This window comes from Phoenix dactylifera, chromosome 10 (genome assembly GCF_051530095.1).
Source record: "Phoenix dactylifera cultivar Ajwa chromosome 10, Ajwa_hap1_PhDact_Kaust_v1.1, whole genome shotgun sequence".
Classification (NCBI taxonomy): domain Eukaryota; kingdom Viridiplantae; phylum Streptophyta; class Magnoliopsida; order Arecales; family Arecaceae; genus Phoenix; species Phoenix dactylifera.
The window spans coordinates 30,772,839-30,881,789 of NC_143199.1; the positions used below are offsets into that span (position 1 = coordinate 30,772,839).

The window sequence follows — 108,951 nt, forward strand, 5'->3', positions numbered from 1 at the left end:
GAATGTCAGTTTAACTATTTGAGTCGATTGAGCCACGCGTTCTTCTTAGAAAGCCCACCAATCTCCTCTTGCCATGTAGGACTGAAAGGAGCTGGTGAATTCAGTGCTCCTTGCATTGAATGATGGTCCCCATTTCATGCACTTATTTAATGAGTTCTTTCGTCCGTCAACTATTGATCACTACGGTTCAGTTTTCTATCAAACGTATCAACGTATACTGTCAGCTCGTAGAGCTCGAACTACTCTAATCCTTATCCACAGTCCGCCCATCAATTTACCTGACTACTTCACAAATAAGATGTCCGATGAAAAGAAATGGATCGACGTCGGCACGCAAGGGTAATAATCTTTATGTCACATCACACAATTCCCATCCGCGTCCCGTTTCCTTCCTTGTGACCCAACAGATGGAAGGGACAAACCAACGAAACATCTCCCACAGTTCCCATCCCATCTCACGATCACATCCCCCGTCCCTCTCCCGTTTCCAGAGCCACTATCCAGACTTTCCACTATTTATTTCACCACATACAATTAAAGCGAGGCAATAGTTACACAAGGCACACAATATCTAGGCTCTGATAAGGGTAGAAAAGGGCAGGCAGGCAGGCAGGCCTCAGCCTCTAGTATTTGACAGAAAAAATGCAGTGGGCAAGGATCCTCCCCTAAAATACTTTTAGAGATAGACAACCCCATACTCCATAGAGGAGTGAAGCGTATCAGGAAACAAGTAGATCAGTTCCAGCACTCAGGCGTCAAGGAATGGTCCCTCTTGGGATCCAGGCAGTAGTTGTAGATCATGTAATGCTTCTGGACCCAGCGCATGGCCATGGACTGCTGGGAGCTGAGCCCGACGCCGAATGGCGAGGAGCGCACTGGGCGGCAGCTGGGCGAGACGTAGGCCGAGCACCCATGGGCGACGAACCTCGTGAACCTCGCGACGAATGGCTGATAGCGGTAGTCGGCTTTGTATTTGCCGTCATCAGTTGCCCATGACGATGCGTCCCAGATGGAGCCATACAGCCACATCGCCCGGAGAGGAAATATGTGCGCACTCTTTCTCGGGTATCGGCGTATTGGTACATCGTCTACATAGAATCTGTCATGATCTAATATTAGTCTCAACCCTTCACTAATAATTTCTAAATTTTTTTTTTTGTACACTGTTAGCTTACATTAGTCTCGTGTGAGCACTGCTTAGTGAGTCAAGGGACAAAATACTCCATAGAGATGGAGGAATAGATACAAAGTGAGTCTAAAAAATTTGTTCAGCATGATCAGTAGCAAAAGAGGCGATTCAGTCAGCAGCTCTATTCTCCTTCCATAACACATTTCTATGTTCAAAAACCTTTTTTTTTTTTTTGTTGTTGTTGTTGTATGAGTTGAAGGTTGTTAGCAGGTTAAACATAACATATTCCCTTCCTTATTGTACGCATCTCCTTGCACGAACTATACCTTAACAAGGCTCGGTCCATTCAGTAAAACATCTAGGCCTTCTTTATTACCGATATCTATCCTGTGCACGGCCTTTGCACATCTTGCCAGTATTCATGAACACAGACAGAGTTGTTATGTTCCGCAGAAAGCATAAATTTATGTTCAACAGTGGCTTCGATCAAAACGTCCACTTCTTGGCCAATTACTGAATGCATTCGTTTTTCTCGATTTTGTTACATGTAATAATAAAAAGAGATATCAATTGGCCAACAAATGGAGTTTGGATCAAAGCTGCTGCTGAAGGTGAATCAATAAATCTAGTAACATTAAAAAAAACGTAAAATTAGTTCCAGTAAAAGCCATGCCAATGTTGTGCGGATGCGGTGGAATACATTCGATGGCTTCTCCTTGGATTGTTACGGCAATTAAGTTGGCTTCTTTGCTTCCCATATTATCAAGTTAGATCTAGCTATCCTTGCATCATTCTTAAGCCCAATAGTGAAGATGAACTCCAATAAATTGTGATGCTTACATGATCTCTCTAGGACTCCAGAGTATGGCATAGTTGTGAAATCCAGCGGTTGGGTCGAACCACAGATGAAACTTCATCTCCCTACCGATGATCCTTCCATCTCCGCTCCCTCTGATGTACACATTAGTCTGCAGGGTGTATGGCTCCCCTGGTGTCGTCCCTAGGAACTCGACATCGACCTCGTCATGGAACCCAGGGTGTGCTTCATTGTTCGAAAGCTAGAATACCACGGCACAACAAGAGAAGTGTTGAATTATAGCGACAATTGCATCGATGTCTATATTAATCACTAATCATAAAAAAAAAAAAAAAACTTTATAGATCTATGCTGAAACACAGAGATAGTCACACATGTAATGAGTTTAAGGTTCCTCACATAGAAGGCAGTGATGACTCCTGCAGTGTAGCCAGCCTGGAGCTTGATTGAAGCGCTAAAATATCCACTATGAAATGGGCGATTGGACTTGAATCCACTTCCTGATTTTAGTGAACATAAGAACTAAGATCATGAGAAATTAACAACAGATAGAGTGAAGTCCTAGAAATAGACTATGTGCTCAGGAAAAAAGGTTCGTAGAAATAGACCCGAGTTCCTATCAAGCCATATTGTCACTGAGGACTGGTCTCCGGAGACGTACTGATGCTCAGGACCCCAAAGGTTGTTAAACCCATGATAAAACCTCAGGGGGCTCAACCCGTGGCTTGGATGGTATCCAGGGGAGGGCTGAGCATTGCTCCAATGTAGCAAGAGGAGAAGAAGTGATGGGAGAAGGAGAGCCATAAAGAGTAGGAAATTGGGAAGGAAGAATGGCGAACGAGAGTGGCTCTGCCTGATGCTCCAATGAGGATAGAGTGTGGCTTTACAGAGAGCACAAATAGGAAGATTTCAGGGTCCTACCACCAGAAGACTGGTAAGAAGGGGAATGATGTGAGGCTATAGTTGGAGACAAAATATGAGGGACTGGGTAGAAATGAAGTAAAGGAGGCAATAAGATCCAAGTCTCCTAGAGGAAGAACTTGGAGAAGTTTGGTGAGCAATGTGGTAAAGAGCGAGGACTGGTGCTCCCAACTCCCCATCATCTCTAGTTTCAACCTATCTGGCCATTTATGATGCCCTGCGGCAAAAGGAAAGGGATGCCAGAGAGGAGGGCCATGGGTGGATGGGTGCTAATTGTGTGCGAGTACTCCACATTGGGTTGCCAGCTTGCGGTGAAGTCCTCCAAATTATATGGGACATTTCAGTCCAATCATTAGGGCTTGGCTTGCTGGCTTTTTTTTTCTTCTTTTTTAATTAAGGACGTATGATATAGTGTCGGTACGAATACATTAAAAAAAAAAAAGTCAAAAAATAACAAGTTTCAAAGCGCATCGGATAACCCCTCTTCTCCATCTAAAAAGTATCTCTAAAATAGTTGGCCACATAAGAGACTACCTAATTTACTATTAGGTTAGCTTCTCATACGCTTCCTCTTTGCACCATATTTATCTTGTGTGGGCCAGGATCTACGACGGTGAGTAGATCCGGGCATCAGTCCAATTTTAACTAGCCTTTGAGTTTTTTTGCCTCAAAAAACTAGCCTTGGCGAATGGCACCAAATTGGGCAGTGGTCCAATCTCAAGTCTCAATCGAGCTCCATGTCTCGTGCTTATTGTACTGCTGATTGTTTGTTGTCTCTACCATCTTAGATGGCTCGGAGGCATGCAGTGGGACACTATTAATTATTTCAAATAAGTTATAGGAGAATTACCTTTGTTAAAAACATTTGGTGAGAACCTACTAAGATTTAAATCAAGCAGTGTGGCTATTGGACTAATTGCTTAGTTTTCCATTAGTCAGTGTGATTAGACTTCAGTATTTGTGTCAATGCTTGATGCTTGCATAATATTCATGGATCGCTGAACCAGTGTCATGCTTGTAAGAATATGACAATGTGTTTTATGTTTGATACAACCACATTTCTTCCAATGAGGCATGCTATTTTTCTTATATGCGCTTTCCCATGTGTTTATATATGTGCATTTGTTTAGGTTACAACAGCAATAAAGGAAACAACCAATAGAGCACCCCTGCTAGGAGATGTGAGAGTACACATGCATGAATGAGAAGTTATTCATTGGACTAGGTCCACCAGGGGTGGATCGGTCTAACCACAAAGCGATGCGCATGTATATGGTTGAAAAAGAAATAGAAGGGGAAGGGAGCAATATAGGCATATCACTTTGTGGTTGGACTGGTACACTGCTGAGCTGGTGAACTTAGTCCAACTAATAATTTCATTGAATCGTTTAATCATATACAAGTAGCCAAATAAAGTTTTGGTCTCATTTTCACTATGTAGGACTTATGCTAAAACTATTTTGAGCCAACTTTCTATTGGCGTGGATGAACAAGAACCAAAGTTTATCGTCGTGGTATCGAGTCCGTATCGGTATCATCTTATTGTAATGTCAGTATGCGGTGTAGTATGGTAAGATTCAGTATACAGAATATTGGTACGGTTCGGTACCACATATCGGTACGATACAATATGTTTGATACGGTACGGTATCGATCGGTATGGTAAATCTTGGTGGTAATTTAAAACCGTAAGAGTTTTTTGCTAGGCAGCTCCATTGATGAGAAGTGGTGACAACTAATGTTGGACAGTGAATTTGCGTTCCTTATGCGCAAGGTCGTGTTGTTTTCATGGACTACTTGCTTGGAGTAACTTCGGGGTTTGTGTGGAGCTATGCATGCATACTTGGCCCGGACCCATGTCACATATGTGAATTAGGGACAAATTGTGGTCTCTTGGTTACATGGTTGAGGAATAACTAACATAAAGAGGAAACGAGGACGTTGTGCTTAGAGCCTAAAGCCATGGGGAAACACATCATGAAGTGCAAGATTTTCAAGGTAAAGTTAAAAGATTTTCCAGCAGAAAAGATTTGCAATTCCAAAATGCCTGATCCCATTTTGGTTCTTGGCTTCGCTACTACTTAGACCAGCTAAACCTAATAAGTTGAACAATTGTTATTAGCTATTATGTTTTGAAATTTACTCAAGTCGGACATAGTTTTATGTGATTCTCAAATATGAGTCCAATGCATGTTTGACCATTTGATCGTCTGATGTAATGTCAGCACAACATTGTTCTCTTGGATAGCACTGGATGTTCCGCAACTGCACAACTTATAAAGCTCTATCGAACAACGTGATGTATGTCGTAGGATGGTTCCAATATCTAACATGCATCTAATTTTTCAATCTATCATTCAAGGAACAGAAAGTTTGACTGTCCAAGAAGGAGGAGCTCAATTGGTCTTTTCTCCATGATTGGGTGGATCTTTCTCCCAATTGGTCTGCACAGGATGAAGGCGAATATAGCGCTTGGGAGAAGCACCAAAAATAGAAAACAACGTCTTTTACCTAATCATGTCAAGCTATATTTGCGCATATTTCAAGTGAACATCAAGTTTCCCATGATGAAGTGCATCTTTCTCCACAAATCTTCGTACATGGGATGTGGAATGGAGCCGTGGAAACAAGCATCAAATAGTGGGAAGCAGCATCGTTTATGAGGGAGCAACTAGGCAACGGTCCTGGTTGGTTCAAATGGCACGTTACCTGATCATGTCAGGGTACCATCACCCCAAGACAAGGATTTCCTGTGAGGACAGAGAAGAGAAGTTCTGAGTGGTCCTGTTTGGCTACCTGGGGCCAGCAATCCATGAGCCTAGAAAAGACCCCTCACACTAACGTCGAAGGTGTAGATTGGGCTCATTTAGTTCACGAAAATATTTTTTTTCTAAAAATATGATTCCTAAAAAGTAGATTTCTAGAAAAATAATACCTAAAAAAGTATTTTTGGTAGGTTTGACTGATCATGAAAAAATGACAGATTTACAGAGTACTTATGTTTGGTTGACCATCTACTTTTCTAAGAAAGTTATGTGTAATTCCTATTATACTCTTAATAAAAATTAGGTCTTTAATGTCTCTTTAATGCTGAAGGACCTTTTTGGAAAAAAATAAAAATAGAGTGATTCCTGGCTCATGGGAAAGTAATTTTTCTATGTTTCTCGTGGAAAAGATTTTCCCATGAAATGTGGGAATCATATTTCCATGGGAATACAACTTTTCCGTCTCTCTTCTTTAAAAACTCCAACCAAACAAGAGGCATCTCATTACTTTTCCGTTGACCACAGTTTCCCCCTTTCTTTTCCTGCGAACCAAACGAGCCCTTAGTGTTGACGGGCATCCTAAGTTTTTGGGGCAGTTCAGGTGAGGCTGGGGTTGCATCTTTGGCGCAAAAGCATGGTAGATTGTGTCTCTGTGTGTGTGTGTGTTTTTTTTCGCGATGTCGACCATTGTATTGCACCTCACATGGATCTCAAAGCATTTCATTTTTTTCATTAATCCATCTATACATATTTTGATGTGATCATTGTGTGATCCAACAGTAGATTTGCATAAAGAAAGATGAATATTTCTTTTGTGTGAAAGATACAATCTCTATCCTTGCAAAGGCAAAGGTGAATTGGGTCTCTATAAACCATTTCACAAATGAGTAGAAGTGGTAATGGATAGACGAGGTGAGGTTCAGATTAGATTGAGATACAAATATCTTAGAAAAATTATCAATGCAAACTCAACTTGCTAAGTAATTAGATCAAGAGTCAAAATTCGAATTAAACCATTGGAACAAACAAACTATACGACGCAACACTTAAGAAAGCTGATCAAGTTAGGTCAAATATGCAATGAGATGCTTACCTGATTTGACATGAATAAATGAATTGTAAGCAGGTGGACCTGACTTAGTCTAATTATTAAACAGTCCAAATACATCAAATGAGTCACCCCTAAGTTTAACCACAGTCCATTTAATGAATAGATTTTGTTGGATGAGTCTATTCATCGAAACCCCTTCATGTCAAATTCAAACTTACTCATCATGGTTCAAGTTTCTTGTCAAGTTGGCAAGTCGATCATGAATTGCCGCCTCTAGTCGTAATCTAACAAAATTGTTTTATTTATAAAAATATATTTTTTACTTAAACGTGCTAATAGAGAATGTGGATATGAATTTATTAGCCTATGGAGTTTTTCTCTCTTTTTTCGTAATAGGATGCCCACATTGATAGGCATATTTCGTTTTCAAATCATACTCTTGTCAAACATTTAACCCTACATCTTAAATGATTCGGATATGCATTACGCTCCAGTGACATGATGGATCATTGGTTTTGGAGCTATGACAAGATTATATTGGAAACTTACTGATATATTAGGTAGGACAAGTCGAATTATAATATGTAACACGGAAATTCTAGATTTGTAGGTTAATTAAGTTGTGTACAGGTAAAAGATCATTCATATTTGTTAAGCTGAAGGTTAAGCAATGTTAACTGGCTTGTAGCTTGGGTCAGGTGTATGGGCCATTGCCATACACCATTACAGTAAATCATTGTTCAATCTCAGTAAATATTTTACAATACCTCTACATGTCCAAATGATAAAAAAGCCCTCTTTATAACATTTTCTTATGATCAGGAGGGATCACCAGACCCACTGCTGATTATTCTGGCCATTTCGCATAGATTTGGATAGGATTCTAAGGCAAAATCTGCCTTATGATGCTCGATTATGAACCCAACTTTTGGAAGGCAAAGCTCTCGATGATTTAGCATCTCCTTTTACCATGTCAAATACCAAAGCAAAGCTCTCGATGATTTAGCATCTCCTTTTACCATGTCAAATACCAAAGCAAAGCTCTCGATGAGTACTAAGAAGATGCCTCTACCTTCAAAGGGTTTGGCTCACATAACAATTGAAGGTATACAATAATGTTTGAGCTTTGAAATGGATTGGTCAAAATAAAAAAAAAAAATTCAAAAAAAAATTTGTAGGGCATAACTTTAATCTAGAAAAAATTAGACAACGCCGTTGAAGACAAAATTGAGGTTGGAGCAAAAATCTTATTACAAGGAAATACTAGCTCTTTATGATTATTTTTTTTATTCATGACTATTTTGAGGAAGTCGTGACCTATTCTAGAAGAGAACTCTGACTTTAATTTTGTAAGGGCGGACCTAAACTAGATATTATAATCAAATTTATTTATTGAATTAGTGAAACAAAGGGGATTCATGACCCAACTTTCATTATTTTTTTGTTTTCTGTTATTAAATTCTAAGAAATTCGAGTCAACTAGGTTGAAAGAAACTTTTCTTCTCCAAATCGAATCGGCTTGGGTTGAAGCTGTGATATATGACAATTGGCCTACCATTTGAGTACTGATTCATTTATAGCAAATTTGCAAACCAACTACCAAAGTAGACTTGAACATGATGGATCCAATGCAATCATGAAGGAAGTTAAGGTCATAATGTGGGAATTCTTTATCATCTACCTGTACAAATGTTTTTTTTTTTCTGAGAACATGCATTTGTAGCGATGGTGATAGTCCTGGTTTAGACCTGTTTATCATCACTCGACCCAACTTGGACCTAACTTATGCAACCTAACCGATAAGATTCATGGCTTGGGTGCAGGCCATCCATCCCTGACCACCTAACGATTGGGCCTGTTTCAAGTAAAGATTCTTAACCTCTTAGATCACGAGGATATAGACACAAGCTATTCTTAATATATAATAAAATTTCAGAAAATAATATAAACTATTAGATATTAATTCAATTGTTCATAACCGAATAGAGATAGAGACACAGAAGGGTTAGAGTCTCCACAATCAAAAGCCCAAATCAATCCAAGAAATTGTAAAATGAAAACCCTAATTCATCTATCGGAAGTCCAAAGATGAATGGATTTAGACTATGTTAGAAAGTCTATTGGGTGTCTCTATGTAAGAGAGGTCCTCTTAAGGTCTAGATGATTCAATTGATAGTTTAATGGTGCTTGATCATTACATATCAAGGCAGTGGAAGGGTGAATAGGACAAGGATCCTTCATTTCTTAATATGATCCTTCTATTTTTTATACAGTTAAATCCAGAGCCCTATTAACTATCAGATTAATTTCACAGTTAAAAGAGATTCTCTCTTTTACAATACTCACCTCCAAGTATGGTACTAAAGAAGGTATGAACGGTTTTATTTCAAAACCATAGTTATTATTATAGTACCACTACCCCATATTACCATACTTACAACCACTCGAAAGAGGTTCTTTTGGACATATTTTATAGTCGCCCCTCCACCTTTACGCCATCTCTTTTCTCTCAATTTTGCTGGTTGTACTCATGCTGGAGGGTGATTAGGACAAGGATAGTTCATTTCTTAATATGGTCCTCGCTTATTTTTATACAGTTAAATCCAGAGCCCTATTAACTATCAGATTAATTCATAGTTAAAAGAGATTCTCGCTCTCACAATACTCACCTCCAAGCATGGTACTAAAGAAGGTATGAACCGTTTTATTTCAAAACCATAGTTATTATTACACTACCGCTACCCCGTATTATCGTACTTAAAACCACTCAGAAGAAATTCTTCGGACATATTTTATAGCTGCCCCTCCACTCTTACGCCATCTCCTTTCTCTCGACTCTGCTGGTTGTATTTATACTGAAATAATGTGAACAACCATTGTACCAAAAAAAAAAAAATCTAAAATTGATACCGCGGAAAATCCTCCACAACACTACAGTGTGCAATACAACTGGGAGTGCCGACAATAATAGTCAATCAATTGTACGAAACTTTTTCAAAAAAATAGCAAGAGCCGGTAAATAATTTTATTTTTAATTTTAATCATCATCATTATTACTAACAAAATAAATTAAAATATGAATACCACAAATATAAAGTACTTTATGGATACGTCTATGGTTCTTGGTTCAGATTTCATCTTTGCAGAAATGTTACAATCTTTTTGCCAATGAGACGTACTATAATTAACTTAAATTTTAATAAAATACATTTTAGATAATTAATTTTATATAATAAAGAGGATTAAAACATGCAAGCGCGAACAAATGTATGGTACTGGATAGCCTCAGCATGGCGGCCCAACGTTTGAATGAAGGATGATTTGATTGGCCAAAAGTGGATCGGCGCCTACTGTTTGAAGTTTGGGCCCCCAAAGACGAAGGTTCGGGTTGTATCTTTTGGGCGAATGAATGCTTGATGTTGTCTCGCGACGTTGGCCGTTAGGATCGCGCCCCGCAAATATCTCAAAGCATTCCGAAGGGCGATCCAATGGCGTAGCCGCGCGGAGGAAGGTGAATCCTTCTTTCCCACGAAAGATAAAATCAGATGAAAACTAAAAAAAACGAGAGAGAGAGAGAGAGAGAGAGAACAAATTGGCAAGATAATTGGTTTTTCCCAATATGAACTTCAATGGTTGTGTAGATACAGATGGAGTTCAAAAGATGCTGGTTTTATAGAGACATTGATTTTAGGCTCTATAATACTTTTATTTTTTAAGCTGAGCTAAGAGCTACTTGAAAAGAGATTACTCATGTACAAGTTATTTTGAGAGACCTGAAAAGAGATTTGATGATTTTTATTCAAAAAGAAAAGATTTGATGACTGTGATTAGATGGATTCAGAGCCACGTCTGGATAGCGATGAGCATCTGCTGTTATAGAATATTTTGAGGAATTGTGTTGCTTCTTAAGTTACCTATGTTTGTCAAAAGACGAATAATGCAGCTGATCGAGTGGTCTTATATGTTTTGCAGCATTTTGGCGGCTAGTTTTGTGACAGCTATGAGTTGGCTTCACTCTCTCTTCATTTTATTTTAATTTTTTATTTTTTTTTTGAACGCAGTCATACTAAACGGTACATTGTATCCGGCTGAAAAAAGAAAGAAAGAAAGAAAGAAAGAAAGAAAGAGAAAGAAAGAAGGCAATCCGCCGTCCTAATATAAAATCCATTTTATCCGGTCTCCGCCGCCTCCTCCGCACCTAAAATCGAACTCCCCCACAACCCACACCAAGAACACCGGCTCCCTCCCCCTACCCTACTCCGGTATCTCTCCACGAATCCTCCACCGAAGGTATGGAAACACCCTTCGTGCTTGCTTTTCTTGCAGGAATCTCTTGTTTCATTCTAACTCCCAAGTTTTCGATCTGGTGATAGCCTTCTCTGGGTTATCGATTCTGTTGGATGATGAATTTGGTTTGATTGATGTGCTTTTTGGCCTTTTTTCTTGATCATTTGATGCTTATTTATGGTTGCATTGGTAGATGTGATTCCTACAGTGAAATGAGTGCTCTTTTTTTCGATTTTGGATTCCGATCTGATTTAATTGAAGTAGTTCTTAGAGACATGATCATCTGGGTAAAATCCGTTTCGTTGTTCCCGAAACTGTCTGCACGACAATGCCAAGTGGTGGTAGAGTTTGAAAGCGAATAGGAAAAAAAAGGAGAAAGAAAAATCGGGAATTGGTTTTGTGTACGGGTTCCTCTAGCGGGGTTAAACTATGGTGTTCAAACTTTCACTTGTAGTGGTCCATGTAGTTAGATTAGGATCGATAATGGAGTTTGAGGTCAAGAATGTCAGGTTGTGATTATAAATGGAAGTATATATAAAAACAGAGCATGCTTTATGCAGTTTTCTGCATTTTTTGTTCCTGTTCCTTTCTTTTCTTTTTGTTTCTTTTCTTTTTTTCTGATGCATTAACTTGACTTGATAATCTTAAAAATGGTCAAAAAGCCTTTGTTTCCATGTGAAAGGAAACATAGCTTCTTCAAGTAAAGCAAGTTATTTCTAGAGTAACATTGGGCCACATCTTGCTATTGTTACGGCAATTGCAGGTAATTAGGTGAAAGGTAATTATACATTTAGCGTCTGTTTGGATGCTCGAACTCAATATTCAGGGATATATCATGCATCAGAGCAGAATTTAAAGTCAAGAATGAAGATGGAGAGAAGAGATGGGGGGGGGGGGGGGGGGGGGGGGGCATGGGGGGATCAAATTGAAGCATCCATGCCAATTTTGGGGAAAATTTGATTGATCTGAGAGGTGATTTATCTTAACCAACCCCCCCCCCCCCCCCCCCCCCCCCCCCAAAAAAAAAAAAAAGCCCAAAGGAAAGAAAAAAGAAAAATCAGAATTTGCAATTCAGAGGTTCCCTGATTGCTTAAACTTCCTCACTTTTTTTGCCTCTTTCTAAAAGGAACCTTCAGTGGCCCGGACAGCTAAGCTGTGAATAATTAGCCTGGGCATCCAAACAGCCCCTTACTAAATGGTCAAGTCATGCACAGTTTCAATTTTTATAAAAGACTAATATAGTACATATTACAACATTGCAACTATATTTTTTCATTTCATGCAATGATTTTCATTTAATAAATATAATTCCTGAAAGGTGATCTATGGTAGTTTCTGTGTTCTCGTTATAAAGGTACATAGATCTTGTTCCAACATGCAGTTGTTGTTGGGCTTAATGAGCTAAAGGATAATATATTATTGCCAGTTTAGAAAATGGATTTAGGATCAACTTTCATCGTAACAAATTATCACATAATGGTTACTTCTGTCATGCTGGAGAACATCCCATTCATTCTTACATTACTTGGAAGGAGGAATCATGTTGAATTTATTTAAAATGTCAAGTTGTAATTCAAGAAAGTCATGGATTGAGATATAAGTAACTCACTATGGATTGAGAAAGTACAGGCAGTTTCTTATGCTTTAAATGCACACTTAATCAAGTTGATACAATTTTCGTTTGGTAAAGTGTTGATACAGCTTTCTTGGGGGTAGTCTTGGAAAGCTTCCATACTAGAGGTAGTTGTAACCCAAGTACATGGCAGCAAGTCATATTGCTTTTGAAGAGCTAAAAGTTCCCACTCAGGCAATTTTGTTTTGCAAAAGGTGGATAAGATAGTACTCTTAAGGGGGGGTGTGGTTGGATGCCCAAATAACCTATGCTTTGGATAAGGTCCTTATCAGAATTTCATATGAGGAGATAGAAACCGTAGAGGAAGAATCATTGAGATTGAAAGCTCTCCTAAGCACACAATTCCTTCAAAAGATTGGGACTACTTATTCCATCTAAAAGGTGATCTACCATATCTGGCTCCTTCAGGAATTTTTAGATCCTAAGGTTTCTGTATTTTAAAAAAAAAAATTCTTTGTTCCCATCGCAAATATTTTTCTCCAACTATATAAAGAATATTCATTGAATAGCCTGTGTGAGCATCCAAACAGACCCTAAATGTTTTTGTTGTGAACTGTGGCAAGATGTAAGACATGTGAGCATAAAATGCCCAATGCAACTGAATACAACAATTGAAGGAACAATAATGACGGTGATAGCAGAAACTAATAAATAAAATTTCAATCTAGCAACTGCCAGGGAGCCTGTCTCTGGTTAACTCCATAATTCACCTTGATATGTAATGAAAGTATAGGCTATCCGACATAATATGATCCTTGATACATAAAGTACAAGGTAAACGCGCTGATGTGAATGTTAATCATAAAAATAAACTGCCTTCTGCTATCTATTTGGGGTTGGTTTTGTGTCTCGTACTTATGAAATAATTCTAATCCAAGTCTAAGACTTGCAAAGTGCAAAATGTCATGAAATCCACTACCCCCATTTAAGTTGATTTTGGCACTTCTGTTTGATCTTTTAATAGTTTTGGATATTTTAAATCAATGTTATCCCCCTCTTTAAGGAGTAATCTCTGGCTTATGCTGTATGTGGCCAAAGAGTTCAAATTGGCTCCTTTTTATGCTGTTATTAGTACTACCCTTAACCTTGTTATAAGCTACTAATTTTGATTTCTGTTCTTCTGAGTTTTATCAGGACTTAGCTTTGTGCATGCAGTGCTCTTATTATGCTCATGAGTTAGTTTTGCTGGGTGACATTCTTATATTTGTAAAGCTGGTTTATTGGCTATTTTGTAACCTTTTCATTTAAGCTTTTATGATTGCATACTACTTACAGATTGCATCTCTGTGGCATCCACCTTCTTTAATTTAGTTATCCTTTCTGATCCTTAATGGGTGTAAACATTTGCTTAAGAAGTTAAGAAACTATAAGAAGAGTTTGGGACTTTGATGCTGACATTGGTGAACAAGAAGATGACATTGGGACTTTGGTACTGATTCGAAGTGAGAAGCTCATTCCATGTACTGCTACTTGACCTGTTACGCAGGCTTACTGTGTGATGTTAGATGGATAGTCCACCGGGTTTATATGGGGTAGGTGCTTATTGTCACAAAGCTGCTTTCACACACACACCCTTTCTTCCTTTTTAAAGCAATTCTCTTGTGCTTATGCTTGTCTGTTTGTGCATGTCCTGTTGTTTCATAGATATTAAAATTGTAATGAGATTTTAGTGTATGTACTCATTCTACCAACCGCACCAGCTCAATTTTGTCAATCATTATACAGAACAGTTGTTGTTTGGGAGGTCTAGCCAAAAGCGAATCAACAGACAGAGCATTGAACGTCCATCAAGAGTGGAACTTAGGCTGCTCATCAATCTATAGAAAAAGGTTATGGTCATCAAGTCCAGACAAAATGGAAAATAATACCAGCAATTTTCACTCCCCTGAAGCGCATCTGTCTTCAAGTCCTGCTTCTGTAGGTGAAGAAAAGAGATTTTCAGAGGAAAATGGGAATAACTCTTCATTTATCAACCAAGGTCAGTTTTTATTGAAATGTGATATAGATTTTGAGCATGATACATTATAAATTATTGCATATAACTCTAATGCTTCACTACTTTGTGCTACACACCATATAATTTAAGTTCCAAGACATCCTAAAGGAATGCCCATTCATCTTGTTGGATCAGTCTATTGATTCATAATTTACTTTCTTTTAGCTTTTACATTATTTAGTTTAATCCTCAATTGATTTATAATTATAGTTTCAATTTAATCCTACACATGGTAGCCACCTCTTTAATGTTGCTTCTTACATAATCATATCCTTGGCTGTTCTTCTTTAGAGAATCTATATCAAGGCTTTATAAGGATGGAAATGAAGAGCCTGTAGTTGCTCAAAAGTTCTCTTGCTATGCACATCTTTCACCTTTATCCATGATAGATTGACTTGACCATGGTTTTGTAACACCCGTAAAATGAATTTAAAAAATAAACTCTGGCCGGTCCTCCAGGTTTGGATAAACCCACAAGGGTGAAAAGGGGAATGAAGACATATTTACATGTTTGAATTGATTGATTTAAACTGATTGTTAAAATCTAAGCAGGAAGCAGATTACCAAATTTTTCATTGCTTGTCTATAGATTATGAAGAATTAGCAAGACTTCAATTTCCTAAAATTTTCATTGGCAAGTCCATTAAAAATTTCTATAACTTATGTGAAATATAGAGTACACAAGAAATATTAAGAGGGAAAAAATTAATTTAAATCATGTAGCAATCATGAGTTTAGCGGACAGTCTTCTTCCTTGGGTCCTACATTGGTTTCAGTATGTTTACATTGGTAGAAAGTTTTAACTTTGTCGGCCATTTGCTATCCATTTCTATTTTATTCCTGTACTTTGGTTTAAAAGTACAAAATGCTTTTGTGACAAATGTTAAGGGAATTTGCTTATTTTGTTGTGTAGCTTCTATAGCCTGGAATGAGATGAGAAGGGAATGGGTTGGAGACCGGTCAAAACATTCCCATAGAAGATCAAGAGAACCTGTAATAAGGTAAGGTACCTTATTTGAATATCGGTTGCATTCATATTCTGTTCTTTCAGTAACTAGATTGGTACTTATGGCTTGCCTTGTAATTCAATTCCTTCGATTGAGCCAACAATATAAGCTTTTTTGCTTCTATTATTTTGTAATAATTAAAGCATTATTTATTTTTCTTCCCACCTGCTTCCTGTCGGTTGATAGAACTCCCCTACATGCCTTAATTTTATAACCTTCTTTGGTATGTTAGTATCTTCTTATGTTGTGTTAGCATCATCTGTTATTCTGTTGCTATTCTGCAAATATCTTGTAGGCCTACAGTCTTACTTCTGGCCAAAGTCACAGTATATCTGTTTATAAAATCTACATATATTTGTATTTATATGTGTATGTGTATTCTGAAAGGATAAAACTTAATATATATTATGTCATCTCTTATGGTGCATGGATCACATTAAAATTTATTACTGAACTTGTTTAATTTGTCTTAAGAGGCTGATGAAATGCTTTAAGGAAGTACATCGTTTCTTAAGCTCAATATAGTGCAAGGTCTCCCCATTTATTAATAATAATAATACAAAGTTGCCTTATTCCAAGGTTTAAGTTACATGCTTCTTTTTTCTCCATGCATCCTACTAAGAGCTGCATATGCTGTCAATTCCAGTGTGGAGCTAAGGATACTATGAATAATTTGCTGTTGGTTTCTAGTTGTTTCTTTTTTTTCTAGGAAGCACAGCACGTTTCATTTGTATTTGGGGTCAAAATGCATAATGCACTGGACTTTCAAGCATTCTTGCTGTTTAACTTGAAAGCATACAGGTTTGAAATATGTCCTAAAAAAGAGAGCTCTTTTTCATAAAAGTCACTAATTATTGATATAACTATTTGTATATAGCATTATCAATATTCAGAATATGATAGCGTATTTGAGATCATTCAACATAATAAAAAAGAATTACAAATTGTTAATGAATCCTTTCATCTTGGATGATATGAAAGTATGTTCGTTGATTTACTCCAAAGTAACATACTTTCATAAATTTATTAAGCGACTAAATTTCTTCACAAGAAATGATAAACCTTTTGATGAATCCTAACTTCTTTGCCATAGTGTTTGTTGTTGGCACTAAGAACTAAGCCCACAGGGTACCTCTTAACTTGGAAGGGTGGGTGAGAGCATTCTTGCTGGTGGTTCCCGCCGGTCAGTGCCAAGTGATGTTCTCTATCCAAGTGTTACTGCACTTACAAGGTTCCATTGTGTATTAAGTATTCTTGTCCATGCCAGACAGTAACGCAAATTATAAAATAGTAAATCCATGGCCTCATCAAAAATAAAATGGAAAATCATGGGGTTTCTGTGCAATATAAGATTACCAGAAAAACATGCAGCGAGTCCTCATTTTCCTATAAAAAATGATTTCTGTTCCTATTTTCTTATATTTCTATATAGGTGTTCAAAGATGTTGAATAGTTGGGAAAAAGCTTCTTGCTGGTTGTTATGGTCTCATACAATTCATGCATAAGTCATTGGCAGTGATCCTAAGAAAGATCTTATCTGTTACCATTTATTTAATTTCTTTGTTGGCTAATTCAGTGCGAACTTAAATTTCCCTTCTAGCTGGTGCACCACGTACGAGGACTTACTGTCAGTCGGTCAACCTTTTCCTCAGCCAATCCCATTATCTGTAAGTGATGGCACTTGTATTTTATATTTATGCAGCTTTTCCATTTTGAATTTGGAGGTGCTTTGGTGTTGGAAATGTATCCTTTTTTGACTGTATGCATGATAATTTATCACTTCGAGCAACTATGCAGGAAATGGTAGATTTTTTAGTGGATATCTGGTATGAAGAAGGGCTCTATGATTAGATGAGGAATCTCTACATGGCAGTGTGGTGATCGCTGTTGCTATTCTTTATAGGCCTATAATCACCAGCTTGCAGCTCTTTTAGCATCATGACAAGAATCTACTTTGTTTTTTAAAATGTCAAGAACAAAAACAATGTTCGATATTAGATTTCTCTCTGACAGTTAAAGAAAGGCATTATTAGATATACTCAATTACAATTGTGATGCAAGGACCTTGTTAAGTAAGGTAAAAGATTTCGCTTGGGAAAGTCTGGGAAGCTTGCTATATGAGTTTTAGAAGAAACCTATTATAGTATTGAAGATAAATCTCTTGAATGGAAGTAATATTTCAGAGGCCTAGAATTCCTGTCATTGCATGTGGGAAGCAAAATGTTACTCCTCCAAGGATGTGTCGAGCTAATTTTATGCGTCATCTGTTGATCATCCATCAGAACTTAGGATTGTTTTGCCCATAATTTCGATTTCTGAATACCAGCCCCGTTTGTGGAACAGTCCAGCAATGTTTCGCCAAAAAGAGGGGGATCAATGGCAGGTGGAATCTGTTGACAAAGACTATTTATTTTCTATCATGTGGTGATGAAGAAAAAGGATGCCGTTTGGATTGTTTTATTTGATCCTCCTAGTATACACTAGTAGTTAGTGGAAGTCTTTGAGTAATCATATAATCCTGTTTATGGTGTATGATTTAGTAGAGTTAAGGATTACTAGGTTGCAAAAGAACCAAGCTGTTTCAAAACAGCTCAGGGTAGTCTTTACTAATAGGCTATTGAGTTAGTCAAATGAAAGATTAAAGCATGATTCATAAATGATAGGCTTGTTCATAGACGAAGCTTAAAACATGATTTGTAAATAATGTTAGAACTATTACCTAGAAATTGCTATTTTGTTATTATAGAACTGGGTTATAAAAGAATAACCTACTAAAATAAATTTAGAAGATTGAAAAAATTTTGCCTAGATCGAAGCGTAATGCACACTGCTCTAAGAATGTGATTTGCCTCGTATATGCGGGTCTGCAGATATCTCATCTTCCAGGTGCAACAATCCAGCTCAGCCTGATCCTCCTCTAACAAGCATAATTGCTAGGAGACTTTATCCGATTGATTCTTTCAAATGCCTAGAAAAAAATAGAAGAATCAAAAAAAAAAGAAAAGAAGTATTTTCTGTCTCAATCACTCTTAGGAAGCAAAGGAAACAGAGAAAATAAAGTGGAGAGTGGATTGAGTAATTTAAGATGCTGGACGTAAAGCCTACCTATAAACTCTGTCAGATGACTAAGAAGACATGATGGTTTTCAAAGATACGTAATATTTCGTAAACATTGCATCTTATTGGAAACCAAAGTTTTCTTTCAAAGAGTCGCAATTCTTCTAAAAAAAATGTAGGGAAAAAAATTAAATCATTTAAACCAACTAAAATTTAGAAGATACGAAAAAATTTAAATCTTTTTAAAATTAAAATCTCAATAAATAAAACTAGGAATTAATATGCAGTAGGTTTGTTCAAGCATGTCCAATAAGTTAAAATGAGTTTTAATACCTTTCCATATGACAATTTCACAAGAATTGTGCATCCTAACTTGGCTAATATTCTGCCCCGGAAGTTGTGACGGAGACTAGGGTATTGTCAGTAGGAGCATGGTTTCAAAACACCGTCAACTGGTACTGTGAATGAGTCGGATTAACTCATGACCCAACTTGTTTAGGCATAGCCTGATCTAATTTTTCGGTTCCGTGACTGGGTTTAAAATATGATCCATATTTTGGGTCTAAAGAGAAGAGAGAGATCTACTGTTCAAAAGAAAAATCCCCGCTTCCAAAGGAAGATCCAACTATTTCTCGTACATTCCCCGTCTTCGATCATACACCCTTCTCGCCACCTCCTCTTCACCCATCTCTCTCTCTCTCTCTCTTTCCCTTCCTCTCTCAAACACACACGTAGAGATAAAGAGAAGAAAGAAAAAGAAGTTACTCCCAGAGCGCTGATAAGGCTCACAAAGATGGGGGAATTGACACCAGAGATGGAGAGGATGTTCAAGCGCTTTGACACCAACGGCGACGGGAAGATCTCATTGGCCGAGCTTGGGGAAGCCCTCCGCACCCTCGGCTCCACCTCCGCTGATGACGTCCATCGCATGATGGCGGAGATCGACGCCGATGGTGATGGCTACATCGACTTCAGCGAGTTCTCCGCCTTCTGCCGCGCCAACCCTGGCCTTATGAAGGACGTCGCTAAGGTGTTCTAGGCTCGTTCCATTCTTAATTTCTTCTCTCTTTCTTTTGTTTTTTCTTTCTTTCTTCTTCTTTTTTTTTTTTTCCTTTTGAGAGTTTTCTTATACCTTGTTTCCGTTGAGAAGTCTTTGTGGCCTTCCACGTTGCCATGCATATTTTATTGTGTAATGACGATTCATGGAGCTTATTAGCTTAATGTGCACCGTCATGAAAATTCGTGATAAAACATTCGAAAATGTGGTTTGCTTTACAGTATCTATCTCGACTAAGCGTGGATTTTGACTGATTTGAAATCGTTTCAACGGCAGAAAAGAGTAGGCTAGTTTAGAATTATAGGAAAAGGAGTAAAACCCTTCGTCCCCTCCCCACATAAGCAACAGATTTTATTTGATTTAATTCAATTGTTTTATTTTATTTTATTTTTGCTAAAAACGGTATTTTATATGGTTCTAACGTGAGTACATCCTGCCAAGTCAAATGAAAGTAAAAGATACAAACAAGGGGATATAACTGTTGTTGTCGTTCAGATGAACTTCTCGGAGTGCCAGGTTACAAATGAAGTGATTTGCCTCCCGAAACACATGTGCTGTCTGGAGGGAAGCAAACTCTCGGGCCAGTTTACGGGCTTGCGGATCAGTTGGTGGCCATCTTTATACCTATCCACTCTCTGAATCTAGTCAATCACCATAGAGAAATCTCCTTTGAAGCATACCTTATCGGTATCGAGTTCGTGCCTCGCATAAGAGATGTCTTTTCAGGCTGCCCGTAACTCCGCTCCAACAATAGTCAGACCTGGAGTGCGCCGACCTCCAGCTACAATCAGTCTGCCAAAACGGTCTTTAATTATAAAGCCCATACCTTCCAAAGCATCATCCACCGATATACCACCGTCAAACCAAGGGTGGGGGCCTACCATGCCCAATGTGATTTCGTCTCCGGAAGTTGTTCAAATCGTGCTTACCTATGACGCGTACTAGATCTAGGAATGGGCTGGATGATCAAGGAATCTGCGGTACATGTAATTATCCAGCACAAGATGCGACCGATCCCTCGGGAAGGATAAAAAAAGAAATGAGAGAAAGCTTAAAAATCTGTATTTTTGGAATAAATAAAAATATTAATGGCATCTGTTCGCGTGCACTACACCTGTCAAAATCCAGCGATCAATGTATAGAGGTCCAACGATCCAGTCCTCGGCCCAGCGTTTAAAAAGTCGCTGAGGTACGGGCCAAAAGGACGGGTGGGCTTCGGTCTATCATGATAGAAATGAGACAGAGCCATGGCGCTGGGCTTTGGGCCAGAGCTAGTGGATTTAAGTGGCCCAGTCCGAAACACGTTTAGTGGGCTGCAAGCCGATTCAAGGCCCAGCTGTTCCAGAGCGTAACAAGTAATTTGCTACAATGTTGTCACAGCATAGGAATTGTAGTCCTAATCAATATTCGTGATCGATAAATTAAAAGTAATTCTTTTGAGGAAACAAAGAAGATACTTCATCAGGATTCCACAGTCACATGTTTGCCGAAATAATAGTACTCGAAATAGAGTTGAATTTCTTTTAAAAAAATATTGCATTATGTGCTATTTAAATGGCCAAACAAGGAATTCAGATGATTAGTGGCAGATCTAAACTCATATATTATTTTTTTATTTTCCTTTTTTTAATGAAGAAAAGAATGTTCTTGTAAAATTCAAGTGGCTGTATGAGACCTATTGAAAATTGGTGGCATTGATGCACAGACATGGACTCATACACGGTGGTTTGTGACAATGAATGATAATGGTAATGAAGTGGAAAACACTTCCTCTTTTTCTTTTTTTTCTTTTTTTTTTCTTTTTTAATGAGGAGGGAGGCAAAGCTACCCGACCTTTATTAGAAAAATAGAGTTTACATAAAATATTTATAAAAAAATTTCAAGAAAGAAAAATATAAAGAAATAATAAAAAACTATTATAAAAGCTAGTGGTCTATAAGTAGACTTGTCAATAAGCTGAACAATCTTATAAGTAATTTGAAGGATTTCTGTGTCTTCAATGTGCAACTATATAAGCTCTGCATCCTGGTGTGAGTCAACCTTTTTCTAAAAAAAATAGATCAACATCTCTCAACGTGCGGCGCCAATGCTGCGAGGTTATTCCCAAGTTTGAGATGAGGGTCAAGTAGCTTCTCTAAACACAAATGCTTCTCGCTGAAGAAAGTTGATAAGATTTTCTACAATACACAATAGATAGAACTTGATTTCTTTAAGAAAATTTAAGCATTTCACTCCTTTCATATTTCCCAACAGACAGCAGCAATCAACTGGTGTGCAGCTTTTCTCATTAATTATTGGAAAACACTTCAAGATGCCCATTAAGTGTGGAAGAGAAGGCTTCTCAGGCTCACATATACTAGCTCGATGATTTGATATTGAATCACCTCGTGCATCATATCAATTTCTATGAGTTACACTAATTTTTTTACAAGATGTAGCCAGGAGAATTTCAACATCCCCTAGCAGCATTACTAAGTGCCTTTTTCAAACCAACGATCATGCTTCAACAAGATTAGAGATCCCAGCCAATGAGGAGCCATTGTTGAAGAGCAAGTCACCTAGTCCCAACGGACCAGCCCGGAATTGCACTATACAAATGTTTTAAGGAGATGGACCCACGGATAGCTTGCCGAATCCTCCGGCCAATGATGGTCTCAGCCAATTGGAGATGGAAAGCAAGCTCGGGTCCGTCATTTTGGGGACATCGGCGACTTTGGTGCTACCGAAAGCCGTGTCCCGGGCCAGGACAGCCTCCGACACCGGCAGAGATCAAAGCGGCTCGAAATCCATCGCACGTACATGTACGCTGTCCCTGTCCACGCCTCCACGCCGGACACCCATCACTGCTATTCCGGGTCCAACCAGGTGCTAAACGTGCGTGACATATTCTCTCGAATCCCGGATATCCAGAGTTTGCTCCCCGCAACGCTAAGGAATTGGTCCCCGGATGCCGAGTTAACTCGACCGGCTCCAAATTCTAAATTCCAAGTGTCGCCCGCCAAGGAGTCGATATCATGGGTCCCCAACAGCGACGAATGTTATCCTGGATAACGACAAAGGAGGAATGTGGATTCTGGCCTCGGGATCAGGGATGGATGATATCGCGGCATCTTTACTGCATCCGATCTGGGATATTCGGGTAATTCGTATCCTCTCCATGCCGACGGTGGAATGTGCTATCATGTCATCTGGGGGAGGTTTGCAGGGGATGGTTCGTCTTTGGCTTTCCCTCTCTCTTTCTTTCTTTCTTTCTTTTTCTTTTTTTTTTTTTTTTTGGAGGACCCAGGAGGGTGCCAAAGTCGCCGCACCAAAGTGGCCTCTTTTTTTTTTTTTTTTTTTTTTTTTTTTTTTTTTTTTTTTGTTTGGAGGGACCCAGGAGGGTGCCAAAGTCGCCGCACCAAAGTGGCCTTTCAGATGGGGAGGGAGTCGCGGAGGGGTTCATATGGAATTTAATTATCAATTTTGGGGATAAAATAAGTTGTGGTTAATAAATACATGCACCAAAAAACTTCAATTTGATGTGGCGAATGGACATATATAATGTATATAGCAAAATAATAAATAAATTTTTGCTGACGTCCGTTCATACTGTGCTTGGTTGTCACACCAAAAAAAGAAAGAAGGAAAGAAAAGTTCCACGAGGGAGAGAAGACTCGAATCATCTAAATCTATGCAGAATTTGAGTGCCTTAGGTGATGGATCTACAAACTTATTTATACTGCTAGGATAGGGACTCGTATTCTTATCCATAAAGTTTATCTCTAATTATTTCTATCCATCACAGAAACTACCAAATAAGATAAACTCTGTATAACCTCTTTCTTGATTTGATGTGTCGAATGGACATTCACGACCACAAAATGGTGTACCTATTCCACATGATGGCTTGGTGTTTTTTGTTCCCTCCTTTTTTTGACCCTTTTGTTGTTGTGCTCTTTAAAATGTTACAAACAAGAATCCGGTCGATTGATGATCAGATTGAGGAGATGGGTAGATACCAGCATCCGATCTTAATGAATTTATCATTAATTGGGAGCCTCATCCAGTTGAAAGTACTAAAATTTTATTTTTAAACTTTAAACTAGATTGCGACCTCCCTGGTATAAAAATGCTTTAGAAAAGTTCATTAGGTTCATTCTTTTTTGGTTGCCTTGGCAATTCATCGTTCAACCATTTCTATGTATGGTACCAATTTTCATGTAGCTTTGCTCTCCTTTGAAAATGACCTATTTGTATCCTACTCTTTTGGATGGGTTTGGGCATGCTTGCCGGGTCCTGGTCAGAGTTTTCGATTAGTGGCTCGTACTCTCTGAATGCTTGGAATTCTGGAAGGAATTCGAGACTCCGAGACGTGGCTTAGAGGTACAAACTTGGGGTCCTCTCGGAGCCGCAAGTATTAAGAAGCATGCATCGAGGCCAATTAGACGAGGACAGGGCATGGTTTTGCCGTTTTGCGAGCCAGCAGCCTCGGCTTGGGACCCTGAGAATAAGTTTGCCTCACCAAGCGGCCAAACAAAAGTAACCAGAGGTTCTATAGTGCGCCTTTTCCACTAGTCTCGAGGATTTTACGTAAACCCATCCATCCTCCTGAATGATGGTAAGGATGTTCCAAGGAGTTGTTGGTGAATTTTAAAGGAAGATTCCTATGGTATTTTGAAGTCCATTTTTGGGCTAGATAGTGTAGCCGTTAGTATATCAGGAGGGTGTGATGTTAAGGGAATTAGCTTTGTTTTTAACAAAGATTAGCTACTATATATAATACAGGCTGGTTGGGGGTGTATCTTTCACGTTGCATGAATCCACTGTTAGATGTTTCAAAATCTATGCAGATAGATAAATGAATGAGATTGAAGTGTTTGGAGACCTGTGTGGTATGATTGATTATTCTTTCGCATGAAAGATATAATCCGAACCCTAATGCCCCCTTGGGAATGATGGAAGCCAAGCACCATATAAGTTTACATCTTATTAAGATGTGACCTTCCAGGTCTTTGCCACATCACAAGAGAGCATATTCCTATCATTCCAGCGGGCTGTAACTTATTTATGCATGGCACGTAAATCCAATTGATTTGGAACTCTGCAGTTGATTAATTTGGCACACAATATACATGCCAAATGATGCTACAAATCACAAGAAGTTGGATTAGTTGGAAAGAGACTACTGATCTGATTCAGTGAATGTTCGGGGAAGATCACATCCTAATGTCTTGGTATCGTTTTCTTGTTTAATTTTCAATTATTTACTCTTAATTTGTCCTCCAACCAATGTACTTGCTGTCCTCATTTTTCTCAATAATTCACATTACCAACAAAGCTCCAAATGCCATGTCCACCGCGGGTAAAGCATCTTCTGCGTGAAGGTTAGAAACCCATTGTTTTCATATGATATCAAGCGACTTGATCGCATGGTTAAAATAAGACACCGGAAACCATTAGTTAATAGGACAATCAAAGAAAGATGGCCTAACAAAAAACACTTCCAATGACCAAGAAAGTTGCCCCACCGATTGATCGAACAGGTGTGAAAAACGAAGGATTCACCTTCATTCGAATCCACTGTTTGTTCACAATAATCTTTTCAAGATCAGATTATCGTGCATAAATGAATGAAAGAGTTTAAAATATTGCTTTAAGATTTTTTTGCAAGGCTCGACCAACAGTCGGTGTCATAAAAGAAGATCAATAGTTTTTTCGCATGAAACATTCGGCCGAACCCGAGTTAACCAATACAATTAGTTTTTGTTGGTCATTCAAATCGTATCAGTATTTGCCCATCAAGTTTTTGCTCAGCTGGTTGGCATTCCTGTGGCCTAGGATTCAAATTCGGTGCCATTCCCATCATATTTCCTCAAAATAATATCAAACTCAAAAGAATGTGTTGAGATACACCATTAAGAACGAATCACTAATGCAAATCTCAAGACTATAATGATATCTGCGATCAGAGAAAATTCGTTTTCTTACTGGCTAGTGGAGCCAAGAGGTTTCATCCATGGACACACAAAAACCTGATTAAACCCTCCAACTACCCACCAAGCTAGCGGCATTGCTTAAACGAAGAAGCTAAGCTGAAAGCACCGAGAGACGAAAGAAAAGGCCGCTGCTGCCCCATAGCTTCGCACTAAACAATCTCTTGCACGTGGATCCCCATGAATACACAAACACTTCGCCATCACAGCACAAAGCAACAGCCCAAGGTTGGAAAAGCTTTCTCACAACAGCCTGCACAGAGTAGAAGATGGGATGGGCGTACGTCAGAACTCAGAACTCAGGTGGAGGCTTCGCTTTATAAGTTAAATTTAAGGGCGAAGCAAGGGAAAGGCAAGAGATCGAGACACCTAAACAATGCACTATAAACAAGGAGCAGTTCTTGGAGTTCTTTTGGCGATAATACGAATGATGGCTTGTCTCGACCGGGGCGGGCAGGCTGTCCCTTAAAGCAGGAGAGCCTCGGCACCTGAACACGCCCGCAAGCCGATGCAAGGAAAAGAAGAGCCCACGCCCGGAGAACAACTTTGGGAGTGGAGACTTTAGTGGTACCATTAAACTATCTATGGCTCCTCACTGAGCTTCCAAAGCGGCTTTCCAGTTTTTGAACTTGGTGAACCAAGGGAGGGCGAGAGGTGAAATAACGGCCGTTATTTCAACAAAAGAAAGGTTCAGTTGTTTTTTTTTTTTTTTTTTTGTGTGTGTTTGTGTGTTGATACGAAAAAAAATATAGGTTTTCATCTCACCTTCGCTATAGTTGATGATCTTAATAATTTATTAATGAATGCCACATATCTTCTTTCCAAAAATATTTGAATCTCTGGAATATTCTGAAACAAATTACCATTATTTTTTTTTAAAGCTTTGTTCTCTAAAAAATAGAATTTAGTGAATAAGGACTTTAAAAATCATGTTTTTTTTCCATCATTTATCATGATTTTCTGTTGTTTGAGCTAAGCTTTGCCCGACTCTTCTCCTCAAAAAATATAAGAGAAGAAAATTTATCACAATAGTTAACGATAGCCGGTACAATAGCTAATATTTTTAATTTTTAATATTTTTTAAATATAAGTCTATAATCGAGGATTATTATTATTATTATTTGTTATTAGGGGTTATGATGAGGAAGGGGTCCGTTATTTGGGGACATACGAGTTATTTGGGACACTGGCGATGGAAAGAAATCGAGTCTTCTCACTCTCCAAGGTAGGTCTCGTGAATTCACCAGACAGTGGCTGGTGGATCAATGAACAGGGAAAGGTCGATGGTTGTACCTCAAAGTAAAGGAAAAAGAGACACTTCAAGCGTGTGATCCCCTAATAACGACAGCTAAAGCGTGGGATTCTCTGAGAACAGGGAGTGAGTGGGAGTGGGAAGGAGGTTGGAGAACAGGTGTATGGCAATTGATTTTAATTGTGGGCCGGGGCGTACGTCCATTATGATGTGGCTCCAAAGCTGCTCCCTTCTTGGCTAACTCGATCCATACATGCCATGGATTCTATTGTATTTCCATACACAGGAGTTTAGAATGATGGTATTTTTCTAGCACAAATAATCACGGCGGGTCAGAATGGCTGGCAAAATGATGAGCTTTTTTTTTTTTTGACGCAGAGGAGGGGCAGATGTAAGAAAAAGAAACTAAATAACTCCAAACCAAGTGTTCGATAATTAGGACAAAAAATGTTGATACTCGTAAGAAAAAGTAGTGAAGAAAAAGAACCTCATCTAGTCCAAATTATTGTCTAATTTAGGCCTCTTTTACTAACTAATATACTGAGGTTCTTAAATTTTTGGCATGATACCTGCAAGATTATCATTATAGGAGGTTCGTGCAATGATATGGAGGCAAGTGGTATCTTGGGCTCTATTAATATGAAAATTGACATATATTTTGGTTTAAATATAAAAAATAATTATATTTTAAGGAATTTTTAGAGCATCAGATCCCTAAATATGATATACTGATGATCTCAGCTAATTAGTGCTATTCCATATGGTATCTTGTCTTAAGCAAGGACCTAGAAGTTATAAAAGTTGCTAGCTAGAGCTGCTTAAGCACTGTCATGCTATTATGCATCATAAATCAATATCAACTTTCTAAATATGTAGCATTCAGGCCGTCAACTTTCTGTCTTTCATCCTGAACTGCACCCGACGCAAGTTGGAAGGAGGCAAAAGTGATTGGATTTGGATATGGTGTCGGTTCGCTCATGGATAGCACGTCGATACTGATATCTAGGTTCCACGAAACTCTTATGAACCTAATTACTAAATACGGAATGTTTAGAGAATAAAGAATCTATCTTTATTGAGGAAAGGACAGGTAATTAAGAGCATTAGGCATTAAAGATTACTTGAATCTACAAGATCTAGGATTTAGCATCTATAGAGGTGTTTACTGCTAAGTAAACAAATTAGACACGCTAAATAAGATTTAATGAAATGTTGATTACTAGTAAATAGTGAAATCCAAGAACATGTCTCTTAACGTTTCTAAGTGGTTTCTCCTATTTATTTGATGATTGTGTTTTTGGGTTTTAGCGATCCATCATATGCAATGACCACATTGCACCGATGTAAATTCCTGTAATCAGCCATTTTGACAGTGTGGTAACCAAGTGAGTGAATAGTTTCTAATTAAGTGTCCCAAATCAACTATATTATAATCTTGTTAATTTGTTTAATACAAGTTTGGGTGGTTATTTTTTCTTGAACTTGTTTTTCCTGCTCTTTTTATTTGGTCTTTGTACCATGATTCCGAGCATGCGGATTAGGATGTCTAACTACACTTTGAGAGCAGCGGTCTACTTATCACAATACAATGAGTTTCTCATCCTGATAATATATATATATATATATATATATATATATATATATATATATATATATATATATATATATATATATATATATATATATATATATATATATATATATATAATCACCATTATACTATTGGGTTAAGATTTGAGGATGAGTATAGTGGTTTGGTGATTGCGACCAGACATAGTTGTTACTTGATTTTCTTGTTCCTTTCTTTATAAAGATTGACCTACTCCTCACCATTTATAATTTTATGATTTACGCTAACTAGATTAAGAATAATTTAGAAACATCATATCTTACTATATATCATGTGTCAGGGTGAAATGTTGTTTCTGTTATGATATTGAAAATTATAGGAGGCTATCATATGATTGCAAGTCACATTAAAGAAAAAACTATATCTCCATGTTAATGGCTATAAATGCTATTAGACAATATACATCATAGTGATAGAAGTTATATGTACAAGATATTATAAAAATTAATGTATTATAGTTTTGAAGAAAAAGAGTAATCAGATGAGCAATTCTATAAATGCATGCATGCGCAAGTTGGCAAATTTAAACACTGGTTTAAATGTTATTCAAGTTTCAGCAAAGGACTCACATAATACAATAATTATTCTATGTGACTCATAGTATATATGTGTCCACATGGACCTTTATATTTAGCAGATGCGGTATCGTTTAAACGTTGTTGCACTAACAGATAAGCGTAACAACCATATATATATATATATATATATATATGACGTTATATGTAACGCAAGGGAAATGCCTAATAACTATTAGGTAGGATGTTATATTATACTATAGTATTTGAAAGCATGGGGCTCACTTAACTCCCTCGTGCGTGCTCTCCAATCACTCTCCTCAATTAGCATGATCATTAGCGTTGCGGCACCGAATGGATCCGATAGCACCCTTAGTGCGCTAGTTGGTGCCTTGTCAGCCAAACTTGTAAGGAGTTATACGCAAGTTTCTGCTTCATACGTTACAAAATATCTACTACGTACTACACTTCTCTTAGTATATAGTAGAACTATTACACAGACATACGTATATACGTGCATAGACTAGGGACTCAGAGTGCTAGTTATAATGCGTGAGAGAAGAGAGAAGAATGTGGGAGACAACCAGAAACAAACAGTTGACGTAGCGTCTTTTTAGAGGGTGACAGTGGGCGCAACTCCCACACTAACATCTCCTAGGCCCCACGCCTTCCTTTGGCTCCCTTTTATTCCCCATCTCTCGCCCATATTTAGACCCCCACCCATCACTCCTCACTTCTCTGCGTTCTTCCTTCCACCCATCCTCAGTCTACTTTTCTCGCCATCTGTGCCTCCGGTCACTTGAGGTGGTGGTGGTGGTGGAGAAATGGCGGACGATGCGGGGAAGAGTGTATGCGGCGTGCCGGAGAGGGTGCAGCTGCATGTGGCCATGCTGGCCCTGCAGTTTGGGTACGCCGGCTTTCATGTCGTCTCCCGGGCGGCCCTTAATATGGGGATCAGCAAGGTGGTGTTCCCTGTCTATAGAAACATCATCGCTTTGATCCTCCTCGTGCCTTTTGCCTACTTCCTCGAGAAGTAAGATATCTTGCAAGCATGCTCCTTTTTTTTTATTGTGATGTAGTAATTGTTTTCTTAGTTGCCCAGATTTTGAAGAGCTGTCCTCATTTCAATGAGAGTATGTAACCACTGATATTCATGTTACCTTCTCGACTTGGACATTATATTTTATTACGTACAGCAGACTAAGAATTGATCGGCAACAATTTTTAAAGGGTTGGCGCCGTTCCATGAGTCATCGATCTGGAGGAACCAGACAAAGCGGCCATATCAATTCATAAAGATGGCATACATATAGATGATTTAGACTTGCCTCTTAAAGTTGAGATTCTGAGCTCTTGTTCTGGTGTTTGTCTGTAACAGGAAAGACAGGCCAGCCATGACACTCTCCTTCCTCGTTCAATTCTTCCTCCTCGCCTTGTGTGGGTAAGATCATAGATTACTATTACATGTATACCGCTCTTTATTTTTGTTAATAACTTATTTACGTATGTGCGTGTGTTTTTCTCCATGCAAGTATAACTGCAAACCAGGGTTTCTACCTACTAGGCCTCGACAACACCTCTCCTACGTTCGCCTCCGCCATCCAAAACTCCGTCCCGGCCATCACCTTCCTCATGGCCGCCCTCGTCAGGCAAGCTCGTACCACCTCTCCCTTAATCAACTCATAGCTCTCCTCGTCGCGTGCAACGCTTTTGAGCCACTTCTCCAACAGGATAGAGACGGTCCGCATCCACCGAAGGGACGGGATTGCAAAGGTGGCGGGCACGTTGGCCTGCGTCGCGGGCGCATCGGTCATAACGCTATACAAGGGCCCGACCATCTTCTCGCCGTCTCATGCCCTGAACCAGCCTATCCCTCGCTCCGCACCGACGATGCTGTGGCTGGGTGACGCCGAGGGGAAGAACTGGACGCTGGGTTGCGTATATCTCATCGGACACTGTCTGTCGTGGTCGGGGTGGCTGGTTCTCCAGGCGCCGGTGCTGAAGAAGTACCCGGCGAGGCTGTCGGTGACCTCGTACACATGCTTCTTCGGCGTGATCCAGTTCCTGGTCATCGCAGCCTTCATCGAGAGGGATGCCGAGGCCTGGATCTTCCACACCGGCACCGAGCTCTTCACCATCCTCTACGCGGTATAATTTCTTTCTTTCTTTCTTTCCTTCCTTCCTTCTTTCCATGGTCTGATGGTCCTCCTCTTCGGTTAAGTTGGGGTTGGGGAAAAGAGGAAGGGGGTGCATTGATGCATTTGGGTGGAACTTGAAGCATGGTATGCTATTAGCCTCACCAATGTTAATTTCCTTACCCCTTCAAGAGTACAAGCCTTCATATATTAAATTTATGAAGTAGTGCTGAGAAAACTGGAAAAGGATAAATATTAGAAACTGATAAAACAAATACAATTAATTAGCAAGTGTTAACTCCAAGTACTTGTGAAAAAGAACATGCATGGAACTTGAGGAATGCCCGAAGTGTAGACAACTGTAGAAGAAAACCTTTGGACTCTAAGCTAACTTTGCTGTTTCCTTGTTTTATTTTTACTTTATTGATTCTTGGGGTGAGCACGGTTATCTCCCCTTAGATGCACCTGACATTTACTAAATAGTGGAGATTAATTGGCCAGTCAAACATTCCATATTGTAGGTGGCCACCAAGTACACTTCCATGCGATTGGAAAAGTGAAATGGGAAATTAAGCTTTAGAAGAGGTTCCTATATTCTATCGTTCTTCTTTAGAAGCTTTTGTAGAGTCGGTTAAAGCTAGCTTTGCTCATAGCTTTTCCTTTTTAGAGGTTAAATATACGATAGGGTGCACAAAGTTCTACATGGTGGTAGGCATAATATAACACATAAGCTTTCTTTTTCAATCCTCCTGCCCCCTTAAATCTTGTTTGTATCCATTTACAATTGATTAGGCTAGCTCCATTGGAGAGAGAACTTCCTTTCCTTCAGTCATGCCTATATTCTTCCAGTAGATAAAAGAGACTGTCTTCCCTCCTATTGGAAAGGAAGAGAGAGATAAAGCACACAATAGTTGGAGATAATCCCTGCTTTCAGGGAGCATAAGCCAGCACTCAAACATCATTGTGCATCTCCCACACCATGTTAGGACCACATGGTTACAACCTAACAAATCTTTCAAGCTATGAAGCTGAAGTTGCTATTGGTGGAATCATTATGGGCAACTTTGTGATTCTCAAAATCTAATGATATTGCCGAATAAAGCATGCCTATTATCATGACAAAGGGGCCCCAATTTACAGATGGAATTGATGTATAATTAACGTAAACATCTATCCTAACATCATGCATGAGTTCCAATGCAGGGATTCATTGCTTCAGGTGTTGCGTTTGCCGTTCAAATATGGTGCATCGACAGGGGTGGTCCGGTCTTCGTTGCCGTCTACCAACCGGTCCAGACACTTGTGGTTGCTATCATGGCTTCGATTGCTTTGGGCGAACAATTCTACCTTGGAGGGTACTAATTAATATATCCTTACTAAGGCATAATGCGAGTTACAAATGAAGTTATAACACTTAGAAATTCTCTTATTCAATCCATGATCACGATGCAGGATCATTGGTGCAATATTGATCATAGCTGGACTATATCTGGTCTTGTGGGGGAAAAGTGAAGAGAGAGCATTTGCTGCAAAGGAGGCCACAGTCATGGTTTCTTCCACTGGTGAAAATGATGGACTCAGACCAACAATTCCCTTCAAGGCTTCTTCCCTTGCTCAGCCCCTATTGCCATCAGAAAATGTGTGAGAGAAAGCCCCTGGAACAACTATGGACTAATTTTTATGTTATGCTGTCAAAAAGGGAAGAACAGTGTGTGCTCGATTTATAACAAAGGGTTAGATATGTTCTCTCAAATTGAATAGGCTATATTACTTAGGTTGATGGAGAATGATCGGTGAGTAAAGCTGCTTGTGTTACTACTTCTGTTGAAAAAATCTATGAGGTTTGGCTTGTTTGCTATCGTTCTTTCCTTTAATTGGTTGTAAGTTGCAAACCTGCAGAAGAGAATCAAATCATCTATTTTGTCTCTTAGCCTAGTAAACTTTGGTAGAATATGAGTTGCTTTCAACGAATGATGGCGGTTAACTATTCACGTCCATCTAATCAACTGCTTTCCTACTATAAAAAAAAAAGATGGTGATGCCTCAAGGGAAGAGTTTCTGACAGCCACAAGGAAGCACGAGACCTTCAATTATGGCATCAAAGTGGAGGTCCCTGAAGGCCTCAAAGTTCCCTACAGTCTCTATCATGATCCACTAACTTAAATAAGTTATATTCGTGTCACTTCTCTTTCTCCAAGCCTGCCATACTTGAATTCTTTACCTTCCATTACCTCGGAAATCAATAGCGGCCTTCTGCCCTTGTGCTCAAAAGCACGGTGTGCAATCTTTTCTTCTTTCCTCAATGGTATCTAAATCATCTCTAGCACTTTCAAGAAGGAAAGGAGTCGATAGATCATGGAAGGGAAGTGGTGCCTTTATTGCTAATATATATATATATATCCTCCGAATCTTCGCATGCTGTCGCAATCTTATAGCCGGCCCTTCAATTAATCAGACCATTCCATATGAGATCTTGACCAGTGGAGCTATGGACCTAGTAAGTTTCAGCCACTTCTTATAAAGGTTAGATTACGTTACATTCTCGGGCCCCAAAATTAGGCTCTGAATCTTTTCATATTTTAATGTTCTATCTGAAGTGAGTTAGGCAAGAAAATGAACAGCGGGGAAGAGTAGTTGCTAGCGTCAATATTATCTTCTTAGTGGACCCCATGAAGAGATAAGGAGAGGAAGAGAAAGGAGGATGAAGTCTCAGAAACCAAATATAAAGGACAGACCAATGCGCCGGTGAAAGGTACAAGGCGACAGGCCCAAGCATCCAAGCCATAAGGGCAGTTGCCCATTCGGGTCCGCAGCCCATGGGCCAAGGCACGCCTGACCCACAAATGAAAGGTCACCTGTCAGTCGGTCACCCTCATCAAGGTTCACAAGCGTCGCACGGGCCTCTTACGAACTGGGCTGCAGCCCAGCGCTTCCACACCTTCACTTTGGAGAAGGTTCCTGATTGGAACTTTATATTGATGGCAAACCCTATCATTCTTCTTGCGCTTCCTAGAGACCTTGGCATGGGGGTTTAGGTTTAAAGAGAGGAGGACTCGTGTTGCCTATCTAACTCACTACTATTGGCTGGATAGAAATGCCCGAGACTTTGAGGGTGGCGGCGGCCAGAGCTCTACTACATGCGATGGAGATCATCGTTACCATTGAGGCATCACATGCTGGGTTGGCTAGAAATATCTGGAGCCTTCATTCTGTTCTTGTAGCTTTCAAGTTTATACTCGTATCCTGGGTGCCTTCACCTCCTGATTTTCTTAAGGTGAATTGTAATGGCAGTGTGGCCAAGGACGGAAGATGCAGATGTGTAGGCTTCGTCATTAGGGATCACGACGCCATACTAGTGACGACGGGGAGTCGGCGGATTTTCGACTCGTTTGTGGTGTGTGCCGAGCTTAGAGCCGCCTGAGAGGGTATGTCCTATGCCAAGCAGACACTGGGCGCAAACTACCTCCTCCTTAAAAGGGATTCGGCCACAGTGATCGAGTAAATCCGAGGTCGGAGATGTGCAGGCGAGGACTGACCGCTGCTCTACGACATTTGCAGATTACTGGAGAAGTGTGACTCCTACCAGGCCACGCACGTCTACAAGGAGGCAAACGGTGCCGTTGCTTTCTTTGCAGCTCATCATTCTGGAAGTTTTGTCTGAGTGGACCGTGGGTCAATGCCAGAGCCCTTATGTACTTTTTTTTTCCAATTTTGTTGACTGCATCAATACCCATCGTGTGTAAGTTGCCGCTATACTAATATATATATATAGACATACCAGCTAACTCGGTAGTTAAAGAAGCTACTTAGTTTCCCAGTAACATCCAAGGTGTTCAAAGGTCACATGCCAGGTGGCAAGGTTCTTTATAAGTAGAATTTCCACACAATGCATGGAATTTGGCAGATTGTGCGCTATTGTAGTGTTGTGGTTACATGGCATGCTATGCATACAAAACTTGATGTTCAGGTACAACATCAAACTATTACTTGTTCCAAACTTGATGGATTCAGCCACTGTTTTTCCGGTTATGAAAGAAAAACAAAAACGTTAAAGATACAATTATTGATTGCTATTATTTATCTAGAACACAAGATTTTTCTTCCATCAATAATTTGGATATAAAGTTTAAAAAATATTTTTTTTTTCATAAATATTGGAAAGGTCGTATTAACGTATATATGGCAGCTGTTGCATAAAATGCAAAGCATAACAGGTACCAAATGACCGAATTGGGCGGCTGGTCGTGTTGGATAGTTCTGAAGAGCCGGGTAGAGAAGACTTTTGCAAAGCAGAAGTCTACCTCGCCGCTCATCTATCATGTTGTTCAGATTCCACTTCTCTTGCTCCAAAGTGGGTGGCCATGCATGCACATAATTTGAGCCTGATGCTCATTTCCTTTTCAGAAAGTAAGGATGGGAGGGTCACCAATCATTTCAACGAGATGATCAAAAATTACTCAAAAGTCTACCACTTGGATAAGTAGCTCTCAAGTTCCGAACGCAAAAGCTAGTTCACACATTCCTGTTAGCCTCTAGTTCTATAACCCAACTTGCAAACATGATGTCCATTGCATCCAACATTTGTGCAATTTCGAATTATAAGAGAAGCAGGATGACTGAGCCACATCTCCCCCAACCAGATCTCTTGAAAAGGCAAAGGAACAGCAGGATGAGAGTTGACCTCCTCCTTCCCGTGAAACATCTCTCAAAAGAGGACTAATTTCAGAGACTTTGGAATGAACCTTATGCCAGGCACACAATGCTTGAAATAAGATACCAATCATCGCAGCACAGTCCAAGCTAGTAACAAGGTTATCAAATGGGTTTACTGTTGCAAAAGAAACACTTTTACGCTTGATAAACCTATAGGCTTAAGCACAATTCAAGAGAAATAACTGCCTCTGCATTGATTAGCTCGGAGATCATTAGGACTCAACGATGGAATCTTCTCAACCACTAATAATGCCAATTAGGTACCATCTAACCTCCAAAGGTCCACCTACAATGAAAAAGCAACGAAATGGACCTTCGTGAATGGTCCTTGGAGTCCTCCTTTCCTTGTTCACGTCACTTCTATACTAGTTTCTAAATTTAATGTCGCCTCCCCTTCAGCCCCCACCTGTACCACTGCCTAACTCGTTCACAATAATACCATCCGTACTCTGCCGCAGATATATCTCGCAGGACAATGATCAAGTCTGTAATAGAATATATTTAACTATGATTATTGAAGGCTAACCCTCTGCTAATAATCAAATCAGTGGCTAAAGTATACCAGAAGGAACAAAAGAAGGGAAAGAATTGTTTCACTGTGACCTTACATCCATATGAGATTAGGAGGATGGGGACGTTTTTACAAATATAGACAAGGTAACATCCAACACCTGGGATTAGAGAAGAGAATAATGACTTGATGACCTACCTAAAGCAATATGAGAGTTTGTTGAGACGACAGCCAATGGAAATAAAATGGACCTGCATTACATCAAGAGGGCTGTTACAAATACAGTAAAGAGGTCATTTCAAATTGTATTTCAGGTTTTGAGTAAGATGTTGGTCGACCACCAACCATTTTATTGATCAATGAAGTGATATGAAAGAGATTGCTCACATGGGTGGGAGCAGCAAAGAGGTCATATCATCTAGCAAACAGGGACAGAAACTATCAAGGATTTTAATATGAATTCAATCATACCTGAACCAATTAGATTGGTCGCATTCTGTGCCAACTGTACATTGTCTTGATAGAGTGCAAAGTGATCATCACCTGCTCCCAAAGTGAGTAAACATTTGGTTTGCACAGTCTATCCTCTTAGCAGGTTGCATGTGGAACATCCTTTCAGGACCACTGTCTTTTAAGCAGGTAGCTATAATGAGGAGGAAGACTGGTTTGTATAGTCCACACCAACTGTAGAAGTTGATGGTGGTGCCGCCCTTGTCTCAAGGGCAGACCCATCATTTTATAGGAGAGCCACAGTGTCGGCAATAAGACGTCATTCTACAAACTCCAGAAGCACATGGCTTACCGATAAAAAGGATTTGGTTTAATGTTGGAACCGACAATCGTGATAGGAGCATAACAGCTGAAATATCTCTGGATATGAACTCAATAGGGTTTGATGAGTGGTTATGTAATACGACCATATACCTTTTAAGTTTAACCAGAAATGCATTTCAGAGGTCCTAAATGCACCCGAAGGAATGAAAAGGGAGGGAGGCTGAAATCAAGAAGAAGATGAAGTCCTCACACAGAAACAGAAAAAAAACCCAGAATTTTGCATGTAAACATTGCAAACTTCACTATGTTACATGAGTAATGTCACACCACCTTTGTAAATATCAGGGGCCACCCTTGTCAAATGGCCTACTACCAACTTTTGTAAATACTAATGACATCACCAATAAACTACCGGGTGGATCACACCTCCCGCTTCCATCAAAAAAAAAAAAGAAGCAGACTTTCTCAAAGAAAAAAATGCTAGACCTTTAGCAGGAGCAAAGCATCGAAAGAATTTATAAGAAACAGCTCAGAAAGAGAAAGAAACCATCAGGAAGTTAACGATGTTGCCAGACCTTAGATATCATGTCAATCGTAGAACCAATATTTCGATGCCACCAGTTGCTAAAATTTTAATGGAATTACTAAATTTATGCAATCATCTGAACATGTTGATGCGCAAAACATTGTTAAAAAAAAAATGGCTACATGATAAACTCTCAATATTGAACCAAAAAATAAGAGTTAATTAGTTGTTTAAGTTTGTATCTAACCTAAACTAAGTGAAGGGTCTTAAAACCCCAAATCCTGATGAGGACAGGATTCCATCTCAAGTCTCTAGTAGAACTACCAAAAGAGTTTTTCCAGTACACCTTCATGCTAGGGCTTGTTGATGGTTGGATAATTTGGGTAAATCGTCAGGTTCATTGTTTGCTTGAATCTATGGGGCATCTAGGCTGTTTTGCTTATTATAATGTGTCAATTATACTCATTTATGACTGGAACCTGAGGAGCTGTTGATCCTATCCAAGCTCGACACACTTAACTGATTAATAGAAATCAACCCAAACTGAAGGACCTTGACTTGGGCATATTCTCTGAAACCAAGGAACTTGTGTTCCGATAACAATGTTTGATCAGCATATGTGGTGGATAAAAGCAGAAATCTGAGCCAGCTAAAAATTTCTGAAAACATCACCACATACTACATAAGGAAATCAAAGTAAGGGGTTCTAGAAACTGGTGTTTGTTCAAGTCGGTAATAAGTGAACACAAGAACCAAAGCAAGTACGGGCCTGTTTGAATGATTGCGCTGAAAATCTTATGAAATTCGTGGGTTAGGCCAGTACAACCAACAAAATCATAAGATTACAGGCTGAGCTAGGCCAATATTAAAAAATACCCAAGAGTAGCTTTGGAGTGGGCCGGCCTGAATCCTTAACGAATTGTGGGGGCAGGCTTATGTCCTAATAATTCTGCAGTCCATATGCTTTTAAAGTCCATAATATATTCAATCTGTATTGAAGTTCCATAGTAACTCAAGTCGGTTGAGAGTTTTTTTTGTTTCAAGGAGTTCCAACTCAAGTGAGTAGTACTTGAATAATACTATGAAATGCCTAAATGCTAAAATTGACCTCTTAATCAAACTCTTTTTTTATGAATTCAATCCTTAACATATTTCAGTTTAGATCCCAAAACTTTGAAAACAATGAAATACCCATTTCTCGGTAACTTTTAGCAGCAGTTTACGAATACATAAATGCCTGTATCCACAAGATTCTTTACATAAGCTCCAGTCGCAGCAAAAATATGAGGAAAAAAAAATACTACCATTCCAATATTTAATTCATTTCTGTCAGTTAAGTCCAAAGAAACTGAAACTATCTCTAAGAATGAAAATTAATATTTCCATAATTAAAATAGAATTCTTAATGGCATAAACCTAAATTTTCTTAAAATTGGAAGCAGAGAAAAAAAAAAAAGGGAATCATATAATAGGGGGAAATTATGCATGTCAAAATAGTAAAATAAATTGTTTACAGCTTATCATCATCAATCAAACACCAGAGATATATGGTATATAAAAGCATACACTAATTTCTCGTACCTCACATGGCAGCATGAGATTATTTTTAAATGTTGTAGGACCAATTTGTTAACCTTACATGTTTTATAAGGTGTTCCTAGGAAATGAAAATTTTGCCATCTCATGAGGAAGCATTAAGGTTTAATCTATTCTTCCCATCAAAGGCCTAAAGGTATTACTGGCCTTACAAGCACTGAATGGATCTTTGTCAAGGATTTTTACATATAGTTACACTTTCAGCATACAATTTGTGCAGGCCACTAAAAGCAATAAAGAATCCAGCTTACCCAGAAACCTGAAATGGAATTTTGTTGCCAAATAAAGGACCTTCATACTTGGAAGGAATCTTAGAACCAATTAATGACTAATGAAACAATGGCATTGCCTTGCGGGCAGGTAACTGATGAGGTAATATTCAAGGCTGGAGGAAGAAAATGACCCAAAACTACCAAAATAAGCCATAAATTGAATGAAGTGGCACTCACAACTATTTCAGAAATTACAAGCAACCTCATTCCATGGTCAGCTGTGATGAGAGAAGTAGACAATGAAAAGAGACACAATATATAAAAATACTGGCTCCTTATGGTAAACCAGAGCTATCCTTACTATCATCACATGGAGATCTGGATTGAATTATAACCCGAGCTCCAGAATTAAGCCTGCAGGAATTAAAAAAAGCATTATCAATCAAAATCAAACTAGAGTATAAAAGGAAGAGCTAACAACCATGCATATATCCAATGATGGCAAAGGAGGGCAATATAACATAACTTTCTTCGATCATGATCACCTTCTCCTTTTCATCTTTGAAAGATTTTAAACTCATAGATGATCCTTTCACTAGGGAAGCATCAGTGATCATTCTACTTCCAACTCTTGATGAGTTGAGAGGAAAGGATCTGCTGCAGTCTGGCCCAGCTGAAGAATGCCTTGCATTTGAGATAGGTGATGCCATTGTTTCATTCCTGGAGTGCTTGCAAGATGTAATTTTGGTTGTTCGTAGGAGGCATTTTGAATGTTTTGAATCCACTACATTTTCTTTGTCCCCCTCCAAACTAGGCATCTTGCAGCTCCTGCATCTTCCAGATCTCTTTAGTTTGCATATATGATTGAATTGCCCAAAAAGGAAAAAAGGCGTCAAGAGACCGGCAAAGTCTAAATGTTCAAATTAGGTGTAAACGGGCTAAAATATCACACACAGAGAGAGAGAGAAGAAAAAAAGATGCTTGGGTGGTCCTAGAATACCAACAAAGAATGCAAGGAAAGTAAAGCTAATAAGTAAATTAAAAAAGATATAGCTAAATTTATATATTTAGATTTTTAGGTGGCAGGCCAAGCCACGAAAACCTCAAAAACATAGCACATGAACAAGCATGCACATGGATACACAAAGGCAGACACACAAAAACTCGCCCAGATATCTCTCAAGATTTGAAATTTAGGAGATTCATTAAGAACAAAACAGTACACTGCGGTGCGCTGAAAACACCAATTCCCTCCCACAAAGGCATGGGCGATAATATGATTAGTAAATTAAGGCTTGTTAACTATCAGAATATATCGTCTTTGTGCCAAGTCAGTCTCGGTGCAAAGTACTCAACTCATACCCATAACACAACCAATCTCAGTTCTACTATTCAGTGGCTCTCGGCACCAGGAAAAACCAAGTCACAGTACCATGAACAATCTCCATAATGATATAGAAAGTGTCGATGAGATTTACTTGGCTTATGACTCCTAATCAAAGAGATTTTACCATTAAAGAAACAGTATTTTCAGCTGGGCAAGTTTTTCCGACATTTCATAGATAACCATCCACATATGGAGTAGGGTGTTCGGCTAAGCTCTACAGATGGTCTTTTGAGAAGCTCATGCACATCCATCCATCTCCACTTCAAATATGTGAATGGTGGAGCTGTTTTCCTCCTTCGGGGAGAATATCTAATTTGAGAGAACACCTACAGTTCCCTAATTTTTGGCCACAAATTGAATCTAAGCATAGAGTTTGAAATAGGAGATCTGGAATGTGGCAAAAAAAGAGATCCAAATATCAAAATCCCAAGGGAAGATAAAAGGCAGATTGTGTTTGTACTGAGAGAAATACATCAACAGTTTAAGTGGGTTTTGAGAGGGCTACACAAAGCCGAGAAATATGATAGGTAATTTATGTCCAACATACCACATGCAAGCACAATTAAGTTTCTTGCCTGCAAAATGGTATTTAGCAAATAAGCACAGCTTTTTCATGAGATAATATCGGGTAATATCAGAAGAGCGCCATCAGAAGAAAGTGAAGTGGATCTAAAGATAATTGGGAAGCATATCTAAGTATGCTTCGATATTTGACAAGATAGTCTGAAAAAAAAATTCTTTAGCTGAATTGTTGATGTGTATTAGTGGCATTGAATATTGACAATAGAGATCAGCCATGGGGACAGATCTCGCTCTTGTTCGAGGGTCCATAAGCTAGAAGGCAGTGTTCCGATCTACTACAGTTCTGTATGATATATACAGAGTGTGTAGCTGCAACAGGACTTGGGAAGAATTTTTTGTTACTAAGGTCTTGTTAGCTAATAGAAAACATGGCAACACTTGTACTTTATTATACAGCCATAGCAGTGTTCAGATAACAATAAAGCTAATCTGTCGTACAGAAAGTAAATGTGTTGGTTTTTGTTGAATAACATACAGTGACTACAGTCTACAAGGGAATGTACAGTTCAAGTAAAGAAGACTGACATGATAGGCCAGCAGACATGTTAAGGACGGATTATTCTGTTAGCAAGTTGGACCGCTGATTGGACCTAGTATAACTTAAAGAACCCTTCCAAAGTTCATGATGGAGATTCTTTGGTGGATTTTCAGAACTATAATCCAGGATAGAGAATGTCAACCAAATGTTTGGTTTGAATATGTCATAGTTGAATGGCATATCATCAAAGAACAAATATATTTATCAAAATAACAGATGAAGATCTAAAGAACACCATGTATATCTGTCCGCATCCAAACTGGTGTTCAGCTAGACTCTTTCGTTAGGATGTAAAGAATCCATGTTCATCCTTTGATATCCACTTAGAAGTGGCGTGATTAATAAGCACTCTCACTTCTTGAGGGGTAGGCACTGGAAAAAATGAGAAGGTATCAGATGGAAATCACTGAATCCCTCTCTCTCCAAGCCACTGCTACATCGTAGAATCCTCTCCACTCCAGCCCATGTGCATTAAATCCATTGTTTTTACCAGTCTGCTGTTATCCTTCTCTTTGAGTGGTTTTTAATGACCTCTGCATAGATCTGAACTATTTGCATATGAACAGGTAATAATAAGCTCCCAACTCACTTCCGTTGATTTTTTCTATCTGATGTAACAAGTAACTACATTCATCTAGAAATATTTATAAGCAAAATTTGTGTTTGAATATAGGTATTTGATCAGCATTCTGTGACAAGTAACATGTAGAAAAACTATTAAAATTTCTTAATATGATTATCGTAGGTAAATCCATTGAAGAAATGATGCAGGAAATGGAAGCGAACAGGTTCATGAGACAGAATCGTAATGACTCAGATCAAATGAAGAATGGCCAACAAAGAAAGTCCAAATTTTGTTCTATTATTTTCCAGGAAAAATCATTCTTGGAAACCTCCAAAGGATCCCACATATTCAAATGCCATTAGTTTGATGACCAGCGTCGAAGTTTTTTTCCCTCTGTTTTGACTGTGACAAACTTACTGGACTACGAAGTAATTATGCCCCACATCACGTAAGTAATCCAAAATTCAAGATCAATGCAGTGATAGCTGAAGAACAGGAAATAAATATCTTGAGAAAGGGGGAAAACAAGGACCAGATAAAAATAACACTGTCTAGTTAAGTAATTAACCCATCTATATTGTGGGTACAGAAGAGCAATTCTTAGGTTGCTAGGGATGCAATTTATGGACGTAGTGTTTCTCGACAAGATGAGCTTCGAGTCACAATTTACCACAGATTTAGGATCTCAGGTAACGAAGGATCCATGAACACATCTTTGAAAGCGAAAGGCCTGTTGGCATCGAAAATTACCGGTCATCCTCACAGGAAGAAGCTCCTAGTTCCTCCTTGGGGTTCTTAGCTTCGATCAAGCTCCGGCCAAAATAATCGCACAACCCCGTCGGCCTCGAATTTTCCAGCCGCGAGCCGAGCTCTCCCAGCACCACCGGTGAGGAGAAGTTCGCATGAGCGAACCTCGGCCGGTAGGCGGGCACGAGCTCAAAGCCATGGCCGTAGCCTTTCGCAGAGATCGACCCGCACGAGATCAGCTGCATCAGCAAATCCGCGGCCTTGAGCTTCACCCGCATGGGGGACTCCTCCGTTATCCTAAAATTGTTCGCCCTGAAAGCTGCCTCAGCTCTTATCAAATTCTCCAACGTATCCATCTTCCCATCACCCAAGGAAGAAGCACTCCACGGAGGCGAACTCTCATCTCCGACGATCTCCAACCCCTCCACGGATCGCGGGCTCCTGTTATGATGGTGGCTGCCGTTGCACTCGGTACCCAACAACCCATCATCAGTGGAGACTCTGGCCGTGCGGGTCTTCCTTCCTCCATTGTCCTCAGTCTGGGTGGAAGCATCCCGAGCTCCAATTACCTTCTCGACCCGGTACTCGGCCAGGCTCCGGGACGAAGGGGTAGTTCTGCCGACGGGAACCGGGGAGAAGTTCCCGGCGGGGGATAGCTCGCCTTCTTGCAGGGTCGGCGGCGGGGATTGGGAAAGCTTCGGCTCCTTGAACACAACGGCGGGGGGAGAGGAAGAGGAGGAGGCTTCGTGGGCTCTATGGGAGAGGCGCGTCTTGTTCCGAACCATTGGGTCGCCAATGCCGCGATGCAGCCGATCTAAAACCCAGCAAACACACTCATTTTAACCTCCTCAGACAATTTAAGCGCAAAAAAAAAAAAAAGGAATCGTTTTGGTACCGGGAGGGGGTTGATCCACGAGCTCAGAGCCCTTGAGGACATACTCATTGTCCTGCGCCGGGAGTACCAGATCATCCTCCGAGAGGTCGTGCCACAGAAATCCACTCTTGTAACTCCTATTACATTATTCCATGCATCAATTTGTAACCCGAGAACTCAAAAGTTGGGTCTATAACCATCTGGGCTCGCTGTGTTACCTCTTGCAGGACCACGAATACATCGCGGCCATTTGCTTTCCTCTTAGCACATTAAGCCTATTGATCACATCTACGCCAAGAAAAGAGCAACACCGAAAAAAACTCAGAATTATGACGACATGGATCCAAGATTATGTCTATATATGCTGACCTCTTAGGTAGAGACCTTCGGGAGAGGAGACAGAGACTTCGATGAAGTGCGGGGGGTCGAGGTGGCGGTTCCGGCAAAGATAATACACCACTGAGATCTTTCTACCCTGCTGCTGCTGGTGGTGGTGTTGTCGGCGGCGGTGGTGGTGGTGTTTTGGTGGTGGCTCTACCCAGATTTTAGTTCGCTCTGGACTAGTTTGGTCTCCGTATCTTCTAATTCGTCCTTCCATTTCTTTCTACCAACTTCCAGCAGCAACAGGAATGGAGTTACAAAGAGGAGGCATTCTTCTTCCTTTTATGCGGCTGCTAATAGAGAAGGAGGAGAAGTAGAAGAGGAAGACTGATTCAAGGTTCAACTACCATTACATGACAACTAATAGAGGTGCTTTATTATAAGCTACTATTGCTCTCATCTAGTGGTTTGGAAATACTTTACTGGCTCCAGATTACTATCAGATTAAAAGGAAAGGAACATGAGAGGAGACAGTGGAAGTAGGGAGGAGAAGTGGGAAATGGTCAAATAGAGCGGAAGATGGGCAAGTTGATTGTGGGGGAAACAGAAAGGTGAGCGAAAGCGACTTCAGTGAGCTTGCGATTGTATCATTTGAAATGGAAGAGATTCTGTTCCTGGCATTCTGCTGCCTTGCCTTTTTACTCCCTCTTTCTCTCACGGACATACACCTGCACAGATTGGTTTAGTTGGAAGGACTCGACCTGTGGTGATGACTAGAAATAATTTCTTCATAGGACATGGCTCCTGCAATGCTGGTGGCATCTTTGGATTGTTCCTCTCTTTGGCTTTCTCAGGCTTTCCCTGTTTTTAATGAAATTACTTTGGAGTGGAATTATGGGAAAGAGTTGCTGCTTGCTTTAAACTTGCTCTTAACTGACAGTCATAAGTTTGATTTGGTTGAACCCTCACGGCAAATTTGATGATGTCCTTGCATTGCATGACTTTCAGAAAAATTTCAATTAACAAGTTAAATGGAGATTTTGATTGATCTTGACCTGGCTTGTGGTCCTAAATCTTAACATCATGCAGATGGGAAACCCGGTTTTTTCTGATTATTGATGGTATTCTTACATGTGATCATGTTCCTGAAAGTCATGGTCCTCCAAATATGGTGGTCACATATCCCTGCAATATCATTCATAGTATCAAATTTAAGGTTTAGTTGAGCCATAAAGTGAAGCTGTGCATCCAATCCAATTTAACCTAATTAATCAACAAGTAGGGTAACTTAAACTGGTCAGAGTTTTGGATAACAGTGAGCTAACAAAACTGAAAGATTTATTTCAAGGAAGACTCAGGTCTATTCTCAACTCTATAACTAGTAACTAGCATCTTAGGTGCAGCAAAACCTATTTCATCCCGAGAATAACCAACATTTTGTTGAGTTATCAAACAACATGAACCCCTTAAGTTATTCAGCAGGTGATATCACAATGGTTATAGGGTAACACAATAATTTGAGATGAGATTATTGTGTCCAATCTAAGTCAGTATTCTTGTCCGAAGATCTTCGTTGTTTTCGAACGGCACAAGAATGTGCACCTAGCAAAAGCTGGGGGTGGTCCTTCATAGGCTGGAATTACTTGACTTCTTGACAGGCCTCACTCATTAAACACAATATTTTTCTCATGTGATCTGGTCTGATCCAACTGATTATTATGATCGGATCTTCATAAGATGTGCTTCTTGTCATGTAATGTAAAGGGTTTCCACAGTGTAAAGGGTTTGGCCTTGTTCTAGGGTGGTCCTCTTGAATGATTAAAGTGGAACCTTCTATGTGGCACCCATCTATATCCTTGGATTGCCACATATTGGGGAATTGAGCAAGAAATTGAGTAGGATCAAGTAACGATACTCTTTATCTTAATGTTGGAATCAAGATCTGCCGAATTAGGGTAAAGGCCGATGAAAGTCTCGTGACTTTTGTCGGGCTAAGAAAAAGAGAGGGAGAAGAAGATAACGACAGTAGATGCATGAGGGCTGGTCTATGGATGGTGAAAGAAGATAATATCCTTACATTTCATCTTTCCCCACAATCACACAAAATTAGTCTATTATTGATATTGCTTTCAGATGATAAGTTTGAAAACATGGTTCACAGTACCTACATCATTTCAGTCCTATAATCCACCGACAAGTTTCAAATGGAAATAAAATTTGCAAAGTAATTGCTCTTCTGCTTTGAGTTGGTGAGAGAGGTTTGGATTTGAAAATGTAATAGGTGGGTTTACTGAAAATGAACTCCAGACCTGTATTTTCAGATGAACTCATGCTCTATCATTGCACCGATGGATTTACTGAAACTGATCCTTACCACAAATGAATAATCTGTAATTATTCTAATAAATAATTATAAATAGATTTCTCATTGAGTCGCTGCTATTTCATTATTCTTAATCTTAAGGCTTGCTTGGTTACCCCGCAATGGAGAATCGATACTCTAATAAATAATTATAACTAGATTTCTCATCGAATTGCTATTTTATTATTCTTAATCTTAAGGCTCGTTTGGTTGCCCTATAATGGAGAATCGAGACTCGCCTGAGACATTTGAGAGAAGTGGAGGTTAATTAGTTTGAGAGAATCCAATTTAGGCTCGAAATGGAGTTGAAGTAGAGCTTTCGAAAGTAAAGCCTTTTGAAATAAAGTTTTTATAAAAAGCTATTTACTGTTTGGTAATTATATTCTTAAAGTACTGTGGAACTTTAATATGTGCTTGATAAACAAACTAAGAAATACTTTTAGTATGCCAAAATGACCATAAAAGATATTACATAATATTATACAATAGAGCATAATAAAATATAATATATATCAATACATAAATATATAACATAGTATAATATTACTGTAATATAATATAATATTATTATAATATAATAATATAGTATTGTATACTATAGCACAATAATATAACATAATTTGATATTATATAACATAACATATTAATATATTATGATATAATATAATATAATATAATATTTATAGTATAATAAAATAATAAAGGTATAAAATATTATAATTACTATCATTATATATTAATAAATATAAAAGAATATTTTTTATAATTATAATATTTTATCATGGGTTTTTTGGTCCAAAAAGAAAAAATATAAATAAAAACAGTTTTCCAACGCATGTTAAAAGTGTTTTTCCGTTTTCTGGCAAAACTAAAACAGACTTCTTGATTTTTTTACCAAATATTTTTATTTCATGCAAAAGTACTTTTGGAGGGCCAGAAAATACTTTGTGGCCCACCAAAAGCTCCGCCAAATGGACCTTAGCCTATTGAGACCAAACCAAATGGTCCCTTGGGAATTTGTAAATTAATTTCATCTTTCGGGTTTTAATACAGTAACTATAAGAACAATTCAGGAGTGGCGGACAAAATATGTTTCTAGTAAACTAACCCAGGTTCTAACTGGTTTGAGCTTGATCCAATTAAGACCCAACCTGTACAAGGAGTTCAGATCTATCAACCAGATAATATAAGTTCTAAGTTAGGACCTGACTTCATTCAAAAGAGTTGGGACCTGCCTTCTTAAAACTTCTAGCCGAATCAGGTTTTGGATCTCTTTCGCTTCGAAACTCGGACCACGCCAGTTCACGAGAACTAGTCATGGTTTTCCTTTCTTCTAGTTGAGCTTGGGCAGGGCCTGGGATCTGAGGAGCGAGGGCGCCGCCACGCCGCGATGGAGCAACGCAACCCCTCTCCCTCCCCCGTCCGCGTCCTCGTCCGCCCTCCGCCTTCCGCTGCCTCCACGTCGGCCGCTTCTCCTCCTACCTCCAACCCCCCGATCCCGCCTCCCCCAAATCCCCCCTTCTCCTCCGCCACCGCTTCCGCCGCCGGCGCTGCTCCTCCTCCCGACGGTGTCGTGGTGGTGGGATTCCTCGGAAGCAGGGCCACCACCGACGTCTCCCATCTTATCAACCGGATCCTCGACGCCAACGTTTTCTGCTCCGGCGGCCTCGATAAGGATCTTTTCCACCCCCGCTCCGATGGGGTCGGCCAAGAAGAGGAGTGGTTCCGGCGACGAAGGATCAGCTACTACCACGATGCGGAGAAAGGGATGGTCTTCCTGCAGTTCTCGTCGTCTTTATCGCTGCTGTCGTTGCTGGCCTCGTCTCAAACAGATGGTGGGGGAGATGGTTCCGCATCGGTCTTGGAGCAATCCGAAGCCGAGGATCTCCGTGGGATGCTCTTCATGTTCTCTGTGAGTTGTTTCCTTTCGATCTTGTTGTGTTTCTACTGCTGGGCTGTAGGTTTCATTATGTTTGCTTGGTTCTTGATCTTGCCGTTGGTTTGAGTTTGTTATGTCTTCTTTAATGAATTTGATTTGGTTCATGATCAGATGAAAGGTTTATAGTACAAAAGTTACAGATTTCAGCCTGTACTTCGTGCTTTGGCCTTCCAGTCTTGAAAGAAAAGGCTCATGTTAACAAACATCCATAACCAGCATAGACTATTATCTTATGGAAAACAATTTGAATTATGATTTTGAAGCTAGTGACTGAATCAGGTTTCTATTAGCTTTCGTAGTGGGTTCGCTTCGTTCTTTATTACATGAAGGACTTGAAATATAAAGCTTTTAGATTTTATCTCCAATTCGTCAAAGAAAACCTTATGCTAATAAACATCAGGAACCGACTTAGGCTTTTGTGATTTTGAGAATAATTTGGATCCTGAATCTGAAATTAGCATCTCAATGTGAATCAGGTTTGCCATGTGATTATATTTATTCACGAGGGTCTGAGATTTGATACCCAAATTTTAAAAAAATTTCGGATGCTACAAGCTGCGAAGCATGCTCTGGCACCATTTCTGAGGTCCCAAATCGCTCCAACATTAACAAAATCACCTTCCTCTGTTTCACTGCGAATGGCTCAGAGAGCCTCTTCTGTCTCTCCTCCAGGCCGACGTGGTGGGACCTCGAACCGACATGGCTCGGCAATTTCTTTAATGTCGGGTACAGGCTCTCATCCACTACTGCTGCCAGGGCAGTGTACTCCCGTCATTCTCTTTGTTTTCAATGATGAAATATTGAATGGAGCAAATCCAGCAAGCAATGTGGAGGACTCCTCTGATGCCTCATCACTAAATCAGCCCCCCAGCATGGGTGGATTGCCAAGGCCAAGCTTGAACTTGAAAGGTACTGGTTCTGTGGTCATGCTAGCACGTCCTGCAAGTAAAATTGAAGGCAGTTACAGGAAGAAGCTGCAATCGTCTCTGGAGGCACAGATCCGTTTTTTGATCAAGAAATGCCGCACGCTTGTTGGTACAGAATCTAGTCATGTTGGTTCAAGAGGGGTTGGTCATGTGAGCTCCTTTCCCCTGTTTTCTCTTGATGCATCAAGGGTTGTGGCATTGTTGGACAGGTCTGAGAACCAGAGAGGCGGATCCTTGGATTTTGTTACAGGTCTTTTGGAGGAGGCTCTTAATTCAAAAACTGTCTTGGATATATTTTCACTTGAAAACCATTGCCAGTCTTTGAATAATGAGGACATTCAGTTGATAAAGGATTTTATATTTAGGCACTCTGATACTCTAAGAGGGAGAGGAGGCCTGCCAAGTAATGCTAACAGTGGCGGGGCTGCTGGTGTTGGGATGGTAGCTGCAGCAGCAGCTGCAGCAGCAGCATCGGCTGCAGCAGGAAAGCCGGTTCGTGTCCCTGAACTCCCAAGTTTAGAAAACTGGCTGTCTTTGAGTAATGTGATTCTTGATTCCTTGCTATCTGTAAAAAATGGCTCTATTAATGAAATTGGAAACATGAAAAAAATACATTGTCAAAGAAGTGCAAATGAGATACAGGATGAGCAGTTTTCTGCACCTGGAACCAATGCTATTGAAGCTGCAATTTCTTGTTTGGAAAGTAGTAAGGGCCTTAACATGAAGTTTTCTATATCTTGGTGTCAAAGAGCTCTTCCAGCTGCTAAGGAGGTTTACCTGAAAGACTTGCCTGCATGTTACCCGACTACTTTGCATAAAGCACAATTGGAGAGAGCTTTGCAAGCATTTCACTCGATGGTCAAGGGACCAGCCGTCCAATTATTTTCAAAGAAGCTGGAAGATCAATGCACATCAATATGGGAATCAGGAAGGCAACTATGCGATGCCGTCAGCCTAACAGGAAAGCCGTGCATGCATCAGAGACATGATGTTAAGACCTGTGATTCACTGTCAGCAGTTGAGAAGCAACACTCCAGTGGATATGTTTTTCTTCATGCCTGTGCTTGTGGTCGCTCAAGGCGCCTTCGAGATGATCCTTTTGACTTTGACAGTGCTAATATCACATTCAATTGTTTTGCAAATTGTGAGAATCTTCTTCCATCTCTCATACTTCCAAGAGGAGGTAATGCAGGATCTCTTCCTCTGAACTCATGGCGTTTGATGCGCCTCGGAGGTGCAAGATATCATAAACCATCAAAAGGCTTACTTCAAACTGGATTCTGCTCTACTGAAAAATATTTATTTAAATGGACAATTTCACTGGAGAGAGAGAAGGAAACAAACAGCTTTCCTGTTGGTGTTACTGGCAGAAGTTCTGTAGTAAGCACAACTCCTGATCTCAAGCATGTTTCTATTGTGGATGGAGAAGTGAAGAAATCTGGAACTGCTGAGTTTCTTAGAGAAGATAAGCATGGAGGATCAGAAAATCAGAAAAAACAGTTAGAGGTGCTCTGCTCTGATGACTCAAGTATCAGTTTTGGCAAAGGTCTTCCATCTTTTAATATGAAGAAGCCTTTTTCTGAGGTTGTTGCAGGCACCATTGCCACAGATTCAACATTCCCTAGTCTTCAGCAGAGTAAGCAACCAAAAAGTAATGCAGAAAAAAGTGTGAGACTAGTGACTTCAGCTGATAAAACTGATGATCAAGTCCATGTAGCTGATAGTCATCAAGGACCTCAAAGAGGTGATCATATTTCTGTTCAGGAAAGCACACACAGACAAGAGCCTAACCTTCACAATGCTAGCAACCCCTTTTTACAGATAGGAAGTAATATAGTGCCAGTAAACTTAGGCAGTGAAAAAATTAAATCAAATAATTCTTTGAAGCAGGTAGTTGTATATGTTGGGTTCGAACATGAGTGCTCCTATGGACACCGCTTCTTGTTGTCTCCGGAGCATCTGAAGGAGCTTGACCCTGCCTATTCATTTCCTGAGAAATTGCATTCGTCTACTGATGATTCTGATGGAAATATAGAAAATAAGTACAGTTTGCATGATAAAATTCTTCATAAGTCATCTGGAACAATGTCTACTGCTGTAAATAATAGGAAAAAAGGTAATAGATCCACAGAACTAGCAGTTAAATATAATCAACAAAATGATAGACTCACGCATTCCTCCAGATCAGACATGGAAAAGTTGCCATCTGTGCTTGGGCTTTCCATACCTGCTGACTCTATGGGAAAACTTGAAGGGAATCCTCCGCATGTTAGACTGGATGATGGTGGAAGTGCATTCACTCTGTTAAACAGGAAATTGCCTGTATACATGAATTGTCCTCACTGCAAGAACTCTACAAGACAGGACCACCAGAAGATCAAATTTGCAAGTACTGTATCACAGCTGCAACGGATTTTTCTGGTAATGAACTATTCTGCACTTGTATTGCTGTTTACATTTTTTCTCGATTTAGATTGATAAAGATCACTTTGGATACATTCATTCTTCCAGTTGTTTTGATGAATTTATGGAGCATTTAAGACTTGTTTATGTACCGCAACTGATTTGCTGGCCTACAGCAACTTGCTGTCCCTGTTAGTCTTTTATATTTATCAGAATATGAAAATTATTTGTGTCATAACTTTTAAGTAATAATTAAAATGAATCTATTTGGTCCATCTAAAAGAGTCTTTCTTTACTTATCAATGATGGCTTCAGTTCAATGAACTGTCAAAGTAATACCTTTGACCCATTAATGTTTAGAGTATAAATTGACTTCTACTTTGTTTACTCCTACAAGCATTAATATTATGTCGTCAACTAGAACAAGGGAATCTGGGCTCTGGAGATCTTGTAACAGTCCCACATAACTTGTTAAGTCCAACATATGGGCTACTAGGCTGGTCAAGTTGCATATACAGTTCAGGCCTTGAGCAGAGCAAAGCTCATAACTTAAGCCGTATACACATAATACGTCATAACTGACATGACATTCTCCCTTTTCAACTTGTTAAGGAATCAGCTAGTTCTATTTCTTTCCTTGCACGCTGCGAAAAGTGGTTTTCTTCATTGGCTATGCTCAAGTTCTACTGCATGGAGTCGCCATTCTGAAAATTTAGTTATAGTCAAATAGTTAACTCTCAGTGCTGTATAATGCTAAGGCCCTTCTCCTTTTTTCTCTTTCCTGATGTGTGCATAATTGGCAGTTGTAATCTACGATCCAAATATTGATCTTTCTCCATTATGCCATGCAGGTAACTCCCCCTTTTCCTACTGTTTTAGCAACATACCCAGTAATCCAATTTGAGGTAAGTATGAAGCAAAAAGATGCTCTTATTCACTCGCCTTTTCAGTTCTTAATCTATAAATAGTTTCTTGTTATCAATTAGGCAATTTACTCTAAGTTTAATTATTAAAAAAAGTTCTTAATCTATGTTCAGTATTGAGATACAAGCTATTTCTTCGTAGAAGACCGTATGAATTTCTTGTTTGGTCATTAGTTAGTTGCCTTCTAAGATATTCTTTTTAGTAAAATATCTACATAGGTCAAACTCCAAGTTTTTAACTGCTGCACACTTGCAATTTATTATCTAATATCTTTATATATTGAAGTCAGCTGTTCCAATTTAATGGACAGTTATGATGTACATGTTTGTAAACAAGGTACATTAGTGCCTTCTTTTAAGTTCTATTTATATTATCGTACTAAGAAGCTTTGGTGCACATGAATGTACTTTTAGGACTCTTGCCTGCCTCAATCTATTTCTGATCGTGAACAGCAATCACGGTTCACTCTTGGTTGTCGAGTTATCCTACCACCTGAGAGCTTTCTTACATTAAGACTCCCGTTTGTTTATGGTGTTCAAATGGATGATGGAAATCTATGTCCACTCAACCACCTCGAGCATCAACCAGAGCTCACAGCATGGCTTGTTGAAGGCACAGCTTTGCAGGTTGTCTCAGTGGAACATGAATATGATAAGGAAATTCCTATGCAGTAAGAACTTAAGGGAAATAAATTTTGACATCTTTTGATTTGTAAAGCAGAGTGGAGGCTTCAAGTATAGCTCTGCTTAGTCTGAGGTGAGATTTGAAGTCTGCCATTTTCAGCTCTATGATCAGGTTTGGAACAAAATTTCTCCTGAGAATCTAACATTAGTGAGTTCTGATATTCCAGAACATTATCAGATCTTTAGCTATTTGTGGATATGAGGTTGCGGAGTCTTGATTGAGCCTATTCCACTCTGCAGTGAACAAAAAGCAGATTGAAGCTTCTCCGTGTCACAAGAAGCATGGTTTGCAAATGGTGAGGTAATAACTACATTATCATGGCCTTCTTAGTAATAAATTTTCAGAACATTTTCTTCTTTAGTTACTAGGTACCTTGGATGGTATGATATTCTCTTGTTTGTCATAGGCATGCCCTACTGGTATCGGTTGAGGATTTCAATATTAGCACTATCCATGGGCAATTGCTTCAAGGAAACCAAGGCAAGGACACTTATAAGTTCTATTGTAATAATTAAAGTATTGTGGTAGCTGGCTGTGGTTGGCTTTTGACATTGATTTGCCATTGAAGGGCTCACAATTGATAGGGCATCTCCATATGTCAGGTGTGTTGATCTCATTCTTTCATCTGTACATTAGGCATTAGCATCTAGCTTGGAAAAGTTTATGATTATTAAAAGGCTGCTGTTAGCTTGCTAAATCTTGCTTGCTTATAAAATGTATTTTTGACACTAAGCATTTTTTGGTTTAATAATTTTTGTATATATATTTGAAGTGGCTTCTATTGTGCATGATCTGAAGTAAAAAGGGGGGAAAAGTACCCTTACATTTTTTTTCCCCTCCATTTGAGAATGCAACAATGATATTTCTCAAAAGAATGCAACAAAGATAGCTAGACTAAACTTGTCTTTACACCATAACTTTGCAGATTGTTCTCTGTGGCTGCTCGAAAATTACAGAAGCCAGAGGTTTCAAACTTGCTCTTATCATCTGGTTCATGAGTATAAACATGTTTTTTCTCCAAACTTATAATTGTGTAATATTGATTTGTATTTTTTTGTCAACAGATCTGATTAGAGATCTAAAAAGGACCATGTTTCTTACCAGCTCAATTTCTTCAGTTCCAAGGCCTGTGTACCAGTTGAGTGAATTCACTGGCTTGTGCATTCAGAGGGATATAACTGCAACCCAGGATTTGGGTTATTGAATACTGATTACAACCTTTCAGGTGCTCAGTTGCTAGGCTGGGATTTGCTAGTCGCTGCTATATGCTGCAACTGTTTGAGAATCTCAACTTGTTGAAGACATGTCAACACATAACTGTTTTATTAACTGTTTTCTTCGAAATATTCTGGTATATTCAATTGAGTCGTGGATGGCATTAGGTCCTTACTTAACTTTAGGAGTCCATATGAACGGACATAGAAAAGCAAGGAATGCGTCCTCCAACTGGAGATGGTTGAAAATCCTGGACGCTAAAATAATGTATGCAATATTGGCATCGCATGGTATATGCTTCTTGTCAAATTGGTGCTTACCTGAAATTGTACTTTATGGATCTCTCAGGCTTAAGAGTTTAACGATGGTTGGGCTTTACTTAAACCACTTGTGATGCTGGTAACCTGAGCTATATGAAATACTCAGCAGTTGGCAGCGGGGTATACTGTGTAATAATTGATTGAGATACAATATTTGAAGAAAACCATGTGGAAGTATGTTTTACAGGGTTGTTTAGGGTTTCTTGGTTTAATGGTTGGCATCCAAACCCTTTTTTGCAGTTGTTTTTCCAAATTAAAGCTCAGTAGCCTAAGTCTGGGAAATCTATGCAGAGCTTTCAAGTAGAGGGAGTAGATTGATGGCGGTTTAATGGATAGAGCAGAATTGTTAGAAACAGATTATCTTTAATCACCTGTAACAAAATTAATGCTGTCATATTGGAAGTTGAAGGTTTTCAGCAGTCTTTTTCTTGGTGTTTATTACAGAGCTTCAAGGAATAAACTAACTTATTACGAACGAAGGCTTCATATGGATCATAAATCCAATCAGAGGTCAAGAAACAAACTAACTTATTATGAAGGCTTCATATGTATCAATATCACAAATCTACTCAAAGGATGCACATACGAGGTGATATGCTTGTAGGATGACTTGTCCGGTCTAGTGTGATAATGTATCAATATTTGTATCAGAAATTGGGAGACCTGTACTTTCCATCAGGTTTGAGTTAAAAAAAAATAAAAATAAATCATCTAGCCTCTTGAAATAGGGGTTAGAAGGAAAAGTGAGTAACAACTCTTTTTTACAAAAAAAAATGAAAATATGATCTGATCTTACAAGATTACTGAATAGGGATTAGTTAAGAGAATATTGAACAATTTTCTGGATTACATATTAAGAAAAATTAAACTCTAGATTTTTCATATGATAGCTCCAATGGAAATTTACCTACTGTTAGTTTGTAGGAAGAGGGGTGCTACAGCTGTGCTTGTGTAAATGAAATTGATTTTCATTTTGTGCTTGCTCTCGGATTATATGTGCTGGCGAGGCGGATACAGAGCAGGGAAGGAAGAAAACAGGGTAATTCAGGACTGCACTGGACATTAATCCTAAAACATTTCGTGAGTCATTGAAGAGGATAATTACCTTGATTATGCCATCTTTCACAAAAATAATATAGCAATTAGGTTAAAAAAAGAAAAAGAAAGAAAGAAAAGGAAAGAATTGATCATGTATGGTCTGAATTACATGTATGGAAGATATAACTATTCAAAATAATAAATAGAACTTTAGCCGAAAGAGTTATAAAAATCTATATGATCTAATAAAAAAATTAAACTTATGACTAGAATTATATGTAGAATTGTCAAGTATTCATTATAAGCCGTCATTTATTCAGCAAAAAATTCTTTAAAAAAAATCTACATGTTAATTTTTATTTTTTTTTATCTTCCATGCTACTTATGCTGCCTCCAAAATAAATAGGCTATTGATATTAATAACAAAAAGAAAATATTAAGGAAGCAGAATATAAAAAGACTATACAATAGGCTCTATCAATTTAAAATCCACATAGCCAATAAGCACCATGGTATGTAAATATTTATACATATTTACTATTTACAAATCCCTCTCTGCGACAATTTACTATGTAACTCTTATTCGCATCCAGGACTATACAGATATTATTTATTAATACGTACAATATTTAACAAATCATAACAATATTAGTTCACTGCTTATTATGTATGTGTGTGTGTGTGTGTGTGTGTGTGTGTGTGTGTGTGTGTGTATTTGTAACTCGATCACAACTTACCAAGAAATCAAATCCCGTGCGTTACCGCGAGTGGTATCTTAAATCGGGGTAGGTTGGGGCGCGGACGGGGATTTGATAAGGTAAGCGGTAAGCCCTTATCTGAAGTCCGGTGTCCAGGGAGTCCAGTCACCAGCTATCGCCTCTGTTGTGTCTGCTGGGGGTGAGTTGATGCAAGCGCTGCTCGCCGCCGCCATGGCCGCCCAGACCGTGCTCTTCTCCACCGCCTACGCTTCTCCCCTCCTCCCTCCTTCCTCTGCCCGCCCTTTCCACTCCGCCTTCGTCGGTCAGTCCATCCGTCTCCCCTCAACCGCCTCCTTCAAGCTTGCCATGCCCGCCGTGTCGAAGCCCCTCACCGTCGTCGCCGCCGCCAAGAAGGCCGTCGCCGTCCTCAAGGGCAACTCGCAGGTCGAGGGCGTCGTCACCCTCGTCCAAGAAGACAACGGTCTTCCCCCATTTTCTCTCTCTCTCTCTCTCTCTCTCCCCCCTCCTCTTTATTTCTTCTTTCCGTCGTTCGTTGTGGGTACCTAGGGTTCCATCTTGATGTGTTCTTGGGGAGATGTGCCTGATGGTTTTGTACTTTCATGGTCTGAATTAAATAATCCAAACTCTTTGTCCTTTCGTTTCTCTGCAACAAATCATGTTTGGAAAATGCGGATCTTTTGTTGATACTAGGCACCCAGAAGCAATGGTTTCGAATTTTACATGTTTGGATAGTTCCTTTCCACTTGTTGGATTGTGCTTTGAATTTTATGTGATTGGGATTTATATTGCATTCCTTAGTGACCGTTGTGTTGCTGGAGATCTTTTTTAATAGTTACAAGCATGTTTTCTTTCGATATTTTGAGCAAATTTTAGCTTGCTTCTAAGCATGATCCATGAGCTCTCAATACTAAGATCAATCATACTCTTTGACAAATAATCTTCCGGCTTTTTAGGCATCAACATTGCATTGGATGGAGTAGGCATCCTTTTTGATGCATAACTACTTGTTCGTCTGGTGTGAAATTCGTGGATGATTGGATAAATTCGTTACTTTTTGTGAATTATTAATTTGTTTTCTTTGGTTTCATTGTGCAATAGGTCCTACAACAGTAAAAGTTCGTGTTACTGGACTTACACCTGGACTTCATGGTTTCCATCTAGTGAGTGCTTATATTATGATTATTCTATGTTTTCCTGCTTAAGCTAGACGATGACTTCTCTGAGTGCTTCTTGTTTGTCCTGCAGCATGAGTATGGGGATACTACCAATGGGTGCATATCAACAGGTTTAGCGAAACCCTTTGAACTAATTATTAAGAACATGCTACAAAAAATAGTTCTACGACTGCCTTTTCTTGATTTCACCATGTGCTCTGTGTTGTGAATAGGATTGTTTTCATAGTTTTATTGGTTTTTTATACCATGCTGTCTTCGGAATGAACCCTGCTTACGCATACAAAACATATATAAAAAGCTATTTCTGTCATCTCATACATAATATTGCTACCAATCATTTGCTACATTTCTCTCAGGGGCACATTTTAACCCCAACAATATGACACATGGTGCTCCTGAAGATGAAGTCCGTCATGCGGGTGACCTGGGAAACATAGTTGCAAACACTGAAGGTGGTATAATGTATCACATCCTTGGTAAAATTGTTTCCTGGAGGATGGAAAACTGATTGACTTTGTTTCTTTTTTTGCCTATTTCTGTTGCTTTTACAATACAGGAGTAGCTGAGGCAACAATTGTAGATAACCAGGTAGTGGGATTTGATATTTAGTCTCTTTTGTATCATGTCTATTTTTCTTAGGAAAAGATTTTTGAACTCTCTCTCTCGAGTTTCTTGAGATTTGGAGTTTATACGTGCTAATCTCCCTCAACAAATGGTGTTGTTTTTGTTCTTCCAATCAATATCAAGATTCCATTGAGCGGACCAAATTCGGTTGTCGGAAGAGCATTTGTGGTTCATGAGCTGGAGGATGATCTTGGAAAAGGTGAGAGTTTTAAAGCCATAAATTTCTTTCGAAATGTCCTTGGAAATATTAATCTTCTGTTTTTAAGAAAGCATTTATCTTTATTATTTAGCTTACATATTTATGTTCTTTGTCAGCTTGATTTATGTAACTTTTGTTTTTCTCCTATTCTTTGCTGACAGGGGGGCATGAACTCAGCCTTACCACTGGAAATGCAGGAGGAAGATTGGCATGTGGTATGCATATATTGTTGGCATTGCCTCGTTTTACCAATAAGTTTGATTCATGGTTTATGTCACTTGCTTTAAATAAATTTATTTATTTATTATTTATTATTTTAATTTTATCTCTGATTGCTGTTCTGAAAAATTTGAAAGAACTTTCTTGATGTCATATTTGAAAAATAGCTCCTAGCATCATGAAAAGAGTCTTCTAGCTTGTTCATGAAATAATCATTAGCTACTTTTTTCTACTAATATTTTTATATACCTCCTATGGCCCACTGAGGTTACACTACAACTTTCTAGACCTGAAAATCTTTTGGTCGGGCCAGGTTTAGGCTAGGCTGAGATCCTATCTCAACACAGAACACTCATGCCCGAGCATGGCCTGACCCGACCTAAGGATTGCAAGTTGAAGCTCGAGCTTGACTCCACAAAAAAATCAGGGTCTTGGACTTGACCCGATCAGACTGTCTTGACAGGAAAGAGAGAGAGAGTGTGAGAGAGAGATCAGTGGGATGGGGACAAAGAGAGAAGTGAAGAGTGGAGAGATCGGTGGGATGGGGAGAGAGGGAGAGGGAGAGAGATCAAAGGGAAGAGAGAGATCGGTGGGATGGGAGCGGAGATAGAAGCGAAGGGCCAAGATTGGTGGGATGGCGACAAGAAGAGAGAGATCGGTGGGATCGGAGTGGAGATAGAAGCAAAGGGCCGAGATCGGTGGAGAGAGAGATCGATGGGATTGGGGGGTTGGAGAGAGAGAAGAGGGAGGGGGTTCCTGAGTTCTGACTTTCTCAGCTCTTCCAATGGCCAGGAGGGGGGGGGGGGAGAGGGAGAGGAGGGAGGAAGAGAAGGGAGAAGGGTCGTGGGATAATGGGGAGGTTTGTTAGGTGGGTTGGCGGGCGGCTGAAAGAATAGAAGGCGAGGGAGAGGTGCAATTAGATTTAGAATTAGGGTTTTAGTTTTTTATCTATATGTGATATTTATATATAAGTTATATAATTAAAAATTGGTCTCGATTGGGCCAATGCGTTAAGAAATTGGAACTTGAGCTGGGCTCGAAAATTGTTGAGCATGAAAAATTGAGGCCTAGCGTGACCTGAAGGATCGAAAAACCCAGCCTAACCTGACAAAATTTGGGTCAGGATGGGCCAACTTTGCACAGGGCTAGTTGCTCTTATAATTCTTTTGGGATGAGAATTACAAGTTCATGCTTTAGCTTCACACTTGTTATATCAAATGATAAAGAAAGCATGGAGATTTGAGTAAATATTTTCTAAGATATTGCTCCTTTGGTGTTCTCATTTTCTTTCATTATTAATTCCTCCCCCTTAAAGTGTTTTTTATATGACATCAACTTTAAAGAAACAATTCCAATGATTTTGAATTAGTTATCTTGGTGATTTATGATTCTATGGAATTGATGTTGGAAGCATAGTACAAGAATAGGAGCAAGGTAGGGCTGAGACTTCATTTTGGAATGATAGATTTCTGTTATTCACCTTTCACAGTAGCAAAGAGTATGGGAACTGATCTATACTTTGAGCTCAAGGTCGACACTATTTTGCTGATCCTTGCTTCAAAGGATTTAATGAATCAAAATTTGTTGCATGGAAGCATAGTTGAAGACATGATGGAATCTAAAGATGATGTGAGCGTTGACATGGGACTATAACAGTAAGATGCAGCGTAGCAAGAAATTTCTGATTAGGGAGCTGCATCTACTTTGGGATCTCTTTGGAAATTCTTCCTGCACCTACTTTATAATTGTTCTGTTATTATAAATATTTTCAAGAGATCCTCCTCCCTATGCTGGCACCGAAATCTGTCCTGCACCCACTGCCACTTCAGGTAACCATCTCCATTCTTAGCAAAGAGACACAAAAGGGAAATGAGAATGGTTTGCATCTAAAAGCTACATAACTATGGGGGGTTTTTAATAAGACAGTGGGGTTGAATGTACACTAAAAGTTGAAGGTTAAGATATGGAGCCACTATATGTGAAGGTACAGTGTACTAGATCAATATTTTGTTGGATAAACCAAAAACTAAAAAAATAGCGTACTCTTACCTGCTAAACAATTTATATAAATGAAGTAGTGCCCTCTATAACTCATAATAAAAGCAGCCTTTTCTTGCAAGATCATTGCCTGCTTTGAGGAAGTTTTAGGATGTTGAGAACGAGTGCGTTTATGGCTAACTAACAATAAGTTGGTTTGGTAATTGAGAGAGGCAGGTGCTTTTGTATAATTGGAAAATAAGTTGAAGTAAGTTGGTAATACTAGCACATAGTCATGTGCAATGCACATTTAAGTAAAATTTGATTTTTTTTTACTCCCTTTAGGGAAGCAGTAGAAGGGAAAAAATTGTACTTAGATTCATAATGCACCCAGCTTGAGCTTGTAGTTTGAATACTATATGCCAAAATAATAATTGAGAAAAAAGGAAATAAGAAAATTTAATTCTTACACTTGAACTTGACAATGGTGGTTCTCTTGATTCTTCTCTTGTAGGCCTGCAATGGTATTCAATCATCACTCAAAGAACATCGGTAAACTAATATAAGAGATAAATCATTAAATATTTAAAATCAAGTAATTAAAAAGAAGATGGGTTGTTTATTGTGCAATCTCATATAAATTATACATGTTGCTGGCGATAAGATTCCCTGCAAAAATCTACTAAGAGACAAATCTATGGAGAGAAAAAGGAAACAGAATATTAATTAAGGGCATCATGCTTCTATTGATGTTTAAAATTTGGAAATTGGACCTGTGCTTCAGTGTATTCAGGAACATCCTTTGGCCTGGTCCTAACACCATAATCTTCAACTACCAAACAGAATGATTCTTTTTAAATTGTTTTTACTAAAAAAAATGGCAATTTTAGTAGAAAAGTTAGAAGTACGGTCTGAATAACTTAGCCATAAGGGCCCTCCAAGCAGTGAAAGCATGTCTGGGTATTCAATCCATAGGCAGAACTCACTAAATTTAATTTAGTAAAGATATCATCTTTGGCTCCATATAACATTGGACATGATGGCAAATTTAATATCATAGGGAGTGTATCTTCAGTCGAGTTTTTTTTTGTTTTTGTTTAGCTTTCAACACGTAGCATTTCTGTAGACAGAGGAGCACTCTTAACAATCAAATTTCTCTAGATGGCCTTTATTATCAGTTTTTATTACTTGATGTCTTAACATCTTTCAGAAAATATATCACTAAATTGAGCGGAATGGAGGAACATGATTCATATAGCCAACCCCAACTAGTTTGGGACTGAGGCTTGGTTGAGTTGAGTTGAGTTCTATTACTTATAATTTCAGAGTGCAATGCAAGAATCCTGCATGTGTTTTATGGCAAGAGATGAATCTAAGTCTCTACAATTTAGCCCTCATGTTCTCATCAAAATTTTTGATCAGTCAGGGTTAGTCCTCAGAATTTAAGGGCATTGAATTAAACCTTGAGTAAAGAACTGCCATTGGCTATTGCCCTCTTGACAAGTTCCTTGCTAATAGAATTGAAGGGCTTATGAAAGACATGATTAAAATTATCTTGATCAGATTGAATTAGATCTTCAGTTCTCAGCTGATTATGTGCATGTAAACACAATACAAATGCATCTTGCAATGGCTACATTTTTGGTTTTAAATTCTAGTTTTATTTTCAAAATGTGCCTGGCACACTAAATATTATTTTAGTGCAAATTTTTGTTACCATTAAGGAACTGGCATAAATTCAAGCTGTGTTCAAGATTTTTTGTTTAATATTAACATTATAATCTTTCAGACTTTTATGGATGAGTTCATGTCAACAGCAAGCTTTCCTTTAATCACTTTATTGCATGTGCAGGTGTTGTTGGGTTGACCCCCCTTGCGTGATGGATTCTAGTATGCCAGAGGCACGATCAATCACCTGCAGACACTGGCAGAGTTGAATGCAAATATCTTGGGCTACACATAATATCAATATTTTGATCCATTTATGTAGCATGCCAGCTAATAATTTTGTCTTGTTCTATGGTTAAAACAATAAACTTATTCTGTTTATCTTTCAGACCAACCGAACGTTGAATTTATGCTGTAGCTTTTCTGTTTACCTTGGGGCACACCTCATCCACAGCCCAAAGAGTATTTCTGGCTCCTTTTGGCTCAGTGAGTTGGATTATGTGCTTGGTTGAAAAGAGCCTTGTGGCTTGTTGATTTCTAAAGAATGTTCTCTCTTTTTTTTAAAAAACAAAAGCTTTTAACCGAGCAGAAAATGTTGCATGGCTTCTCTATCAAGCATTCATCCCTTCATTGTTTTAGAGGTCTAACGGGAGTTTAACTCCGAAACACTTTCAGCATGATCTGATAAATCTCACTTTAGCATTCAGACAGATGCCTGTTGGTAGATGTACTTTAAGGAAGAACGGAAGCTCTCATATCTCTGTGAAATGTCTGAGTATCAATTTTTTTGAAGTTCAAGGATGAAATGTCTGATAATATCCATCCAAATCCGCTTCTATATCTGAATACATTAGGGCATGGGCCCAATTTCAACATTTGGCTAATATTCATATCCGTCATTAAAAAAAAAACCCAGAAAGGAACTATAGGTGCGGGCGTACAAATATCAGATTTTTATCGATTGCCAAATCTGTTTCCAAGCCTATTTAATTTCATATAGCTGTTATACCGTGAAGAGTTGCTAGTGAAAATATAAAAATGTTTTAGAATTTTTTTTCCAGTCATCTTTAATTGGGTGATTCCATCCTTAACAGGCAGCCTTTTAATCATGTGATTAAGAAGAGTTCGTAGGAGCCCCTTGAAGTGTCAGTTCGGATGCTGTAACTTCTTTCTTCTTTGTGCAATCATTTAGTTGTAGAAAGATAATAAAGATGGAAACATAAAGTGGAATAATTAACTAATTGATTGTATAATATTTGATCTATATCAGCACTGCTATTAATGTTATTGATGTTTATTTCACATTCATAGCCATTCAGAACAACTGCAGATGCAAATTTTAGCATCCAATATCTATATTTGCATTCGCTAAATAAAAGAGACACTTTATGGATACATGGATATTCAATCCATGCTCTGATCTATACTTTCAGACCTACTGAAGATTCAACGGAAATTGTCCCCAACCTGGTTACTGAAGATTCGCTAGATAAAAGAACTTTCAATATAATAAAGCTGAGGCAGTGATAAGATCCGCACTCGCACATTTTATCAAAAAAGGTTCTGCCCTTGCACTCGAGATACAATGATCTTATAAGAGATGAGATAAAGCAACGCATCCAACCATTACAGTTAAACCAAGTAACCAACTGTATTTTGTTTCATCCTGGAGATATTTCACTTCAAGGAACATCATCTCATCAGAGTCGGAACCATACTTAAAAGAGTGCTTCAAAAGAAGAGAATGTAAGAAAGAAAAAAAACAGAAATAAAAAGAGCACAGGTAAGGAATGGGTAGCAACAGTGGATGCCAGCACAGGAATGATCATTTGAGTATTCAAATTTAGGTTAGCTGATGAGAGCATACATAGAACTCTCAACTGGTTAAATGACAATAGCGAAAGGTGCTGGCTTCTTGTGTTGCCTTAGTTATACTGGACAGCCTGCCCCAACCACATAAGAAGGCACAGGTGCACAAGAAACTCCAAGAAATTTCACTTTGCATGATAATCATTCAGGAACCACAGCAACTTGATTTCTGCTCAGCAATGCTGGGGGCAGCAGCTGCATCTGGTTTGCTGATTTTGATGGTTTGGGGCTACAAAATACAACATTGTTAAAAATGGAAAGTTAAAAATACAAAAAAAATAGAGAAAAGGGTTCAAGATCTCAAATCCTCATTTTATACCGTGGAGGACATGTATACCTCAGATTTAGAGTCACTCTCTGCTAGTCTTTGCTTGATGTCCCTGGCAATTGAGAAGAAGACTTGCTCCACATTGAAGTTTGTTTTTGCACTCTGAAAGTATTCGCATTGATAGAAACAGAAAGGAATTAATACAATAGTTTGAGATCTCCAAAGGGAATTTGTGTGACCTGCATATGCCAACTTACAGTCTCGAAAAATTTGATGCCATATTCATCAGCTAGCATCTGGCCCTGAGATGTAGATACAGCCTACAGGGGAAAACTAAATCACAATCGTGAATGCATATACGGAGATTGAAGCGAATGAATATTTGCCTTAAATTAATCATACCCGCTTGTTCTCATCCATGTCAGCCTTGTTGCCAACCAATATTTTGTTAACATTATCAGATGCATGCTGCTCAATTTGACGAATCCAGTTCCTAATGTCTAATGTCTGAATCAGGAGAAACAACCATGAAAAGGATATCAACATCTTTTAATTATAAACCAGCGAATGTAGTTTAAAGAGATGAGGACATGCAGAGTGGGCAACAAAAAAAACTAGACGTGGATACTGTTGAAAGAAGATTCGTCGGTGACATCATAAACCAGCAAAATACCCATTGCTCCCCTGTAATAAGCTGCAGAACAAGAAAAAACCAAATATAACAGAGGAAGCAGATTAGGAGTTTAAGCAGATGAAATTTCAACATAAATAGGTCCAGGTGAAATTTCAAAACAAACATACTCTATTAACAAAATTGGGTAAGATGAGTTGGTCTATTGTTTGATGCAATTTGGTTATATGGATACATTTGGAAAATAAAATATATTGGATGACTGAACAGATGTTCAGGCGTGTGCATGGATGTGTTTCCATGTGTATGTGTACAAGATATGCATACTATAAGTAAATGGTTTACAAAATTATGCATGTGGTATAGCCCACCATATTCTCTCTTTTTATTCCCTCATTTTTCGTAATTCTTTTCCCCCCTCCTCTTCTCTCTTCTGACTATTCCCCTCCTCTTCTCTCTTCTGACTATTCCCCTCCTCTTTCCATTCACCATCAAAACCTATCCTTTTTCTCCAATGAACTCTTTCCATCAAACCTCCCACAGCGGCAGGGAGGTGGAGGTCGGAATTGCAACTGGTGATAGTTGCAGAAGGAAGTCCAATAGATGAAAGTGGTTGAAGAAAAGCAGCTGGAATGATGAAAATTCAATGGGTGAAGGTGGTTGGAGAAAAGCAACCACAATGATGCAAGTGTGGAGAAAGTACTTAGCATGTTATGGGTGGTGGTTGAAGGCAGTCTTTTAAAAGGTGGTTGCAGTCTACAGAAGGCGAAGGAATCACAGTGCACATGCAGATGATGGCCACATATACAGATGCATATGCAATAACTATTTTTAATATTTAAAAAGAAACAATATATGAATTAAATACAATAAAAACAACAATAATAGTAGTAGTTTTTTAATAAATAGTAACAATATTAGTAATAATAACAACTGACATGCAATATTTACTAAGTATTTAATATCAATAATTACAATCTAATTAAATACTAATAATATTAATACTCACATCAAGCTCATTTGAGACCTACATCAAACTTAACCATCAACTTGAACTTGCTTCATCCACACAGGCTCACATAAGAGGGAGGAGCATGTGGTACTTAGAATGCCAAGCAGACTGCATATGTAGCCAAACAATGCCAATCGGCTGCATATATGTCTGCACAATGCTTAGTGGACCTTTTTTTAGGCCCATATACAGTATGAATTGTAATAGTACACAGGCAAGTGGTAGAGTCAGGAGATCACGTCTGCATATGTGGGAGCATATGTAGCCACATATGCCAAATTTTAAAACACCGGTTGGAGGGGACTCTGGAGGAGGTTGAAGAAGGATCACAAGGGTGGTAGGTCAAGCAACAACGGGTATGGCAACTGCAAGCAAATCTACCAGAAAGCTAGCAGAAGCTGTTCAAAAAAAGGCTGGAACAAGGATAATCGATCAGAATGGCTGTGTATTGTTTCTGATGTTTTCTTCTAGTACTTGGATCACTGGTTTGTGACCTTGGTGTAGTATTTCTGTTAACATTTTCCAGTGGGTGCAGCAACACTGATGACAGAGGTTGGAATTAGGAGAGTTATTGGAATGGATATGCATAGACTACGAGTCATTTTTCACCAGTTCTTGGACCATTGATGTAGCAAGCATTGTGTGGCATCTTTATTAACAATTTACAATGGGCACAATAACATCCATGCAGTCAAAAGTATGGTTTCATGCAATGTTGTCACATGCAGCTGCCTAGAGATTTATACAATCCAACAGCCTAGGCATTTGACACTGTAGGCTTTCGAGCGACAATGCCACTCAAGTGCCTAGATTGAGTCCTGGGCAAGCACCTGGCCACCTAGTGGCAGTCAGTCTGGGAAAGACACCTTTTGCTCATTTGTTGAGAGTGCTAATTTTTTTTATATAAAAAAAAACCTTTAAATAGAAAAAAAAAAAAATCTACTTGAAAATGCATTCCTTAGATATGAATTGATGCTTTAACATGTTATATTTCTAGGGCCTTTAGATACGTTAAATACGTACTAAAAGATTACTTCGGTTAAAGCAACTAAATCATTGATTATATTATTGACTAAAATAGTTACAAACTTTCTATTTATCAGTATCATGTTCTTTGATGTGCTTCTTACAAACTATATACATATATATATCATGCAATTCTTTTTATTAGGCACTAGCCTGGCTGCCTAAGCAGGAAGCCTAGGCCTTTTAAAGGGGTCGATACCTAGGAGTCCCAGGCGGTTTGACAACCGCACTTTCATACAAAGCAGTATAGGCAAATTTATGTAAGGACCAAGGACAAACAGGTATACATCCACACATGCTGCCAGCAGTATCCTACAATAAGATAATTGTCATATTGGGCATATAAGGAAATAAAAATAAAAAGCCAGATATTACCACAATATAAGGCATAAAGGTAACCAGCCAAAAGAACTTATTTCTTGTTTTCTCTTTTGGTGGAACACTGCATTTTTTTGTAATATACCTGTTGTAATTGTACGGAAACGTTCTTGACCAGCTGTATCCCAAATCTGCAACTTAATACGTTTCCCATCAAGCTCAATTGTCCTGATCTTAAAATCAATCCTAAGAAATATATAATCATGACATAAGAATTACAGCATCAAGTAAAACCAGCCATAGCTGAGATGAGAAATAAGATATGATTACACACCCTATTGTGGTAATAAAACTAGTGGTGAAAGAATCATCAGTAAAGCGCAAAAGCAAACAACTCTTTCCAACCCCTGCAAAGTATAAGTTTCAGCAATTCATATAAATCATAGGAAGAAGACAATAATAAAGAGTGTATGAGTTTCAGATACTGCAACTAACCCCACATTGTTAGTAAAAGAGCAAATATAAGCAACACAAAAGACTAGACATAAAAATAAAACACTATACGAGATATCTATGCATTTCGGTAACTACCTTTGGGTCTATAAACAATGCTGGGTATTCTAATGACTCAACCTGAATAACAAGATGTAATCAAGTCCGGATTGCCAAAAGTTGGACCAGTTAAACTTATTGGATTTGGATGGATCCTGTGAAGGATCTGATACTTGCTAAGTTGGCAATGGACTATTTTTGGATTCAAAATTCATCGAGATTCTCATCAGATGTTGAATTACTCAGGAATAGATAAAATAAAACAAATATAACAAGCTACAAGTGATTCAAAACATAGGATTTGCTAAGCACATCAAAACATTTTTTTGTGGCAGGCCAATCAGACATAATAACCAACAGCATATCCAAACACAGGTATGAACCTCCTAAGTAATTTAATTTTGATTTGGGTTTTGATTGTACTTATTTATATAATTTAAATCTGGATATGGAGATTAATTTCCTTCATCAAGCTTGGACCTGGACCTTACATTGATCTAACCAAAACCCAGCTGACTGACATATATTGAACTTGATACCAACATAACTGAGCTCCATGGTGTCCATCAAAATACTCATTTTCAAACCCACAATATGATAAATACTATAATTGATATGTCCATCAACCATAATCTGTTAATTTAAGAATTATTAATTAAGATCAAGAACATTATCATCTGGACCTTTAAAGAAACATTTTAAAAAATAAATAAATAAATGAGATATCCTTGCCTCCAACATGCGGACAATTACCTGAATTTTAGAATGTAGAGAGGAATTCTAGAAGCAGCAGAGAAACAAAAGATAGAACTTTGCTTTATCCAAAGAAATGAAAAGTCAAATCGTGACCTACCTGGCAACCTATTGCTGAAGTCAAGCCATGCTTGTTTGCACCTAACTTGTTTTGCAGTTCTGTATTCGCATTACTTACCATTACAGATGATTTTTTTTTTCAAAAAAAAAAAGATGTGATGACTCCTAATCCAGATTCTGATAAACATCTTTTAAAGTTTGTATGCCTATAATAAGTGCCAGGCCTAGAACATGTACTTCCCCCATGGCAACTTAAACACATCTATTGAACAAGGTAGGAATGCAAGTAAGTTAATATGTCTAAATAGGAGATCTTGACTTCCACCATAAAAAAGAAAAAAGAATTCATCATCTGGTAGTGAGCCCTTAACCATGATTTGAGTGCCCAATTGAATTGACACGGATTTGAAATCCAAACAGAAACTATGCTTGTGCCAAGTTGGACTCCAACCGACCAAATTAGATACAGTAAAATGTCAAAGACCTAGTTCTGATCTATAAAACTTAAACACATAATACATGACCCACTTAGATAAAGAGTCCAAAATAAAGCTAACACAAGCTCTTTCTATTTTTGACACCCCATGTTCACCACCCATTCCTGCAACACCTTTTTCCATTTCCCCCTCCCATCACCCGACACCCCTATTTTCCTAATCACATTTTTTAAACAAAAGGTTCCAAGACATCATACACGTGAAATCATGTTACATGTGAAGTTTTGCATCATGACTACTAGTGGATGATTGATGTGTACACAAAACCTGCATATTTCGCAACAGAAGATTCCTATTGACCATGCAAGCACACCATTGACTAAAGTGCAAGTAATAAAAGCTAAGAATTCTACGAGAGGTAAATAAGCTTAGCTCTGAGAAAAATATGCCCACGATGTTACTTTAATTGCACCTCTAATTTTTTAATCAATATATTGTGGTGATAGTGTTTATATTGGCTCAAATCTTGAATGCTAATTCCACCAATAAGACTCTATTTATCCATGGAAACAGTGGCACTATTCCTTTAAGTATCAAGTTTGCACAGTGATTCCATGCATGGTTGTACCATTTAAAATGAAGTCCAACTATTAGAAAAACTTTGAAAAGTCAGCTAGCAAAGGTTGTAATTACACTTGTTGGTACTAAGTTTCCTAATCTTCAAGTTGTCAGTTACAAACTGCTGCAAGTTATCAGTTACAAACTGTTTATTACAAATGACAGTACCAAGATGTAAATTTGCTATGAATATATTTAGTGGAAATAAAATACTTTTTATGTTTTTTGAAAAACAATAAGAACATTGTAATACTGAAGTATTAAACTTTTCATTCATATTTTTGTGCTTGATTTGATTACTGAATGTCAATCTAGTCAATCCTCCACCTTTTTCCTCCGGTCTTGAAATATAAATCCCTTTGGACTCTTCCATTTTGCATTTAATTTTGCATAAATCATTGCATCATTTTTTTTTTGTCTCACTGCTTCCTTCTTACAGAAAGAAGCATTGCTTTTCACTTAACAGCTCATTTTTCAAACCTCTCAATAGTCAAATCCGATTCATATTCTATTTGGCTTCCAATACCAGGGAAGCCATATTACTTGGGTCCTTCTCTACTCAAATCAAAGACAGTCCATCTTCTATCGGAAAATCCTCAGAACCAGGCGTTGTCATAGCCCTTGTACCAAAATTGTAAGGAAACATATTGTCCATTTAAAGCAACTCTGGTACCACTTAATTCTCCACCACTAATGCTACAATGTCCCTCTCCGTAAAATTAATAGGAAGGCATATATCCACCAAAAGCAAAAAAGAAGATAAACAAGTTTAGTATTTTGTCATCTACAACTGTGCCAAAAAATATGAATCACCTGCATTTGGTGAATGTGCTGCAGGACAGAAGCCTTCCTCTGGACCCTCGTGCCGATCCTTTGTTGAGTTCTGTATTTTTTTCCTATTTCCAACAAAAGAAAAAAGTTCCAGTTTGTTTTTGGATCCCGGGAGAAAAGGTTTTTTTTCTGGGTGTCATATTTTGCACTCTTTATTCCTTCTTTGGCATCAAAATCTTTCATTTTAGCTATTTTTTTAATATTATTTTTCAAAAATAAGTTGAACACCACTTTTTCCACTGAGGATAGCTCCCTTTACCAGATTCCAAAACAAAGATGCATTTTGGAAGTTGATTAGCCAAAACTAAGAAGCATGGGTAAAGCAAAATTACAAGTTTATTCCCTCAATCTTCTCTTCGAATCTATAAATCCAAATCAAACAAGAGGCATCCCTGATCAACAAAAGGCAACTCTAATCTTGCACTATTACATCCAAGAATTAAAATTCCAAGAAATGAACTTAACCTAACTTCCCTCCACCACTGCGAAGACTTGTGATCTGCAGCAGCTCTCCATATGACTTTTAGCAACAAGATTCTCCAACCACATTCTAGATATGATTCACATAACAAAGCGGGGTATCCAAACACACCCTAATAGTCACATGATTCATAAGCTCCAACTTCATATCCAACTCACCCGTCAATACACGCTTAACCTTGGAAAAACTCTCACCAGCCTCTAGTCATCTCTATCCCTTAGCCCCTCTATTATTCCAGACATCCCTTTTATTACCTTCTATGAGGATCTATGCAAGCATGCGTCGAGACCCATATTGGCAATGCACTGCACTCATATAAGACCAAAGAACTCAAATAAAACATTCATGCTAGCCTTTTCGTTAAGTTCCTCGATTGTTATCAATGGTACCAAAATAAATCCAGCTTATGACCCATGTGTGACCAGGGGACACTACAACACTACTCCTTTTTAGACCGACCACGAGACAAGTGTGTGAGGATCTGTGTGAGTGTGCATTTGGTTTCATATTGATTATGCATTGGATAGATTTTGAATAGTTAGATAGGGCTAAAGAACCCAAATAACACCTTCTGAAATAGCCTTTTTGGATGAGGTCCTTGGTTGTTTGATGCTCACCAAAACAATCTTTTGCTTTATCCTACACTTTATTACTCAAGCTCAAAGATTCTTAACACTCATCCCCTAATCTTTAAGGATCCATCCAAAAATTTCAAGAATCTTTAATGAAATGCGCAAAGAAACCCCAAATTCAACCCTTGTCCTTGTCGATTGCACCCAGAGACATCAACTGCTTATTCTTTCAACAACTCCATAAACTTCGGATCCTGAGATTGCCATTCCTTCGAGGAAATGAATTAAATCAAAAAATTAAAGCGCCTCCTAAGATTACAACTCAAAAACCAGTCATTTAAAAAACAGACAAAAAAAAAAGAAAAGAATCCAAAAAAAAGGAATCCAATTCAGCGCCGGCCATTTGCTCGTCCAAATATCAAGAATAAACCGCCCGATCGGATAACAAACAAAATCGGGAATCGGATTACAAAGAAAATCGGGACAAAGAAAACCTAACGAGACAGGAAGGATCAAAACAAAAACTTGCCGCTATCGCCAATCAGGAGGAGCTTGATGAGGTAGTCGTAGTCCGCCCGCGCCCTCGCCGGCGGTGCCGCCATTTCTTCTCCTCCGCCGCCGCCCGGCACCAGCGCTCAGCCCCTCCTCGCCCACGCCCGGCACGCGGCTAAGCAACTGGAACCGATCCCAATTTATAGTTTTAGAGTAAAACCAACAGACCCCACGATCAGCTGCCAGCTGTCTCTCAGCATTCTCCGTCATGTTTGCCACGTGCTGCGTTTCCTTCACTCGACAAGTTGGGCCCCACATTAACCCACAGCCACGTCAGAAATCACGAATTACAGGTTGACACGTCATGACTATCTGAACATGATCGTACAGGCTCGAGTTAGAAGCTTAAGCCCCTCGAACGCGTTCATCTGTCTCGAGGAATATGGTTACTTGCATTTTTCTATGCTTAGATTAGGCTAGGCTTGCCCCTGGGTGATGATAGTTTTCGTCGTTTTCGACGCGTGCGCTTTAACAAAATCACACTTACAACATAAGTTAAGCGCCTATTATGCCTGGTAAAATTCCTGGAACGTCGTCGCCGGACGCATTGCGAGTGACCGCGCGACTTATTGCCCTCCACGTGGAATTGATGAGTTCCTGCCTTTTAGTTTCAAATGGGGTCTTATTTGGATGTCAGCGTCATTGCTCCTCGTATTCTAAGGCCTCGGGTTTGTCCCGTCCACTGAGAACCTCGATTCCTTGAGTATGGAGCTTTTGATCCATTCAGTCATGGGGTTTTTTAAGACATAAAGTGGTCTTTCGATAGGTTTAACAACGAGCTAGTTCCCACCCTTTGACCAGATTTCTTTTTCTTAAATAAACGTTGCAACAAATAATTCATTGATCGATAGAACGATCTTCTAATATAATGTTTGAGTTGATGGTAGAGTGAGAACTGAGGTTTAAATTATATAAATTGATATGGATTTGTTATTACCCAATTGCTTGATGTTGAATCAACTCTGCATATTCTCTTTTATTTATATATATATATATATATATATATATATATATTCATTACTCAAATCCTTGATCCTACAAAGTTGATAGACAAACTTCTCTTGATAATAATTTTTGAAGTAAGATTCATTGGGGAACTTAGAATTGAAATGGTGATGCACTTTTCTGCTTAGTTATTAGTGTTGATTAATAATGATAGCCCAACCTTACTCAATCCAAAAACTACTGATGCTGTTGCAATAGTGATTTATAATGACTGAGCAATCTAAACATATATTTGATTATTGCATTATATTTCCCCATAAACAACACAAAATGTGACATCGTATTTATCTAATCTAAGCAAAAGTGCTTAATTGATGAAGAATATTAGCTTGGATTCCTCCAAACATAAAAACTAGGATCTAAATATAACCTTGTAGCTGTCAGTGTAGACTTTCACTAGCACTTCAAGGAATAAGTAATAGAAAGTACTCGACACATTCCATACACTCCACTTCAGAATGAGAGGATTTGCCAGAATTTATGTCATTTCTGTTCCTTTCGACTCTCTAATTTCTCATCTTAATTAATGTCTCAATTGAAATCACTGGGAGGAGGGAATCCAAGTGTTTGCACAGGGACAATGCATATATAATTTAGTGATAGAGAACTTCCAGAAGAAATTTATTAACAAAAGCACCAAAAATTGTGGCTATCTAAAAAGGAGGCACTCTCTGTTAGCTCATGATCATGTGCTTAACTTTGTAGGAATCTGCGTGGATCCTACTTGGGTTGTTGCACCAGGTTTTTCCTATCGAACCAAGCTGAAACTCATGTCGCATAAAAGAAAAAGGCTCAGATTTTTGGCTTTCTTGATGACATACTCATAATCGCATGCTAATTAGCTGAAGAAAATGTTAAAAAGTTAAAAAGGGATCGGTACCAAAAAAATCATCTAGAACCTAGAATCATCTTCTAGTTTCCAATGTGCTTCAATTATGGACAGACGTCGCATGTCCGATTCAAACAAAAGATGCTTAGTTTCTGAATTCAGTAGAAGGATCTGCATTACAACTCAGTGGTCTCACTTGAGAAAATTCATCAAGTTTCTATAACAACAATACAATTAGTCAAGTTTCTGAAACTACCACTAGGAAAATATTTTTAATACCATGTCATTATAGGACATGTTTCGATCTTATATGATTACTATTCTTTCTCAAAAGAAGATTTCATAAAATTGGTAGTAACCATTTTTTTTCTTTGTACTTGTGAAGCTCTGTTCGTTTTGCTGTTGTACTTCCATTTACTTAATGAAAGGGATTAGAGTTTTTGCCTGATATTTTCTCAGAAATACTTTAGATATGTCTATCTGCAGATAAATTTGGACTCTATACTTTAACCTTTTAATTATCCATATTAATTTGATGTGAAGTTATTTTTATATTGACTAGTCAGTTAATTAGTTCATTTCAGCTACCAAGTTATCCATATTATTTGGAATCCAGCCAAATCATTCATAAGATTTCAAACAAATAAGAGGGAATCCGAAAATAAGTTCGCACTTGAATTCGACTTTCAGTTTCCTTGGTCATATCTTATTGAAATTAGAGGGTGATTCCTTTAGATTTCTTCTGAATTTCACTGCCGAGGGAGGAGAAGACTCTTGAACAAAATGTTTGACTTTGTACAATACTGGATTTACTCAACCAACGTGCTTTTCCTGAATGTTTTGCCAAAAAGCGACCAATAGAACTTGTCCAGTGTCCTTTCCGGACCTAATCTCAGAGCTTAACGGCAGATTAAGCATCCAATTCCACTTGAGCTTAAACCAATAAAAGCTTTGGAATCAAGATAACATCATTGACTCTTCAACGCTATTACCGCTTTAATACTACCAGGACCAGTAAACCACTACCATTCAAGGCTTGGGTACATGCACCTAGGAATTTCTAGGTAAGCAGCAAATTGGCCGTTCTTCAGCTTCTAATGGCTTCAATTCACACGTGTACCAATGTTTCACCGCACACAAAAATTTATCATAAATTTCTCGAAGGCTACATGCAAGAGAATTACAAGTAATACTAGTCCTAACATCTTGTTTGCAATGCTTGTTGAGTATAAGCTAGGCAAGTAGAATTCTCTAGATCAGTGGAGAGAGAAGCACCATACTTTAAAGCAATATAACCCTTAGGATTCGTTTGGTAACTTTGGTTAGGGTATGTCAAATTACGTGGTAGTTTGACGATTCTTAAAAACCATTTATCTGAACAACCAATTGTGGGAGAAATAAATTTTACCATATTTGGTTTATGAAAAACTTACTCTAAAAATGGCATTGCAAAAGATTACTATATTTGGTTAAAGATACTCTTATATGAAAATATTACTAAATTTTCAACAATATCTTTGAATAAATAATTGAAGTAATAACAACTTTCTTAAAGTCCATTTGTTGACCATTTATGGTCCACTTACATAAACCCGGTCAATATTGGCTATTTAAAATATTAATATATATCTATAAGTTAATAAATATTTTTAATTTAATGATATTTTAGAAAATATGTTTTTTATTACAAATAAATTTTGGTATGTTTTGATATATATATAAATATATTAATTGCTAACACATCTATTGATAATTAATAAATATTTATTAATGATGTATTAATAAAAATTAATAAACATATACTAATTAAATTAATAATAAATATATAATATAATTAATATAATTAAGTGAGGGTATATTTTGTTGAGTAGTGATATTTTTAAATTAGTTCCACTCGATAATCTAGCATAGGAAAATAAATACCACCTTCTAGTGGTATTTATTTTACCTTCTCTCAAAAAAAAATAGATATAGGACTTATCATCTATTTTACTATCTCTTTTATTTATTTTTCGTACCAAATATGATACTCTAATATGGAATTTATCTTTTCATACCAGACTATCCCTAACCAAATGGATCGTTAAATTTGACAAACAGTGCGCCAGCCGAAAAGCATGTTGATCATTTGGAACTTAGCCATTTAATCTATCAATCCGTGGTGGCTTCCATGAGAGAGACAGGCCATGATACATATTATGCACTAATAGCTTCCAATCGAAAAGAATCCACCTAAATGCTCATGTGGTGTTTTTTTTCTTTCTTTTTTTCAGAAAATGAAGTGAGAAGGTCCCCCCAAGCTTTTATTAGAGAAAAAGAATGGTCCTGAGGATTGTTGAAACAATTTGAATGTGGCTCCTGTGACTTGCTTACGTGGTGCTCTAGACTTCATAAATAATAAAATTTCAACTTAAATTTGGCTAGGTTGGCACATATCACTTGTCCAATGCAAACATTAGGTCTGGTGTGCAAGCCCTGCACCAATATAAATACAAAAAACTAATAGCAGATGGTATTAAATTTATTAGTAACAGGTTCTTGGTGGATGAATCATTAAGAGATGGTAACCGCCTCTATGTGACAATGTCAAACGCTGAAACACGCACTCCTCCATGTTTATGGTCGTCTCACGCAAAGTACACACATACGTCTGCTTGTGCTACGCTTCACTGATCAAGTCATTAAAAATATCTAAAGTTTCCTTCAGTAGCTTCACTGATTTGTTCTCCAAGTGTTCCTCTCTCTCCCTCTCTCTCTCTCTCTCTCGAGCCAAGGAATCTTCGTCTCACAAACTATAGATTATAGTAGGCATATTTGCTCAGAAAGCAAAAGATTATACTTGGCATTCGCTGAACGTTCTGGCGTCGCATGGAGGGCTGGTCAAAAGCAAGTGATCAAGATCCGAAGGGACACGGAAGAGCCTCCTTTCCATACCAATAAATGATAGGCTCGCCTGTGTATCTTCATCAGATCGCTTGCAGTGCTTGGCTGCTGATTGATGGTGACATGAAAGACCAAGAGCTGAGGCTCAACCCTAACATGTAATTGTTTGATGACATTTATTGATCTTAGTGTGACATCGACGTGTTAGGCAAGGTAAATTGGACCTCCCATTTCAAGGAGATAAGCATGTAGTTTTGTAAATAGATATATGGATATGAGACAGAAATAGAGAGAGTAGCACAATTGGACCTCCCTTTTGGCGTTTAATGTGAGGAGAGTTGGCTTGCAAACAAAACAAGCACATGATAAGGCCAGAAACCTGAACCAAGACCTTTTCCTTGGTGGTGGAGAAACCAAGCTGAGCCACTCTAACCTCCCTATCTCATTATTAATTGTTTAGGTTACGCTTTGCCATAAATAAAACGAAGAAAACTTCAAATGATAAATAAAAGGAGGAGGAAGGAGAAGCCATTGAAGTCACTCCCTTCTCATGAACACAGTAACACCTTTTCTTCATTCTTCTTTACATAACATCGATCATTACCTCACATCTCCATAGGAGAACAACTAAGGTGTAAAGAATCCACAGAATCAATGGTAAATGGTATAAGATATAATCAACATGACAGCTTCAAATAATTCTCAATCTTGTTTGAGTCTGTCTGAAAAAATAGAACAGTTAGAAATAAGAGACAGCTTTGAGTTCGCTGCCGGATTAATAATGGCAATCCACCAAGGCCGAGGCGGAGATGACGAGCGGCTGTTTGCTTTCAAATGCTAAGGCTACGGCTGATGGCGATTTAGGAACTTCTTCACGGTCGTCATCAGATGGTGCGGGGAGGTTAAGATCCAAGGAGAGATTAACGTTCCGCTCCTTCTTTGGCTCCGAGGTTGCGGCCGGGATGCTCACCGGTCGGTGCCGCCTCATGTGGCCTCCTAATGCTTGCCCGGAGGAGAACTCCGAGCCACATATCGAGCACTCATGGACCCTCGGCTTGTTATTGCTAATACTAGTGCTGTTGGTGTTGGTGGCAGCCATAATTGACTTCGAGATCGATGAATTCATGCTTATTTGGAGGCTATCTTCATCGATCGCCGCTTTCTTTGCTTCGGTTCCGGTCATCGGGATCGCTAGCTTGGGCTTCTTGTGGCTTGCTCGGTGCCCGCCGAGCGCTTGGAATGAAGGGAAGCATTTGTTACAGGTCTTGCACTCGTAGACAAGGAATCCCGCCTTGCCGTTGGCCATCGTGGTGGCGTCGGCGAACCTGCGGCTGGCGAACTTCTCGGCCCCGCCGTTGCTACTGGCTGGGTCGGCACCTTCTTCTTTCGGTGATTCGAGCTTCGGGCCGGTATCAAGGGAGCGACCTTGGGCAAGGAGGATGAGGCAATTGGCCATGTCCTCCTCCTCCTCGGTGGTGGTCCCGGAAATTTCAGCTGAGGAGGTCGACGAGGTGGGGCCGGTGGTGGTGCCAACCGCTGGGGCCGGCGGAAGGTGGAGCCTCGGTCGCTTGGTCCGCTTTCCTTTCACCACGGCATGGGTGCAATCACTGTTGCTGTTGGTGCTGCTGTCGGAGACCATGGCTTCCTCCATTGCTCTCCTCTGCTTAGGAGGCGAGATAAGGAGAAACAGGAAGGAAAGAAAGGAAGGAAGGAAAGGGAGGCGGAGAAATTGGAAACAAGAGTGAGGAATTGGATGGAGTTTATAAAGATAGAGAGGAAGGGAGGGAGGTGAATAAGGAGAGGAGAGGTGAATGAATTGGGTTGGGAGTTTTGGGAGTCAACACAGGAAAGCCGCCCCTTTGGCTTTGCTGAATGAGTCGGCCAGCTAGCCTTCCGTTTCCAGGCTCTGCACTAACTCATATTAAATATAGGCAGCAAAAGAAACGCAGGAGGGGAGGAGGGGAAGGAATGAGGACATTTGGAATTAGGTGGCAATTGGAGAGGCTTGGAGTGAAGAGAGGGGAGTAAGCGACCCATAGATGAGGAAAAGCCCCTATTTTTGAGTAGTGTACACTTGACACTTTTCTTAACAAGGATGGGCTGGCCAACCAAAAATAAATAAATAAAAAGCTCATCAATATTACAACGAAGTTGGACCACGATAAAGCATGCTACCTCCGTCACAAGTCCTCAAAAAAGAATATAATGTGTGCGAGAGAGAAAAATGAGTGAGTAATAATGTGATATGAGAGAGAGACACATCGAGAGAGAGATTCGGTTGGCTTTGAAGCAAACCCATTCCTTTTGGGCGACGATTCTCGCTCATGGGATTGGACCGCAAGCCTGGAACCACGGAAATTGCGCTCCTCCGGCTCCTTTAAACTTCTCTCTCTTTATTAGTTTTAGTTATTTTAGGTGGTCTTTTACCAACTATTTTTAATGGAAGGCTTGCTCGTTCTGAACCTGCGGGTACTAAACAGATAGTGGGGACTGGTAGTAGTGGCGATGGTGCAAGCAGCGGCCACATATCTCGCCAATTAAAGACAGCTATCCTTTCTCTCTCTCCCTCTCGTTTCTCCACTATACATCAAATTATGAAGCAACTGAGGCTAAATTCATTCGTCTTCCAATTCTTTTCCATTGTGTGATTTAAAATAGTGATAATCCCAATTGGGTGATGTTACTTCAATTGCATTCGATTTGGATTCTGCAGCCAAAAATATATATACACACACACACACTAAGGAAGGCAAAAGCCATCCAAAACTTTATTAAAAAATTAATAATTAAAAAAAGAATAAGTTATAGGAAGTAGAGAGTCTGTCAGATCAAAACTTGTAACTAAACAAACTTATAAGAAATCAAAGAAGATAGCAATCTATTAGTTGTGATAGCGAGAAATATATTAAAGTTGGACATTGGATCAAATGGGTCGTAGCAATGGACATGGTTTAATTAAATGTGGTGGGAGGGTGTGTGGATTTGTAGCCAGAGGAGAGTGTTAATTGTAGTTTGTGAGGGACAAGTCAACGATGACGCTGGGGGATGAGTACATTAAGGAGGGCAGATTCTTAGCGTAACGAACCGCTGTTTGGGTTGGTTGTGTGAGGCACGAAAGTGCAGAGCCGGCCAGCTCTTTCTCTCTTATGTTATTAGGTGGTGGTGCAAGCAAGGCATCAGTTGGTGGGAGATGGCTTCCTCTGTTCCTTTCCCCACTCTTCTCCACTAATCCAATCTATGCTTCTCTTATTATACTTTAATTAATTGAACAATGGATGCATCCCCTGTTCCCCTGGCACTTGCTGAACCTAGCTAATATAAGAATAGTTAGGTGGCGTTTCGTGTTCCTGCAGAGATTGCTAGCTTGACGTCCCTGCTGATGCCAACTAGACCAAACCAACTTTGGTATACAAGGAACAATTTAGGTGGAGGCAGAGTTTTTGGAATTTAGAAATAACAAAAGAATTAGCTGAAATGTTGAGTAAGAATTTCGAGTAAACTGAAAAGAATAGAATATAAACTTATAAAGTCTCAATATTGATTTGTTTATTCAAGTAAAATGAAGCATGGAAAAGGTGATGACAATGATAGCAATGCTACAGATAATAACAACTTCTAATCCATAAGTTTTTCTTGAACAAGTCATTCCATTTCCATCGTGTGTGTTTGAACTTCGAGAAGGTATTTCTCCAGCTTGACATGGATGTTTCTTTTATGATATTTATGAAATGATGAATGACACTCCTACCATTTTCTTACAAATAAAGTTATGATAATGGATAACTATTGGTCTATTTAGTATCGTGAGAATAATTCAAAGGAAGAATCAGTAAGCTACTGGAGTAGTTTAATTTAGACCCGTCCATAGGACAAAATAACCTTACCCTTTAGTTGGACAAGATAACCTTCAATTCGAAAGCTACGTGAGTGGAAAGCTGCAAACTCTGAGAGTATGCCGGAGAGAACGGCGATCTCCTGTAGAAATATTTAGCACCATTTCTCACGTTAGACAGAGAGATTTCAGTGGCTCAAGCAACGTCCGCACACACTTCCACCGTTAGCAAAGATAGATTCCTCAGCTAGTGTGCTAGGAGAAGCAAAAAAAACAAAGAAAGTTCCACCAAACCATGGCTGTGAAGTTAGCTAATGCCTTCGGATCAAGAAAACCAGCTTCCTCTGTTTCTATTATTATTGCTTGTGGAATAGAGGGGGAGTCAATACCCTCCCCTATTATTTAGCTATTTTTTAAGAGGTTAGTTTTGTAGATGGGCAACCACTACGCCCCATGATTGGAGGGATACACCTTAGTTCTTAGGGTTCACTTAGTTTGCATATCTCGGATTATGAGGTAATTTAATAATTTATGAAAATTATTTATCTGAAAAAATGATTGCAAGGAAATATAAATTTTACCATATTTGATTGGTGCAAAAATTACTTCAAAAAATGGCACGAAAAAAAATTAATATGTTTGGGTGGAGGTAATCATATATAAAATTTTGTTAAAATTTCAACATTTTTTTGAATAAATAATTCAAGTAATATTTTTTTTTTAGTTTAGTCCATTTGTTGGCCATTTATTGCCCACTCTCATGAAGGCTCTCAATATGGGTCATTGTGAATATTGAAACATATTTACATGAGTTAATAAATATTTTTGAATTAAATATACATATATTAAAAAATATCTTTTATAATAAAATATTTTTTTAATATATATATATTACTATATTAATAAATATGTTAATTATAAATTTTATAAATATTTTTAATAAATTAATATATTAATTATTAATAAATCCTATGTTAAATTTATTAATAATTAATATTTATTACAAACTATAATAATAATAATTTTTAGTTTATTATATTAATTACAATAAATAATACAAATATATCTTAATTAGTATATGTAGTTTATTAAAATAACTATAATATATTGTTTATATTATATATCGCTCAATTGACTTTGATACCTAATAAGTTCTACTTACTACTGGATTTGAGCCAATGACTCCCGCCGTATGAAAGTAATACTCTAACTACTGAGTTAAATAGGTTATTCATCACCAACACAAAGACCTATCACTTATAGAAGTATAAGTGGAATATTATTTTTAAGCAATACCAATCTATTAACAATAGATGGATCAAGGAGCTATCATGTGGGATTATGGCATATCCATCTTGACAGGAAATTATCCATATGTTAATATACCGACAAGGGCTATAGCTCAATTAGGTAGAGGACCTCATTTACACGCACGCCAATGCTTTTCAAGGGAGCCCATTATGCCATACAATAAACATAATTGATCCTATCGACAAATCAATATCTTACTCCATAGATTATAGGGAGTATTTATAGTATAATAAGTATAATATATTAATATAATTAATATCAATTAATTATACAATATAATTGGTATAAAATTAATCTAATAGATATGGTGGTATTTCTATAAAGCAATGATAATTTTTATTATCTCCACTCAGTAATATGGTATGGAAGAAAAAATATCACCTTTCTAATGGTATTTACTGTACCTTCTATCTCAGTAAATTAAGTATGAGATCTACTATTTATTTTACCATCTTTTCCATTCTTTTTTTCATACCCAATTTGGTAATCTAATATGAAATTTATTTTCCTATGTGCTACTAATGTAGTTCTAATCGGCAGATATTCCTGATAGTTTTCTTTCCACCTATCAGACTTTGATGCATGAATGATGCCACATTCAGTCCCTACGTAGGTAGCATGTGAAGCCATCTAAACACTCCTTACCTTTCTAGCTTGATCCATAAACAGCCAATCTCAAATCGAGCTACCCGTGGATAAAATTTGCAACTTTGAAAGTTGAATTTTGAATCAACCTTCTGAAGGATTGAAATCCTTCACTGTTTAATTAGGTATTCGATGAAATGTAAAGTCATATAAAGACCTTTGAAGTATCCTGAAGTCTAGAAACGACAGCAGACAACTTCACATTTAGTTTGCTGAACTGTCTTCCTGTAATTGCATGGAAGCCTTCGTTGTTTCCATATATACACTTCTTGACATCAACCCACTTGAAAGTGTGCCTGGAGTCACCATATTTGTACAATATTTTCTACATATATGACAAATACACCTGAAGATTTCTACCTAAATAGGAGAAAGAAATGAACAATATGAAAAAGTAGAAAGGATGAGAGAGATTGTCAATCTCACTGTCTTAATGAATTTGATGGTGCTTTAGCACTATTACTCAAAAAAAAAAAATCAAAATATTGTAGTTAACATTTTAAGTGGATTATTATACCATACACCTCCTACTAGGAAGAGAAGATTTTAGGTTCAAGTCTTAGACGGAGATGTTTTAATATAATAGAACTACTCCATATAGAGAAAATAATATTGGCTAATATAGAATCATACCAACAATAGAAAATATTACTGACTGATATAAGTTGTTATGTGATTTCTAAAATCACTTTAACAAGATCATGCTAACAAAGAAAAATAATATATGTTGATACAGAATCACGCTAATAAAGAAAAATATTATGAATAATGCAGGTTGTTACGTGATCCCTAAAATTATGATAACAATAGATGATATTTTGGGTGAGTTTCCAAGAGAAACATCTACAATTCGTGGAAGTCTAACCAAAGCAAGGCAATCTCTTAGTAGCTGCAACTGTCTCATTTGTTAGAGAATCAATGGTCCTCTAAGTCGAATGCACCAAGCAAGAGCCCTCAACGACCACTGGGAAGCAAATGGAGCAATTACGTTTGCAAGCCAAGGGGTAGAGATCATCAAAGATATGCAACAAGGGTGAGAGCCCACACCAATTATCCTCCCAAAATTTGATTTTTAAACCACTCCCCAGTCTGAAAGATGAGCAATTCCAGAAGGCACTTAGTTGCTTGCAAATGTCTCGCCAAACAGGGGGCATCTTCCTTGTACATTTTTTTGGTTCTCAATCCAAGATTTCATAAAAGCTCTAATAGCCTAATCAATTGTTCTCTCGAGTGGACCGGTTTATGTTTACAAAAGACATAGGGGCAAGGATGACAAATATCCGCCTCATTTCTTTAGAATGTTGTGGCTACAGTTGATGAGGCAATTAGAATCGAATTATGACGATCAATTCCCTGCAACATTTTGCAGGCAAATATTGTGGAGTATCTCATCAAACTTGAATGTTAAGTTAATGATGATTATAAGAACTCCTAAAAGATTGCCACTAGGGTTGAAAAAAAGTGCCACCTAGCTTCCTAATAATTTGCTAATGAAGGTTGCATGTGAGATGGTATCAAATCCTACCTTGATCAATTTTTAAGGGGCAACGAGATACTGATGGAGGACTCATGCTACTGTGCATAGTTTAAAATTCTACTGCCAATGCATAGCCCAAAATTGTTTCTAGGTTTCATCTACCACGCAAATCATTATTCGACACGAAGCATTATTTGAATGCCAAAATTTGTTTAACTAAAATGTTGAATTATTTTGAAAGGTCGTTCAGCTAATCTGATTGATTTTTCAGGTACAAAGATTAGGAGTCTCCTTAGTGTTCAATATGGGTAATGGAGGTGCTCGCATTAATTCTTTTTTTGAAAAAAAAATATTGGATATTTCTTTGAAGGACATATGCGTATGAGCTTTGATAGTTTATGAGATTCTATATCAGACAGAAGGAATCCCATGCCATGTTCTGGCTTTCTATGCACACAATATAGTAACATCTTTTAAATAGTCATTTGCTTAGAAATATTGAGTTGGCTAGGGTGGATGGGTGGAGTAAGAGAAGGCAATGAGGTGGTATGAAGACATCTCAGAAGGTTGGACATCCTTACTTTGATGGTAACCAGCCTCTAAAACTGGAAAAACAGCAGAACATCAAAAGATGTTATGCTGTTTGGACCTATAAAGGTTTATGAAGATATTTGCATTAAATGAAAACAAGCAATGGTATATATAGTTACCTAAAAACCACAGCAAGTGGCATGGAAAAGTGTTATCCAGGTAACCAGTGTAAAGCTGATTAGTCCATCCTGCTCAGTAGATCACAATTACAGTCAGGTGCGTACTATACTTCTACCAAGCAAGAAACCAAGGAGAAAAGGCAGTAAGATGCTCCTCATGTTGTTCCAAAAAACATAGGAAGTTAAAGATGATAGGAAAGCAAAGCATATGGAAGAAGGCCTTATTAGCCGGATAAAAACTGCACATAGGACAACCGAGCATACACCCACACTCGAGCATTTCCTTGTTTTCTGATTAAGAACTTTGACGTAATTATTTGTACTATTAGGGGCTTCATAATAATTTCATCTCCTGTCATAGGGAGGCAAGACATGAGTTACTTTGAGACAAATACTCATCTATCAAGAAAATTTTAAGCAATTCTTCATTACTATTATCATGGACCTATCTATCGGTGTCCTCTCGTCTCCTTCTTCCTTGCCTTCTAATGCCAACCTCCAAAACCCTCCAATTGCAAGCATCAGGATATATCTATTGTCCCAGTCTCAACTTTCGAATGGTTTCGATCTTTTCCGTCATTTTCTATCGAAGCAGGAATATATCTTAAGTCTGACAATGAGAAGGCATGGCCTTATCAAACAACTAAAAATAGATTTGAATTATATTCTATGACAAGCGGACCATCAGTGCCTAATGAAGTTACGGTCATGTGTCTTCACGAGATCTCTATGCATAATCCCACCTTCACTCTTTCTTTATCGTTTGTCCTCTTCCTTCCCCCCCTCATTTTCTAAAAAAATAAAGGTTTTTCTGTCCCCAATCTCCAAAAATAATAAAAAAAAAATCACAAGGGAATACAAAACCCTCTCATGTTTTGTTCCGAAGCCATAATTAACACCAGTCCCCTCGCATCCCATGGCGTGCCAGCAGTTAAGGGTCATGTCTTGTTAAGAGGGTCGGGGCCCCGTATCACGTTTTCTAAACATACGGTGAACGTCAAACTTTGTGGGGGCGCAGCTGCAATACTTATCAGATATAGCCTCTTCATTTAACCTTTAATTCTTTTTAAAAGCAGAAAACCTTCAATGCACAAACAAATATATATAAGTCTTCATCAATGGCACACTGTTGCTGGAAGTAGCAGGCTGGTAGCTCTCCCAGCAGAGCATAAACAACCACACCTTGTAGAGGATAACATCGCAGGCTCCATTTATGACCAAAAATAGCTAACCATATGAAGACAACTTAATACCACTGGCTAAAGTGATCATTTCGAACAATGAAATAACTGTCCTGTGGAGCTCCTCATGAAGTCCACCTTGACGAGACCCCTCCATCACCAGTCTCCAAGTGGGGACAGCGCCGGAGCTGAACTGACGGCCGGTGCAGGGGCAGGTGGTGAGCCTTTTGGAGCAAAGATACCTGAGACAACAAATCAATAGATACTTAAGCCATCGGCCAACTCAAAAGTTCAAGAAGGCCATGAAAGCCAGAGCACTCGAGACATAGTTGCCAACCACAGAGGAGCAGGTTCTCAGGTGGAGGACGCTCTTTGGCAGGGTTAAGATCGTTATCATGGACCCTCACATACATTTCTTCGCCTAGATACCAGTTCTCAAGGCGTTGAGATCGGAGATTCCACATGCCAGGATTGTCGAGATATGCATAAACTGCAGTCCATCCCCCAGGATACACCTGCATTCACAATGAAAACACATCCTGTTACCGTTCTTTTTGACATCAAAGAATCATCTAGCCTCCACTTTCATGCATTCGCTCTTCTTCTACAACCTGAACTGTGGAGCGGACAACCGGATTGTATAGGTTATAGGTTTCTCTTGAAGCAGGATTCCATTCACCATCACCAAACCTGTAGAGCAGAACAGGGGCGCCTGTTAGCTTGATTGGAGATTTTTTAACTTTTGCAAGGAGGTAAAAGAATGAATCACATCAACCTTTACAACGCATGGTCGAATAGTTCTCTCTGTTGGTAAAGCATTGAAGTTTTCATTCTAATTAGTTTGATATTTATCATGTGTAACTGGATTGTCATAAGTTAAACCTTTCGCATGACCACAGTTAAAAAAGATTTTATGTTTCCTTGAAAACAGAAAAGATGTATATAATTTAACAACTCGAACATAATCTATGCAATCTAGGTGGATAAAATGCATCAAAGGTCTATACGAATGCATATAATCCGAGTAGTATATAGAAATGGACTGATGTTAGAGGTCCATAAGAAAATTGAAGGCTAGATAAATGAATGAATTTGATTTACATTTTGAAGCAAGTTTGAATACATAGATTGTGCATGCAATCCAAGAAATGATTCATTTGGCAAAGTGTTAGCTTTATAAATAGTAGTCATGAGGATGATGCTTACCCGACTACATAGAACCCAAAACCATCAAGATGCCATGAATCCATAACATCAAGATCATTCTTAAACACAAGCTCGATCCAACCCTTGTGATTTCCAGTAACCACTGAAGTACCAAGAGCAGCTTCTTGATTGACTGAATTAGTCGGGAAGGCATCGAGCTGGTATACACCGGAGCCATTCACAAAGTAATCAGCAAGTTTCAGTGGGGTCGAAAGAGTCAGGTAGGATACATTGTTGATAGTGTAGCAACGGCGATCACCTAATTCTGCTTCAGAACCATGGAGGATGAATGTTTGTGAGATTGTGACATTGGTTACATTGAATGTGCCCTGTGGGTTAGGCCTTGCAGCCCCTGTCGTCAAGTTCCACCTTCACAACCACAGACATTGTTAGTTCCATTCAATAAAAGTCAGTAAACTCTAATCTTATACAGAAGAAACAAAAGGAGGAAGAAGGAATCGGATTTGTCTAAAAAGATGCTTCTTTCATCAATGCCTTCTTTTTCTAGGGCTTCATCGCAGCAAGCTTTATAGCTGGTGCAAGATTAAAAGAATAAATGCTGCTATAAATAATATAGTTTCTCTAAATTCAGAATATATGCAGCAACTTTTTTCTGTTTTGCCAGGCTATTGTGAAGAATGTTAGTCGGTTTATATCAATGCCTGATCAACTTGGACTCTCTGATCATACCTTATGGACTTTGCCTGATTGATGGAGAAAACTCTGTCCAATTGATCAGGCCCAGGAGGTAGGGGTCCACTTAATTGAGTGTTTGAGTTTGCATAATGAAGCACTGCAACACCATTGATGTTAGGATAGTTTCTAGTATCAATTTGTGTTGGACTGGCTACAATATAGTAGTCTGATTCCTGTTGGTTTGCAGTGAATAATACAGAATATGACTGGCCGACATGCACATCCAGAGAATCCAAGACTATCTGATCTGTATAAGATCCTTCGGTCTCGACCAAAATCATCTGATGGTTCTGTATTCTGAAATTAAAACTCAAGGCATTCCCCACATTCGATATCCTCAATCGGTATGTCTTCCCTGCAAAAGTAGCAGGGGAAAAAGAATTGAATGGATGTTGTTGCTCTAGAAAGGATCCAACCATGGATTAGGAGCATTATAGGAATTAGAAGTTTACACACGCAGTTTAGAAGGTGTTTCTTGAAGTAATGATCATTTGAAAATTTGCATTTTTCAGATGATTTCTTCCTGAATGAGCTATTGAGCGGCTGTTCTTAATTATATGATTACCATGTTCCACCTTGAGGGACTCATACTCTCCTCCCCAAACATTGTTATAAGGAGCCTTTCCATTGATAAGAATGTAGAGAGCTGGACTGAGACGCATATGCTTGTTGGCCAAAATTCCCCGTACATCCTATCCACAGATTATCACAGGTACAAAGGTTATCAACAATATGTTCTATAAATCCATTTTCCAGCTAGTCTGTGAAAAATAACACAGCAGTTAGTTTCATCATTCATACTTTGAATTATGCAGTGGCAATTTCAATGTTAAGATAGCCAAACTGCTATTAGTATTTATATTTTTTCGATCCATATTCTAGGAACCTTGAACAGGTTTCCCATTGTATACTGGGTCAGACAACAATAATGTAACAAAACCGATGCAGCATTACTAATATCAGGAGAAAAGAGATGACCTTGTAAGGGATGGAATGCCAGTCTCCTATCAGAAGATCAAATTCTGCTTCTGGTTTGGGGAAAGGCACCAGGATCACATCACGGTTGTTGACTCTAAGAGGACCAAATCCACCAGCGGCCCTTTGGAAGTTGGTGGAGGGGAAGTAGAAGAAGCTTCCAATCTGGTCTTTCACTTGGAATTCGTATGTCCAGTTCCTACCAGGCTTGATGGGGCAGTTGGTTCCAGACACACCATCCTGCCATGAGTTTAGCCTCTGTTGTATGCCATTCCTGCATCATATGGAGCTTAAATTCTTTCAACTGCTCTTCTTAAAATTCATGCATTCTATTGTGTCAAACATATCTTATAACATAGAATTAGAATAGTCTCAAATCCATGGCCTTCCTCCTTGGGGCCATTTAGTACTAAATTTCCAGAAATGAACTTCTGACTACTTAGTTTCTCTTGAATATTTTTGTTCATGGAAATTTAAAGATATCAACGATTATATGAGACAAAAGAATGAACCAAGAAAGCTACAGAATTGGCTTTCTATCTATATGTGACCTCATCTTATGCAACTGTGTTTTAGATATATAATTTGGTCACTCTTTTTGAGAGGAAATATATTGGTCACCAAACAACGTAATTATGAACACAAGGATGTGCTACGGGAGACTGCATACCATGTCATGAGCAATGGTTCATCGATATTATTGAAGATGTTCACATGGATCATATCATTTGTAGTTGAATTAATAAGGGGCCCCGGGAACATTCCATTAATGGTGATAACCTGAGATCCAGCACGGCATCTATGAGGTTCCGTTAACGATTTCACTGGAAACAAATATTCATCATGAATGAACTGCCTCTTCTCATTATAGAATGTTCATACCGGTTGACGGAAGAGGACTGGCCTGATGTTCCAATCGAAGGAGACATTCCAGTCGAGAAAGATATCAGCAGCACCAGCCACTGAAGCTACAAGCAGTATTACCGAACACAGTGTGAAGACTTGCGGGAGGCCACCCTTCATGGCTTTGGATGGATTGGTTGCTTGGAGACCTGCCTGGCAATGGAGGGCAAGGCATTTTGTCATATATATTCTGGCAAATGGTGGAATTCCCTACGACAAATGGATGAAGAAGAGACAAAAGGAGGGAGAGAAACAAGAGCTTCTTCCGATCATTAAAAACAATGAACTTGCTCATAAGAATGCAAAGCCAGCGCATGGTAGATATTTTGTTACCTCTGGCAATCTCCTGGATATTTTATATGCCCAAACTTTGTGGACTCCGTCTGTTCTGTTCTGTTTCTAAATGAAGCTCAAAGCTTTATTAAGGAGCGGCCTTCTCAATCGTGCAATATGGGAGATAATAAATTGTCTGCATCTCGTTTTGGCTTCATTTTCTGGACCTTAAAACCAGTTGCTTCAAAGATATGGCATCCATTGGAAAGTCATTGTCTTATGCCTTGAGCCAGCATCTTTGAATGATATTACTGATCTGACAAATTTAAGAAGCAGAAATTATGCAGCAGCAGCATTTAGGTGATCAGATAATAACATGTTTCAGTTGATAAACAGTATTCCAGCATTTCCTTTATCAAAGAAAAAGATCTCTGAAGAAAAGGTATTCTAGCCCAAGCAAAACAGCAGTCTGATTGTTTAAGCTAATAGCTGTTAGCTCAGCTTACTGGCACCCACTGCTAAGAGCTTGCCCTTGGGAAGGGTTCAGGGTTCAAACTCTGGTTGTGACACATTACAACTGATTGTTCTTGAACACACACAGAGAGAGAGAGAGAGAAAGTCTAATTGCTTAATGTGCAGGTACCATCTGGCAGGTTGAAATTACAATGGGGGCATATGTATTTTGTTCATAAAATTTAAGAGAGCATGAGATTTCATTTTGTGTAAAAAGATCCTAACATCATTCAATCATCTAGAATAGTCAGAAACTTAAACCAGTTACTTCAAAGATTTGGCACCGATTGTGAAATCATTGTCTTATGCCTTGAGCCAGCATCTTTGAATGATATTACTGATCTGACAAATTTAAGAAGCAAAAATTATGCTGCAGCAGCATTGAAGTCATCAGATAATAACATGTTTCAGTTGATAAACAGTATTCAAGCACTTCCTTTATCGAAGAAAAAGATCTTTGAAGAAAAGGTATTCTAGCCCAAGCAAAACAGCAGTCTGAATGTTTAAGCTAATAGCTGTTAGCTCAGCTTTCTCGCACTCACTGCTAAGAGTTTGCCCCTGGGAAAGGTTCAGGGTTCAAACTCTAGTTGTGACACATTACAACTAATTGTTTTTGAACACACACACACACAGAGAGAGAGAGTCTAATTGCTTAATATGCAGGTACCATCCGGCAGGTTGAAATTACAATGGGGGCATATGTATTTTGTTCATAAAATTTAAGAGAGCATGAGATTTCATTTTGTGTAAAAAGATCCTAACATCATTCAATCATCTAGAATAGTCAGAGACTTACTTGATGGAGGTTCCTTTCACCATTTTTTTTTTTTTCTGAAGGGAAAAAATTGGGTGGAAAGGAACCCCATTACCATGTTATTATTAAGCTAATAAGAACAAAAGAAAAAGAACAATAGATGGTACCATGCGAGACAACAAACAACAAATTATCAGGTTGATTGAATCCATTTGATTTCACAATTTTGGTGCTTGCTTTTATTACCCCTTTTTTCTCTTTTTCCTTCCTTTCCAAACAACCTGGGAGGAAAGTCTTGTGCAAAGGCATTGGCTTGCAAAAAAATATTCTTGGAAGTCTCTTCACCTGCTTTTTGACTCTTTTACCAAAAGATCCCCCGTTGATAGCTAAAATGAAACCCATGTTGTGGAGGCACAACAATAATACACACAAAATGAAAACATTAACAGCATATGAACAAGTCCTGATATATAAACAGTAGCATATGGAATAACTGATTATCTAAAAGAATGATAGTTGCACCTGTATTGTACTAGCTGTCAATTCAAGTTTTGTGGACTCTAACAAGATTGGATATTGCTTCAGTTAATTACATGATGAGTTCATAAACAAGCACATAACCTAAAACCAGGGCTACATATCCCGGTCCCGCATAATTCGCCGCAAAAAATACAACCCTGGCCCAAAGGAATTAACCAAAAATGTTCAAGGAATGGCAACATTAGATGCTTGTTCATTAGCATATTCACCTCAAACTCAGGTTGGCTATCATCAAAAACAAAAGACAATTACTGAATTACAACTGTTGCAATAAAAGTACAACAATACTGAGAGCTTTCAAAAGAAGAAAAGGATGTTAGGATTCCATAAAGCAGTAGATATCAAAGAGACATTCTAAGAGATCCATGAACAACAACAAATTGCCACCACTAGCAATCAGCATCACAGAAACACATAAGCAGGCCCTACATTGAGGATAACAAAAAGGACATTGTATTCAAGATCTCAACAAATACAATCAATTCAAAATTCAGAAGAAAACAGGAAGCTTGCTAGGCAACAAATTAATCAGCCTGCTACCAAAGCAGCCCCTATCTACCAAAAACTAAAATTTTTTACAAGGCAATAGGAATCCTCAACAAATATAAGGTACAATGCAGAAACCTAATGCGGTTATCATGGGGAAAAAACTTCAAATTTCTGCAAACCAAATGAATCCATCAATTAATTGTTCAGGAATCCATGTGACAGGTGTTAATCCCATCTTTGCAACAATTCGTGAGATCATTGACGGTCTCGATCTGCATCTTGCCCCTCAGGAGCACTTCAGTGTCAACCTCCACCCTCATGTAGCCATCAAACACTACTGGAATCCCATTGTTGAGGCTCTGGGTCTCCGTATACCACTAGTCCTCAAAATCGTCGAGGAAATGAACTGTATACTTATCCTTCATTGGATCAAAGGAGGAGGTAGCCGTGTCATTGCTAGCAATATAAAGGCGCCTCCCGTCGTCCATATTGTCAACTAGTGTAGAAGTAGTCTCGGTGTATCTTTTACTTTCTGTGACATGGCTGGTTATACTTAAGTTAGAATTATATGAAATAGGTAGTCGTTTTTAATAAAAATAAAAAATAAAAAATAAATAAAAAATAAAAAAAAGAAATAAGTAGTCGTTTTTAATAAAAATAAAAAATAAAAAATAAATAAAAGGAGCACCTCGGTGTCTGATGCGATTTACAACGATTCAGAATTTTATCTAAAATATTTAATTTGAAAGTATTGTTGAAATTTCTTGATCTGGTATAAATATTTAAAATTTATATGACAAATAATCGATGTGGGACTAAATATACGCCTGCACGAAACCTCCCATGCACATCTGGTACCGGTAGTTCCGGTGATGTGGGCATCCTTCACCTCGGCCAGCATCTTGGGAGTGACTTTCCAGAACTGTCGCTCGTCGACGACAGACGCCGAGTCCCTCAAGTGCTCGAAATCGACGCAGAACAGGAAGTCCTTGCCCTCCTCGTCTTGATCCATGGAGGTGTACGTCGAATTGAGACAGATGCTGAGATCCATGACGAGGGCGCGGTTCAGTTACTGGGCTTCTCCCAGGGCACTGAGGAACCTCCAGAGGTGGTGGTTCATGGGCTTGCAGCGGTCGCGCCGCCGGTGTAGATCAGGTACTTGCCGGCGCTGCACTTTCCCTCGGACTTCACCACCACCAGGAGGGTGTCATTCACAGCCTCGCCGACGACCGGGACGAAGAGGGTCTTCTCGCTCTTTTTACGATTGACCATAAATGAAGCGTGGAAATGTCAAGCATCAAAATTGCTAGAGCACCATGAGGCATTGCATATTTTTCTCTTTATCATATCTATTAGGCTTGGTACTTCATCAGAACCTCCACCACATTGCTAGCTTTAATAATACCATTGTGTTCTCTTAGGACCTTGATCATTGATGTTACTTAATAGTTGCTTTGCAATTTTTTCTTCTAATTTGTGTCATGCTATTTATTTAAATAATGTGATCAATTATGGTATCAAGGAGGTAATCTTTAAAACTTACAACCAAAAACAAACATGTAAGGACGATTCAATTGTATAGGGTTTTGCATTTTGATGAAGGTGAGCAACTCCATCTCTACGAGTTGTCTGATCAACAATACTTACATCATCCCTAATTTGTCATACATGATACTTAGATAGCTAGCCACTTTTTATTTCTTTTATTTAGCACATATCATGAACATGTCTTGAACTTAAAAAATGCCATCAAAGTTTGCATACTTCTAGTCCACAAAGCTCAAATAAATTATCTCCAGATAAAGGATGTTTGATGATCTCCACCATATCCATCACCGTCGATGATCTCCACCAAAGCCCATCACTGCCAATGACTCCACAACCATAACCAATGAAGAGTACATATTTTCAACTAAAAATCTTTTAATAGATATTCAATTTTTCGGAGAACATATAAGATATCTAAGTATAGCAGCATTTTGATAGCACCAAATATGAAAAAAAAAAATCTAAGAAATCAAAAATTAAAAAAAAATAAATCTAATGGATGCAAGGAAATAGGTTGTTGTCATAACACTAATAAACCAAGCTTGTATTTGTAATAATCTCCATTTGAACTAGGCAATCCATGCATACTAAGTTTTGCAATAAACTATATTTGTCATGTTCAAAATTGTGCAAATAATATTATCCCCTACTAAAGCATATGCATGATGATTGAGCATGTGCGAATTGCTCATTTCAAATGTGTGTATCAATAATTTATAATATATCATCATCTTTTTAAAACATGTGCATCAGATTCATACGCATCAACTATTTAAGATGTATGCATCACCAATTTAAAATATGTGCACCAATTATTTATCTTATGTATTTATAACTTTTTAATATTTTATACTATTTGCATCAGTTGTTATGTATGAGTGCATCACTCATCTAAAATATGTGCACCTGAAATTGAGCTTGTATAAATTGTAATTCAAATTTATGCATCATTGCTGGTGACTATTAGCATAATTAGTTAGCATCGTACCTCTGAGTGTTTATCACTCAGAAGGTTCAGAAACATTCACAATGTGCACATTAAAAGTTTATAATATGTGTATCATCTTGTTTTCGATATTATTTAAGAAATAATCTAAGCATCACCTTCTGAAAACATGTGTATACAAAAATGTGCATATTAGTTTCCGGTGCATCATTTATTTAAGATGTACACATAACCAATTTCAAATATGCATATCAACCATCATCCAACATGTTTACCATCTAGAGGTGACGGAATTTCTTTCATGTTGGTTAAAATGAATTGATATCTCGATTCATCTCAATCTCGATCATTCATCAACAAGATGACTGATGTTTTGAAATTTCAAAAATCCGTGTCCATATTTGTCCAGCTACTGTTTTGTCAACCCGATGAACCATTGTTGTTATGAAAGCATCCAATATCTGTAGCTAGGGACTAAAAATTATGGCCCACCATGCAGCAAGGACCACGTAGAAATGCATTCAAGCAAAATAAAAATGAGTATTAAGCTGAATCAACGTTATGATTGCACAGTAGTCCTAAAACTAATGTTAAATGCTTTTGCCAAAAGCAATAACGTGAAAAGGAGCATAGGATTCTAGTACGAAAGTTAGCTGCATGTGACCATGATAACGGTTCTCATCATGTGTCAAATGACTCGGTTAATTTAGCCATGGCAGCTCCTCTCAAAAATACAGCCTTCTGGGAACCTAACATGTCACAAAATCAACACCAATTTCACCATACTTTCAAATTGCCCTGACCTGGCCTGGTCATGTCAAAGGGAAGTTCTAACTTGACTTGAACTCAAGCCTAACCTGGTTATAGCTATTGTTTGGGGTTGCCTCATCAACCATGAAAACAAATCAGCTCTCAAGCTTAGCCTGAGTCTATATTCCTTGCAACTGGAAGTAAATTGAGCTTCCAAGACCAATTTGCCTTCCAAGCTCAATTAGCCTTCATGCAATATATATATATATATATATATATATATATATATATATATATATATATATATATATATATATATATATATATATTACTACAACGGATAACTCATATACTTCTAGTATGGATATATCTAAAAAAATAAATCACGGAATACTCTAAACAACTCTCCTTCACTAACCCATCGAGCCTCTTCAGAATGGTCAGCCACATATGGGCCACTCAATCCGCAGCTCCATTGGCCTGTCTATATACATGCTTAGCTTGAAAAGTAACATCTCCACCAACCATGGCCCACATATCCTGGAGTAAGGAGTGGCACCAAACCACGCCACAGGTAACTCCTGGATCCGGCCAAGCACCATCACCAAGTCATCCTCGAGCTGGATTGCGTTGGCTCGCAAAATACGTCGGGCTTGACACAGATCAGCCCAAGCTACCCTCAGCTCTGCCCCCGGAACAGAGATATCAAAAATCCGGCACCCACCAGCAACACCATCCTGGAGTCCAGCGCTCTGATGATGAAGCTTGTACCATCCTTCCTGCCACTATCTAGCACTCATATGTCGAAATTGACTTTATGAAAGTTCGAGGGTGGAGGCTCCTAGGTGAAGAATACTGTCCGTGACGCTACAAGAATAAATGTAGAGCTCCAAATACCCCGAGCTACCTAAGTGTGACCAGCCATATATGTTAAGCAGTGTAAGTCGCCAAAGCGACCACATTGACATACTTTGTTCAATCAGGCCTTTTGAGAGAGCAAGCGGAGCCCCAGGGGAGACCATATCAAACACATGGTTCCTTGCCTCCATTGGAGTATGTAACCATTTAGAAGCCCAAACTCGGCCCAAGAAGTCCAAGTCCTAAACCGGAACGAGATAAGGAACGAGGGCGAGGGGAGCCGGATAAAAAAACAGAAGAGGAGGCCGCACGGGAGCCGGCAGCGATGGCGTCGACATCAGCCCTACTATCATGGAGCTCTTCCTGCTGCTCGTGGCCGCGGTCATTGGGCGGAAGCCTTCGTCGCGAGAGCCCCAACCCCACGGACACGGGGAGGGCGACGCCCATCGTGGCCCAGAAGAAAGCCAAGAAGCTTCGAAAGGTGAGTCAACTCCGTCCTCTCCTCCTCGCGTTTGTCGATCTAGTGTTCGATGACGGCAGGCCCTTGGTCGATTAATTGGACGCCAATTGTGCCCAGATTATTCTCAAGGAGGACGTCCTGGAGCTGGGGAAGAAGGGGCAGCTCCTGGACGTGAAGGCCGGGTTCTTTCGCAACTACCTCTTCCCCACGGGGAAGGCCCAGCTCGTCACTCCTCTCTTTCTCAAGTTCGCCTCTTTATGCTCTTGTGCTCTCTGTTATCCAACAATTGTGTTTGGTCTCTATAATTTGATTTCAGCACTCGGCTTCTCTTATATAGCATCATTTCCTTATTTCCAGGGAAAAAATTTAGTTTTGTGACTTTGCTCGGTTGCGGAATTTATCACGGAAATGCTCAAATTATATTATTGCGCAGGTGATGTGATATAGAGTTGACAGCGGTAGAAAATAGAAATTTTAGGGCATGGTTTAAGTTTAGAGTTAATGCTGATGTTTCGGAGGCTGTCCTTGGATGACAATTTGTGTTTGGATGGTGTAGGGTAACATTTTGCTTAGAAGATAGTTGAGGTGAATGGAGTGAAGATACTAGGGGGGAAAAGAAATAGGGTTTGATGGGTCTACTAAATTCAGGTCTTTTCACCATGATGGCTGCATATGTACTCTTCTTTGATGGCATTATGAAAAGGGATGAAAGAACATTGATGTCGTATTAGATGCATTGATATATGAAATATTTATTTCATTTGATTTTTTCTATGTTCTTTGAGTATGTATGGTGCTTCGAATTTATGAGTACCTTATAAAGCAAACTTGCCATTCTTTACCTGAAGCCATTCTCTACATAAATATTTGATAGTGTCCTCCATTACAAACTGAATATTTAGATAACAATTTTCTTTTCCCCGCTTCAGGGAAATGCGGATTGAGGAGGAGAGAATTGAGGCTGAGAAAAAACGGGTAATGAAATTTATGCCTGAACTTATCATTTAACTGTAACAATGATTAATAAGCCTTGTTCCATCTATATGAGTGTATTTTGACCAAAAGAGACGTCTTTCGCCAAAGAAGATATTATAACGATTATCGCTATACTTTCATGATTTTGAACCAATTTGGAGCCTCTCTTTTGCAATATCAGACTTTTAACTAATCTAAAGAAAAACAAAAAAGGAATTCCATTGAAATTGATTTTTATTGACCAATCAGAATTGCCATCTATCTATCTAAAATAGAAGGTTGGGTTCGTTTCATAAAGAGCAGATTTCATCCTGAATCCATTTCTTTTTTTGGTACCCAATCTGATCGTAATATCATAATAATTGGTAGAAATTGGATCAATTTTTAGTCGACCAGTTGTACGGTCTGAAGGAAGCAGACATCTGGAGAGACTGTTCGACATTAAGACATTAAGGGGTCCAAAAACGATGAAGAAAATCGGGTATACATCAGATAATATATGTGTAGATAGTCCCATTTGTCAAAAGATTGTTATAGATAATTAAAAACTGATAACTAATTAAGTGGGAAATCTTTGTATATTCTTTATAGTTGCTGTCTGTGTGGCTATTACTTTCTCAGACCTTACATAGGACCAGTTCTTGTTAGTATACCCTTGCAATATTTGTTTCAATAATCTTGAAATATTGCTGATTCATACTGTGATTGATATTCCTTAAACTCTCTTTTCCTGGCATCAATGTTTCAATATTTTTACTGTCATTCATATTAAAGTTGTCAAGAAACATAAACAGAGCATAACAAGTACATATATGTATCTGCACGAACATTTCACATATCCATTGGCTCTAAATATTTTATGTGGTTGGGAAATCAAGCCTTCCCAATTTCCAATTCACATTTAGCTATCAATCATTTAGCATCCATAAAGTCCATGTTTTTGAAATTGATCGGACTCCAATGTGTTTCTTAAGGAATACATCCACTTTGCAGTGTTTTCTTTGGGTAAACTTTTGGTTCTTTCATGCGACACATATCGTGCTAGAGCAACTGAACATGACTTAGTCCCTGCATAATACTCCAAAATGTATTGATCTGCACAACTCTCAATTCACCATATATTTCACTACCAGAAATGCCCTCTCCCCTTCTCTTTTTATTCTGTTCTCTGACTATTTGGTAATAAGTTGCACTGATATGCGAAGCAATTTTATTTTAGGCATAGATTGAGATTTCAGTCAGCTCATAAAGAAAACTTAATTATTACCTTAATTATTTTTTGCTTGATCCTGGCCCTGTAGGCATCGCATTACTTCAAACAACACTATTTGTTATTCATTAAAATATTACATGTACATGTACTTATGTATGTCAATGAAATTCTAACTTTGTAAGTTGTGTTGAATCAGGTAAAAGAAGAGGCACAACAACTTGCTTTAATTTTCCAAACAGTTGGAGCTTTTAAGGTGAAGCGCAAAGGTGGTAAAGGAAAACAAATTTTCGGAACGTGAGTTTTACTATGTCCAACAGAACTGGCTGAAATTGTACATGCTATACTTACAATAATCTCATCTAAAGTCATTGCCTTTTCATTTCTGTTAGTGTTACTGCACAAGATCTTGTTGACATAATCAAAGCGCAGCTAAATAGGTATGATATTAAAATGAAAACAAAGCTATATTATGTTATAATTGATTTATTTGGCAATTATTTGAGTCCAAGTTTATTGTTTTATATAGGGATGTCGACAGACGGATTGTCACCCTTCCAGAGATCCGTGAAACTGGTGAATATGTTGCTGAGCTTAAGTTACACCCAGAAGTTACCGCCCAAGTGAGATTGAATGTCTTTGCAAATTAAGTGAACTGTCTTTCGAAATCCTTCTCTCTTTCGAGGAGGTCATGTAAACAAACTGGTTGAAGTAAGTAATCTGCTTCCAACGTCCCACTACTCTTTTCTGTAAATATATAACTGAGTCAGCTTCATAAACCTACTGAAACGTTATGCTTGGATGTTTTGTTACAGACTGCATCATAGATAACAGCCTCAACATGATCATTTTGTTTTAAAACATATACTGATGTGTTTGTTGCAGGAGAAATATTGCTCTTTGTATATGTAATGAATTTTCTGCTCTCAATAGGTTCTATCAAAAGCATATGCTGGTACCTACTTGCACATGAAGGGCATAGTTCCAGCACGGCGAGATGTAGAGGAATGTTTGTCCTTTCTCCGTCAACTTTCCTGCAGTTTTAAGGGTATCATGTTATGTCATACTTTATTGCTTGTGTACATGTTCTTTTTTCCCTCATCCTTTCTGCAAACAGTGGCTGTTTTGATTGTTCGTAGAAGGATAACCACCTTTCTAAGAGGCACCATGTTATTAATCACTTGATTGGATGCTATGCTTTGTATTATTCTGTTCTCTACTTGTTTTTTTTTTTTTTTCTTTTGGGAAGCCATGCTTATGGATAGAAGATTAATGAGGTAGTGTCTTATTTCTATTAATAAACCTCTTCGAGTTGTATCGAACTTGTGCGTTTGCTGCCTCTAGAGGCGATTTATCTTACAGGAAATGCTTCATTCGAGAAAAGACACTATTATGGCAAATTTTCATCTACTGTTTCCAACCTAGAACAGTCTTGGCGGTTGTATCCTCTGGTTGTGCGGACTTAAACTACCCTGTCTATAGCACAAGCTTTCCCTGGGTTTCTACAGTAGATCTGTCATATGCCCAAATTATCTTTGCTGGTAAGTTGATGCCAGTTTACAGTGGGTTGATTTTATGTTAAGAGTAGCAAAAGAAGGTTTTCAGTCTGATTAGTCATACTCTGATCAAATAGAATAATCCATTACTATCTTGCTAAAAAACTCGGCACTAAGTTTTGATTGAGGACTGTGGTTGTTGCTAATTTCTCATACTATGTCCAAGCTTTTGAGGGCCATCCAATCATGCTCACCGGATGCCTAGCATGAAACACAGGCATTTTTCAGTTGTCAATCTATTGCCAAATGAATCAGATCAGATTCATGAACCTTGGCACAACCCTTCCAAGCCCATCTGCAGGCCTACTTTCTTGCTTAGATCAAGGACATTATACTAAACTCGTTTGCAAGCCAGTATGCTCATTTGAATCCGTATCCGTTTGGCTTGCAAACAGCAGCTCGGTGCAAATAAAGGTGGCTGATAATCTGATCTGAACCAAATATTATGCACCCTATGCCACCAATGCTGCTGCACAGGTGATTAGTAAGTCACGACTCGATCAGATCAAAAAAGATTCCTGATCTGGAGACACTTTTGGTGTCACAAAACCTCTTCTTCTTCTTTAATCCAGAATATTAAGATTCATGATGTATTCAACTACTTGTATTGGCTACGCTATCATATTTTTCTCGTTTTCTTCAGAATGGTCAACTTGCTTATGAAATATTAGGATTTCCCCCCTTTGACTGTGAGCAGAAAAAATTACATCTGAGGTGATGATATGAGAAAGCTATTGCGTGCATATCATCATCTATATTTGATTCAAAAGTCGCAGCATAGCATGCATAAGAGTGCCTACATTTAGGAAAAGCAACGTATTAAACATATATAGGTGTGTCCAAGGAAAGACACTCTATGCTACATGTCCGGCTGCTTTTTTCTGGTTCTCGGCTTCATCTGCTGCTTCCACCTGCATCTTAGCTGCCTGCAGGTCTGCTTCACTAGCTTCCTTCTCATTTTTGGCTGTCAGTTTCTTCACCTATTCAACAATAAAACTTGCTGATTATCAAGGGAAATAAGCTCTATGATACTAAGAAATACGGGATAAGCTCAATGACAATAAGAAATAGAGGACCCTCCTACATCACAAATACCTGGCCTATGAGAGTAGCCTTCATGTATCTCCAACCTTCCTGAAGTGAGGTCACAAATGAAATCCCTCCCTTCTTCATCTTGGATGTCCATGAGGACTCCCCTCCGCTTCCTTCTTTCATGGGCAGGTTGGTTTTCTTTTCTGGTGGCTAGCTCCTTCTGGTTCCAGACTTGACAAAATAAAGGAGTAAACGCAGCCTGAAAGAGAACGCTAGATGTCAGTATAGACACTCGACACGCGTGGAGACGGATGACGTCGTAGATGGTTAGCTTCTCAATCTCTCTCTCCCCCTCTGTAGGATTTCCTGTGTTTATCAGGTCGGATTGGGCTGGGCCTATTACTGCCTTAGGATGTTTATAAGTTCGCCCCACTGCGTACCCGAAATGGGTGCCGGACCCGGTTTGTTTTTGGAATGCACGAGGAGGATCTTTTGAGGCTTTAAAGCTGGGCTACGTGAGGCCCTATTCATTGTGGCCTTTTTATCCAGTACTTGGTCCGGGCGAGTCGATGCTGAGTCTCCCAGTTTTGCATGTCACTTGGGCCTCCTCTCTTGGGCTTTTCTTTTAGTTCAAGAAGCGGTGAACATGTGTGTGTCACATGTCCAATTCAGGAACACGCTTGGAAAATCTAAAGAAAGAAAGGTTAAGCAAAACATCTCAAATGGAACTCGCCTAGGAGGAAAGGCTATGCAAGGAGGTTATTAACTGAGCTCGAGGTGATCACAAAAAGTCAAAGCTCATTATAGACTCTGGCTACCTATAGTGCCACCTATCTAGTAAAGTTTCCAACTTGGGTAATGGTTATTCGAATTGAGGATGCGTTTGGTTCGCTACTGAAATTAGAATCAGAATTGGAATGCATTGGGACGCAAATCGGAATTGACATATTCTCTAATATGTTTGATTCGTGGTTAGAATCGGAATCAGAATGGAATTTAAATACTAAGAGAGAGGTAGGATTGAATTTTGAGGATTGAGACATTCTCATTCCCCTTTAGAATTGGAATAAGAATGGGACTCCTAACCAAGCAGCTGGAATGGGAGTTACTTATTCTCATTTCTATTCCAGAATCTAACTCCTCTCTAACCAACATGCCCCTAAACCTGATTAAATGCACAATTTGGGGTTGGCGTCGAAATTCTGGAGCCAGTTTTAAATCGGACTGGATTTTGACCTGAGAGTTTAAATAACCTGAATCTAATCTGACAGACTATCAATCCATATTCTTTTTTATGGCTCTTCATCCGATCAAACTCAAACTTAGCCCATGTTTTTACAATAAAGCTCCCTATGTGTCCCAGCTGAAACCAAAATTTCTTAACACAATCTGACCTGACCTAACCCATTTTAACCCAATTTCCGTTCTGGTTGAAAAGTCTAGAGCTAGGTCAATTTAACTTTTTGGCGGTCAGGAGTGCGGTTAAGTTGAACTGGGATTGGGTTGACTACTTTCTTGTCAGACTGGGCTTAACTTGACCTGATTCTTAAGGGCTACATCTATGGTCTTAACTGTAACTGAAAAGGAGATTGAATTCTATTTTCTCGCAGGGACACAATTTATGTTATTTAGGTTCCATAAGATGCTCTCTTTGAAGAGTTTAGACCCTCTCTAGTTCAAGGTCTAGTCTCTTGATCATGGCTGTATATTTGTCTATTATGTAAGCTCTGGGACATCCGGGCCATGGTGAGAGGTAATATTGTGTTCCAAACCGGGCACATCTATAGAGAGGCTAATGGGGCCGCGGATTGTGTGGCTTCGTACGTGGCCGATCACTTTGAGGGACCTTATGGGTTGGAAAAAATGAGCTGCCTAGAGTACTCTGTGATGTACTATTTTTGACTTTTTTGGATATATCTATACTAGAAGGGTATGAGCCATCTGTAGAAAGAAAAAAAAAAATTTCCAACGGAGTACAGCACATTGGACAGCACAATGCATAGGGGACCTGGTTAGTCATGACCTCCTACAATACATGGACATTTGTGACCTTACCACTCCTGTTCAATCTCTAATTGCAAAGAATCCTGATTTCACTGTGAAAGATCAGACGATCCATGTTAATGGTGATACCTCAAGTAGCATGCTAATTTTTGGCAGCACAATTCATCCGGCAGCTGTTTGAGCCAGCCCACTGCCCATTTGCGTGCTTTGCTTGCTGCTTGCAAATGAGAAGGTAGACCACATCCTTCTTGGGTTGCATATGGGTCCAGGGGTCAAGTCTACGTGCCAACGTATGGTACTACTGCCACTTAGCAAAATTATATTCCCTCTGACCATCGAATTCTCGGTCTTGTTCTTGCTGATCAAGCAAGAATTACACCTTGGTACACCACATCAGCAATGCATCATGCCAATCAATTTTTTTTTTTTTTTTTGAGGCTTCATTCATCATTCATTATGCGGCTCATCTTGAATTGTTATCTCCTCACCTCATCTCGAATTGTTCATACGGTGCATTGCTGACGTGGTGCACCTAATGCAAGGTACAATTTCTTCCTGATCAATAGAAGGACACCTGGCCTTCTTGCCATGGGCTTCCTGCACCATCAACACTTGGCATCACCATCATCTCTTTCATTAATATTTTCACCACCAATTCATCGTTCAGCCAGCAAAAGAATCTAATGCGGGGCTGGAGCTCCATGGTCTGAAGTTCAAATAAGATGAAAACCCCCCGCCGGAACTACTTTATCTAGAAGTTTGGACCATATCTCCAACTTTATCTCATGCATACATTCCTAATCCATTCTTTTCCGTCATTCTTGTGTGGGCCGCGGGAAGACTTTTTTTTTGGTGTCAACTTTTGCTTTACCCACCTGAGTTCAAAGATTTGCTCTTAGATTTGCGAATCCTGACCTTAGTGGGTGGTGATATGATGCAGAATGGCTATGCTTTTTAACAAAGGGATAGACACAGTGTTGAGTTTTAGATCCGCGGAGTAAGATTTTCAGGTTTGGTGAGATGGCTGCTGTCGGACAAATGGACGGGTCGGCATCTGCCGGCAGGAGGGTGTGGTCAAAGAACTAGAAGCGTGGCGAAAGGCCTGTTCTTTGGATTCGGATTCCTTCAGTAGAAAACAACCAGAAGGATAGGCTTCCGGCGATGGGGAGGGAACTAAGACGGTGATGCTGAAAAAAAAGAAAAGCCTTTTGGCGACCGACCCTTGCCGACGTTGCCTTGCTTGCTTTGTTATTCTAAGTACAAAGAGGACGTTGTTTTTTAATCGAGAAACCAGCCTGTAAGAGCTGTTAGGTATCCAAAAATCCAGCCCCCGGCTTGTTTCGTCCAAGTTTTAATGTCAAAAAGTAGACGTATATGCTGGCGTTTGTTCCCATCACACAAAGATGCTGACCGAAAGCAGTCATGCCTGTCTATTTATATAAAACAAAAAAAATCAAATAATACATTCTGATGCTTCAGTAAAATTTTAAAATAATATTAGAGCAAACTAGATCTCATAATTATGTAAAAACTTGTGCGGACATATTTGTAGTTTCATATCGGCTAAGACCGCTCCATCGAGATGGAATAAATTCAGACACACTTTGCTGTTACTGCACTATTCCAAAGTGGGGCTAGGTTTGGAGTGATAAAAGGGGGTATTGAATCTTATCCAACGCTCTTCATCTAATTTACCTAGTAATTGCACTAGGTTGAGCTCTTGGACATATATTATACTATGAAAGACAGATACTATACTCTGAAAAATGAAAACATTGGAGTTAGATTATTTTTTCCCCTCCCGTTGGCTGTGAATGGTGTTATTGTCAAATATGGTGGTTATTCATCATTAAGATTTGAGCCTGAGACCTTTCTTAACTTAGAGAAGGATACAACTCAGCTGAGCTAACAGTTATTTTCAAGTAATTTTTTCTTAACCTGAGATCTTAGGGTTTGCTGTGAGCGGCAGTAGGGAAAGTTTTCGCTCTAGAGCTTAGCCAATGTGCACCCATTAACTTGAGAGCCTAAATGGTTTGGAATATTAGTAGCATGCAAGATGTAAGGAAGCTGCTATGGTTTGTCAAGAGTAGTAATTAAGTACAATAAAGGAGTTTGAGTATGAGCTATAAACACAATAGCTAAAAATTGCGGAGTATTGCAAAAATGGTGCTAGTTATCATGATCACTGATGCACTCGATTCTCTTTTCCCTTCGGCGCCATGGTAATGCAGACTTCGTCGGCAATGTCGATGGTCGAGGATTTTTTTCTTTTCTTTTCTTTCAAGAAAGCGTAATTTGAAAATTTCAAGTAATTTGCAAGTGTAACTCTGGGTTAAGTTTGATATAAAAACCTGCAATCAGACATATGGCATCTTCCGTATCTGCTGCAATGTGAAATATATGCTTTCTGGACAAACCACCCTGGCAAAGAAAAGTTGAAAAGTATCAAAGAATCATATGGAAAATGTGCTGTGTGCGGAGAGAACTGGCATGCTACTAAACAAGCATGGCATCAAAAAAAGATGTAATCGTCTGGTGGCTCAAAAGCAAAGGATCGATTCTGAAGCAGTTTAGCCAGCAGGAAAAAAAAAATGTGCTTCAATGCATAACCATGATGGTGATGTCCAGCTAGAATGATTGCAGAAAACCTTTCAGCAAATCACCAAGAAGTTTGGATTGGATTTTACAATGTTTATTCGAATGTTCATATATGATATTACAAATATGATTTGTGTTAGAAGACCTGGGGCTTTATTCAGCTGATACTTTACAAGCATGGCTAACCTAACAAAGATTTCATGTAAAATAGTTAAATGATTGATATAAAATTTGTAAGGCTAAGCGCAATACATTGAATTTTGAGATGTGACTTGGAAGAACAACGCTGGCAAGGCGCTCTAATTTCAAATAGTAAAATGATGATATTTTTGATCCAAAGAAACATGGCCAAGTGGGTCAAGAGTAATCGAACTACAAATGTTCATTCTTCTAATACACGTTAAATAGTGTTGGAATATAAACAAATCTACCAAAGCTACTCTAATTCTCTTCTTCTTCTTTTTCTCTTCGTTATTTTGATATTTGTTTAGGTTCTCTCTTCGTAAGATCCTGGGCCTATATACATCGAGGATCATATTTGTTTTAAATGATGTCGGAGGTCAGATTTGTTTAAAACCGTGACTTCAAATTCCTTCATACTGATTATTTATTTAATTAATCTGATTATCATCTTGACTCACTTCAACCATTCTGGCTATCGATTCATTTCAGTCATTCTTGTTTCTTTATATGCATAATCCAGGCTGCATGTAAAAGAATGCTAACTCCAACACTTATTGTTGACCGTTTTCTTATTAACTTAAAAAAAAGGAAATTTAAATACCATTGTTTCTCCAATAAATCTAAACAATTACTTCGAGTGAATGAGAGGATAACTTGAATGGTACTGCTTCATCCATGATGTTGCAGCAATTTTCTTGTTCTTTTATTGATTTAATTTGCTTTTCTTTCATTTTCTTGCTAAATCAATTTGAGTATAAAGAGTTCTGGTAAAAACTTAGCATCTGTTAATATCGAAAACCAAAAACCTGATCCTAAAACAACATGATTGCCCATGTTTCTTTCTGCGGCGTTGAGAAATATGGATAAGAATGCACAAGGGACTTACGTAAACTTTTTTCTCTTTTCCGCTTTCTTGGCAAACATTGTGGTGGTACCTTCTACATTACTTGTTAGTTGTTACCTAATGGACTCAAAAATCCCAATCTTTAAGATCTCATTTGGTTTGTGGAAACAATTTTTCCTCACTAGAATAATTTTTTTAAAAAAATGAATTTTAAAAATATGATGTCTGAAAAAATAGTTTTGACATATTTGGTTGATCATGAAATTGTAGCACATTTCAGAATAGCTTATATTTAGTTAGAAAAGTAGTTTTTTCATGTCCTATATTATATAGAAATTCTATTTTTATGAGAATACTGCTTTTCTATCCTTGTTCTTTGGAAACTCTAACTAAATAAGATGCCTATTTTTTTTTCTGTTGATCATATTGTTCTTTCTTCTCTTTCTTGCTAAGAAAACAAGTCTTAAAAATAGTAGGGTTTTGGTCCTATTCAAAACGTCTCCGACTCTTTCCGAGACCACCGAATCAGCCTCGTGACGTGCCAAGGTGTACAAGTATCGATTCTCGCATAGGAGAAAGCAATGCAACTATAGAACATGGTTGGAACAAGAACAATGCAAGACGAGAGCACTTCATTAGATGCCGTGAGGTGGATAACTGATTAAATATTCTGAGCTTGTAGGTCTGATTCTTCACATGAGTGAACTCCTTCTTGTTCCATGAATGTTATTGAAGCAAAAGCCTACAACGTAACTTTCACTGTTTCACATGTATAATATTATCCACCTTTGATCATTCCCCAACCAGACAACCTTTTCCAGTC

The 108,951-nt window shown here is 38.6% G+C and overlaps 12 protein-coding genes and 1 pseudogene across 39 annotated transcripts; 6 read left to right on the plus strand and 7 right to left on the minus strand.

Annotated features, from left to right (window-relative positions):
* Nucleotides 1-588: 588 nt before the first annotated feature.
* LOC103698764 (putative xyloglucan endotransglucosylase/hydrolase protein 32) lies at nt 589-2,896 on the minus strand. Its single transcript, XM_008780811.5, has 4 exons — nt 2,555-2,896; nt 2,346-2,446; nt 1,970-2,187; nt 589-1,099 (listed from the first exon to the last, which is right to left on the minus strand). The coding sequence occupies exons 1-4, from the start codon at nt 2,748-2,750 to the stop codon at nt 736-738; spliced, it is 879 nt and encodes a 292-aa protein (XP_008779033.4). The 5' UTR covers nt 2,751-2,896; the 3' UTR covers nt 589-735.
* A 7,874-nt stretch (nt 2,897-10,770) lies between these two features.
* LOC103698773 (uncharacterized) lies at nt 10,771-17,655 on the plus strand. 3 transcript variants are annotated; one of them, XM_039115354.3, is made up of 6 exons: nt 10,771-10,973; nt 13,879-14,135; nt 14,334-14,581; nt 15,513-15,600; nt 17,183-17,273; nt 17,404-17,655. In XM_039115354.3, the coding sequence occupies exons 2-6, from the start codon at nt 14,062-14,064 to the stop codon at nt 17,455-17,457; spliced, it is 555 nt and encodes a 184-aa protein (XP_038971282.3). In that variant the 5' UTR covers nt 10,771-10,973; nt 13,879-14,061; the 3' UTR covers nt 17,458-17,655. The 3 variants fall into 3 exon arrangements, with proteins under 3 accessions (XP_038971282.3, XP_088562089.2, XP_038971288.3); XM_088705963.2 differs by having other exon boundaries at nt 10,778-10,973; nt 17,207-17,273; XM_039115360.3 differs by lacking the exon at nt 13,879-14,135 and having other exon boundaries at nt 10,781-10,973; nt 14,329-14,581; nt 17,207-17,273.
* A 290-nt stretch (nt 17,656-17,945) lies between these two features.
* On the plus strand, nt 17,946-19,943 carry LOC103698792 (uncharacterized). The gene has a single exon (XM_008780842.6). The coding sequence runs from the start codon at nt 19,208-19,210 to the stop codon at nt 19,700-19,702; it is 495 nt and encodes a 164-aa protein (XP_008779064.3). The 5' UTR covers nt 17,946-19,207; the 3' UTR covers nt 19,703-19,943.
* Nucleotides 19,944-29,800: 9,857 nt separating this feature from the next.
* LOC103698799 (protein WALLS ARE THIN 1-like) lies at nt 29,801-33,154 on the plus strand. The gene is made up of 6 exons (XM_008780847.5): nt 29,801-30,122; nt 30,468-30,530; nt 30,622-30,738; nt 30,820-31,237; nt 32,428-32,579; nt 32,677-33,154. The coding sequence occupies exons 1-6, from the start codon at nt 29,914-29,916 to the stop codon at nt 32,867-32,869; spliced, it is 1,152 nt and encodes a 383-aa protein (XP_008779069.3). The 5' UTR covers nt 29,801-29,913; the 3' UTR covers nt 32,870-33,154.
* A 6,460-nt stretch (nt 33,155-39,614) lies between these two features.
* On the minus strand, nt 39,615-45,390 carry LOC103698807 (protein SOSEKI 3-like). Of its 6 annotated transcripts, none has more exons than XR_015969498.2 (6): nt 44,619-44,977; nt 44,468-44,537; nt 44,271-44,386; nt 43,379-44,189; nt 40,083-40,401; nt 39,615-39,970 (listed from the first exon to the last, which is right to left on the minus strand). XR_015969498.2 is itself a non-coding variant. In XM_088705964.2 (6 exons), the coding sequence occupies exons 1-6, from the start codon at nt 44,845-44,847 to the stop codon at nt 39,945-39,947; spliced, it is 1,554 nt and encodes a 517-aa protein (XP_088562090.1). In that variant the 5' UTR covers nt 44,848-45,390; the 3' UTR covers nt 39,732-39,944. The 6 variants fall into 6 exon arrangements, 5 of the variants coding, with proteins under 5 accessions (XP_088562090.1, XP_088562091.1, XP_038971277.2 ...); XM_088705964.2 differs by having other exon boundaries at nt 39,732-39,970; nt 40,083-40,384; nt 44,619-45,390; XM_088705965.2 differs by having other exon boundaries at nt 39,732-39,970; nt 40,083-40,384; nt 44,634-44,977.
* A 2,755-nt stretch (nt 45,391-48,145) lies between these two features.
* Nucleotides 48,146-55,527, plus strand: LOC103699998 (uncharacterized). 17 transcript variants are annotated; one of them, XM_088705977.2, is made up of 11 exons: nt 48,146-48,844; nt 49,348-52,218; nt 53,052-53,105; nt 53,538-53,750; nt 53,845-53,919; nt 54,048-54,108; nt 54,215-54,288; nt 54,377-54,410; nt 54,734-54,773; nt 54,873-54,945; nt 55,034-55,527. In XM_088705977.2, the coding sequence occupies exons 1-5, from the start codon at nt 48,323-48,325 to the stop codon at nt 53,872-53,874; spliced, it is 3,690 nt and encodes a 1,229-aa protein (XP_088562103.2). In that variant the 5' UTR covers nt 48,146-48,322; the 3' UTR covers nt 53,875-53,919; nt 54,048-54,108; nt 54,215-54,288; nt 54,377-54,410; nt 54,734-54,773; nt 54,873-54,945; nt 55,034-55,527. The 17 variants fall into 17 exon arrangements, with proteins under 17 accessions (XP_088562103.2, XP_088562104.2, XP_088562099.2 ...); XM_088705978.2 differs by having other exon boundaries at nt 54,048-54,103; XM_088705973.2 differs by having other exon boundaries at nt 53,845-53,880; nt 53,975-54,108.
* A 1,662-nt stretch (nt 55,528-57,189) lies between these two features.
* On the plus strand, nt 57,190-63,448 carry LOC103698816 (superoxide dismutase [Cu-Zn], chloroplastic). Its single transcript, XM_008780868.6, has 8 exons — nt 57,190-57,560; nt 58,199-58,260; nt 58,346-58,385; nt 58,632-58,727; nt 58,832-58,863; nt 59,023-59,098; nt 59,260-59,313; nt 63,147-63,448. The coding sequence occupies exons 1-8, from the start codon at nt 57,287-57,289 to the stop codon at nt 63,173-63,175; spliced, it is 663 nt and encodes a 220-aa protein (XP_008779090.1). The 5' UTR covers nt 57,190-57,286; the 3' UTR covers nt 63,176-63,448.
* A 1,120-nt stretch (nt 63,449-64,568) lies between these two features.
* Nucleotides 64,569-73,077, minus strand: LOC103698825 (ras-related protein RABE1c-like). Of its 3 annotated transcripts, XM_008780878.6 has the most exons (8): nt 72,920-73,077; nt 68,421-68,493; nt 68,232-68,332; nt 65,728-65,793; nt 65,502-65,599; nt 65,357-65,419; nt 65,169-65,261; nt 64,569-65,060 (listed from the first exon to the last, which is right to left on the minus strand). In XM_008780878.6, the coding sequence occupies exons 1-8, from the start codon at nt 72,990-72,992 to the stop codon at nt 64,977-64,979; spliced, it is 651 nt and encodes a 216-aa protein (XP_008779100.1). In that variant the 5' UTR covers nt 72,993-73,077; the 3' UTR covers nt 64,569-64,976. The 3 variants fall into 3 exon arrangements, with proteins under 3 accessions (XP_008779100.1, XP_026657574.3, XP_088562106.1); XM_026801773.4 differs by lacking the exon at nt 68,421-68,493 and having other exon boundaries at nt 65,502-65,606; nt 72,920-73,070; XM_088705980.2 differs by lacking the exon at nt 68,421-68,493 and having other exon boundaries at nt 72,920-72,939.
* Nucleotides 73,078-78,210: 5,133 nt separating this feature from the next.
* On the minus strand, nt 78,211-79,707 carry LOC103698840 (zinc finger protein ZAT5-like). The gene has a single exon (XM_008780894.6). It carries the CDS (start codon nt 79,308-79,310, stop codon nt 78,435-78,437), a length of 876 nt encoding a protein of 291 aa, XP_008779116.3. The 5' UTR covers nt 79,311-79,707; the 3' UTR covers nt 78,211-78,434.
* A 7,264-nt stretch (nt 79,708-86,971) lies between these two features.
* On the minus strand, nt 86,972-90,804 carry LOC103700006 (monocopper oxidase-like protein SKU5). The gene is made up of 9 exons (XM_088705326.1): nt 90,575-90,804; nt 90,363-90,472; nt 89,639-89,966; nt 89,283-89,409; nt 88,676-89,141; nt 88,022-88,390; nt 87,427-87,505; nt 87,153-87,330; nt 86,972-87,057 (listed from the first exon to the last, which is right to left on the minus strand). Exons 1-9 carry the CDS (start codon nt 90,776-90,778, stop codon nt 86,972-86,974), a joined length of 1,947 nt encoding a protein of 648 aa, XP_088561452.1. The 5' UTR covers nt 90,779-90,804.
* Nucleotides 90,805-92,389: 1,585 nt separating this feature from the next.
* LOC113462041 (uncharacterized) lies at nt 92,390-95,131 on the minus strand (annotated as a pseudogene).
* Nucleotides 95,132-97,499: 2,368 nt separating this feature from the next.
* RPL9 (ribosomal protein L9) lies at nt 97,500-101,118 on the plus strand. Of its 3 annotated transcripts, none has more exons than XM_008780900.5 (7): nt 97,500-97,747; nt 97,844-97,971; nt 98,656-98,701; nt 100,111-100,208; nt 100,304-100,351; nt 100,441-100,622; nt 100,845-101,118. In XM_008780900.5, the coding sequence occupies exons 1-6, from the start codon at nt 97,592-97,594 to the stop codon at nt 100,559-100,561; spliced, it is 597 nt and encodes a 198-aa protein (XP_008779122.3). In that variant the 5' UTR covers nt 97,500-97,591; the 3' UTR covers nt 100,562-100,622; nt 100,845-101,118. The 3 variants fall into 3 exon arrangements, with proteins under 3 accessions (XP_008779122.3, XP_088562107.1, XP_026657581.3); XM_026801780.4 differs by having other exon boundaries at nt 97,535-97,747; nt 100,797-101,118; XM_088705981.1 differs by lacking the exon at nt 98,656-98,701 and having other exon boundaries at nt 97,532-97,747.
* A 1,052-nt stretch (nt 101,119-102,170) lies between these two features.
* Nucleotides 102,171-102,823, minus strand: LOC103698861 (uncharacterized). The gene is made up of 2 exons (XM_008780910.4): nt 102,563-102,823; nt 102,171-102,447 (listed from the first exon to the last, which is right to left on the minus strand). Exons 1-2 carry the CDS (start codon nt 102,680-102,682, stop codon nt 102,322-102,324), a joined length of 246 nt encoding a protein of 81 aa, XP_008779132.1. The 5' UTR covers nt 102,683-102,823; the 3' UTR covers nt 102,171-102,321.
* Nucleotides 102,824-108,951: the final 6,128 nt, after the last annotated feature.

Bases quoted from the DNA above. Each gene is read 5' to 3' on its own strand.
- LOC103698764 (XM_008780811.5), bottom strand. From the start codon at position 2,750: ATGGCTCTCCTTCTCCCATCACTTCTTCTCCTCTTGCTACATTGGAGC. The intron at 2,447-2,554 runs GTCTATTTCTAC...CACTAAAATCAG, and splicing joins ATGGCTTGATAGGAACTCGG to GAAGTGGATTCAAGTCCAAT. The intron at 2,188-2,345 runs GTGAGGAACCTT...GTGGTATTCTAG, and splicing joins GAGTCATCACTGCCTTCTAT to CTTTCGAACAATGAAGCACA.
- LOC103698773 (XM_039115354.3), top strand. From the start codon at position 14,062: ATGTACTGCTACTTGACCTGTTACGCAGGCTTACTGTGTGATGTTAGA. The intron at 15,601-17,182 runs GTAAGGTACCTT...TGGCTAATTCAG, and splicing joins TCAAGAGAACCTGTAATAAG to TGCGAACTTAAATTTCCCTT. The intron at 17,274-17,403 runs GTAAGTGATGGC...GCAACTATGCAG, and splicing joins CTCAGCCAATCCCATTATCT to GAAATGGTAGATTTTTTAGT.
- LOC103698792 (XM_008780842.6), top strand. From the start codon at position 19,208: ATGATCCATATTTTGGGTCTAAAGAGAAGAGAGAGATCTACTGTTCAA.
- LOC103698799 (XM_008780847.5), top strand. From the start codon at position 29,914: ATGGCGGACGATGCGGGGAAGAGTGTATGCGGCGTGCCGGAGAGGGTG. The intron at 30,123-30,467 runs GTAAGATATCTT...TGTCTGTAACAG, and splicing joins TTTGCCTACTTCCTCGAGAA to GAAAGACAGGCCAGCCATGA. The intron at 30,531-30,621 runs GTAAGATCATAG...TCTCCATGCAAG, and splicing joins TTCCTCCTCGCCTTGTGTGG to TATAACTGCAAACCAGGGTT.
- LOC103698807 (XM_008780857.6), bottom strand. From the start codon at position 44,847: ATGGAAGGACGAATTAGAAGATACGGAGACCAAACTAGTCCAGAGCGA. The intron at 44,538-44,618 runs GTCAGCATATAT...TTCTTGGCGTAG, and splicing joins CGAAGGTCTCTACCTAAGAG to ATGTGATCAATAGGCTTAAT. The intron at 44,387-44,467 runs GTAACACAGCGA...ATAATGTAATAG, and splicing joins TATTCGTGGTCCTGCAAGAG to GAGTTACAAGAGTGGATTTC.
- LOC103699998 (XM_089925924.1), top strand. From the start codon at position 48,323: ATGGAGCAACGCAACCCCTCTCCCTCCCCCGTCCGCGTCCTCGTCCGC. The intron at 52,219-53,051 runs GTAATGAACTAT...TATGCCATGCAG, and splicing joins AGCTGCAACGGATTTTTCTG to GTAACTCCCCCTTTTCCTAC. The intron at 53,106-53,537 runs GTAAGTATGAAG...ATGTACTTTTAG, and splicing joins ACCCAGTAATCCAATTTGAG to GACTCTTGCCTGCCTCAATC.
- LOC103698816 (XM_008780868.6), top strand. From the start codon at position 57,287: ATGCAAGCGCTGCTCGCCGCCGCCATGGCCGCCCAGACCGTGCTCTTC. The intron at 58,386-58,631 runs GTTTAGCGAAAC...CATTTCTCTCAG, and splicing joins CAATGGGTGCATATCAACAG to GGGCACATTTTAACCCCAAC. The intron at 58,864-59,022 runs GTAGTGGGATTT...ATCAATATCAAG, and splicing joins CAACAATTGTAGATAACCAG to ATTCCATTGAGCGGACCAAA.
- LOC103698825 (XM_008780878.6), bottom strand. From the start codon at position 72,992: ATGGCGGCACCGCCGGCGAGGGCGCGGGCGGACTACGACTACCTCATC. The intron at 68,494-72,919 runs GCAAGTTTTTGT...TATACTTTGCAG, and splicing joins CCTCCTGATTGGCGATAGCG to GGGTTGGAAAGAGTTGTTTG. The intron at 65,262-65,356 runs GTAAGTTGGCAT...GAATACTTTCAG, and splicing joins GCATCAAATTTTTCGAGACT to AGTGCAAAAACAAACTTCAA.
- LOC103698840 (XM_008780894.6), bottom strand. From the start codon at position 79,310: ATGGAGGAAGCCATGGTCTCCGACAGCAGCACCAACAGCAACAGTGAT.
- LOC103700006 (XM_088705326.1), bottom strand. From the start codon at position 90,778: ATGACAAAATGCCTTGCCCTCCATTGCCAGGCAGGTCTCCAAGCAACC. The intron at 90,473-90,574 runs GTATGAACATTC...GCTGGATCTCAG, and splicing joins CAGTCCTCTTCCGTCAACCG to GTTATCACCATTAATGGAAT. The intron at 87,058-87,152 runs GTTGGCAACTAT...TTGTTGTCTCAG, and splicing joins TGAGAACCTGCTCCTCTGTG to GTATCTTTGCTCCAAAAGGC.
- RPL9 (XM_008780900.5), top strand. From the start codon at position 97,592: ATGGCGTCGACATCAGCCCTACTATCATGGAGCTCTTCCTGCTGCTCG. The intron at 97,748-97,843 runs GTGAGTCAACTC...AATTGTGCCCAG, and splicing joins AAGCCAAGAAGCTTCGAAAG to ATTATTCTCAAGGAGGACGT. The intron at 100,352-100,440 runs GTATGATATTAA...TGTTTTATATAG, and splicing joins ATCAAAGCGCAGCTAAATAG to GGATGTCGACAGACGGATTG.
- LOC103698861 (XM_008780910.4), bottom strand. From the start codon at position 102,682: ATGAAAGAAGGAAGCGGAGGGGAGTCCTCATGGACATCCAAGATGAAG. The intron at 102,448-102,562 runs GTATTTGTGATG...ATTGTTGAATAG, and splicing joins AGGCTACTCTCATAGGCCAG to GTGAAGAAACTGACAGCCAA.